Raw genomic sequence first — 144,179 nt, forward strand, 5'->3', positions numbered from 1 at the left:
GGTCTGAATCTGTAAACACTTGACCCAAATCCATGGAGGAAAGAAAAAGACCCTTTGCCAATCCTTGTCACTTGTTCCTCATCTCTCCAAAATAAACAGGCTGGTATGTTTTGGTTTAACAAAAATGTTGAAGCAAATTGCATTTGACACAAGTCACAGTACTGTTTCAAAAGTGAAAACCACAATATTCCTTCCAGAGCACACTGAATATTTAGAAATAAAAGCAAACCACTTGGCCAGGCCCCACTGGTGCATGCACTGAGCTCCCAGCCCTCTCTGCTGTTACTTCCTATGCTGCTTCTGCAGGAGAGCCCCTGATTTATTGACTGTTTGCCTCCCACTCCATTGACTGCAGCTTCTCATGACTTCCACTCACTCAGTGGGTACATTTGTTAGGTTTTTCTTCTGCTCAGTTTATGTCCTTTTTATGGTGTTCCTTTGTCAGAGACACATCAGATATGCTGCAAAAATTTTCTTTATACCACACAAGTCAACATTCACGTTGAAAGCAAGCTCTGCTCATTTCAGTAGTAATGAAATTCTTCCACTTTCTCTTACTTTCCAAGTAAGAGGACCGTGATGCCTGGAATCCCAGTGGGGTAAACTGCTGGTAGAAATACAAGCTTTCCAGGAGCTACCAGAGTAAATAGGAAAGTGAAGCAGGAGCAGCTCCTGGCTCCAGTGCCACATCACTGGCTGTGGCCCCTCTTCCATGCCCAGGAGCTGCAGGTGAACCCAGGGCTTCACCCCAGCACGACACTAACACGCAGCTCGGTGGCCATGGAGGAGCCGCCCAACTGAATTTGTGGAGCAGGCACTCCCAGAGCCATGCAAAGCCAGAAAACCTCAGGTCTCTGCTGCGTGGATTTTGCCAAAGCTCTTGTTGCAAAGTGCTGGAGCTGCGTTGGGTGGCTGAGGAGAGAGCAGGAGACAATTTAACTGGTGACTGCACACAAACCTCGCATCTGAACAGCTCCACCTGGCACTGCAGCCTCCATACGCTGCCTCCGCCAGGCACGGCTCTCCCTTCTAGTGCTGCTGACTTGGATGTGCTCCTTAGAAACATTACCATCATTTCTTCTGAAAAGGTGAAGCAGCAGAAGCCTGGGACCTGCTTCTGCTTTTTCTCCCAAGTTATCCATGGCTCTGAGGCCATCTGTAATGTCAAAGTGCTCTTTTCCTAATTTCATAACCTTGGTATTAGGGCTTTTGAAAAAAATCCCCATTCCTGACAACTTCTCCAGGTCCTGGCTGGGAGATTTTTTACTTCCAAACAGAATTTCAGGCTACAATATTTTCACAATTACCATTTTTATTTTCTTGTGGAAAATGTGAAGTAAATTGCTGATTTTTTCTAATTATTTTTTTCTTGAAAAACAAAGTGTGAAATCTGAGTATTTTTCCTTTTGTATTGCTCTTTACACATGCTCTTCAGTGAAGCAGTTAATTTAAAATGCATGTGCAGAAAATCACTTCTGGTTGGCACATGATACCATTTAATTCTGGTAAATATTTTCCAAGTCTGGTAAATACTGAAATTATCTCTCTATAGCACAGGATCTAAAAGGTCTTTTCTAACATTGCATTATATTTCAAAATGATAGAAGGCTATAAACCCCAGATATCTGCCTGGGGAGTCACCCAATCTCAGAACTGTTAGGGTTAGAAGGAACATTCAGGGATCACCTATTTCAGCCCTCAGTGCATTTGATTGGGCAGCTGCATAAACTCTGTGCACCTGGTAAGTTTGTGGCATAAAATTTCTAGTGCATCTGATAAGTTTGTTGCTGAACTTGTTCTGATTTTTGAGAAAATTGATTGTACTGAAATTTGGTGTGTTTTCACAGACTTTATTGGTTTAATATGTTAAATAATTTCATGGTACATTATAAACCATTTGTTCTTAACAATTTTTTTTCACTCAAGTATGATACCAGGAGTATTGCCCACACAAGACATTTTCTCAATGGCCTATAAAAGCAGCTTTATTGCTGTTTTTCATAAATCTAAATCCCAGGAACAAGGATTCAGTTGAAGTTCAAAGGTTTTTCTTAGTGTAGATCTTCTGGTGTGACATATGTGAACCCAATGTGTCCTACTCTGGCATGAGCTGAGTAACCACCATGGGGATAAGTGGCTTTAGAAGGCAAAACTGTTCTCCTAGCAAAAGAAAAAAATCCAGAGAAAGCTCTTCAGAGAAGAAGGCTGAGAAGGAAAAATAATAACTGTTAGGAAACCACTCAGTTAGAAAAATAGCCAAGTTCATGGAGTCCATAATATTTAGTATCTGAAATAATCATGAATTTCTCTTTGAAGTTTTACCTTTTGAAAGTGGCTGGATCCCTTCAGAATCAGAAGCTGAGAGCCAGAAGTGGAGTGCTGTGAATGCACATCTCTTGTGGGTTACTGCATTCTTCTGGCTCTTTAGCAGCTCTCCCAGTTAGTCAGGTTTGGTGAGTAATGGTCATTTAGTTTTTACCCAAAGAGTTTCCATAAAAGCATTTTGATTGAACATGACCCATGGCTTTTGGTGCTGTATGTGCTTCAGCAAGATCTGCCTCCATTAGGCTCTTGTTTGAGATCGGGATGGGTGGGGCGTGCCTGGAGGGCCACAGAGGTTGTAGGTAAATAAAAAACAATGTAGGTCTAAGAAAAGTTATTTTTAGGTATGATCTTCCAACTAGGTTGTAATTAGTCAACATTTTTCAAGATATACCCAGAAGGAGGAGAAATCTTTATGATCTTGGGAGAAATCTTTATGATCTTTTTGTTTTCCCATCAGTCTGCACAGAGAATGTAAATACTCAGATGCTATCATTTGTCTTAGGAAATTAAGGAAATTAGAGTGGGAGGGTTAGAGACATTTTTAGTGGGAGGGTTAGAGACCCCTGGCTCTGCATCCAAGGATTTTTTTTGTGATTCATCATGGGTAAGGAACTTCCATGCTGTGCCTCAGAAGGTGCAAACCCTTAGGTCCATTTCCCACTGCTGAAGGGTTGACTTTTAATCTCTCCATTTGTGGGTCTTGGGCTGTTTTAGTACGAAGGGAGTTTGATATGGTGCACCTCTGCTCCCAGGGCTGTGTGCCCACTCCCTGCCTGCACTGCCCTGCCTCGTTGGCCCCTTGTGGGAGCCTGTGTCTCAGGGGCAGTGCCAGGGCACAATGACAGCCCTGTCACCACCAAGGCACTTCTGTCTGGCCAAGTCCGTAATAGGAACATAGGATAAGGGGTGATCTGAGGAGCCTTTATGGTTCATTTCTTTCCCCATGATCTGGGGAGGCAGGGGTTTTTGGGGTTTTTTAAATTGTTTGGGGGGGTTTGATGAAGGTTGACAGTCATCTTAGGTCTAGCCCAGTGCTTCATGACAGATCTTTCTGCTCACTGGGTGTTTGCTGTGTGTGGTTTAGGGTGGGTCTACATCCTATATTTGATAGAGCTCTATGCTCAAAATATTTGCTAAATCCAGTTTTGTCAAGAACTATGCAACCAAATGGCTTCATGCATCCTCTCTACTTAATCTTTGTTGTTCAAATGGAATTTGAAGCTCAAATTGACTCATAACCTCTTATTTTTTTACCGTGTGCATGTTCAATTGATCTCTGGGTTGAGTGTGTGTGTGCTGCTTTCTTGCTTTTCAGGTTAGGACAGCCCACAGCAGAGTGTCTTTCTGTCTTAGGAAATGATCTTTGGAAGGTGTCCTGAAAGTGTATAAATACAATAGTGTTGGAAACAGAAATGTGGCATTTATTTCTTGGGCCAAATATCAAGAGGCAAGCAGGAAGTTAAAAGGGTAGTACAGAAACTGTGTTATTTAAATGTATTTAATGGGTAATGCTGATAAGTGGTGAGGACATTATTGAAAAGCTTTTGTTACAGGGAAGGATAAAAATAGAATTGATATCTCCCACAGGCAATTACTTTTAAAAATCACAGCTTGCTCCCTGTCTCAGAAGCTCAATGGGACGATGGAGCTCTTGTATGGGAACAGAAAGGACCAATATGAGAAAACTCGACTCTTGCTTTGTGCCAGGTTCTCTGTGTGAAATTCTCCTCTCCCCACCACACCTTGCTCTTACTTCTGCAAGACCAAGGGAAGGGCAGCTTGAGGGGTTCAAAGGGCCCATGAACACACAGCAGTGCCCTTGGCAGCCTAAAGCAGGGATCACGAGGTGAGTGCTGGCTGCTGCTGCCAGAGGGTGGGGTTCAAGGCTTCTGCCAAAGGCACCTCTGGCTTCAGGCAGCCTCTGGGATGTGCAATGCACCAACCCCCTCCCACATTACCCCACTACACTGAGGTCATGTCTAGCAGGTTTGTGACTGCCTGTCAGTGCACTTCAAATAGAGGTAGCCATGGCTAGAGCTGGTCCTTCTAAATCCCACCTAAAATGGGATTTAACACAAATTCCACCTAAAGGCACCTAAATGCTAGAGAACCACTTAGGCTCCTGCCGAGACCTATGTGGCACAACACCTGTGCCACATCTCTGTCGTGGTGTAGCCCCAGCCAGCTGCCAAGCCCCACGCAGCCGCTCACTCACTGCCCCAACAGCGGGATCGGGGAGAGGATCGGAGGGGTAAGAGATGGAAAAACTCGTGGGTTAGGATAAAGACAGTTTAATAGGGAATGCAGAAGCCATGCACACAAGCAAAGTAAAACAAGGCATTAATTCACTGCTTCCCTTGGGCAGGCAGGTGTTCAGCCATCCCCAGGAGAGCAGGGACCCATCACATGCAATGATGACTTGGAAAGACAAACACCATCACTGCAAACATCCCCCCTTCCTCCTTCTCCCCCCCAGTTTCTACACTGAGCATGATGTCACATGGCCTGGAACATCCCTTGGGTCAGTTGGGGTCACCTGTCCTGGCTGTGTCTCCTCCCAACCTCCCATGCATCCCCAGCCCCCTCCCCAGCCCGGCAGTACAGAAGCAGAAAAGGCCTTGGCTCTGTGCAAGTTCTGTTCAGCAATGACAAAAACATCTCTGTATTATCAGCACTCTGCTCAGCACAAATCCAAAACACAACCCCACACCAGCCGCTGTAAAGACAATTAATTCTACCCCACATCCTGCCCTCTGCCAGGGGTCTGTCTCCAGGCTCAGACTGAGCTGGTTGGTGCAGCTCTGTGGGATTGCTGACAGCGCTGTTCCTTGCTCAGCCACCCCACATCCTTCTCTCAATAGATCTCTTGGGCTGCAAAGACCTAAAGGTTTCTCAGCAAACAAAAAAGTAGAGGGAAATCACATGGAATCAAATGGAACTTCTAATTCCACTTGAGACATTAATTTTCTGACTTCTTTTCTTGATGTTTCTAAAAGTATGTCATTCATTGAAGCAAGAGCTGATGTAGAATTTCATTTTGCCTTTTTCATCTAAAATGTCAGAAGAAAATGTGGACTGTCATGGATAAAGAGAACAGGGCTTCAGCACTATTTAAACAGGAAAAAAAAATAAAAAATTGATGTGTATTTATGAAATATTCCAGTGTAACTTAAACCCTTGTCTTCCAGCAGAAAAATATTTTGACCAAGAATCTCCACCCAGCCTTTTGTGTGATCTACACCACCACCTGCCAGGAGCACAATGTAACAGATGAAAACAAGCTTTGTAACCACCCAGCACAAGCCCCCTATCTCCCGTTTTGCTTGCAAAGAGCTGCTCTGTAGTCGCTACTGCAGCAGCAATAATAATTGCCAAGAATTTGCATTTCTGCTTATCCTAAAGCTTGGTATTTCAAAGCAGACACTTCAGAGAACTAATTAGCACAGAGGTTCATTAAATCTAAAAAATGCTCTCGCTAGGTAGATGGAGCATCCAGACCCTTAACCCATTTCCCAAAGGCAAACGCCTCTCTGCCTCCTTACTCGGAGCAGTCTGAATCTCTTAAGCTGCAGAAGCGCGGGGAATGCCAGTTTATATCATCCACCAGGCTTCTGCATCCGCGCTGGCAGCCTGGGCGCTGCCCCACGGCCACCAGCCAGGGCTGGGGCAGCGCCAAGCCCAGCGCTGCGGGCATCAGGGCCGGGGCCGGCGGGTTCAGCTCATCCATCCATCCATCCATCCATCCATCCATCCATCCATCCATCCCCGCTGCAACAAGCGACCTGCCTGTGCATCAGCACAGGGGCAGTATTGCCAAAAATGTTGTAGGGAGCAAAGCTCAGCCTGCAGCCAGTGTGTGTCTGCAGGGAGAGAGGAAACCAAAGGGAAATTACAGCAGCTCTGTGCTCACATTCTCCTCTTATTCTTTCTCAGAACCTAAAGAAATGGCTGTGGCTTTGTGTGGAAGTTAATTAATGATAGTAAATAATATTCCTTTGTGCTAGGAGTGAATAGCACCCTTTATTGGGGGCTCTCAGTGTGCCTAATGCTCTGTATTTAATCCAGCTTCCCAGCAAAAGCTATCTGAATTATTCATTGCAAATAAATTATCTGAAGAATACAGTCCTGTTTTCCGCTGCCTGTGAGCCCAGCCCGCTTCCTTTGATGCCCTTTTCCACAGCCAGCAGGGTCTTTGCAACCATTTGGGCAGCCACCCCGCAGTGCACAGCTCATTGTGCCGCTTGCCCATTGTGGGAGTGCGTGTGCACGTGTCGGGGCTGCCGTGGGACGAGGCGGCAGAATCCAGGTCCTGCTCCTGGTCGGAGCCAGCCTCTGAATGGGGAAGGAAGCAATAAGCAATGCTGAGCATGTTCCTCCTCTGCCCACACAGATGAATACACACGCATGCATATGTATATGGAGCTTTTCATCCGCACTCGCTGGCGCTCACAGAGTGCCCAGACTCCAATTAAGACCAATTGCGTATGGTAAATCCGCAGATAAGGGATTCAGACGACATCCTTCTGGACTGATTTCTGGTGTAATGCTCAATGCTACATACAGAACACATCCACTCCCTGATATTCAAACAAATCGAAACCTCTCCTCCACACCCCCAACCAGTAAAAAGCTATGTATTTAAAACTGGTGAGATCTGATTACTCAAAGGGAGTGTGAGCTCCCTTGCTCCAGGGAAGCAGCAGGCTGTGTGTGACCTGCCTGCTTGAGGTCCTGCAAGGTCCAGCAGGCTCAGGCCTGCCCACATCTGGATTCCAGAGCCTTTTGGATGCCCTAGGCCTGGGGAGGGGGCAGGATTGGAACTTTGGTTGTGGTTTTAGCCAACCCTTCATCAACACTTTGTTGCAGGTGGCAGGTTTGAAACAAAGCCTTTCACATGTGGGCAGAGCTCAGCCTTGAACTCACTGCTACCAGCAAGTTCGAGATACCAAAAGCTGACATGGACCCAAAAAGTTTTTGCAAAATTCCCCTGCATGGAAACACGCAGGCATCACCTGTGTGAGGATGCAAAGGCCCTCGCCACAGCTGGTCCTCCTCTCCCATGTCCTCACTGTGTGCCCCCAAGGAGGGAGAAGGGGGACAGAGCCAGTGCTGGCTCCAGCCCCAGTGTTGCAGAGAGGCTCTTCCTGCATGGATATGCCATCGTGGGGTAGATGCATGGGGCAGCCCTGTCCTCATCTTCCCACCTCCAGAAGGAGTTGCTGCTCTGGGCAATTTTGTCAAGAGTATTGGTTACTTTGGGATATGATGTGTGTCTGTGTGTTCTTGAGCAATGAAGCACCGAGACCTGGTGGCCACTGCGGAGCCTCTCCAGGACAGCTCCCTGTGGTGGATGTTAGGAGCTGGACTGGACATGGATATTCCCCAATCAACAGCTCCAACACTGGACATATGGCAAAGTGTCACTAAATCTCCAGGTTAAGTCTTGTAAATGAATGTGTGACTGAAAATTATCATTCCCAAGCTTATAACATAAAACATCTTCTTGCTGGTTTTTGTTGTTTTGTATATTTCCTTCTAAAAATAAGCTCACCTTTGTAAGAACTGTTTTGGTTTCTCTTTAAAAATATCATACTATGCAATTTTTTTCCCTTTGGAAATAGCTAAGCTGACAAAAAAATAAATCTTAGGCACATGCTTTTGTCAGCTCCTCGTAATCAATAACACACATGGGAAAAAAGCTGAAATCTGCAAGGGAACAGGCCGAACCCATAACTGTTGGGCTGACATTTTGTTATCACATTTACTGAGAGGAAAATAATTGAAAGTACTCCAGCCTCCTGCCTCAAACCTGATGGGTTATCTCGGGTTTGTTGGGTGGTCGCCCAAAGGCCCTTCAAGCACTGAGTGAGGAAAGAGCTCAGACACCTGGGCTGGGCTCAGTGGGGATGTGATGCTCAAGGGATGACAAGAGCAAGGATTCTCCATGCCAGGAATGGGCTTTCCAAATGTGCTTCATTCCTGAATTTCCTTTTCAGTAGATCCCTGTAGGTTGTGAGACATTTTCATTTTTATTTTGACTTCCAGACATATGGAAATTCATGGTAAAATAGCTGCCCTCCTCCCCACGGACTCACCTGCTGGAACTGAACCCTGACCTGCTGGGTCTGACACGTTCCATGTTGGGGAGTTCGGTTATTCCAGTGTCACCTGGATAGGAGATCAAAAGACAAGAGATTGGCAGAAACAAAGGAGCACTGGGCTTGCAGCAACAAAAGGATGGTGGGTTCTTCCAGTGGAGGTGACAAGCATGTTATTGGAGCCACTTTGTCACTGGACACACAAGATGCACCAGGGACTGGTGGTTTACACTGCTATTAACTGATGACTGCTGGTGCAATGGACTCTCTCTCCTCTGAGCTAAATGATCCACATGTCAAGAGACAGGTTTTTGCTTCAAGGATGGGATTGAGTCTCTCCCACAAGCTGACAGCTCCCAGAGTCCTCCCTTCTACCATTTTAAAAGATGGGTACAATATTTTCCTTTTTCTAGTCACCTGGAACTTCACCTGACTGCTGTGAGTTTTGAATATCACGGAGAGTGGCTTGGCAACTACATCAGCCAATTCCCTCAGGGATGCACCTTGTAAGGTTCCATGGATTTATGTACATTCAGGTTCCTCAGGTGGTCATGAACCTGATCTTCTCTTACAGTGGGAATCTCTTTGCTCCTCTGGCCCCCTTTGCAGTCCACTCACGTGAGAGGTGTGGGAAGAGAGGCTGCCATTGAAGAATGAGGCAAAAAAGTTGTTGAGTACCTCAGCCTTCTCCTTATCCACTGTTCTCAGTTTACCAGTGTGGGGTAGAGTAGATAGCTCCCCTTATGTCCTGCATGGACCGTACACCTGCAGTGCAGTCAGGAAACAGGCCAGGCCATGCAAACCCAATACACCTTTTTTGGTTTTTTTCCCAGAAAACAATTCAGAAGATGTTTCTGAACTGCTTCTCTTGCAAACCAGCAGCAAAAGGTCTCCTGGGATGCTTCAAGGACAAAGAAGCAGATCAATGTTTGTTCTGGACCTGAATCCAGATTCCAAGTGCTCCTGGCCACCTCTGTCCCTGTCTTGCTCTGGAGGGCTGTCCTTTCCCTGTCCCTCCTCAGAAGGTATTTCATAGCCCAGCTGGTGACACAGACCTGAAGAGCAGAGAGGTGTTGTACCCTGCATTTGGAAGTTTGGCAGCCGATCCCATCTTCTCCCATTCATTGCAATAAACCCAAATAAAATAAATTTGTTATAAAATAAGTAGGTTTCAGGGTCTGATTCTGCATCAGCAACAGAAGAAAATCAGATTTGAGAGCACTCATCCTTTTATGAGATGGGAGTCTAAGCATTTCTAACAGAAAGCAAAGTATGGGGACTGTATTAAGGCCATAAATACCTTAGAGTGATGAGCCTGGACTAACAACCCCTTTTACAGTGGGACCTGCTCTGCACCCACATCGTGTGGGTCTCCTCACCCTGAGGCAGGGCTGAGATTTTGTTCACTGAGACCTGTTTTCAGAATTATGGCTTTTATGGCCTTTTTGAATGTGAGAAAAGTGAAGAATTTACATAGTAAAAATTCTTGGCAAGGTCAGAGCCTCCAGTTTCCGTGTAGTAAACCAATTACCATGTTGTTGAATTTACGCACTTCAGACAAGTCGACTGTAAATTCATATCCCAAGGTAAAACAAAAAAGGAAAAAATTCAGACTTTGGCTTTGCCAAACATTTTATTGGACAAATCCTTCTTTCTCTCTCTTTTTTTAAAATTATATCTAGACAGGATGCATAAGTATTGAATACTTTTTAATATTTCTTATGCAATAAAAGAATATTTTGGAAGTCTCTGCTTTAACAAATAATAGATAGACCTCTGTAATATAAATCCAAATTTTAAATGGAAGCTTCATAAGAATAATTTTTTTTCAATAAAGCAGGAACATCTGGTATGGTTTCTAATTTATTTAGAACATAGGCACAGCTCCAGGCCAGTAAGGAATTTAAGTGCATAAGCAATCTTATTGTACTTCTATTGGGACTATTTTCACACTGAAGTTAAGCCCAAGCCCAGGAGCTCAGCTGAAGGTGACCTTCCAGACTCCTCATCTATCTCTGCATGAAAAGTATGACATCATTTAGATGCTGCACATTTCTGCACGTATCTGGATAATCAGGAGAGGGACAGCAATGCCATAGAGGTATTCAGATGGGCCTGAGCAAAGAAGAGCATCTTTCAATGACATCCATTTGTGGAGACCAAGTCCTGCTTGGAAGGATGACTTTGGGGCATGAACTTCCTTGTCCACCTGGTCACCTCCGGTTCCTCATGTCACGGACACCTGTGGACTTGGTGTCAGGTGTCCCTTTCCCAAGTAGTTGTGCCAATAAAACACTTAAGCTCAGCCCTGCGTCCTTCCTGCCACCCCCACCCAGTCAGGCCCTCAGCTCTGCTAAGGGAACTTCCAATGGTGCTTTCAATGGTGTTTCAGGTAAAACCCATTTCTTCAGGTAAAACATTTAAGTCATAGCATTAACAAAGCTGCTGTTGCCTGCTGTGAGGTCAGGCTCCACATGAGCTGCTCACTGTAGCAAATGGGACTGACTCCTTGCTGGCTTTGACTGGATCTGGGGAGATCATCCCTCTCCTGCACTAAGCATTTCAAAGCATTTCACCCTACATCTTGTGTGCAAGCTGTCAGTGAGGCACTTGATGCTTAAAAGCCCTCTTTTTGTTCAAAACTGCTGTCTCTGTTGTGAGGCAGCCACTTGCATGCAGTGCTGGCGCACACGTGAACAGCACACAGGACAGGTACTGCTCCTTCCAGCTCATCAGGATTGGCATCCACTTGGGAAATATGCACATACACATGGAAAAGGGGTCTCTCCAGTATCTGGCATTGGCTACTCAGTGTGCCCCAGAGCTGGCCCCAGTTCCCCCAGGTGCTGGCACTGGCACCCTCCAGTCTCTGAGATTTGTGGCCCCAGTCCAGATGCTGGCACTCGGTTCAGTTGCAGCTGCCCACTCATATGGCTTGAAGGTTGGTGCTGGTCTCTCACATGGACTCAGAGTAGAGTTTGACAGAAAGTCAACTGAGGCAATGAAAGAATTAGTAGTAGTAGTAATATATAATTAATTACATCATTATATCTGAATATTTAGTAAGACTAGGGCAGGCTGTGGCAATGAGGTGCAGGGCTTGGTCAGAGGGTTGTGTTCTGACCAGCCAGCTGTCACCCACACCTGCCCCTTTAATCCCCTTTCCCTTCTATTTTCTCATGCTGGTTCCTTTCAGTCCATCTTAATCCCTCCCTGTCCCTGCCTTTGATCCTTGCCCTAAACATCCCAGGACAAGCCTTGCACAGTGCTGTAGCCCCCTTCAAACACCTCCTAAGGGGTGTCCATCCCACAGCCTCAGACACTTTTCCCCCACAGCCCCCCATGAGTCACATGTTCTTGTGGGGTCCCACTAATGCCTTGGTGAGGTTCACCCAGGAACCCTGAGCTGACCACTCTCCTCTGACAGTCCAAGACAATGGGATGGGGCTCCCTTGGTGCGAGTGGGGGTGATTGGGATCCTGCAACCAGCATTGCTCTTTGATTCCTGTAGGGATCCTCTTGAGTCCAAGCTTCAGTCACCAGTGGGTCACTCTCCACAGGTCACTCTGTCTTCATCAGCCCTTACTGTCAGGGCTCGTTGTCTAAACGCTCATCTGGGATGGTGTAGCCTCAGCTGTGCACATTGGCAGCACATTCCCATCCCTTCCCTCCCTGGCCAGCAGACCACCCAGCCCCCCTGCCCGTGCCAGCCTCCAGGGCAGCAGGGAACCCTGTGGAAACTCTTCCAAGCCAGGAGGAGGAGAAGGAGGAGGAGGAGAGCCTTGCCTTCAATGGTCATATCAGAAATACTGCTGAGCCCAAGAGCAGACTTGTAGCATATTGATGGAAATAGTTTGTGACATGAGAATCAAGTGCAGAGAAATAATTTCTGTTCTGAAAACACCTCTCCCATGCAGGGTCACAGAATGGCTAAATTCTGAAATATTTAACTTAATGCAACTGGCAGCAGCTGCCGAGTACTTGTCCTCGAGGAACTGCTGACATTTGCAGTGAAGCCGCAATGAAACCGACAAAATAGGGCCTCTAGCAAAGCTACTATCAAGGAAAAATCATTACAGACTGCATTGTACATATTTATAAAACACAAATGATGTCCAAAACCTTTAGGTCTTGTGTGGCAACCATGCCCTAACAGAAATATGCAACACCTTTAACCAAAGAATCTTCCCCTTTGGGCACCAGTGGGTCAATTAGTTTAGCTTGACAGTGGCCTCAATACAGAGACGTCGGCAACTAATCTTGGGAGCAAGTGAAATCATGCAAGCACGTCTGTGAAAGAGAGAGCTGGCTCCCTTCCCCTGATGTTGATGTGGGTCTCTGCTCAGCCAGCAGACATCATGCTCCAGCGCCTCTTACACTTGGCAGGAGCGAAGGACTCTTCCATGGGGAAGTGGCCTCGCACAAATGCCAAAGGTGAGGCTTGATGCAGCCACAGCCCCTTGCTCAGCCGCTTCCCACATCAGACCCTGGAGAGGGAAAAGCCCCCAGTGCAGCTGGTGCCTTGGATCTTCCTCCAGATGTGAGTGCTTGAGGATGTCCAGTGGTGTCTGGACTGAGGCTATCTCCTTAGGCATGTTCAGGTATTCTGAACACAGGATATGGGGAGATGCTAAATACTGAGGGAAAATGTGTCATAGTCTCTGCTCCTGATACGTAAATTTATTGGGATAATGTGAAGATTGGGTGTAAGACTACAGCTTTTTCTGGTTTCTTAGACATTTTCTGGGTTATTTAAGAAATTGTCATCAATATTCTTGGGCACATGGTGTGACCCTGGGGGATGGTGCTGTGCAGGGCCAAGAATTGGACTCTTGGTTCTCGTGGGTCCCTTCCAATTTAGTATATTCTGTGATCATAATCTGTTCCAAACCAGATTATTTAACAGATTTATTTATTTGTCTGAGTCAGCTGCTCTTAACTAAATGTCTCCAGCTGTGATGAACATTGCTGTCCCTCATCTGGACATGAGTTGCATGTCTTTGATACAAGCCTTCAACACTGTCTCCTGAAGCATTCTCCTGGAGCAAACAGTCTGCTCATGGCTTGGACAGGTGAACTCTTTGCTGAGTGAAAAACTGGCTGGATGTGTGGGCCCAGAGAGTGGAGGGGAATAGAGATAAAGCCAGGTGGTGGCCGGTCACAAGTGGTGTTCCCAAGGGATCAGTTTTACAGCCAGCTCTGTTTAATATCTTTATCAATGATCTGGGTGAGGGAGTCGAGAGCCCCCTCAGTCAATTCGCAGATGACACCAAGTTGAGTGGGAGTGTTGATTTGCTGGAGGGCAGGAAGGCTCTGCAGGGGGATCTGGACAGGCTGGATCAAAGGGCCAGAGCCAATTGTGTGAGGTTCAACAAGGCCAAGTGCCAGGTCCTGCACTGGGGTCACACCAACCCCAGGCAGTGCTACAGGCTGGGGAGGCAGTGGCTGGAAAGCTGCCTGGTGGAAAAGGACCTGGGAGTGCTGGTCAACAGCAGCTGAACATGATCCAGCTGTGCCCAGGTGGCCAAGAAGGCCAATGGCATCCTGGCCTGGATCAGCAGTGGTGTGGCCAGCAGGACCAGGGCAGTGACCGTCCCCCTGTACTCAGCACTGCTGAGGCCACACCTCCAATCCTGTGTTCAGTTCTGGGCCCCTCACTGCCAGAAAGACATTGAGGGGCTGGAGCGTGTCCAGAGAAGGGCACCGGAGCTGGGGAAGGGTCTGGAGCACAAGTCCTGTGAGGAGCAGCTGAGGGAGCTGGGGGTGTTTAGCCTGGAGAAAAGGAGGCTTGGAGAGACCTTATCCCTCTCTACAGCTGCCTGAAAAGAGGCTGTAGCCAGGTGGGGGTTGGCCTCTCCCCTCGAATAAAAATAGGACAAGAGGAAACAGCCTCAGGTTGCACCAGGGGAGTTTTAGACTGGGTGTTAGGAAAACATACAGGGTTGTCCAGCACTGAAACAGGCTGTCCAGGGAAGTGTTGGTGTCACCATCCCTGGAAGTACATAAAAGATGTGTAGATGTAGTGCTTGGTTTAGTGGTGGACTTGATGATCTTAGAGGTCTTTTCCAACCTAAACAATTCTATGATTCTATGATTCTACATGGATGTGCAAGCCCATGGCAAGAGGTTGAACCAGAGAACTCCTGAGGCCCCTTCCAGCCTGAATTACCCCATTCCCCAGTGCTTTTATGGACAAAAATGAGAGGAAGTTGATAGGCCCAACTCAGTGAGACTGTTTTGGATGTTTTGTAGATGCACAGGCTGATCTGCAAGACGTGAAGCAAGTCTGTCTGCATGGGTTATGGCAGCCTCACCATGTGTACGTGTGTGATTGCACTTCTGCATGTGGGCCCCAAAAGCAGCAGCCACCTCCCAGTCCCCCATGTCTGGCTGTGCGTGGGTGGACAGCTATGTTTAGGATGGGAGGAAACACCAGCCACCACCCTGACCCAGCAAACCAGGATACTTAGAGAAAAGACAAATGGCGCAAAACAGGCAGCAGAGGAGGCAAATAAATTTGCCAAATGTCATAGAGCAGATCAGGAGCAGAGCTGGAAATGAGATGTCAACCACCATGTCCTGGCACTACCTATGTCCCAGAACAAAAAAGGGTGTGAAACAGCAGCTATTAACAGAAATCCAGTGATCTGGAGTTTTGGATAGAGAGACACCTTCAGTTTAAAGGTCATGCTTCATTTCCTGGACCTTTAATCTATTTTGCTTGAACTCTACAAACTTGTTTAAACAAGGATTAGATGGTACATGTCTTCCCACTTCCTGAATTGGGCTGTGCTGTGTGGGAGAGATGAAACTTGCATGGATGAAGCAATAGCATTTATGAGATTGATGAAGAAGAATGGAAAAGTCCCAAAAAAACCCCAAACCAAAACAACCCAACAAACTCAAAAAACCAAATAATGACGTTTCAGGCACAGGGGACCTTTATTAGGGCTCAAAAAATACAAAATCTTTCAATGCAAGCTGAAAACAAATTGCTCTAAATTTACATTATATTAATCTCTGAAGGGAATGATGGCTAGCACTTGTGAAACAGAGGCAGGATGCTCATTAACAAGGAGAACAGTGGGACAGAAAGTTCAAGTAGTGAGGCAATTTGTCAGTTTGTTTCATTTTGTGTCCTTGGCAGCAGTGGATGAGAAGCCACAGCCACTGTTTCTTCCCTAACTCAGTCATTCTTTTATTGTATGGTTTTTCTGAGAGGTTTTGGGGCTTCACGAAAGAAGTAGGCATTTGGGGAACATCTCACCTACCGTTTGTCACAGAAACTTGAGCAGCTCCTCCAAGGCAGCCACCCTAGTTTATGGAGACAGGCAGCTGGTGACCCACAGTGAGTGGACATGTGGGGGACATGCAGCTGCAGCCAGGGCAGAAGAGGGGGCTCAACACTTGGGGCCACTCCTACTCCACCACCTTCTCACAGAATGTATTGGGTTTGTGTGGCAGGGTTTTGGTAGCATGGGGCTACGAAGAGTGTGTGTCAGTGGGTGTGTGTGAAATGCTGCCAGAAGCTTCCCTGTGTCCAAGAGAGCCAATGCCAGCCCACTCCAAGATGGTCCCAGTGCTGGTCACAGCTAAGCCCAGCAGCTGGGATAACAGGGTTAAGAAGGGTGAAAAAATGCACAATGGCAGTTGGAGAGAGGAGTGAAAACGTGAGAGGGAGAGCCCTGCAGACACCCAGGTGGGTGCAGAGGAGGAGCAGGAGGTGCTCCAGGTGCTGGAGCTGAGATTCCTCTGCAGCCCCTGGTGCAGACCATGGTGAGGCAGCTGTGCCCCTGCAGCCCCAGGAAGTCCAGGGGGAGGCAGAGATCCACCTGCAGCCATGGAAGAGCCCATGCCAGAGCCGGGGGATGCTTACTATAGTGTTCAGAGTTGCATCTGGCACTCTGAAAAAGTGCAGTACAATCCACTTTGGATCTTACCAGCATTTAATTCTTTCACTGAGGCATTGCAGTCAGTGATCTTCCCCATTAGCCCTCTTTTTTATGATTGTCACAGACCATGCCTTGTGCAGCAGCAGGGTGTGTATCTTGTAAGACAGAAGTGCATTTCAAATTGTGCTGGGTCTACATCCCGCTTGTTTGCCACACATTTAAAGCTGAAAGCACTCTAGCATTAGCTACAGCTCAAAAGCAGACACATACTTCACATCGAAGCACACTTTGATACACTCTTTCTTCAGACAGCAGAGATAAAGGACTTGTTGGAAGATACCATTTGCAGGACAGAAAATTTATATTGCAGAGACTAGAGATTTTCTAAAGCTTTATTATTGATGCAATGAATCAGTATTTGCTGCTCAATGTAATCTTGGCAGCATGGCAATATGCTTTTTACCATTTTGAAAAGAAATGGAAATGCAGAGTAGCTGTTTTATTTCAAAATAGCATCATGTCAATCAGTCTTTTTCTGTTTGTTTTGAAGGAGGTGTATATGTAGAGCTGTTAGATGACAGGTCTCAAAACGCACACAAAGTATTTACCTTTGGAAGGTGATTTACAGTTCAGATTCTGCATACCACTGTTTTCATTAAAATAGCTGAATACAAGAAGGAAGAACAAATTGCAGTCAAATCAGAGCCTGCACACATTATACATTCGAGTATTCTAAGTGCATGATGGTTTACTGCATTACATGGGTCTCCACAAACGCAGCTCTGCTTACAGATACATTTGCAGGATTAGAGCCCAAAATAGTAACTCCCTGATTCTGTATTTTCAAGTAAGGTTATTTATAACTTTTTAAACAGACTTTCCCCCCTCCTCCAAATCTGCTTTATGAAACAGAATGGATATTCTGTTTCATAAAGAGCTAAAAGCCTGTTGTGCAGATAACACTTGGAAACAGCCGAGTGCACTGGACGCTGTTTATGTGTTTCAGAAAGGAGAGTGACTTAGGAGCAGCAGCACCTTTAGGAGAGCAGAGTTAAGCAGAGCAGGACCTGAAACTCCAGTACTGGCCACTATTAACTGCAGTGGGGCAGGGCTCTTGGAAACAAAAAGCTAAGGAATGAATCAATGACATTTCAGAAGCATTGCATGCATGCACACACACACTCAGATGTGTTTAGTGTAGCCGTGTCGTTCTTGCTTTCTCTATACCCCTGCTAATAATAAAGAATAAATCTTTCTCTCATTCATTGGTTTACTCCCCTCCTTTCCTTGCTCCCAATCCTAATATGTATTATCCCACAAGGTCTCTCTTCACCTCCATATTGTTGACTGAATCCCATTAGCTGAAAACATCCTCCTACCACTAGATGAAGAGAAAAAGGGTACAAATTCTTGCTTGAGAATTATGAGAATTTACAAAAGTCAACAGGATGATGGCATGCAGTAGGGATGATGCCACCCCAAGTGGAGGAAAAATGCTTCAGTTCTTTCTTACACAGGATTTGCAGTGGCATCATTGGGACTTTTGCTTCAGCAATAGCTTGTAGAACTGACACAAAAAAAAAATTACACAGAATATAAACTGAATTTATGACATAACAAATAATATTTAATATATAGCATTGAATGCATACACATCAATACCAGTGCCGTAACAACAAAACAGAACTTGTAAAATTAGCAGCAGTTTTTTGCAAGTACAAAAATACACATTTTTTTCAGAACATATATAATAGCAAAATTTAGCAGGATATATTATACAAAGCATTTAGATAATGCATTACTCTAATATATTATATGATGTATGACACAGACAGCGAGACCGAGCGCACCCTCAGCAGGTTTGTAGGTGACAGGTTGCTGAGAGGTGCAGTTGACACAACAGAATGATGGGATGCCACCCACAGGGACCTGGACAAACTCGAGAAGTGGGCCCATGAGAACCTCAGGAGGTTCAACAGGTCTAAGTGCAAGGTGCTGCACCTTGCCCTGGGCCAGGACAATCCCAGATACAGGTACAGACTGGGAGAAGAACTCTTTGAGAGCAGCCATGTGCAGAAGGACTTGTAGTACTGCTGGGGGAGAGGCTGGACATGAGCTGCCAATGTGCACTCACAGCCCAGAAAGCAGAGGTGTCCTGGGCTGCATCCAAAGCAGCGTGGGCAGCAGGGCCAGGGAGGGGATTCTGCCCCTCTGCTCTGCTCTGGTGAGACCCCACCTGCAGTGCTGCATCCAGCTCTGGGGTCCCAGCACAGGAAGGACATGGAGCTGTTGGAGTGAGTCCAGAGAAGGACCATAAAGAACATTAGAGGAATGGAAAAACTCTTCTGTGAGGGAATGCTGAGAGAGTTGGGATTGTTAAGCCTGGAGAAGAAGAGGCTTCAGGAGGACCTCACTTTGGCCTTCCAGTACCTTAAGGGGGCTTATAAAAAGAAGGGAGATGACTTTTTATATGGGCAAGTAGCGGCAGGACAAGGGGCAAGTTTTTAAACTGAGAGCAGATTAGATTAGAGATTAGGAAGAAATTCTTTACTCAGAGAGTGGTAAAGCACTAAAACAGGTTGCCCCAAGAAGTTACGGATGCCCCATCCCTGGAATCGTTCAAGGCCAGGTTTAATGGGGCTCTGAGCAACCTGGTCTAGTATCCCTGCCCTGGTAGGGGGGTTGGAAATGGATGATCTTTAAGGTCCTTTCCAACCCAATCCATTCTGTGATTCTATGTTTTAGATGTTGCATAATAAAATTTCTTGTGTTCTGCTTGCAATAATACATAATGCCATTTACAGCAATGTTAAGAAACTATTCACAACTTAAACATGAACAGAACAGCCAACAAAGCACAATAAATGAAACACAGAGTTGCAAGGTGTTAGTTACAAGATTCAGCATTTCCCTTTACATATTTTCGGGCTTACTTTTGCTTTCTTTTGCAGTGTGAAAGAAATAACTACACCTATCGAACATACTGTATAAACATACAGAAAACAACACACTCCCTGGAGGACAATGAAGGTAATATTTATCAGTTCAGAACAGTAGTATAATACCACAGTTATGGAAGCTATGCTGACTTTGCACGCTACATCAAAAGCACAAAGGACTGGGACTCACATCTGCAAGGCTCAACACTCGAGTGGTCAAGGAGAGTGGCCCAGCAGGCAGCCCGCTGCCCTGGCAGGGTCAGGGAACAGGGCACTGGCCTTAGCTACCTCCTGGTCCCTTCCAAATTTTCAGGAGATTTCTATTTGCTTGCTTTTCAGCAATTTTTATTATTCTTACAATATTCTTGCAAAGCTTTATATTGGAACATTACTCAGACAGTTTCCTAAAAGAAAGAAAACCTGTGAGTCCAGGGACTGCTCAATTAAATTTGAACAACCTGGATGTTAAACTTAAAATGAACACACATCAACACCAAAGGCATTTTCTTTATGGTGTTTATTTTAAGCATTAAGATTCCTCTGCAAAAAGCTTTGGTCGGTCTCTTCAAACTTTGGATTGCTGTAATGCTTTTCTAGACCTCCTCTTTGATCATGAAGTCTGTCTCTTCCAGTGACTTTCAGAGGCAATGGCTGAAGGTCAGGCTTAATGAAACTGCCATCGACTCCATCAGTAGGTTTCAGGGGTGCTGACCTGGTGCTGGCCCCCACCAAGCCCCCCTCAGCCCCAGTGTCAGTAGGTTGTGGAGATGGTGGCACCTTGGTGGCTGTAAGCAAACAGTCATCAGCCACAGGAGCAGCAGCGTCTTCGTGTTTCTTTAGCAACTGAAAAGTGCTATCGAAAGGGCAGGAGGTTTCACTTAGGGTAAACAGAGCCTGGTCTGAAAACTGGGAGAAAGCACTGTCCAGGGAGCAAATCGATGACACAGATGGAGATGTCCCAGAAGAAGACTGACTAAAAGAGCTAAATCCTGAGCAAAGATTTAATCCTTCTGGCGTTGGAGGCAGAAGACAATGGGACAGGTCTTTCCTTTCAACATTTTGGTTTGTGTTGTCACTTTTACCAACATTAATCCCTACAACCAAGCTCTGATTGCTGAGCTTTTGCCTTTCCACCTGCAATGAGCGGCGTTGGCAGAGACACTCTTCGTCTTCATGAGAAAGGACAAAGTCACAGCTGGCTTTGCGCGCTGCCTTCTCACGCCCAGCATTGGTGCGCGCGGAACTGCAGGTCTGGAGGCCAACTGCAGGCTCGGAGGAGCGCCGGTGCCTCCTCACAGTCTTGGGAGCATCCGAGGTAGCTGCTGAGGGGAAACCACTGGAGTAGTGAGACTCGTTGGAGTTTTCTTGCGAGGAAAACTTCAGATGCATGTCAGCAGAAATTGCCAACTGCTTCAGTTTGGTTCGGCTTTGGATTTCATCCACCTCTGTCTGCTCCGAATCGCCATCGCTCAGAGTGAAGACAGACTCCCTGCTCCTGTTATCCTGATCACGGGTTTTAATCCAGTCACTGGAGGAAGAGTCAGCTTCATCATTCGCCTCATTTTCCAGGCTGTCATAGGAAGAGTCATTCTGATGGAGAGAAGCAACATCTACAAGGACAAATCAAGTGTTAACACATCAGTGACTGAACCACACTCTTGAAAAGCAGCTTTTTTTTTTTTCTGGCAAGTATCCTTTACTTTCAGAAGCATCTGCCCTTTAAAGATTCTTCAAGCAGAAATACTAATAATTTCATAAAAAATTACTGTCTTAATTTTGAACTAGAGAAGCTGAAGTGAGTACTAAGCTATAGCTCAGTCAAGAAATACAGGATAATGGCACAAATAAGGGTTAGGGGGTTTTTGTTGTGTTTTTGGTTTGTTTTGGTTTTTTTAAGTGGATAGTAGGTAATCCAGCTGTAACCAATAATTTACATACATACATATACTGAGTTGGTAATTTATTTAATTTTTCTTTTCATTATTGGATATTGAAAGCAACATTTAACCTTTCTTTCCTTCTTTCAGACAAATGAAGAAAACAGGGCATACTTCTTACCTCTGCTTTTTGCAAAAAATACAATATTTTTAAGAGCAACACTGTGAAGTTTTAGTCTCAGTTTAAACAGACACCTCATTTGCACTGAGCAGTGTACACCTGGGCCCTATCCTGTATCTGCATTAATTGGAATTAAATTAAATCTCTTTTGCTCTGGCTTAGGCTAAGCTGTCTTATCTCACATTTGCAGCAGACACAGTTCATGCACGGGCAGCCACCACGCCTCAGTGCCTGCCTGAAAACTCATTCAGCTGCTGTAACCTGTCATGGGTCTGAGCTCTCACTGCCAGCACATCCCAGCACAGCAGATCCCATGTGCTTCACTCCTGAGGAGGGGCAGGCCAAATTTCACTGGATTTCACCCAATCTCACTGGAGGCAGAGCACGAGGAGTTTGAAACAGCCACACTGAGTCAGTCAGACATGCCGACACAAGTGCCATTACCACTTTCAGTACAGGCCACCTGTGACAAAATTTATTTTACAAAAATTCTGCTTTAGAAATACTTTAAGGAGAGACACAAAACTCCTTACAAAGTCAAAATCAGAGGGTTGGAGAGAAAAAAAGCATTAATGATAATCTGGAAAGCTCTGTAAACTAGTCTGCCAAACACTTTCAGTTACCAGTTCCACAATTTTTCTGTGCTAGCAGCAAAATCTGGATGCCCCATTGAAACTCTGGAGATCTCTCTCTTTTGGTAGTGAAGAATAGACACTTTCAACCCAAATATAATGGGATGACAGCTGTATTATGACCATTGTTGATCACTGACTTCCTGATATTTTGGGAAAACACAGGCTAATGCAAAAATTCTAGTTTTGAGAGGAAACCTTCTCTAGATTTTTTCTTTTTTTATTTTCTTTGTTTCCCCTCCCTCCTTTTTCAACCATAGTGGTTCAGATGACTTGTGAAAGCATTTTGTGATATGGTCGAGGTCTATGGTAAGCTGAATCAGTGATTATGAGCAATTCTTTGGGCAGAGGAAAGAGAACAGCAGTATCTGGGAACACCACATGAAGAATGAACAGCATGCTTCCATGGAATATACCAATCTTTTGCCTGCCTGAGTTTAGCTGTCTTAAAGGGATCAAAACATCAATCTGTATTACCTGAGCTGTTCTCTCTCTTGCATGTCATCAGTATTTCTCCAAAGAGGGAGGTAATTTCATCTCCAAAAATCCTGCAGCAATTCTCAATGAGGAACTGTACCAGACTAGAAATCTGCAATCAAGCAATGGGAGAGAGATGTCAGATCTTCTATTATTCAACTCAGAGCAAGCTCACCATACAGATGAGGAACAGGAGCACAGTGTCATCCATGAGGGCAGCCAGGAACTTCTCTCTCAGACTCCTGGGCCCAGATAAAACTGTCCTGGTATACATCCTTGTGTACATCTTTTCCATTCTACTCTGTCCTGTTCTGAGGTCACCACAACCAGAGATCTTGATGAGAGAGGCATTTTGCTGATACACTGGGCATTGCTTTATGACCTCTCTTCCCTTCTTCCAGACAGATAATGAGAATGGATTGATGAATGTTGCTGGAGCCCTGATAAGAGGACAAGTCCTGATCTGAAGAGGTACTGACTGTTCTCATGTTTGTAACCAACAGCCTGGTTGAGTGGGATGAAAGTTGGTATGGTTTTCTACTACACCAAAGTGTTTCTTACCTTTTTAATAAATTCACTTTCTATATCAGGAGTGGAGGATACAGGAGGCCAGAGCAGACTAGGTGCAATGCACACAGCCAGATTAAAGGCATTCATCTGGTTCTCTTCAGATCGCATTTCTATTCCATGCAGTACTCCAAAGATGTAACGTAAGAGAAAAACATTAGCTCTGGGGAGATGCTCTATTAACCTGAAAACATATAAAACCAGAATTCTTCACATTAGTGACCACTTTCCATAGATACACACAAGTCAAGATAATGGAAATGCAGCAACAGGGTAACACTGTCCACTAATTAAACCAGGGAGGATGTAAAAGAGATGTTCTTGTTCAGCTGTTTGCCTCACTGTGTCTCTAAACAGTGTTCTGGAACAGCAGAAAACACTGTAACACAAAATTATGCTCTGCCAAGTAAAATGTGTGGCATGAAACTGTACTTCATCTAAGTTGCCTGATAATTCACCACTCCCTTCCCCAAACACTTCAGTAGCCTGTCCATGCCATCTAGTTGCCTTAAGTATGTGTGTAAATACTCCTGGAGTCAGCTACTGCACAAAGCTCTGTTTCCTGTGACACAGACTTTGCCTACTTTCTGTTTGGTATCACCTGCAAGGTTGGAGGCTTCCCTTGTCACTATGCTCCAGCATTTCATTCACAATTCCATCTTGGCTTCAAAATGGTCACTAAAATTTGAGATGAATGAGGGAAAATACGTGAAGAACTGATTTCAGCTTCCCTTTCACCCAGGACTCCAAAGTTCCCCACAGGTAGTTTTGGATTTTGTATCAGACAGAAATTAAGGTTTTGGACATCATATTTACAAATAATACAAGTTGCTTTTGTTCTTTTCATGAAAGGATATTTAATGTATTTACTGGTGTCCACAAAAGGCAGAAAAGCAGGACAAAAGAGAGTCAGAAAATTGTCTCATACAGACAATAACTTAAGTACATATGTAAGCTTCAATGTTCTGTCATATACAAAGATATTTTTAGCATCTATTTTAAAAAATTGTAAGTTGAATATTTATGATTCTGCATTCTGGGATATACATTTATAGGAAAAGAATGTAGAGAATATAAGTAACTACCTTTGGATGCTTTTTATCTTCTCTTCATTATTTCCTTGATCCAGCACAGAGACCCACTTATCACACAGCTGGGATGATAAAATACTGCCTGGAATGTTGCGAAGAAAATCCTTATCAAGAGAAAAGAAGAACAAAACACATGAGCAGCTGTTCTGGGGCATGTGAGGGAGCAGGAATAAGATACACAGATACAAGAGGATGTGCCCATGGGACAGCACTCACTGGCAACCATATCATTACACACAGCAACCAAAACCAGAAGAATATCATCTGAGATAGAGACACTTTACATTATGCTTAAAGTGAATCTTTTCCTGCCTTTCCCTACCCTTTTTTGACAAAACAGAGGTATTTCTATGCTTCATCTGATGTTGCTGAACTAAAAAATCTGCAGTAAAACCAGTTATTTTGATGTTGCATAACGTTTGTCTTTACTTATCGCTTAACTTCATCTGTAGTCCCTGTTTCTTCTCCTTAGCTGACAAGCTCAAATACCTCCAGACCATAAGCACTCCAAGTCATCCCTTCCTTCCCTCCCCTAATCAACGGAGTACCTAAACTAGTCACTGATAGTCTTGCTAGTAGTCCTCTTTCCTAACACAATTGGCAGGGAAACTGTTGCAGTTTAGGAAGAAGAGCAAATCCTAGCTTCCCAAAAACCTAGGATGAGGGAAGCTATGATGCTTTTTTTGCACAAAGAACATTCGTTTTGCCTGCAAGACTGTAAGAAAAGATAATGCATGAAAAAAATAATCCAAATATTGATGGCAACACTATAAACTCACTAGGCTCTGCAGCGTAGGGTAATATTGATGTGTAAGGAGATAGGTCTGCAAACATGCCCTTTAGTATTGCATATGCAGAGATAAAGAGAGTAACAGGACCAGGCTGTAGCAGAGACCTCAGGAAAGCTGTCACCAAACAAGCTGGCTACTCCTCTTCCTCATCCTAATTCAGTGGTAGCCTCCTTTGGAGATCCCCACAAGGTTAATGTGCCAGCACATTCTTGTTAATTCGGTCCACCAATTCCTCTTTGGACCCGTTGCTGGAGAAAAGCCCTCCTTGGCTGTGCACAGGATCTGTGCTGCTCTCACCCAAAATGGGAGACAGAAACATTCTTCACATACCTTAAACAAAGATGCTGTCACAAATATGGATTCACAGGCCAGGTCCACTTCAGCACCTGAATCAAGCTTCTCCTTTAGCTCTTTGAAGGTTTTTGCACTTCCAGAGCGTCTGAAAATACCCTTGGTGGAAGGCCCCTCTTGGTAAAGGAGGGAAAGCATGTCCTAAAAAAATTTAAAAGGCAAAAAGGATTTCTCATGAATATATTTTATTGTCCAGTGCCACTAAAATATAGTTTTGCCATTTTTGCCACAGCTGAAAACCTTTAGTCCTAAAAAATGCCAGAAATCAAACACAAGTCAAGGCTCACCCCCCCAGATCACACCAAACTGCACAGCAAAGCTGTGATCTGGGGCTCTCATTTTGGAAAACATCCCCTCAGAAATACTGTGCTGCCACTGCTAAGCACTAACTTTCTGCATGACCTTCCAGTACCTGTGCAAGTTTCAGCCAAGTCATTTAAATGTGTAAACACTGTGGTGTGGGAAAAGGAGAGTGGTCTATCTAATTCAAAGCTTTGCATCTGACAGTGCCCTCAGCCAGACACTACTTTGCAGACACTACTTTGCAGGAAGCTATGAGACCCTTGCTGCTCATCATTGTGGTCAATATTATCACCAACCAGAGACAGACTTCTGTTCCATTGCTGATGTCTGAAAAAAATGAGATTTTTATCTAAACTAGAAAGTGCTTTGTTTGTTCATATTTATCTGCACTTCTACAGCAGATCAGAGTCAGGTTTTCACCTTGTTTGCTGCTTGTGAGTGGTATCAGACTCTGCAAGCAGCTCAGGGCTGTCGGCAGGACCAACTCTGGGGCAAGGTGTTCCCGCGTGCGAGGTCACTCCAAGGGGGATAAAGCTCAGCTTATGGCTCCCCTGAAGCAAATGAGACTGCACGGGATTAAACAAGTTGGCAGCTTATTATAGGAAAGGGAAAAGAGGCAGATTCCTTCCTAGCTTGTACAATAACAGGAGGGACTGATTTCTTCTGTTACATAAGAGAGGAAAACAAGCAGAAAAGGAAATGCTGAAACTTCTCCTGAGATAATATGTTCATGACATTTGCCAGATGCTTAGCTCTCTGCGGTCTCCTGCGGGCCATCTCTCAGACATGCAGGTCACCTCTTGCAGGCCCACTCCAAGCAATGTAGAATTTGTCATGTTTATCTCTTCGAAAGGGGAACCACGTGCAGATTATGTGTATGCACACACTGGCCTGAGGACCAAGTTATCAAAAATGATGGCAAGAAAAGGGACACTGGGGGGGCGGTCCTGGGACACTGGCCCATCATCATTAAACTGAATTAGTGAACAGCAATGGCTAAGGAATGGAGTTTGGGAACTTTCCTAGTCTGGGCTGTAAGGTAGGTCTTCCTGCCACACAGCAGTGCATGTAAGTCTAATGGAAGCTATTACTTCTACATTTATTCTTTAATGTTTCTTTCTCACTCTTGCAGAAGTCCAAGATCAAGAATTCACGTAAGTGAGGATACTTTGGAGGAGCACCTTCATGGCAGTGGGACTCATGTCAGCATTTTCATTTTCTTTGCAGAAATTTAGAGCCATCAAAACAGGCTGAGTCCCACAGCACAGGATGTTAGCACAAAGCACAAATGCTTTGAAAATATATTTTGAACAAAAATATTCACAAGGTAAAAATGGGAAGCCCCTATTAAACTAACAAACCCAGACAAAATTACAGGAATGAAACTAAGGTGCAAGACAATTCACTGTGGCAATGGCTAAAAGAGAGCCCTTTAGCTGTGAAAGCAAGCTGGAAGCTCTGAAGCAGTTAGCCAGCCAGGCCTGTAGCATTCATCCCCAATATTTTCTTTCTCTTGCAGGTAAATCCCATTCAGTCCCCCAGTATTCTATTCTCCAGAGATGCTGCATGAATTCAGAAGTAAGTTATATTTTGCAGTATAAACACAATGTTTAAAATTCAAAGCATGAATTCTATCAAACTGTGATTCTATGCTGAGTAACTCTGGGGATTTTTTCAGATAAAAATTTACTAATATTTATGTTTTGGAAAAATTTCTGAAATGCAGCATTGGCTCATCTCTTAAACAGAGAGACTGAGGGATCAGGTGATCATAGTCATACAGAGTCCATCTCTGGAGGGCTTATTTAAATAACCTAAATGATGAAAATGCACACTGCTCCTTCAAAAGAAAATAACAACCTTACACTATTAAAAGACCTGAAAAGTCCTGGTATGATTCACTATTCAGACAGGGATAAAGCTGCATATCAAGCACCGGCTTAGGAGACAAAACATCTCTTCCTATAAACTGGTGTGACCCCACTGATTTCAGTGGGGTTCTGGCAACTTCTTCCAGACAGAAGTTGGGCTGTTAGGACAAAGGGCCCGATCCTGCAGGGCTCATTCCCACTCTGTAAATACTTCATCTGCTGCACTGACAACAGGGCAGCCCTCCAATGACCAAAAATGCCACATATATGCCTTAATTATACCTAGGAATGGGCTCTAGGACAACCTTTTTCATGTTCCTAGGCTGGTTTTGAGAGCATCCACAGCACCAGAGCTCCCTCAAGAGAGGATGAAAAGATGCTACTGTAGCCTCCCCATTCCCATCTATTTTTTGCAGTGGTGCTGTCAGACCAAAAATGAGGACTCAGAGTGCTTGCCTGCCCTGGAATGACTTCAAGAAAGGCTCTGAAATTGCCTAGTTAAGGGCAGGTGGAATTTTTATGCATGCGTGGGCTGCCTATATGGGACAGTAGATGAGACATTTATGGATGTGGGGATTTTACAGAGATCTTGGGAGTGGTTTAAAAAGTGTGTGTGAATGCGGCATTTATTTACACTGTGTAAGTGAGGATTAGGAAACCAGCCTTATAGCATGGGCTATAAAGAAGAAATAGCCCAGAGCAGCAGACTGATCACATCCATTTCTCAAGCTGTTATTAACTGGGCCTGACCACAGCATATGTTAAAAAACAAAGCTCTTGCTGAGAACCACAAACGAGGTTTCCCTTTGGAAACCTTTCTGGTTTCTTTGCTTGGGTAATTTCAATGCCCCATTTACAAACATATCTTCATTTACTACACAGAGAAATTCCACCACTGTAAGACCCAACCCTGAGCCTGGGACTCACCAAGAGGGGTTTGGGCAGGTTGTCATCCTCACAGATGGTTGTTAGTAAGAGGCCAAAGAGCTTCCCAGGAGCAGCAGATGTTGAGGAGAGGGGTGCATTGTCCAAGTGAGTGCCTGGGCCACGCCAAAAAGCCCAATTTATGATAGATCTTTTCCTTTTAAATGACTTTTGGCTTAAGTCTGGGAAAAGAGAAAGGTGTTTATTACGAGAAATGCATTTCAATTCTAGTTCCAGTATTTGGGTTTTGGTGGTTGCTATGGTTTCAAAGGAAAAACTGTCATGAACTCAACCAACTCCTTGCATCCAGCTAAGCCTAATCCACCATGCACATACCTGTGTGTGTGTGTGTGTGTAAAATGTGTTGCCTTACTCATGCCCTGAAGAGGATCACCAGGATCTGCTCTGCGCTGCACTGGGGGAGCACAGTGTCAGCACTCACCACCAAGTGCAGGATAGCAAACCTCAGCCTGCTGACTTCACACAGGGCTGGACTCTGCTAAATAACTCATTTTCCACCCACAGGTGCAAAACCATTGCCCTCACCTTGGCATGCTGTCCAGAGGCTTCCTAGTTCTCCCGGAAATGTGGGAGACTCTCCCCACAGTTGACACCAGAAAATCAACTAATGGGGTGAGGCATTTTCTGACCAGGAAAAGCCACTGCCCTTGCCCTCTTCTCCACAGTGCAAGAGTAGCATCAGTGTCCTCACACCAAGCATTTGCTGACCACGGCCCAGGGACGGTGCCTGCCCTTTAATCAATGCCTTCCAGATGGCATTTTAGCATGCTGCCAGCACACTGATGGGCTCAGTTTGTCTCCATTTTAACATATTTCATGAGGTATCGATGGAGCTATACTAACTGAAGCTCCTGTTTGCAGTGTATAGAGAAGGAAATACCGGTATTGGTACATTAAAAGGGTTTTTTTTATATGACTTTTCTCAACATCAGCCAGTGTGAGGTCTTAACAGCATGGGCTACTGCTAAGGGGAAAAGGAGTGTGGACTGTTTATGACAGAAGTGCTAATGGGGAAAAACTTATTCTGAGTTACTTTTTCTTTTCGAGGTGTTTTCAAAGCCAATCAGCACTGATTTAGTTGCTTGCCTACCCCATACACATTTTCATTAGCTGGTTCTTCCAAACATTTTACTTTCTAGTGCTGTGGAGGCCAGAAGCAAGGCTTGCAGAATTAAGGACTGTGGTACAATACCAGATTTTTCTCTCCAATACCTTATTCTTTCCTATACTTTATTAGAATTGGGGTTTTAGCTCAAAGAGTGATTTTCATTATACATCATTCCATTCCAGATCATGCTCCCTTTGGGAATGGGTGGAAGTCTTTTCATTTGATGCTTACAGGGTGAAAAGTTAACAGTTTAACTCAAAATGTGAACATATGAATGTGAAAGCCTGAAGAAAAATTATTTTCATAAAAAATAATGAGGACATAGATTTTAAGCAGTCCAAAAGTTCAAGAAATGTAAGTCTGGCTTTACTGTGTGTCTAAGGCTTTACCTGACACATCATGTTTTGGGAGAACAGAACTGTCCTGTAACTTTCAAAATGACTTTTTTTCCTTTAGATGAGCTGGATATAAGCACCAGAATAAGGTCTACTTCACAAACTAAGGTTTGCCAGTGTTCTAGTGACACAATGGCAAATACGTACTGGTGGTTTTTTCTGTAAACCCTGTAGATCTCAGTGGAAGCAAAAATCAGGACGCTATTTTGGAGAACAAGGAATAGCAGAAGTGAATAAAAAAAAAGGTCTTAAAATTAGGAACTCCTCTTAGTCTCTTACTGATTGTTCCCCTCTTAACAGCCATGTCTCAAACTGAGAATGAGAGCAAAGGGTCATTGTAACTAACTGCAGCTCTCTCCTGGGACAGGAAGGAAATCTTAGCCAGTGTTCTTCAGCAGACCAGGGCAGAAACCAACAGCTGATGGAGGGCAACAAAATGCCCTGCCACTTAAAAACTAACATTCACTGAAAAACAGGAAAACTCATCCTTTTCATACCCCCTTTTTAAGGGGGTTGAGAAGTCTTAAGCTGAAGAGGAGATGAGAAGGGGTGGATGTACACTTTCTTTCCTTGAACCTGTGCAAAGTTATAACACTAGGAGAAGCCCAGGCTCCTCTCAGCCAAGACAGATGCAAATTATTGTTCTGCAGAAGTACTTCCATAGAAAAACCTCATGGCCTTGCTCTGGTAGATTATCCTAAGCCACAATCAGAAAAAAAGTAATACCAGTTTGTTGGAAAATTTTGGTCAGAGCTCACAGCAGCCACCTCTTCTGCTCATATTTTACATGAAGTGAAAGTCTATTCATAGTTAGTGTCCTAGCCATGGAAATGGCATTTCCTCTCCTTGAAACTAATCAGAAACTTCTAAATAAATCTTCAGCTCTATTTAAGAATGTGCTCGTGAGCATTATTTAATGGCTATGTTTAACTGGTAGGTGGCCATTCCTGTTACATGCGGAAAGGCTACAGCAGAGGCAACAGAAACACTTCACTTCTTCCACAAAGAAAATTCTCCTGTACTTTTTTTAACCATCCTGCCAGGACAGTTGATGCAATTACACCACCACATTTGGTGTCCACACAGCTACTTACTTGACATGAGGGCCAGCTGTCAGTCCTGCCTGCCTGTCAACACCTACACTGCTGTCTAACTGTGGTGCACCCTGGTAGAGCTGGGCAGCTGCTCCTTGCTGCCTCCAGAAGGGACAGCATGTCCAGCACAGAGGGATCCCTGATGCAGGGAAGTGATGGGAGGGAGGACAGCACAGCATGTGGCAGTGAAGTATGGGGTTACAGATACTGCTCTCTGTAAATTCACCCTGTAAGTGGTAGTGTGCCCAGTGAGTACCCAACAACAGCAACACAGATTTTGGCTTACTGACCTGAGGATGAGCCCAAAGCCAGATCACAGCCTTGGCTTGCATGCAGGTAATTTTTGCCATTTTCCAAACCCAAAAGAGTTAGGAAAAACGCAACTAACAGTGCTGTATGTGAGATAACCTCCTTTGCAAGCAGTCACACCTACACATCACTTTAACAAGTTTTGTCTGATCAAAGAAGGAAAGGTGGACTATAAGCCTTTCTCCCATTTAGTGCCAGTCCCTGTGCATGACCTGCAGGCTACCCCAGGCTTCTGCTGCCCCAAGCCAGGCTCCCTCCAATCCTGCAGCTTGCACAGCACTGATGATAACACATCTGCATTAGAACTCTACAGGCCTGATTTGCATTTCTATTTTCTTTTGCCAGTCAACATCAGCTGCCAAAGCGGGGCCTGTAAACCTAATTACACCCCTTTGCTAGATTGCCTCATTCTTAAAATATGCCATGAAGTAATATATGATACAAATTACTGGGAAGGGGGTGGATGAATGCATGTGGAAAGGAAATTAATATATATAAAATGTAATCAATTTCCAGAATAATTTGTAATGGACCCTGCTGTAGCTTCACTGTATTTAATTTCTGAAAACATTACAAATGGATTCTATTTATATTCATATACTGTGGGAGATCTTAGGTATTGGGGAGTGCCCAAGACAACAGTGTGGATGGCTTTTTTTTTTATGATATGGTCATTAATGTTGAAGTGAGGCAGGGTTCCTAACTGAGCTGAGTATGCTAGCATGTCAAGAACAACAAAAACACACCATGGGATGTGTCCTCGCCCTAAGTCTAATGCCCCAATCCTGTTACGATCTCCTTATTTGTTTTATCATGAGCAGAGCACAGTCATTGACAACAGAGTGAAAAACAGAGAGCAGGTGCTTGTATTTTTGCAGCATCAAGGCCAAAGCCAGAAGAAAATACTACTTTCTTTATTTTACTCAAGAGTACCAAAATAAAGTTCTGTCCGCTCACCTCATCTAGGTACTCAAGTACCTGCCTAGACTTTGCCACTTGAGGGTCCCAGTGAGGCAGGTGTGTAGTTCTAAGTACCTTGCTGAGATAAAGGATGCTGCCAAATGTTGCATGGGAATTCTGTGCCCAAGTCAAGCCTTGACTCTTCAACTGTAAAACCACCCTGCCTTGTTATAGAGCGCAGCAAGGGCTGCAGAGAGAAGCTCAGCTAACAGACTCACAAAAATTGCAGGGGAGAGATTTTGTCTTTCTTTTTTCCTGATTTTAGAACAATCACTTGACAGGCAGCTTGTCAAAATGTAACTAACGAAGATGACACATATACAACAGCACGCTCAAATCAGGGGGAGCTACACTGCAAACTCCCCCCAGTAGCTGGAAGATACACCTGCACGCTCCTCTGTGCTTCCCACTGCACCCCCAGCCTGGCACATTTGCCTTCTGCAGCAGAGCCAGGGAGGTGGCCTGGCTGTGGGGAGAGATGCTGGGGTGAGAGGACAACGTACCGTTCAGCTGCTGGCACGCGGCCACCTGGCTGGGCTTCAGCACAAACTGGCACTGCAGCTCCTGGGGCAGCTGCTCCGTCAAGAAAGGGCCCTGAAGCTGCCTGGGGCAGGCACAGTGCTTTGATCCGTGGGGCATAGCGTCACGAATGTGGCTCATTTTAATTCCAAAGGGATATTCATGTCCTGTTCAAAGAGAAATCATAATAATCTCTGTTGGATTGACTGGAGACTTGCAAAACTCCATCTGCCCTGGAGGAAAAGCAGATTTTGCTTGCTGGCCCGCAGCACTTTCTCACTTATCTAAGAATTGTTGCTTTTCTCCATATTTGCATGGGCATAAATCATACTCTGGCAGATAGGGAGTTACTGTGTTTGGTGTAGTTAAACAGATGTAAAAGTAAAATCAGATCTATTACAGCTGTATCACATAAAAGCCTGCCAGAAAAAAATACAAGTAACTATTTCTGAATTCAGTGTTTACTCTTTCTACTGCTTTTATTGTGGCACTGAAAGTTTAGGTACTGATTGCTCATATCATTCTGGAGAGAAATGAGATTTTGGGATCAGTCACGTCAAATTTTTGCTGAGCATGCAAAACCAAAAAAGTCCAGTGTGGAAGTGATCTTCCCTCCCTTAGCATGTTAAGTGCAACAGCTATCAAATCAGTCAAATGCAACACAATTATGGTTCCTGTCTGAGGCTGAAACAGGAAGGAAACGTTAATCACAGGGCTGATGCAAATGAGCTATGCTTGGCTTTAACCAGCATCTTTGGGGACTACACTGAGGCAATTCATTTCTGGAGGAGCTTTCAGAAATGCCACCGGAAAGATGCTTTTCAGACTTGTCTAAAGACCTGGCGGATGAAATATATTAAATGTGGATGCAATGCTAAGATGTTTTAGCTAGCTTGCAGTTAGACTTGAACACTAAGAAAGTGGAAGAGATGTTATTTGAGATTATAGATAGTATGAGGCTATGGCACAGTCAAACTCTGCTTCTGATGTGCACCTATGATAAAACTTGGCTTTATCTAATAAACCTTTGCATAAGTATCAAGAACAGCATCCCTTTCATGTCAGATTCTTTCTTTCCAAGGATTGCAACTTGAATTTGCAGTGAGAGTCAGTCAACTAGAAAGGTCTTTCCCATTTCTGAATTCTCTGGTTCTATGTGTAAAGGCATGGATGTGATTTGATCTGAAGAAGACACACAATAATGGTCAGAAGCCTGAAGTCTGGTATGTTTCAATGGCAAAACAGTTTGCACTCTCTATAAGGTGCACAAGTTAAACATTTTATAAATATTAATGTTGTCTGACTCCAGTGAAGCATTTGTAGCTAAGGCTGCTTTGAGAAGAAATGGTAAGATTTACTGGAATTAGATTTGCAGGTGAAAAAAACAGAAAATCCACAAGTTTTTCTTGTTCTAATTATCTGCAAACTCATATAGCACAAGTAATGCTGGGCTTCTACAGGGAAATGTTCTTACTGATGGGAAGGGATTTGTGAATCATGGGCCAAAATCAAATCACTCCATCCAATCACTTCTGAGATTTGTGTTGATTCCTGGTCCTGAAATGTTTTGAAAATCATTTTAGAAAGTGAATAAGCACTAATTTGCTCCTAATCAGAGGGGAGCTGTCAGCCAGAATGAGAAATACAGGATTGGAAAGGACCTCTTGAATCAGTTAATTTGAGTTGTGGAAGGAAAGAACATTTCTCAACACTGTGCTGAGTTTTGCTGAGGAGGGCAGTAAACAATGCTATGGAGGTGTAGGAAGACATATGGTAAAGCTGGACAACCTCCAGACGAGGAGGTGACTGGAGAGGACAACTCTGTAGAAAGACTGGGGCTCATGCAGCAAAATTGGGGCAGAAATAAATTAACTTATTCAAGCTCTTAGTGACACAAGCAGACAGTTGCTTTTCAAAACAAAGGATCAGCATTTCACTGGCTCCCCAAACAGGCAAACTTGCGTGACAGGGAACTAAGAGAAAAAACAGGAAAAATAAAACAAAAGAGGAAACTGAATTTCAGTCCTCTCTTTATTTCTCGCTTCCTACAGCAGTAGTAACTGAGTGAATACTGAAAAACAAAACAATGTCAACAACTTACCAATAAGAGGGTAAGGAGCATGTTCTCTTCCTGAAATCACCCATAGCTTGTAGTCTTTTTCAGAGCCCTTTAAAACCAAAATTAAGAATAAGGGACAGGTTCACATAAGGTTTCTCAAAATATAAGGATAATCTGCACCTTGCCAGCAGGGTCAAAGGAATCCCCTTTACTTTTGCAGTGTCCAAGTCTGCCACCAGCAAAATTCCTGCAGTGTGTCTGTCATGTGCAGTGTGGTTTATGTGACCTGGGTTCAGTTCTGAGCAGCGAGAGATGCTGGAGTCCATCATTTCTGAAGGAAAAGGGGGAGATTTGCCCCAGGTCTCTCCCTCAGACTGGAGTGCCTCCTGGCAGCAGAGGGATGGATGTCAGAGCCCACCTCACCCTGGCAGCACTGAGCAGCACCCAGCACAGAGGAGAGGCAGGTCTGATCCCCAGAGGGAGGGCAGCTAAGCAGCACAAGGAGAAGAACCTTCTGCAGAGCCTGTGGCAGACAGCAGGCAGGATGTGTGAGCTAAGGTGACCCTTCAGCTCCCTCCTGAGTACCAGGGTAATCACAAGCCCTGGGATGTGCTCTGGCACACAGACACCCCAGGCCTCACATCTGAGAACTCTGCTCCACCCTCTCCCCAGTTTTTTTACATCTCCAGTAAGCAGGACGAGCTCAGGCTCATGAGCCAACAGCATCCTGTGACTGACACTGGAGTGTAGGGCAGGAGCACCTTCACCTGAGCCCACCCTAATGATGCCAAGGCAAGGAAGGCAGCCCCAGGTTCCTGGCACTCAGTGCTGCCCCAAAATCTCGCTGTATGGCTCCTGTCAGCCTTTTTATGCAGCCCTTATGTGTGGAAGGGTTTGGGTCTGATGGATGGTGTTTTAAGACTACTGAGCCCTCTTTAAAATGTACAGCAGAGAGGATAAATTTACATCAAAAGAGACAATTTTCAAAAGACTGGGGAATGTGATAATTTTTGGAAAAAGCTGTGAAAACCTCTGATTTAAATCAAATTGAATTAAAACAAATTCTAAATATTGCCTTTAGCAGAAATGTACAATGTTGCAGTTTAATTGAAGACAGAGAGTAGTACTTATTTCAGATACGATGGTGAGACAACAGAAATAAAAGGAATGACATTTAATATAAACCACTCCCAGGACAAAGGAAAATAGAAAGTGGATAAATACACTGCATTAAAAGTGATCTATTTTACCTTAAATCCCTTTTCAGTGACATTACTAAATTAGGATAATTAAAGTCTAGAAGTTTTCTGGCTACAAAAAGTGATAAATACCTCATGACAGCATTTATTAGATCTAAAGTTAAATCCTACCTCCTTTTAAACAGATTTGCCAACTATCCTGCATTATCTGGACCTTCATCCAGTGTTCCTAAGGCTTTTGAGACTCTTCCTACTTGCTGCAGGCACCTGATGTAATGCTGATACACCCAATGAAGCCTTTGCAGTTTGCTCTCTTACTGACAGAGCTTTCTGGCCCATATTAGCACTGCTGTTAAGTCAGCTAGCAGGGGGCAGAAGGAAAATAAATAGGCTTTAGAGACATCTCTGATGCCTCAGGGCAAGCAGCCAGGAGCAAATAAATACAGCTGAAGAGCACAAGAAAGGGTATTTGCTTTTCCTTTCACATACATATATGAAAAGGTTCATTGCTGTGAAGGGGAAGCAGGGGAAGGGAAGAGCCAGTAAGTGTGGTTCCAGGAGGCAGACTGTTCATCTCCGACTGCAAATGCTGTCCTTTATGGCTTTATGAGGCCATTTGTCAGGATAAATGTGACTGTCCCAGAAAAGTCAGCAAGTGTATTTACAAAACTGGGAAACCCAAGGCCCTTCCTTCTGCCCCACTTGATAATTTGGAACAGATGATCAATGCCATTTTGCACGAGCTAGCTGTCATTTTACCAGAGAAACCACAGAGGAAAAAACCCTGATGTATTAAACCAGAGTGAACTCAGCCAAAGTAATAGCCCCATTAATCACACAATATGTGAAATGTAGTTTTTATAATTGCCATTGAAAAGTCATGGAGCTCCTTTCAAGTGGTTCTCTGTGGACAGAAATAAAAAAACTTGATAGAGCACATAAGACAGAGCTTCCTTACAGTCAGAACAATCCTATCGGGGGTTGGGTGTTTGATTGATATGCTGGCTACAGCTTAATTTATTCAGTTTGTTTGATTTTATTGCTAATCTTATGATATGCCTCTAATGAAAAAAAGGCTTCCTGCTATAAAGAAGCAGTGAAAAAATGTTTATTACTTGGGCAAATAATTCTGCAGGCAAGATTTTACATTTTTCAGATGGCTTTCATTTTTTTTCCACTTCAAATAAAAATGTAAAGAGGAGGAAAAGGTTGATTGTGATACATACAAAAGAACACAATGCTGAAACCCAACCAGCTCCTCCTCCTGCTAATCTCAAACAAAGTATTCTCTTCAAACACTACCAGTTTCCTGGTTTTTTCTGTACACAAAGTGAGGAAGTGCAAATGACACCCATCAAGTGGGTAAAAATGAAGGACATCACAATAAAGACTTGCAGTTGTCAGCATTCAGTCTCCTGATTTTTGGTCCAGACCAGGGGAGACAATCTGCAATTAAAATCCTAATTTTAACTCACCTTTTATCCTTTTCACCTTGCAATCCCTCTACCAACTCCAGAGACTCCTTAATTAAATGGACTACTGGATTCTGAGCCAGAGCCCCAGCCCTGGTGTAAATGGGATGTCTGAGCCATAATAAGATGGGTAGACATAAATTGCTGTGCCTGGAAAATGCCAAGCTAGCAGAATAGACCCCTGCACTAAAAGCCTGTATAAAATAGGGATAATGGATGCTGGGGAAGGCAAATTCTGAAGTTACTCCAACTTTAGCTGCGAGTCTCCAGAAGCCCAAGGGAAGCCTAACAGTGGCATTTTGCTCATCATATTTGACTGTTCACACTCAGGGCTGTGGTAAGGAAAGACTTGTCAGATTCCATACAATGAGATCAATACATGCATCAAAACATTTCAAAGAAACCTGTTACCCAAACAGCAGGCTGATAGACCAGTTAATAAGCTGTCATCCAGGAGCTTCTATATGATCATCAGTGTTGGTTGGAGCCACGTTGTGAAACACAGTGAGAGAGCCAGAATTCTTGTCCCTGGCACTGATTCTCTACTACACCTGAGGCACTACCTGGTTTAGAGCAAAGGAAGCCAGCTGAGGCAGTACTTGATCTAGTAGGGATCACTGCATCTATCTGGTACACTACCCTGCATTATTGTAAGTTCTGTAAAAACCTTTTTCCAAAACAGTTTCAGGACACTGTTTAAATTGGGTGCATTCAGATCCCACGCAATCACTTAGTTACATTTGCATCTCACACAACTCCAAAGGTCCATGGATATTTAGAGTACCTGACTGGGACACTTGAGAGCAGTGCAATCTGGGGACACAGCTGATCATGCATGTTTGCACATTTTGAAACCAACTAACAGGCAGACCAGTAGGTTCCTTGTTCACACTGAAGCATTCAAAAGGAGTTCTATCAAACTCTCACTTCTTGTGTCAAGATATCTCCTCTTAGGCATCAGCAAAAGATATTTAAAAGCAACTTGAAACATGACTGATCCCTTACAGGCATGAGAGGCTTACTCAAAACTTTTAAGGCACTTGATAATCTCCAGAGGTCTATATGTTAACAAGGCACTTCTGCTGCATTTCAACAACTCTGAACTGCTGTGTTAAAGGATTTAATTAATGTTCATATCCTAAGACTTGGAAAAAGTGCAAGGGAAGATCTGATTGTTAAAAGTAACTACAAAAAAAGACTCATTAAAACTGGTGCAAAGACTTACATTAATTCCCAGCTGCTGCAGGGCCATCAGAATTACATCATTTGCTGTATCAACATTGGTTACATTTAGGGTTTTTGACTGTGAACAGAAAAAAGGAGAAGGGGAAAGTGGCATTAAAAGTCTGGATTTGCACAGAGTATCTGAAGTGCAGTAGCTCTGCATAATTCATTGTTAGAAAAAGTGAGAATATCTTGTTAAAATTTTACTTGATAAATAAATTATATTACATAGATAAAAGTCCAGCTGTCTGATTTGGTTTGATTCCTCTGCTTTGTCACACACTTTCTGTATTTGCTTCTGCTTCCCCAACAGCTCAATCAAAAGAAAGAGTGTTACAATTACTGGGGACATGACTTCGACATTAAAATATGCAAAAAGTCGGAACCACTAACTGCACTTTTGAACATTGCATAAGGGAAACATAATGGTTTGATTAATTTACAAGCATGCAAGTTTCCTTTGAAAAAATGAAACATTTCAGGGAGTTTTTTTCAGTGAAGTATCAATTGTTAATTTCTGTCCTTTTCAACTCAAGATCTCTGTAGTAAGAAAGTACTGTACACAGGCTGTTCATCCTTATAACCTTTCCTACATTCTGTACAGATTTCTCAAAGCTAGATTTGGCTTAGTACCAGAAGCACTTCCTCTTGGGTAATATTCCATCCAGTCAAGACACTATCTCTCCAGCATCCTCCAGAATCTGCTGATAGGCAGTTTGGAAAAGCACGGAGCAGCAGAGACACCACTTCTTAACCAGCTACGGCGACCAGCACAAAGTGCCAAGCTTTATGTCAGCCAAAGTGCCACTTTCCACAGGCAGTCTTTCCAGAGTGAGATTTCAGCACCAGCTGCCTGGCACCAGTGTTGCTCCTGTACTGCTGGGCAGTGCTCTGTACCTCAGCTCCATGGGTTGCTCTAATGCTTGCAGCATCACACCCACCCTGGCCTCACTTCCCAGCCAACTCCACACACCAAGCACAAGTCATTAAGCCCTCATTAGAGGTTGGCTTGGCTCTGCCAATAGGACTACACAGCTTTGGATTGCAGCTGGTTCATGGCCAGACTAAAGCCTTGGCAGAACACAGGCAAGCCAACTGCAACAAACCACCCAGGCATACCTGATGGCCCAAAGAAGGGAAGGTAGCAGAGCTGGGATGTGGATGTTTACCGCCAGTCTCAAGACAGTTTGCAATGCCCTGACACCTTGTGTAGCATGTCAATTTTATGCTGGCCATAAGATGTTCAGGTGAAACAAACCCCTGACATCTTGCATTTAAAAAAGATCTGAGCTGTACATTTGTGTAAGTCCCTGACAGTAACAAGCTGTCATGGTAATGAAAGGAAAGTAGTGAGAATACTGTCTATCTTGCTTCAGGACAGATCTGAACGTTCATACCATAAAAAATTTAACATTTGCCTGAAGCAATGACATCTGGCTCTCAGGAGTAGGTCAGCACATTTGCATAAGTTTTCCTCTTGGCTAGAATATAGTTTGTGCCTTGTGTTCAGCCTTCCCTACTGTCCAAAAATGAAATAATTCTTGGGCATCTCCAGCTGCTGTAGCACAGGAACCACAGCACCATAAGAACTATGTGCATCACAAAATTTCCATCTGTTCCTCCTCTGTTTTATTACTGATAATATCTAGACTACAATGTGTCATTCCTAGGACTGTCAGTATCAAGAGACCATATATGGCACGAGAGCTAATTATAGCTAAGGAGAAAAGACATTGAAAAAAACCCCAACAAACCCTGGTACAAGACTGCAACGCCTGAGTGCATGTATGATTTATAGACTTTTACACCAGAGCAGACCTTGATCTGCAGTCCTGCATTTGAACTGTCACAATTATCAGTATTGTTTATTAACTTTTGTATTAGCAACCTGGCAATTCTATCACTGTTTACCTTAATAATGATTTTCTGGGGGGGAAAAAAAAAAGAATTTATGCTTACATTTATGCAAATATAGAATTCTAAGTGGAGATTCATTGTTGGGCAAAGACTTACAGTGAAATCTAACTTCTGTGAAAATTTCTTATGCCCTTGCCCATGCTCCTTAGGATTCTGAGCTTGAAATACAGATGTCACAAGCATAGTTAGAAAGAAAAGACAAAAAGCAGAGGAAGAATGGATGGATTATCACTGAATGCTAGGGTATCTCTATGGAACTCACCACATATGAGAATTTAGCTTAAATTGGTTAAAAATTATGTAGTCAGAAAGGTACAAATCACCCTATGGATGACCTTCCTTTACCATCTACTCTTTGGCTATAAATTTACCAACATCAATTATTTGATGAATAATATGCTTAAGGCAATTTCAGGGTGTTCTTATATACTGCTTTACTGACTTAAAATCATTATAAACAATAAAACAACTGCAACTTTGCAGAATTTAATGAAGGCAGCTGTGGATTTGGATAAGTTTACAAGCAAAAAAACAAAAAAAGGAAACATTGTACTGACATTTCTGGAGATGCTTATGCGTAAATTCTGCTAGAGGTGTTTCTTGGGACTTCACTTAGTTCATGTGCCAGAACCAGTATTTTTTACCAAGCACACTGTCTTTAAAATGGAAATCATGTATTATACACCGGGAAAAAACATTTCAGGGCTGTCTATACCAAGCCTTTTCAAGGGGCTGAATCCTTAAAGGAGATTGCAAACCAAAGGAACCCTCTCAATATCCAAAGGACTTGCAGGTGAATAGCACTCATAGGTGATGTGGATTTAGACCCCTGTTTAGCTCAAGAACACTTACATATGCACAAGTTCCCACATCCTTTGCAATTATCGTCAGAGGAATGCTTTTAGGATTGTCTTTTTCCTTCTCTTCTCTTATTCGACTGACAAAGCAAGTACAAAACAAGTAAATTTTTAACATTGCAAACATAAACAGCAAGATGTAGATTTATACAGCAATCCAGCAGTAACTTGGTAAGAAGGAGATTGTTTGCAGATGTACTGCAGTAGAAACATCTCTGAGGACAAGAAAGCTTCCAGCAGTATCTGGAAGGGATGCTGACTGTGGCCCCCAGTAATGCCCTTTTGTACTGAAGTTTACTGTAGAAAGCAGAGACAGTGAAAACAAAAATTCAAGCTAAAACTACCCATCATTGTGATGCCTCAGTCTGCACTAAAGACTCCTACAGGAATCAGTTACATCAGTACAGACTAGTTCTAAGGACTGAACAGTGAACTGGAAATCATCGCGGTAAGGATGATTTAAACAACCCAGGTACTCTGAAGAATCAGACAAAGACACAAGCCTCAACCAGAAGACCTGGGTGACCAGAAAACAGAACCATCACTAGTAGTTTTCCATCCAAACAGTGAATGAAATAAGACAGCTCTATTAATGCAAACCCTCCCACCTTATCCTCCAGCTTGGGGCATGTTTTTTAAGAACTAAATACAGCCAGCCTTGAGCAGCATACAAGTTAGAGGAGAGGTTCCTCAGCTGGGCTTGATTAAATGCCATCAGCGTGGAAAGAGCTCCAGGCTCAACTAGAGCCATAGTGGCAGAGCTCCTGCTTCTGTGTTGAGAAGCAGCAATGTGTGATAGGAATTGCTCCAGCTTTCTGCTGAGCACAGGGAAGCAATTCCCTCCTTGCACAGTGATTTTTGCATGAAAGCAGACAAGATCTTCTGAGGGAGAAGACATGAGATTTTTTATTCTTAATGTCACTTTGAAAGAGCTTATCTATCATGATGGCATAGGCACCACAGCTTGGAAATCACTCGTCTAGACTGGGACTCTTTGCAGTGTCTTTAAAGACCATATAATAAAGTACCTTTGCAAAAAAGACAGCCATGTTTCCTTTTGTTCTGCAGACCTGAAAGAATTAAAGAAAACCAGGACAAATCAGCCACCATTCTAATACCAAAATAGTCCTTGTACAAACCACAAACGAATAGACTGTTTCTTGGTTGCAATTTCATAAATACCTACAAAACCTAAAAGGTTTATCCAGATTTGAATGAAAAGTCTGCTTCCCTGTTAAGTCAACTGAAAAGCCTGCCATGGAGATCAAAAGCCCCAGTTATCAGTTTTTGCCGCAGAAGGTAAAGCCTTACCAGTTAATTCAGTAGGAAATGTGTTGAGTTCTTAAAGTAATGTCCAAATAGAAGAGGAGGGCACTTTAAAAAAAGAGCTTAATTCAAAAGTTTAAAGGTTATTTCCTCAGGTACACAGACTTCTTTCCACTTTCACTATTCTAATTATTTTCTTATTTATTAGTTGTTTTATCAGCACATCACAAAGCACATATCAGCCCATTGAACTTAGTAGGGTTTAACTTTGGACATTTCAAGGCTTATCTCATTTATCTTTATCTCATGTGTATACTTTGAAGGATACAAAGCTGTCCAGTTAAATGTAGCTAATAATATGACAGTTCAAGGAGTCTAACCTAATTTTGCTTCAACTTTCTTGATTTAAATCCTGTCCCAGATGTAACTGATATTCCCAGTGCTGCTTTTGCAAATGACATTCTTCAAATTTCCAGAGCAGGCATTTGGGGAACTACAAACCTACTCAATGACACTGTGAGGGAAATGCACTTTATAAATGTTACAAATGTGATTCTGATTTGGTTGTTTCAGTTCTGCTGGACAGTCATCTATGGACTCACACATGGCACTTTAGATTTTTCTGTGTACCTCCAGACATAAAAGAATTTCACTTCTGTAAAATCTCTTACTCTTTTTTTTGACTGAAGCTATTGCTTTCCTATTCAGCTACTTTCACATATCTATAAAGGATCACATGCTGTCTTTAGATCAAAGCTCCCATTTATTGGCAAGATTTCAGTTGAAAATCAATAGAAAATTCCATCTTTGTTTCAGGACTATTAAGTGTAAAAATCATAAACAGCACAACCAGCTCAAGAGAGTGCACTTTGTAGACAACATTGTCCTAAGGTATGGACAATGTGACACAGAAATTAAGCCGGTTACTTCAGCTTTTGCTCTCTGTTGATAAAGAAGAAAACGCATTTTCCAGGACCCAGGCAAATTACTGTGGCTAAGCAGCTGGGATTTCAGGGGGATGGTGCCCTCCCTCATCCAAAGTGACGAAAGAGCCCTCCTGCTGCGACTAAAATTATCCTAATCACTGAAATTACCTCTACAGCCCGTATGTATCTTACAGTCAATGCTGCAAAGACAGACCAAAAATTTTTCTCTTTATTAAAATGCAGAGATTCTGCTTTAAGAGGAGTTTTGACATTTTCTCTGACACAATTAAATCGAAAAGAGAAATAGGACAAGGTCAGTATTTCACTGTTTGTTTCCTGCTACTTCTAATACATGGCCTTCTGTTTAAAGCTGTCTTATGAGACTTTGATCCTTTCATTAGCTTGGCTCTTTAATACTTGTCGTTCATCTTATTAATTAGCCAAGGTGTTTGTCAAGTTATACAAAAAAAGGTAATTTCCACTGAGCAAGTTTGCATCACAGAAAGTGCTTTGCCAAATCACGCATTTTCTCAACTTCTAAAATGGTAAGCGAGATGGAAGATGAGGTATGGAGGGCAACCTGCTCGAAGCAGTAGAAGGAATTGGTAAGAGAATCAGCAAGTTGCTGCTCCCCACAGTCACTGGTGCTGAAATGAATCTATGATAGTCTCGTTACCTGTCAGCCTAAAAACATTTATGTAACTTGTTAAATAAAATATATCTCAATTCTTACCTGAAATTTGCCACACAGTTTGTAGTGGGCCAGCCCAAAACAAAGGACCGGTCTGGGTCTGTGCTGCCTTCACAGACTTCTTCTGTACAAAATGCTGTCCACATCTCACAGAGACGTGCTTGGCACTTAAGTTTGAAATGAGAGTGTGACCTGCAGGCAGAAATTCACAGGTGTGTCACACACATGAAAACACAGACAGCAGATTAAACAACTAGAGGTTTTTTTCCTTCAGGCACATGTGAGGCTTGCACTGGAGCTGATAGAAGAAGCACCTCTGCTTCAGTTTCAAAAAAAAAGTTTTATCGGGTTGCATATAAAAACATAACACTTTTTCATTTAAATGGGATCAACAAATCTCTTATTTGTGGGATAAACAGATTGCTTGTGGCATCCCTGGACATCCCCCTTCTCGGGGGAATCTGTCCATGTCTAGAGTCCCCCTCCAAATCTCACCATGAGGCAAAGATTGCCACTTGTATTTGACTCTTCTTTCAGTGACTTTAATGCCATTGAGGAGTTCACAATACAGTTCTATTGCTTAGCCCCAGGGTCAAAAAATTATGATGAATTTAGTAGTGACAACTGGGCCAGAGCAAATGAAGCAAACCTGAACAAAGAACAAGCAGAAAATTGCCATTTGTGTTAACTACTGCACAGGTCACCACACAGCCTTCACAAACTTTCAACATGGTAGGTTTAGGACCACATCACTGGCAGAATAAGCCAGGACCTTGTGCATTCTCAAAATATTTACTCATCTACAAGAAAGATACATAATTTTCCCAGTTTTTAAAAATTTGGCCCTTCCTGTGTTTTATGCTCCTAAACAATTGAGTAAAGCTCAAATGTACAGAATTTCACATTTTAACTTCAACTCTTTTCTTCTAATAGATTTCTCTTTATAAGTCTCCTTCCTTTGTAGGATTAGTGAGTGCTAGCGCTACATGAGAAACAAGTAAAAACTCCCAAAGTCAATCCAGCTCTGTAGCACTGCAACAGCGACTTGCTTCAAGCCTTGCAGACTGAATTACCTGAGCTATGGTTCTCCCGGGCCAAAAGGGAAAGGCTGGAGGAAACATGTCCCCTCCCTGAAACCAAAATCATGTCAGCTCACCGGCGTATTGCAAATGTGGATGGGGACAGTGCTGGGCACCATGATTAGTGCGCCATGAATAAACATGCCAGGTAAGCTGTTTCTTAGAGCTTTGGTACACATGGACTACTTTCTCTGAGATTAGTCTCATTTAAAAGATATTTGATTTAGGACAGACTGAACTATACAGTCTGAAACATGAAAGCACTTGAACCTTGTGGCTTTAGAGAGGACATAGACGAACCTGGCTGGTCTGAGGTTTCCAGCTGACATTGTGCTAACAGCTGTGGTGGGATAGTGCAGCAAATTCAGAGGAAGGTCAAGAAAGAACCATCAGTGCATATCAAACCTAAGACTACACGGTCTCCTGATCAGCTGAACATTTCACCTCTCTTTATTACGTTTTGCTACCCAGTCAAAGAGAAACTTAAAATACAGGAGCACATTTCAACATGCTTGTTAGCAAATCAGTTTATGATGCAACAAGTAAGATCTGTCAAGAATACAAAAATAACTGTATTCTGACTGACCATGGAATGAATTGTGAAAGATGTAGATTTACAAAAAAATACAGCTGTGAATACTAATGTAGATGTTAATAAGTGGATGTCTGTTATGACTCCACCCAATCAATCTGTTGACCCTCCCTTTCTCCTCAACTTCTTTTTGCCATTACCCAGTACAGTGAATATTCTACATGCTGTTTCATTTTTTAAACATTTACAGTCCATAAAGCCAGACCCCTACAGTGCCAGTAGCGGGTGTCAGCAGGGTGTTGGCAGAAACACAAGGATGTTCTCCAGTCATGCTTGATGTATATTCTTACCCTGTTTGCCATGCCTGGCCACAGCTTTCAGCTATTATCAGTATTCAAGTGGCCTGGTTTCCAGAGGCACTGAAACAGTAGCCTCCATTAACATCTAGAGAGCTTGAAGTATAATTTTATCCCTATCTGCCATGTCCTTCATGCAACCCATGTCTTCTCAGCATTTGTGAAACGTAGGTCTTCTATCTAAGTGCCAAAGCATTACCTTTAGAAACTAATATATCATTGCTGACTAAGGAAGCAGCATGACATAACATTTAAAAAATGGGTACAGTAACAATCTAATGAGTATTATACATTTTTTAAGGAAGTCCCCTAGCAAATGTTACTGTAAATATCAGGCAGATCCCAAATCCACTGAAATGAACAGAAAAATCATGAACACCAATGCTGTAGATATTGACACAGCCCAAGTTATGCCACCACTGCAGAGTACACAGAGTTCCTTTTGCTTACAATTGGATACCTTGCAGGCAATAATAAATGGAAGATTAATTTCTTTCTAGATTTGCTAATCTCCTTAACTGAACCCTCTGACAAAAGCATTTATGGATCTACTGTGAGACTGCTACCGTAATTCCATGTATGCACTCAACCCTTAATTTCTATGTCACGTTGGGAAAATACCCTTAAAAGGCTCGTGTATGTACACAGCTGCACATCACAAAGGAGAAAAAGGAAACCAATTCTCTGTGTCCCCCACACAAAAACTTACGAGACACCTTCATCATTAAACTGACAGATCCTTGAAATGTTTACTCTGCCAAATAAAAACATACACTCTCTGTAAGAAATCTAATCAATATATAAAAAAGAGTATAACATTTTACATAATTAGCTTTGGTTTAGTGAGAAAAACTCTTTCAATCAATACATTTTTGACTTAATCCTCACATGAAGGTAGTGAAGGACAGGGTAGCAGAGGAGCACAGCATGTGAGTATCATTCTTATTTTTTATGAACTGGTATAATGCATCATAGGAAACCATAAGAGTTTGTATTGCAGAAATTATTAGAAAGTAGCAAAAAAAATGAACCTACAGGCCCCTTGTCCAAAGCCATAGATGGACCAGTTGTGGAGACAACTCACCCTCGCAAATTTCAATGGGAGCAATGCCAATTTTTTGCCTTTAAGCAGGAGTTCGGTGCTGCACAAGCAGTTTACTCAGCAAGCTCAGAGGACACAAGACACTTGTTCTCTTTAGGAAAAACTTGTACCCATTTGCTGATCATACAAAGCCTGATTGTACATGAGCTCCATTTGTACAGTGACTGGTCACCTGCAGCTGAGCTCACACCCGCACGGGGCCCAGCTGTACCGAAGATACCTGAGGGGTTCACATGCCCAAAACAAAAAAACTACTTAAGACAGAATTATTCACAAGGAATAATTCTGAAGTTAAGTAAGATTCAACTGTATCATTAATTCTGTCCTAGTCTTACTGCTTTCACTCTGTACCTGCTATTAAAAAGTCAATAGCAATCCACAGTCACGGCCACATAGCAATACACACACTCGGGTTTTCCTTCTAGGAATTGGCATTGGCATTTTAGTGTGAGACAGCTTCAAAAATGCTGATTTTTAAGTAGTATTCATTAGTGACAGCTCTGATGTTTTAATTGCTGACAGGGCAGCTGTAGAGAGAACATCCCAATTAGTTCTTCAAAATACATGAAGTAAAATCACTCAAAATACTATTTTTACCATTTCTAGCAAAGACTTGCTCCCTCCCCACCTTTTTCACATGCAAAAGCACAAATTGTCCTCTAGCACCTTTTTTAAACATTGTATCTCTTCCCCACATTAAATCACATGCTGTAAGAGCTGTTATTACTCCCTGGGGACCAGAGTTTTGTGTGGTTACACCAACTAGTGCTTTCCTATGCAAATAGTCCCGCTGGGACCCAGCCAAACCTGCAGTAATGTGCAGCTCAGCCTGGGTCTGTAACACAGCTTCTGCTCAGCAGGCTGACCAGGGAGAGGGGGCTGTATCCCTCCTGACTGTACTCTTCTACAATTTAGGAGCTGAGATAGTGGACTATGCCCACTGGAAAGCTAGTGGACAGAGTGAGAGACCCCCAAGAGTATGACTCCCCTCACCCATTATCAATGCTCTTTCAGCACAGGTGAGTTTGCCACAGTAAGGAGCTGGTTTTGCCTCACTGACTGTAAGAGCAATCTAGAAACCTAGGTAAGTTACAAATATTTCACTTTACAGCTGAAATTAGGTGAGGTGAATTCCACCCTCAACAAGCAACAAACAAAAATCAACACAGTAACAATGCTGTTTCTGCTACTGCTGGTAGAATACCAAGATTTCCCCTAAATATCCTTATGCTCACCACCCACCCATAGCAGAACATGTTTTGTGTAAAATATCCTCTGTGTTGTCACACCACATCAAGTGAGGGAGTTCAGCTAGGGGGGTTATGTTTACTATGTGTGATTCAAACAGACACAGCTCAGATTTCTACAGGAAACACAGATTTCTTCTGGCTTTTCCCAGAAGCCCCTGAAACAATTGCTTAAGCGAAACAACACATTGGAAAAGCCCAGGACTCATGCTGAGATTGCCCACCCTGTGAAACCACAACACAGTGCCTAAGAGAGAGTGAAGCTACATCAGGATTTTTTATTATTACTTCTCCACAAGCCATAACAACAAGTGAAAGCACCCTCTAAAATTGCCTTAAACCACAAATGCCGCATGAAGCTGGCATGCTAGACACAGCTTGTAAATGTGATTTAATTGTGAATGGTACAGTGAATAATCAGAGCTCAACAGCAAGCCTGATTACACATGAACACTACCCAGACTGCTCAGCATCGCTTCCCCTTCCCCGTGCTCCTTCTGGCACAGGACAACCTACAGAGACAGACACTGCAGTGCCGCCTGCAATCTCTATTTTTATACGGCTGCTCATCCTTGGTGTGTATCAAAGCAGCTTCCAGGTTAAGGATTAAGACCTCTAACCCCCCTACAGCACAAGCACTGGTGTTATCCAAACCCCACAGGACTGAAGAGGACCTGTCTAAAACAAGATGTTGAAGGTAGCACATTGGACACAGTTGAGTGCCAATGAGTCTTTTGTGACACTGCGCTCCCAAAGTGGAGAAGATGACACAAAACATGAAATATATCAAAGATTATCTGATATTTCCATAAAATTCTGCATCCTGAAATTCCTCTATGGCTATGAGGTTTTCAAAGATGCCTGGAGAGGTGAAAATAAAACGTTTCCTTATGATTTAGGGAAGATTTGCTACTTAAAAAGCATTCTGAAAATCCAGTATATGTTCTACTGAAGAAAAGGTCTGCTCTGCAGGAGCAGCACCTGAGGGGCCATACTCACTTGGACTTGGCAACAACCAGAAGGTCTGTGAAGAGGAAAAGGTGTCGCTCCTGGGTTTGCAGACTCGTCTTCAGCTGCACGTGGCCATCCAGGATGAACGTTCGGTTGTGGCATATGAAAGACTGCACAAGGGGCCATGCCTCTGGGCTGATGGGGGACAAGCAGCCTTCCCTGCAGAGACATAAAATAAACAGAGTAAAGGAAAGCAAATCAGCTACTCGCCTGGGAGTGAGAACCAGGCAGTGACTTCCCACAGCTGCTGCCAAAAAGTAATTTATTTGACCACATTTCAGTGAAAGGTGAGAGGGACTTATAGGGTAATTCAGCAGTCAGATTCTGACACAAAATCTGTTAGGGACTATCCTCACTGAATCTTTTACAGCCCAAGCTGTAGCATTTGGCATGGGTCGCATTTAGCAAAGGACAATAATTTAGACAGAGCCCTCCCCATTTTAGCTACTTGTATTTGCTTCCCTTTGTATTGAAGTCTTAGAGAAAATATTTCATCTCCTGTAGGCTCTCCAAAAAGAGAGAGGACACATATGCGTGATGAATAGATAACTGCACAACCACCTCCATCAGAATAGGACTCATACTCAGGGTTAAAAGCCATTTATAGAAATTATTCAGAACCAAGGACAAATATGAGGTGTAACTGAACCTTGCTAGAGACACACCATGCACTAGACGCAACTTGAGAAGGCTGCTCAGCCTTTCTCTCTCCCAGTACCCAACCCACAAGCAGTGAATTAAGCTCCTGCTGCAGGGTTTGGTTGTGTGGCTGGAGCACAACTATGCTCATCTGACACTGCTGGGTAATCCAAACCCAACTCTGTGGGGGAAATATCAGGCTTTCTCCTAGAAGACACTTTTCTAAGTGATCTTTTCTAAGGAGGTATTGCAGCCCAAGGTGGAGACATGGTTCTTGCAAATTCTCCTGATCGACCTGTTCTACATAAAGTAGCTGAATAGTTATTGAAGCAGAAATAGGTTTTCTCTAGCATGATGGTCAGCTTACTCACCCAGACAGGATATCCCTACTTTCTGAGCCTTGCTCTAACAAACGACCATTTATATGAAGCCAAATCAAAAGAATGTGAGTGTCTGAGAGGACAACACTCCTTCTTTAGGGTTCCCTGGAAGCTTGTAGCAGGTGAGGCTCTCCCTTGGAAAGCCAGAGGCATGGCCTCAAGCTCTCACACAAAGCTGAGAGAATTGAACCTAGGTCTGCTATACCCTGGTGTACCTTAAATAATGAATTTCTGGATTAAATCCAGGAACCATCAGTATCTTTACTCATGATTTTAAAATCCAACTTTTCAATTACTGGCTTTCCCAAGAGATGCCTCCAAATGCATCATTTCCCTCTGGCCAAATGAATCCGTTCAATTTTTATTCAAATGTATTTACTTATTTTCTTCTTGTTAAAAAAAATTAAGCTAGCACTTGTCAGGATCAGCCTGGCAAGGGCAGGCTGAAGTGAACAGCTTTGCAACTCCAGTTTATTCCTGGTCCCACTGGAATGGATGACAAACACCTAATGACTTTTTTGGGAGAAGAAATGGAGCTTATACAGTGAAAGTCACAAAACAAATGGGAGGGAAATGAAAGAAAACAAGAGCAAGCAGAGGAAACCTTCAAAGGTCATACACCTTCTTCTACCTCTCTTAGAGCATGGATGACTCATGACCCTCCCCTCCTGGATACTTGTGGCTGGATTATGCCGGAAATTATTTAGGAAATCCTGACAGCTGGGAGAGAAAGGATAAGCTCTAAGATTGGCCTACATTAGCAGGATACACTTTCACTGATGTGTAAGGAGCTGGCGAGGATCTTTATCTGCTGGGGAGAGCCTTGTTTGGCCTTGGATTCCCCTTTCCGGCTGAGAGTCTTGAGTTTTTAAAAGAATTCCTCAACTTATTTTGTCTTAAACTGTGTCTTAATCTTGTCGTTCATTACCTACCCCTTCAGGTAAGAGAGAAAGAAGAGGAATGACTTGGAGAATGAATAATGCAAACCTAAGTCATTTGATCATTCCTAAGCAGAAGAGGTGTCCAGGAGTGTGGAGGTTAAAGCAGAGGGAGGAGTTTGGTCCAGCATAACAGGGATACACACTGTGTGGCCAGCAACAGGAGCCAGGGGAACAACAAGCACCTCTCCTGTCCTGTCACTCAACTAGAAATTGCCACCTCACCAGTTCATTAACAAGTGCTAGGTAACTGGGACTCCATTTCATTAACTCCCTAGCAGCACTTGGCACAGAGACTTAAACAGAATTCAGGAATGCTGATGAGTCCACCTGTGTGAAAGCCATGCATGGTCTTTACCGCAAAGATTAAATCAGGGATATGCTCGTCTGTATTTGAACCCAGTAACAACAATTGTGAAGAAAACCCTTTTCACGTTACGCTGCTGTAATCAAATCAGCAGAAGCATTCTTACAATTACAGGCTCTGGCTTTTGTGTCTCCATATAGGCAATTCTGTTTGATTATTCCTATTTGTACATTTTCTACATCGTGATTCATAAGCCCAGGAGCCTCTCAAATTAAACTAAGCAAAATCTTTGTCATGTTGGCACACAAATGAAGGTGCAGTAGATTTAGTAATGCCAGCAGGGTCAAGCAAATTGAACTGCCTTTTGAGCCAGTGCCTTTCAAGCACATCTGTCATCTGAACTCTAATAAGCACCTTACATATGCTAATATTAGACCTTACCTGATAAGCCTTATTAAAAAAAAAAAAAAAGTGCCAATATTTTCTTCAAAGTGGAAAAAAAATCAAAGCCATTAATTCAGCCAGAATCTTCTAACGCCCCAGGAACAAGGAACATGGAGGAAATTCATGTCAGCAGTGACAAAAAACGTCTTTTGGAAAGCAGGCGTTTGATCCTCTCAATTAATGTTCCATTGTTACAAGACATGAATGAAACCAAAGTGTTGTTACATTGAAGAAAATGCAGATCAGCAATATCCTCAGGCACAGGGATTTATATGAGAGAGGTATTTTTGCAGTTCAGTTTTTAATGGCTCAATGATTTTTCTGGCCATTAGATGGGTCTAATTTTGAAAAAGTGCTAAGTATGTAAATACTGTTTCTTTGAAAATTCTTTTCAATAAAATTAGGCAAAACTCAGGTCAACATGGTTTCTGCTACAAATAAAAAATAAAAGTCAGTGATGTAGGGCTCTCTCTGCCTTCCCTGTGTTTCCCTAAACATCACTTTATGATTAACACATGTAAAAATCCCACACAGTAACATCCTTCCATTCTGGCAGAAAAAAAGGCTGTCATCAAGGTTTGTTAAGAAGGAACTGTGAACTGATTCCTGAAAGATGGGGTTAGATGGGGATCCTGTAGAGCCAACAATCAGTCATGTTCCACTTTGTGAGGAAGCAAGGCTGACAATGATGTTTTGATGGCATTGCCATTAAAAAACTCTAGTCTTAAGTGGACTTTTTTTTCTAAAAGTACTATTTTGGGGGTCAGAAATTTTCATGTGGGATTTTAACTAAGGAGAACATCTTGTAATTTGAGGATATCTACAGAGATATTCTTAAGCTATTCAGGAAAAGACTAAAATCACTGTGCTGGATGAAATTATTAGAAAGATAATTGAAGACTTTTCTCTGGGTGTTTCCAGAACATAAATTTTTATACCTCTTATTTTTCAAATTAATCAAAATAGGCATTTTGTGCCTATTCAAAAGACACTATGATTTAAAAAAAAACACTTCAATTTTGTAAGTGAAACATATGAGGGCAAAATCTACAGTAGCAGCCAAATACTGGAAAACGTATCTCAGCTGCATTCAGTGTGAAAGGAAATGTCAGAGCTCATTTCATTGATCCTGTATTTACCAGAAACCACAGAAACACAAAAAATACTTCTTCCCCCTGAAGAGCTTCCTTGCGGTTTCCAATAAAACCGATACCTGAACGGTATTACCCACTAAATGTTTATTCTTGGTGTTAATGGAGATGTCAGCTTTATTCTCTGTTTGTAGTGAAAACAATGAAAGAAATTATACTTTTTGAAGGAGATCTTAACAGTCCATGTTAAGTGGTTACTAATTCCATGATCCAGATGTCATTTATGCCAATAGGAAGCTTCCCCTGATTTCAGTTGATGCTGACTTCAGCCTTTCATTGATTTAGATTAAGCTCTAAGATGCCTCAGGGGAACAACCTGTTCCTAGGTAGCTAAGCTGGAATGAGCTGCTGCAGGTATCTCAGCTACATGACATCCCTCTCACAGACTGCTCATGCTCCATCCTAAACCTCACTCCATTGTTTTGGCTGTTGTTCTCTGCCAGAACTTCTCTTCACTGATGCGCTCTCTGCAGCCACAGAAGTCCACTTCTTCTTATGATGCAGCACCAGTGCTCTCCGCACAACTGATACCTATTGAAATAAAATGCCATTTCTCTTTTTAACCTCTGAAGTCCTTCTAAAGAGGTAGGTGAGAAATTCCCCTTTTCATTACAGAGCAGTGAAATGACAACTATTCAAAAGGCTGAAAGCTGAACCAACCCAGCCAAGTGTGAGGCTGCACTTGGTCTGTCAAACATGTACGTAATACCTTTCCAAATTCCTCTTACAGCGAACAACCTGGCCTACACTCATTTCACAAATATGTACTGTAGGTATAAATCCTGCAGGCCTCCACTGCTGCTGAAGCTCAAGTAAGGACCAGAGGCTCTTTCCAGTTTTCATACAATCAAGCATAGAAACATGGAATATCCTGAGGTGGAAGGGACCCACGAGAATCATTCAACCATAGACCTACAGAATAGCTTGAGTTGGAAGGGACCTTTAAAGGTCATCTAGTCCAACACCCCTGCAATGAGCAGGGACACCTTCCACTACATCAGGCTGCTCAGAGCCCTGACCAACCTGACCTTGAATCTTCCTAGGCATGGGGTATCTTAACACCTCTCAAGGAAACCTTTCTTAGAGGCCACCTTTAGGTACTGGAAGGCTGTTCTAAGGTCTCTCCAGAGCTCTTCTCCAGGCTGAACAGTTCCAATTCTCTCAGCCCTTCCTCTTAGGAGAGATGTTCTATCCTAGTAATCTTTCCTCTCCCTGCTCCAATAGGTTCATGTCCTTTCTGTGCTGGAGACCCCAGAACACAGAACTCCAGGTGGGGTCTCATCAGAGTGGAGTTGAGGGAGACAATCCCCTTCCTCGACCACACTGCTTTTGATGCACCCCAGGACACACTGGGCCCTCCTGGCTGCCAGGGCACTGCTGACTCATATTCAACTTGTCATTGATCAGGACCCCCAGATCCTCTTCCCCAGGGCTGCTTTCCAGCCTCTCACTCCCCAGTCAGTCCACACATCCAGGGCTACCCCATCCCAGGTGCAGAATCCAGCACTTGCCCTTGTTTATAAACTTCATACAGTTGGTGATTGACCATGTCTCTAATTTGCCTAAGTCTCTCTGCAGGGCCTCTCTGCCTTCCAGGGAGTCAACAGCTCCTCCCAATTTGGTGTCATTGGCAAACTGATGTAAGGGTACCTTCCAGTCCTGTGTCCAAGTCATTTATGAAGACATTGAAGAGGATCTGCCTACATGTGCAGAGCTTGCAGCTGGGAGCATAAATCTAACCTTGTTTTGGCTACAGGCTAGAGAGGCCACCAAGCAGAGCACCTGCTAACCCTCCTCGCAGTGTTCAGAGACAACAGACTGCTTTTGTATATCTCAAAGGCCAGTTTTGGATGGCTCTAAGGAATAAGTAATTTATCTTTTAGGAATAATAAAGCCAATGAACTTTCAACTTCAGCATCTCTCAGTAAAGCAATTACTTTACCATCACTGAGTCACAGCTTTGGGCTAGAGCAGCCCACTGAGAGAAGCAAGAGCTACTCACATCCTTCCAAGGCTAGTGAAAACAGCAGCTATCTGCACCATAAGAAATGTCTACAGTTCAGCCCACATTATGGATTTTTGCCAAAATGGATTATCAGTCAGGGAAAACATGTCATTTGTGACCAGCAGAGATACCCCCAAAAGCAAGCCTGATCTAGCAGGTATGTTCCTCCACTTTCTTAATAGAGCTTATATTGGAAATCAGGTAACAATGCTTGCACTTTTTTTCTGTGCCTCCTACTCAGACCCTTAAGCTCCTAAAAAGTCCTGTGAGAAGGAACTTCAGTGCCAGCTTAATAGATGCTTTCTTGTATTTTTGCTAATGAGGCAGGACCTGCTAACTGGAGCTTGGAAGCCACGATGATTTACTGCTGGAAATCCTTTAAGACATCAGACATATTACCCATATTGTGTGGCTAGAGGGTGTTTTGCACTCAGGATACTTAACTTAATAAGGTAGTGAGAACAATTCTTTAACTAACCAAAAGCAAAGAGCTCCAATTTGGTGTGCAAGAGGTCGCCAAATAAGGTGAGATAAGGTGGAACAAAAAACCCAACCAAATCTGTAACTCAGCAGTGAGTACTGACTCACCTTGCAGCGCTCCTTATAGTGCACCAAAGGGCAATGTTAAGATTTCAGGACTTCAACACAAATTGAATTTCATCATAAATGATAATCTGGATGTGACTTGAACTGTATTCTAGCCAACTTGACACAATCATCCCAGACTTTGTCAAAATAATCACACAAAACAGATCAATGCATTCTGTACACTTAAAGTGAGGAGTGAAAAACTGAAAGAAAGAAGAGCTTTTCCTGTACACTGAAAACAACTGCCCGTGCTTGGGCCTGAACCCAGGAAAATGGAGATAGTCCTGTTCATGCTCCTGATTAATTTAGTTTCTATCATGCTGGCAGCTTATTAAAGCATATGGCTTGAGGAGTCACTCCTCAGGCTAGAACAGCCAGGAAGAGAAAGGAGGCTACAACTGCTCTACACCCATTTGTAGACCTACATCCAAAATTTGTCAGCAAGGGGCTTTGTCTTTGAACAACAGCTGAGGAACAAGCAAAGCCCTGTGTAGGTGCTTAATCATTTCCTCAAACCAGCTGTAGATGGAAAAGGGAAGAAACAGGGAGATACAACACGGTACTGCACAATAACACTATCTATCTGGAGATGTCCTTGTGATGGCTTCTGGCTTGACACAAACTTACAAGCTGTCTACAGATGGAGTAAGGAGCTGAAAACAGGGATGCCAACAGCCATGCCCATTTCCCATTACTTGCTCAGTCCAGCCTGCTCCATCCCCACTGCCTGTTCAGCACAACCATGCAAAGCCCTGCTGGCCTCAGGGATGAGCATTCACAGCTCCATTTGCCACGAACAAGGCAACACACAGACAAGGCTCACCCACAAGGAGCAATCTGCAGCTCAGAGCCCTACTTAGACAGGCAGACATATATAGCTACAGATATATATAGAGATAGAGATATAAAATCCTCTGCACTATTAAAGGTGCTAACTGCTCCTGTCACTGCCTCCGAACCACAACCAGTGCCCTCGGCAAGTCACCCACATGCTCAGGATCTGCCCACTTCAAATCCTCGTGATCCCAAATATGCACTTCATCTACATTTATACAGCACTTTATTCTAATAAGTAATAATTATACTTGGAGGGTGAAAGAAAACACAAAAAGTATCAGCTTGGTGGGTAGGAGTGTTTTCCAGGAAGGTGGTAGGTAAGATGTGGGCCAGAACAAAGTTAGTATGCAGTTGTAAACTTACACTGACTATTTATAGAAAGGACTTTAATAAACAAGCATAAAACTCTCTTAATCACATGGGCTGCCAACCCATTTCTGAAAATCTGCTGCCAATTGATCCCTGCTATGCCAAGGGAGCTTCGTTCTGAGGATGCTGGGCATGTTTGCATGCTGTTATCTTTGGTAAATCTTATGCAGTTGAAGCAGCACTTCGTGAAAACAGTGCAGCATTCCAGAAATAGCAAGTCTATTTTCTGCAGCACTCCTTTAAAGTCCCCCAGGCCATCACCGTTTCGGGTACAGTAGCTTTTGTACCACGAAACAAGTGAGATCTGATTGGTATTTCAAAGAGCTTTAGTTACTAAGTTTTACAATGCCTGATTCTACTTCACAAGTGTTCTTTCTGGTTGCAGCTTCTTTTTTACAAGTCATGTACTTGAACAAATATGGGGCAGTCACCCCTCACCCCTGCATTTTCCCTAATGGACTGTGCCTGGGGATCTCATAGCGAGTCCTCTGACCTGGAGCACGTATCAGCCTCAGTTCACAGCCTCCACCACAGGGCTGTCCTCACTCTACCCAGGCAAGCAGCTGGACCTGAGAAAATTATACCCAAGATCAAGCAGTGAGTCCCAATAGGGTCACAGAGACTTCAGACCAAAATGTGCTGCAACCCACTCTCCAGCACTGGCAGGGCAAGCACAAGCCTGGACAATGGAAGGAAGATGTATATTAATTGAAATGGGGAGCAAGTTTTACTCAGATAATTACACAAATTTATGTTTTAGGGCAGAAATCAGAACTAAAACTTTTATTTATAAAATTGGATATCACTTCTCTGTTTTTAAAACCCAGCATGCACATTTTAAGGCAATATATATTGAGAAAAATATTCCAACTTAAATTATAATAGGAGTCTAAAAATTGTTTTGTATCATCTCTGCATGATGTCAAAACCTTACTAAACATAATAAAAATTACAAAATCCTCACACGTTTCAGGATGGAAGCTTGGCAGCCTAACTGAAAACAAAGCTGCACTTAAGTAATTTTTACATAGCCAAAAGGACAATATTCTCTGCAGAGCAAGCATGGACTACAGTGTGGAGGCTGGAGACAGGAAACACACTTGTGGTCTGGTTTGTTTCCAAGGCTTTTTGTTTTATTTTAACAAACAGCTGCAAGGTGTTTACTCTGAAAATTTAACACAAGGACAAAATTCTCTATTGGTATAAATTAGCACCACACGTTTTTGTCATATTTTGCCTATTTCCACCAGAAAAGAATTTAGGGCAAGTTATTTAAATCCTATTGAAAAGCTCTTGCAGTGTGGGTGTTCTCCAGTCCTGCTATACAGCTCTGCCAGCAGCCAACAAGTTCAAGGGGTTTTGGTCTAAGGCTCCCTGAGCAGGGGAGAGGTTTGGGAGAGGACACATTCACATGCAGAAGTCAATAAAATCTCTCTGGCCTTTGGAAGAATCAATCCTCTGTTCACCACGCAGTTCCCACTCATTTTTACTGACTGACATAGCAGCACCACCTTGAGTTACTCTCTCATCCCAGTTGCACCAGGGAAATGCCATTCCAGGCACTGTCTACCCAAACAGATTTCATTGTTCGGACCAAAAAAAAACAGTCACCAAAAAAAGTGAAAGTGAACTTTGGGGGAAAAAAAGAAAGATAATAAAGAAAAAAATAGGAAAAAAAGTAGGATGAACGAAGGGGAAAGAAAAGGCCAAAACTTAACACCCCAGTTCTACAGTTCTGCACCATCATTGTCTGGGCTTTTTGGAGCTTCTCGTGGCTTACAAGAAGCCTGGATGCACAGGCTACCTTTGCTGCTACCAACCAAGCTTCTTCCTACCCGTTCTGAGGTGACATACAGAGGAGCACTCTGGGATCTCAGGTTCACCCATGTCCTACTACAAGATCCAGTATCATTTTAGTAGGGTAACTAAAGGATATTTTATAATATACCCTATATAGTAAGATATTTAGTAGGATAACCTGAAGGGATAAGGTTTTTGTCCTACCTTAACTTTTTTGAGAAGCAGTAATTGCAATTAGGAGAATTAATCCCACTTAATCACAACTGGAACATTTAAAAGCCTGGCTCAGCTCCATTGACTTTGACTTACCTCATGGATGAAACGAAGCTTTTATTCAAAAGGGGTTTTCATATATCTTCTTGTAAAGTGTATTACAAGAGTTCAGCACAGGTCATATAACAGCCAGGAATTCTGGGTTACCAAAAATAGCTAAGACATTCTGCAGATCTCTACAGAAACAAGTAATTTAAAGCTGATGTGCACATGAGGTAAGAAGACTGGTGTGGACATCTTTAGAAGTCCCTTCTGGACCACCATGAATGGCTGTCAGTGAGCCTACATGTTTCTGCCAACCCTAACATCTCCAGCTGTATGTCACACAAGCTTAGACGGGCAAGAGTAAGGCACTTGTGTGACCACGTCCTTTCAACAGGAAATGGCATTTTCTAGTTGACTGCCTCGGTTTACTGACTGTCAGTCACCTCACTCACTTAACGGGTAATACCAGTAGGCTGCTCATGGTCTCTAAAAGTTTCACTGCTCAATAGTCCTTCTCCTTTAGGCTCTGATTTTCCCATTATTGAAGAAGGTATTCGGCTAGGTAAGTTTAGATTAGATGTTAGGAAGAACTCTATACTGTGATGGCGGTTAGGCACTGGAACTGGTTGTCCAGAGAAGTTGCAGATGCCCCATTCCTGGAAGTGTTCAAGGCTAGGTGGGATGGAGAGGATACTGGCTTCAGTTTGTAAGGACCACTTCTCTAAGAGGGATGAACAACATGGGTGCCAACATACACAGGAGTATCACTTCACCTGTCCAGCTGTAACAAGAACAAATCTGGCTTTGCTTTGCCTCCAGGGCTTTAAATTGTATTTTGATACTACTACTGCAGCACAGGAATCCTATTATCCTTTTACAGTGAAGAGATTATATGCCTGCTGCTGCCAGCTATTGCAAGCATAGTAACCCAGATTCCTTATGGACATGCATGGAGCCACATGCACCTGTTTGCTCTCCCATAACTAACTGCCCACCTATTTATTCAATGAGTTTTTCACATAGCTACTCGGTCAGGTTAGTCAGAAGCTCCTGCTCTGCCAGTGATCTGAGCTGAGGAAAAAAAACTGTTAGAGGATCGCCCACATCTCTACGCCTTAAGATGATAACTACCTGTTCAGTGCTGCCAACAGTTATGCTATACTGGGATGTGCAAAAGCAAAACTCCAAAAGTCTGGTAGGCTCTCTGGGCAGCAGAACAGTGTCTAAAGAACAGAGGTACTTGAGAGGTCAGGAAGCCTCTGAGATTATGTCTTTCTGTCATGGGTTTAGAGTCTTGTTCTTGAGGCTTATTATCCTTTATTGGATCTAGCCCCCAGCACTCAAACACGTAAGAATGGGCACAGAAGATACCTAAACCCAGACTGTTATTCCCATTATGTGATTTAAACCCCTCACCAGCAGCTTTGTGCACCACAAGGACACAGCTGGACCAGCACAAGTAATGCCATATCAGCCTGAAGGAGAGTTCAGCTGGTGTTTAACGCTGGCCCTTGTCAGAGGTGAGGGCACCAGAGGCTGCACATCAGCCTGCACATCATTAGAGCTGTTCTGCTTGTTTACACAAGATAAATGAGCACAAAGCAGTCTGAGCGAGTTGGTCTGTGATTTCCTCAGGTATGCTGCCGCCCAAACTGCTTGGCCAGACTGTCACTTGGCAGAGATTTTATTGTCTAAAATCAGCAATACACAATGGCTGGACAACAGCCGCATTCTGCCAGACCTCAAGGCCTAATCCAAAAAGTCCTTTAAATGGGCTGCAGCCAAGAGCACATGTGGACCCTGAGACATCTGGACAAGCAGAGCCCTTGCACTCATCCTGATGAGCACTGCCCCTCACTGTCTTCATGTTAAAACTGCCACAACTCTCTCCAAAAGGGAATCGGCTTAAGGCGCTGGTGTTAAAATATTAGTCCTTTATTGTAAAATTAATCCCTTATTTAAACTCCAATCCCTCCAAAACCCTGCTTCCAAGCCTTCCTTCTTGTTACCTCTAGTCCTTTCCTTTTAATAAAAAAGCAGCGTATCTCCGAAAGCTGCAGCTCATTTCGATCTCCAGATGTACAAACATCGCTATAAGCCAGTTTGTAGGTCGTAAATGAAGAACTGATGGGTTTTATCAAAAACAAACATATGCACACATACACTCACACAAAACAAAACAGAAAAAGCACAGCAGAGGGGCAGGATTGCCAATCTCTGAGTTAAAAGGCCATCTGAGGCCTCAGAAAGTTCACCTTGTTAACAGTTAATAAAATTTTATACTCAGCTATTATTATGTAAAAGCAACGTTTTTGTGCAAACACATGGTTTAAGAAAGCAATACTCCAGTGTTATAATTAGCTTTAATCAAGCACAAATTAGATACACTAGAAACTGACAACTTGTAGAATATCATCACAAGTAATTTTAATTATGTGTAGTTCCATTAAAAAGGAAGAGCATTAAACACAAAATAGCGATTAAAAAAATTTACTATTTTTCTACAAATTCATATATGCTTACCTTACATAGGGAAACATGACATACTGAGAGGAGAAATTCAGGGAAGTTCTCATACAGAGATTCTGCTTAAGCAGAAATTCTGATTGAGCATAAAATGTTAAAACATCAAAACTTTTCATGAAATAAAAAAATCTCGGAAAAAATCCTGATCAGCTGTTTTGAGACTGAATTAAATCTAAGAATTAGACCCAGAAGCAAAGAAACTTTCATTTGCTTTGGTGACTGAGTCTCTAGGAATAGGATTTTCCCTCCTTTTTGATGACTAGCTGGAGCCAGCTGGGATGGTACCTGTCCATGTCAACTCCCAGTCTGGTTGTGAGCCTCCCTCATCCCGCTGGCGGCGTGCAGCTGCTCCAGAGGAAACTCCCACTGATCACATGTGGAAGGCACGCATGGAAACCAGCACATGCACACAGCACAGCCTTTGCCCTGCAAACTCCTGGGCGAGGCACAACCTGTCCCACGCCACCCCAGGGCTGTGCCCCATGGCAGGGTGACCCTAAGCAGTGCCCCACGAGCCACCAGCAGTGGCACCATGGGCCAGCCAGGCCATGGCGGCCCTGGCCCAGGGTGTCTCTCCTCTGCCTGGCATGGGTGGCCTCTGCCAGGGACAGGCCATCTACAGTCCACACTCCAGCAAATGCCACCATGGTGCCTGGGGGTTGTGCAAGAGCAACACCCACCTCTGCAGGGGCAGACAGGAGAGGAGGAAGGGGAGTCTCTGCATGAGGGCCTCGTCCTGCAGCAGCAGGTAAAAACGGCTGTGGCGCGTGGCCGAGGGGGCTGTGCTCCGTCTCCATCGCCTCACCAGCCAAACGCACCTCACAGAGATCACACTGTCAGGCAAAATTATTCACCAACATGGAAATGACTGAAGAATGAGTGAAAATATCACAACTGAAATATCCACCTAACAAGCTGCTTACTTGCAATGAACTTTTATCCCTTTCCTCCCTGCGATGAGTTTTGCCTGAAACACCAACTACTCATCTTCCCTGTGAAAAAGAGACAGTTAAGGCTTTCTGGCAATTTACATTTATTAGAAGTCTCTATTTTTGTCTTCCTCTAGTCACATAGCTTGGATCATCCACATATCTTCTGACTAAAACCCTGAAAACACAATGTCCAAGACTCTGGGAACACTCTGTGTTTGATTCACGCCAAGTGGAATGTATTACTAGATTACACATATGATCTTCGTTATCTAGGCTATTTAGCCATTGGCACAGGACCCCTAGAAGATGACATGCCAGAATCACTTACTGTGCACTGGAAGAAGGAAGAACAGCCTCTCTGTGAATGGCATTACCTCTATGTAAACAAGGGGAGAAAACACCGTGGAAACTTGTGAAATCTTCTGTTTTTACCTTCCACTTCTTCAGCCATAAAAGTCACATAACAAAATTGGATAGGGGTAACATTTTAGGAACTTCCTTTTCAGGTTCTTTAGGGATTTATTCATAAACTTTCTAAAAAATATCCTTTGGGCTTTGTGGTGGCCGATTGACCTGTGGTACAAGAGATAGAGAGAGTTCTTGGTAAGACAGTCTCCGATGCCAAAGACTTATGGGTTATGGCGAGGGAAAGGAGCCTCTCCCAGGATGCCTTGTTCGGTTATGGTAATATACCTCAGTTCAGCTTCCCCAGTTGGCTCCTGGTGCTAGCCACACCCCTGTACTTAAGCTCGAGCTGTCATGTGCTCAGGGTCATTTGCCTCTAGAACCCTTTGCAAGTTGTAGCAATAAACTGCTTTCTGTGGAACTCTAAGCAAGGACCCTTCTCAACTCCTTGCCATCGGCTTAATATTACTGGAGCCATCCCTGCGTCTGTGTGCTCATGCACGTGAGCCACAGAGCCATAGGGGACTAAGTAACAGGGGTTTTTAAAACAGCCTGTGCTTCCAGCTTACACCAAAATAACATCATAAACACACTCCATACTGTAAAAAAGAGTTGTTACATTTTCAGTATTTTAACACCTTTAATGTGCAGAGATACAGATCTATAAATGATCTTCCAGACTTAGAAATTGTGAAATTATATTTCTTAGTTTCAGCATGTAAAAATATCACTTTCAAAGATCTGTTGAGGTGTGCAATAGAAAAGGGGAAGCTGCTAGTGACTGCAGCACAGAGTTTGGCTGTCCCTGTCAGAGATGCAAGCAGAAGATTACTAATGCAGAGCAAAAACTTCAATTTTGTCATATGTGAAAATTGTTTTGAGGGACAGCAGAACAAAAGCTGAAAATTTGACTTGCAACAAGTCCTTATTATTCTGTATCAATTATTTGGGATGACCATACCTGATGCTTTAAATCCAGGCATCAGACATTTCTGTTTCAAGCACGTAATTTGTATTGCATTGAACTATATCATTAAGTTGTGCAGGTTTCACTAAAAGACACCAAGAAAAAGTAAGAGGAAAATTACAACTGTGGAACAAGTCTGGGGACAAATATAACTAATCCAAATCCTTTGCTGATTTCATACACGTTAATGGAGTTAATAGTTGAACTTATTTTTTCTGCACCTGAATATGAGCCAAGAAGAATACCAAAAGCTTACTTTTCCAATACATTTCTACAATAACCTTGCTCAAAATGCTTCTGAAGAGTACATCTGATAATGTGGAAGAGTCTTTACATGGCTATTCATCACAAAATTGTGATGAAAAAGAAGCTGTACAGAAAAAAAGGAAGAGAAACAAGAACATGTGGCAATGGTGGTCTGCATATTTTCATCTCATGGATGTAAGGGCCCAAATTCCACTATAGTATCTCTACTATTACTATGTTTCTCTTCTGCCTGCAGGTACAAGTCAAGTGAGGCGTGGATTACAGCACCATTTCCCCTTTGTGCACCACCATGCCATACAGATATCCCCAAATTCCTCTATAGGCCAAATATCATGTAACTTCTTCTATATGATTGACAAAGCAAGGCAAGATTTGTAATGAAAGCTGAATGTTCATGAAACCAAATTATATAGCTGGAGAAAAAGCTGATGAGCTTTTAAGCACGCAAGACTTTCAGACTTACTTCTCTTTCAGGATTGGGTGAGAGGACAACGGCACAAACAAGCACCTGTTTTTTCCAGCTAGATCATCTTGCCTTGCTCACATTCTTGTGTCATCACAGCAACGATAACACTACCATCAAAAAGCCTTAGTCCTCTGAATGCCTAAATAGCCATCTCCAGATGTCACAATGGTTTCTTTGAATAAATAGCATTAATAAACTTTAAAATGCCCCAGAGTAAGTCTGTCCAAAGTGCCACTACGTTTTATGAAAGTGCCCTGTATATAAACCAGGGACACGTGACATATAAAGTGGTATAAAAATACAAACTGACTTGGATTCTAAGTATTTCCTGCCCTTTTAAACTTTGCACTTGTTCATTAATTTCAACAAATATTGAGGTGAGCCAGCTGCTGAGGTGAGAGTGTTCAAATAAATCGCTCACAGATGTTTGTTAACTTCAGATAGGCGCTTTATTATCTACAACTCATTAATCAACCATTAACAAGTAAGTGTTATGGAGTCCCAGTATTAAGGTTCACTGCCAGAGAAGAGTAATAGATTTTGCAGACTGGCTGTGTCTATAAGAACTAAGAGCAGAGACAGGTCTGAGGTAAAACATTTGGAGGAGATTAGAAAACATAAGAAGTCATTTCGTTGCTCTTCAGCTCTCCTTCAGAGAAAGCACTTCACCAGAGTTAAGCATTTACACAACAAAACGAGTGGAAAGATCAAACTCATCCATCAGTTTGGTGATGAAGAGCAATGTGCTTTGCACAGCCAAACAAGGAAGTCAGGCACAGGTGAGAATTGCTGCTCCTGTGAACAATAATAAACACCATCCAAAGTGTCACCCTCTAAACTGAAAGACTCTGAAGCTACAGAATCACCTGCTCTGACTTCAGGGTCCTCAGACTTCACCCAATACCTCTCCCAAAGGCCATAGGCTTCAGTTCAAAACACAGAAGCAGCTAAATTGTTGCATGCCACAGGCAGAGTACAGACATGACTGAGGCAGCATCCATCCATGTGAAAACAGCATCGTTTGTCATGCAGGATAGGCACTGCCTTACTGCAGAACAGGGCAATGCATTCCCCTCTTTGGCCCTCTCCACCACACGGTTTCTGCCAACTGGCCTTACAAAAGAATCCTTTGACACACTAGATTTGGAAATAATTCTCATATGGGTTATACAAGCAAGACATGTTAAAGAAGGCATAGAATTCTGAGATGAAAATGTATTGTGTATTGCACTGGGTGCCTCTCCAGCTATTTCTGATTTCTGATACTTATGGAGCAGGCAATAAAATAAATTTTAAAAGTATAATTGAAGAAAAATATTAATGTCTGAATACCAGCAGGTAAATGAATTTTGACTTCCTTATTTTTCAACTCTGATTTTTTCACAGAATACTTTCACAGGTTTCTGAAATACTGTGAAATTCTGCATGATGTCAAACAAGGTATTAATTAGATCAAAGACAAAAAACTTTCTAAAGCTCATATACTGATTACTTAATACACCACAGAGTAGGAGAAAATATTCCTTACAAAGCCATACTTTTATTTCCCTCAATAACATTTCTTCGTAAAGAGCAATACACAGCTGGAAGCATTAACAGCCTACCAGATGGTTCACTTCTCGATAAACACGTTTTGTAAGTTTAAAGTCTAATGAACTGTAGTGCAGGGAGAAAAAAGTTATGTATGCAGAGCGGTTCAAATGGCAGGTCAGGGCTGGGGCTGGACAGGGGACTAGCTCCACAGAAACTTCCATTTCTATGGCGGCTTTACATTGCAGAAGGGAGGGAGGGAGAGAGGGAGGAAGGATGCCTGATTCTGGCAGAAGACAAGGGCAAAAAAGGCTGAATGCTTAACACCCACATATTCAGCCCCACAAGTGCTAATACCGGACAGGGGAAGGCTGTGATCACCAGATCCTGGCCCACAGCATTGTCCTGAACCAGCAGGTGCTTCCAGAGCCCTGGAGAGCCTGTACCATGCAGCAGGCAATGACAGAAAAAACTTAACCAAAATTAAATTGTGCAATTCTACAACTGCAATCCTGAGTTATGCCAGACAATGTGTAAGTGTCCAAGGCAATGAGCATTCATCCATCTTCTTCTGCCCATTCCATCTCCACAGCAGGCAATCACAGCCAGTCACAAACTGTTCACAACTGAGCAGCCCAAATGTCACATGCCCGGCTGCAAATTGAAGAGCAGCCCTGCCCACCCAGTCAAGTATGAACAGCTCAGTGTGGCAGCACAGAGGAAACCCCCTCTAGGAGATCAGCTGGTGCCTGGGCTGGTTCTGTCACATCTTTCAGCAGGCTTTATAGCCATGCAGCTACTGAGGAGCCTGAATTGTGTTCAACAACCTGGTGTGGACAATAGTTCAAAAATATTTCAAGTTTTGGGCTGAGAAACTGCAAAACCGTATAGCCAGCAAAACTCACTGACTCACCTTGAAGCCGATCTAGATCTGCTGAGTGCTTTGACAAAGATCAAAGATGGTGCAGACTGGCGTCTTTGGGCCAAACTCTTCATTTTCTGATTGGAAAGAGAAACAAAATGAAATCACGGATGAGATTTGGAACAGTAACTGCATGCATACACAAACTCCAATTTCAGACCATGGGAAAAAGGAGAACTTGTTGCCCTCAGCAACCCTGGAGGGGGAAAATATCACATGGTAAGAAAATCAGGAGCATGACCAGAAAGCCCATATAAGGAAAAGCTGAAAATTAGTGTCTACACACAGATACTTGAGGTACACTGCACAAATGAAATAAACACCTAGAGCTGGTCCTCAACCACTTTTTGTCCCTTAGTAATACATTGTGCTGTAATTTATCATATATTCAGGCAGTGGTTTAAATTTCAAGCACTTCATACATTTCTGCGTCAGATCTGACATTCACCGTAAATTAAGGTTTGGATTCTACCCACCCGACCTTACATTCTACATTGGGCTACCCTTTTTAAACAAATCTTTGGAGATGACAGCATTTTCCTTCCCTACTGATCTGTCTGGAACATTATATCTTGCCCCTCAGTAGTCAATGATGACATTTTTTTCATTCCTGATTATGTCTGAGAAAAATAAGATAGTGAGAGGTAGGACAGTTGTTAGCACAGAATTAGGAAGAGAATGAGAAAAAGGAAACACTCAAAGACAGAGAACACCGCAGGGAAAAAAAAAGACAAAGCACAAGGAAGAGATTAAAATGTCAGTAGCTAACAAGGGAAGATGGATTTCCATTCAGTGAACACTACAATAAAAATACTGAGCAAATAAATAGCACCATTTTCCCTCGAGGTAGAAATTTTCAAAAGCACCCACAGGAGACAAAACCACACATTTCCCTGAACTCAAATGTATTCTTCACGATGTATTCACTCTCCCTCGTGCCGCCAGAAGCAGGACTGAGTAGTCCTGGCTCTAACCCTGGAGGGCTGCCTTGAACCGGTTGTGCAGCCTGCTGCCAAAGGTGCATGACCTCTCCTCTCACTGACCCTCCACCAGAAGGGTGACTGTTACCTTATTTAGCTCAAATACTTTTCAGAACAAACTGGTGAACAAAAGAACCGGGGTCAAACTCCTCCTGACACCCTGACAGGACAAAATCCAGTGCTGCAGTGGTACCTTAACACCACCCTGGACACCACTGAGAGCTCACAAACAGGTGAACCTTTGACAGTCATGAAGTCTCTGTTCTCAGCTAATCACAAAGCATGACTCTCTTCCTTCGTACTAAAAATAACCACTGACTACCAGGACAAATATGTTAAGACAGTCAGATCAACTGATTCTTCTGCCGGTGTATGTGCTGGATGTGACACACATTTTGTTTGGGAAGGTGCACAGTGTGCTCCCCTTGGAGAAACTGAACTGTACATATTTTACTCGCTTTTGACAAGTGCATTTCTTCTTCTCGCTGCAGTCCATCTGTTATTGTGTCATTTTTTTGGTTCTCTCTTTATTGATGTAGAGCATGCTTGTTTGTTTTGTCAGATACTCAGTTACAGCTATTGTGCAGCAATTGTTATAAATTCAACTGTGTAATTTCAATTCACCTTTAAAAATTATCCCCTCCTCCCTATTTTATCAATAACCTTCCCAAGACTAATAAATTAAGTCTGGGAACATTTAGCTGTTTCCAATTGGACTGTAACTGGATAATAACAGATTACTAATAAAAGAGATGCCCATTTTTAATAGTTTTTAAATAAATAAATACGATAAATTGTGCTAGTGAATTAAATCTGTTTGTCTTACTGCTAGCAAATCTGAAAAGCTGTTAGAGGTTTTAAAAGTAGCATACCTGCAGACACAAAGACAAAAAGAGATCTGTGTAACAATGCGCTGTAACATTGCTACAGAATACCAGCCACACATGTCACACAACAGGCAGATTTCAGGAGTTTATATAAAGCATCAAATCCCAGCAGGAAATTTACTGCAATTTACTCATTACTGGGCAGGTGGCTTTTGGGGGGATAAAAACTGGAGCATCTAAGCTTCTGAAAATAAGTGGAAGTTTGGTTACATTTTCAAAGCGATCTTCAGGTCTGAAAAGAAAGCCACTGGAAAAAAATGCAGCATTTTAAAATCTATGGCAACTACAGCATTTTTTTTTTTCATGCTTGGGTTAGCAGTGCTGAATAGTGCCTGTGCCAGCAAGATTCTCATCTTGACTTAAATGTCTGAAGACCAAAGTAAAGTCTAGACTACAGCAAGTTTAGTAAGAGTTCAAATAACTAGCAGAGATAATCCTCGTCGCAGGGACCCCACAGGTCTGTGATGCAGCCTCTCTGAACCTGTTGAGAGCAAGACCTGTTCAAGCAGGCTGCTCTGGGCCACCTCCAGTCCAGGTCTATGTTACCTCCAAGGATGAGATTCCACAGCCTCTCTGGGCAAACTCTTAGCATAGCTACTAAGCAAATCCTAACACAAAAATAAAATAGCGCCTCAAAACATAAAAAGATCACTGATGAGGAAAGGAAAATTTTCACAGCAATACTGAAGTGAGTCAGGTCAGCTGTATGCAAATAAACACATTACACAGAGACATTGACTACAGACAGAAAGAGGTGGTTTATTTTCATTTCGCTACATGCAGAGTTTGGGAAGAGAAAATAAGTGACCATCATGACAACTTGAATTGATTTACTTTGAGAAGGGAGAGGATAAATTCACGTTTGGTTAAGCTGGATCCAGTTGCCTGCTATCCTCATTTTTATTGCCTTTATATATGCAAGGATGGCAATGTGGAGAAGAGGAGATACATCCTAAACAGCTGTAGTGAGAGCAGATGTTTGGGAGGAAAAGGAGATGCACTGATCAATTATCTAAGCATGGAACACAGAGAAGCATTTCTCAACATGTGTCCCATATCATTACCTCCCATTTTTTCACGTAAATATTAGAAAGGTCAATACAGAGAGAAATCCTCATACTTGCTGGCTGAGTCACAGCCATGTGAAATGTATCATAAAATCAGTATCTATAATGAGTGTTTACAGTGTTCCAGATGCAAAGATGATAATCTTGTGTCAGTCAGGAAAAAGTAGAGTTATTTCTGTCTTCCTTACATTCAAAAGTCTGAGTTCCTGCCCCCTTCCCACCAATTCAGGTTTTACTTCATACTTTCTGCATTTCTGGTTGTGATTGTCTTGACCGCTTTTCAACAGAAACATAAGGTTTTGCATTTCCAGTTGTTGGACTGGTAGTAGCATCTGGCCAGTTTCTCATCTGGTATAGAAAGTCATAGGCCTGTAGATTGCAAAAGAATGAATTTACACAGATATCGATCAGACCTACAATCTGACACACTGTTTTATAAACTGTGATGGTAGGCGGTTTATGAGCAGATCAGCCCACCATGCTGAGGACAGAAAGCTTGCAAACCATCACTGAAAATATGCTCATTCCTCTGGAATCAGAATCAGAACCCCTATGGATTACAGCAAACCTTGCACAAGTATCTCACAAGTCATCAGCTAGAGGAAAAAGTATTCCTGGCTGCCAGTATTCAGCGAATTTTGCCTCACAGTTGAAGTAGATGATGATACTATATGAAATTTATATAAATTAATATATTGCCAAGTTACAATATTGATTTCCACTGTGGAAAAGGTAACACATGATGAGATTAAAAAAACTGGAACTATTACTGCACTTTATGTATATCACTTTACTATATCACACTTACAAAGAGAATGGCAGTGCATGAATTAAATAAAGAATGTATGAAAAAAAATAATGGTACTGACTATTTATTTTGTGATTACAAGTAACTTAAGTAATGCATATAGAGTGTTTATAATATTTTCAAATATCTAGAGAAGTTAATATCTATGCAGTAAGGGGATACTCTGCTGCAGCTACTGCAAATGCGCAGGAGGTCACAGTAGGTGGGCTAAGACAGGGACTGTGTGTGGTGATTCCCTGGGAGCACGCTGCCCACAATGCCAGGTTGTGTTGCCTGACCCATGCAATAGTCAGACACATGCAGGAAGATTCCTCTCCCCCGGCTTCTGACTCACACACCTGAGCTGTGTGCCCTGTGCTCCTTTTATAGCCATCAGAGAGAAACGGACAATTTAGGGCACAGTTCATCTTATCTGAATAAGTTTTCCTCCACTGACTGTAAAAGAAAACTAAGGTGACCAAGAAAATAGAGTTAATCATCATCAATCCTCTTCTTGCTAAGGACAAGGGAACAGAAAAATATGTGTGTTCAGTAACACAGGGAAAAATTGTCTTCTTGCAGTGGTTTGAGCTTAGGATGAGAAAACAATGTTACTTGATGTCTGTTTAAGAGACTCATACAAAGTAGTCGAAAAATTTATTTAGTTCCTGAGTGACAGGTAAACACAGCAGAAATGCCTCCTCAGCAATGTGCAGATAACCTTGTTAAAGCCTCCTCAGACACTGAAGGATTTCAGGCTCCTGATTTGCAGGCTCACTCCAGAAATGGGTCAAGGCTGGGACATCTGCCTGGGTCATTTAACTGGGTGACAGGAATAACCCTCAGATGTGCCAATGCCTCTAGCTGAGGATTGCACTCAAGTGGCTAAGCTCTCCCTTTCACTGCTTTATTTTTCTAATGAAAGAAAGTCTGATTTTAACAAATGCTACTCTCTAAATGTATTTAAGTTAATAACTGTGAGGGATTTCACCCATGCAAACTCTGCTCTTGTTGTCTGAGCAACAAAACATATCTGTGGCACACATGCCTGGTTTAGCTAGATATGAACCAAAGCACAGACAACAAATCCTTACCAAAAACTGTGAGGCAAAGTTCAGCTAACTGCCTGAAAATCAAAAAATCACAACAACCCCCAGCAGACAGCAGTTAATTTTCCAGGACAACTGGGCATCACTCTTACCCCTGTATCACTGGGCCACTTACGAGAAGCAATAGATTACTCTTTCCTATATACTATAATCCAGCATTTGTTGGACTTACAGACTAGGGTTGTCAAAAAGTACCAAAAATAACAAGAATCTCTTATACTTTGTTAAAGAAATGGATCTATGCTGACCTATAACATTTTCGAACCCTCATAAACAGGGTGAGAAGATGACTGCATTTGAACTGCTGGCTCAAGCAGCAGAGATGTAGGTCCCACAGAGAGACCATTTACCATTAAGGCAGAGCAGGTGACAAAACTATGTGCTTTTGTTTATGCTGGCAGTATACTTTTACTTACAAGGACTTTCCTAGAAAGAAAGCCATTTTTGGATGGCTAATTGTGGAGAAAACAATTGCAGGGGCACAAGAGAAAAGAGCTATCAACACAGTGGAACTAAAAGCATATCATCATAGAACAGCAGCTGCTAGAGAACACAGCAAAGACTAAAGGCCATCTCAGAGTAGAAAGAAAAATGGATAAAAGAAACCAAGAGCAAAACATGTTTTATTAGCTACTTCCCGAAGGATACAAATCTTTGGAAGCACTGATATGGATGTCTTCAAAAGATCCCACCCATCTACATCACAAGATGAAGATGTGAAAGATTAGTAAAAACATCACAGAGTAGGGGAACACTGGATATTTGCTTGAGGGCCCTCCGGTGAGTCAGGGCACTGCTCAGATCAGTAACTCTGTTTGTGGTGGTCTTGTTGAAGCCCAAAGTTTCTTTCCAAGCCTGCCACAAAGCAGGAAGGTTAACACATGGATACAATTCTGGCCCAATTTCTGTACATAAAGACTTTCTCAGGAGCAGTTTACAGACGACAGAAATAGGAGATTCCCCCCATTCCACATCGATACTTCAAGCAACATACAGTAAACAGGCAATAATTTGATATCTGCAGTTCTTGGGTATTAGATCCCACATGACCTATGAAGCCCCTCTGTTTCCTACTGCCACCAGGAAGGGCAAACACAAATCCCAAGACTAGGAAACTCAAGAACTAGAACACACTGTTTTCTGCATAATTTTCCATTTGTCTCATGGACAGACAGAGGAAGGATTGCTAACACTAGCTCATAATTAAAGCAGCATCAGGAGGCACATCACAACAGTAAGTTACCGTAAGCCAGCACAGCCTACCAAGGTGATTTTAACCTAAGGACTCACTTCGCGGGTGATTTCATTAAAATAGGGGCTTTTTCAGTCCTCATCAGAAACAAAATAGCTCCAGGATATGTCAGCAGGATGATAGGAATTGTTCACCATTTCACTAAACAGTGCCAGAAGTGATCCTGGATGTCTGAGATTTCCAGCACTACCAGGCGTGATTTTAGAAACAACCTGCCAGACCATAGTAAACAGGATGGAATCTTGCAGGAAGAAGAAATCTCTGCTTAAGGAGCTTTATGTTAAAAAAGCATGCATGTATGGGGCATGAGATCAAGGTATCAGCAAATATAATGGCAAATACATACCTGATTCATCTTTTCAGAGTAAGACAAGGGGTGAAGATTATGTACGCTTACTCTTCCAATGCTATTAATTTGCTTGAATTTTATCCATTTAATACAGTTAGGAAACACTGTAACTCCCCTTTCCCTGCTGGTAAACTGTTGCTGCATTTGTGATCAGAATCACAAAGAAACACATTTTTATGGTGATGGAATTGCTGTATTTCAAGTCTCAAACCATAATTGCTACTTTGATTAGTATGCCAAATGGTTAATTTTTGCACACTTTGTGGGTGCAAATATTAAAAATTGCTGAGCCTCCAAAACATTTTAAGCAGTTACTTGTAATCTTCAAGGAGGCAGCAAAAATCCTTGGAGCGACTCCTTGTGCTACCAGATACTGTTTTGTATAAAATATTCAGGGTTGGTTGGAATCTAGCTCCTCTAAGAAGAGAGAAGTGAAACACCAGGAACTCATAAATATGGTTAAATGACCCAGCTGCTACTGCTGACAGTTACATTGGCACAAAAGACATCTCTGCTGCATTGTTTGTTTTAACAAATTTGTAGAAATAAGCTCTATCAGTATAATCACTTTTACTCATGCTACTTCAGTCTACTTCAGAGTTGCAGCAATTTACTGGTGATTGGTTACAAAGCTAAACAGTCAATACAAAACTTCTCTGTAGGTCAATCACACATAGTCCAGTGACTCCAGTAAGTCCAGTAAAGGAGGGAAACTAGTCCAGAATTTTTTCAAAAGCATTAACTAAAACGCTGCACTTCAGTGTCACCTTTTAGCAGGGTGTCTTGAGTGCCTTGTAAGCATTTAACAGAGAGAACCTCCCACATACTGTGAGGTAGGTTAGCAGTGCAAATTATTTTGCATGCCAAGAAAAGGCAAAGAAATGTTTCCAGGATATTAGTTTAAATGGTCACACAAAATACGTGAAAAAAGTCCTAGACATTTTCTGTCCCTGCTCTGGTTCTACGGTGTGATCAAGCACGTGATCCTTCAGCTTCGTTTTGACAGGCAGGTGGAAGATGAAGTAGGAGTTCAGAAAACCACAGAACAATGCAGCAAATCTCAGCTAATTTGAGAAAATATAGTCACGATAATAAAAAGGGAAAAAGGTTCAGTGGTCACTTAGCATCACATATTTAGGGGTAGTTTTTGCCAGAAAGTAAAACAGTTGATGTTAAATACATATTGCAACAAAACTGTTTAACTTGACATGCTGTGTCACCAGTATCAAAACGGATTTCTTGCCAATACATTCTTCCATTTCACTGTATGTAACCCATACAAACAATGTAAGCTCCCTGGTACCAAAAAAGACTTTCTGCATTGGGAAAAAACTGATGCTTTGGCACTGAGTGGAAGACAAAACAGAGGTATATATAGAGTCCACAGGGACCCAAATAGTAAAAGAAATTTTTGAACTGTCACTGAGATCCAGCTTCAGGCAAAATTAGGAATACTCCTTTCCCGTACACAGATAAAGGTAAGAACCTTCCTCCCCAGAGAGGCATAAAGAGGTGGCATGCTAGTAGTCTCAAGAAAGCACCACGACCGTGGACAAGCAGCTGAGCTGATGGCTGGATGTTCGTGGCTGCCAGTGTTGGCTGTGCATGGTGTGCAAAGCTGTCATATGCTGCACGGCCCAGCCAGGGTCTCAAGCTGCTTCTCTACAGGAGGATCTCCATCTGTACCCCTGCTGCATGTGCCTCCACAGTGAGGAATTCCAAAAGGGCTGCCAAGATCCGTAAAAAGTAATATCTCTGCTCTCTTGTCAGCGTTGGCAAAAACAAGGTCTGCATTCCTTTGACTGTGGGCTCTTTGGAGCAGGAATAGGAAACACAAGTGCTACCATTAATATTTGTCCTCAGAATGCTGAATAATGAAGTAGAACTTGCCCGATAAAAACGTTCATCTTCACAGTACTTGAACATCTCATTTCAGGTGGGTGCCTAGCATCAGGGCTCTGCTGGGTTGGAAGGTACATGGTATTCTGTCTTCAGCAAAAATGAAATAAATGTTTCATAAAAATCCAAGCTGCGCATTTAGCCATCTCAAATTAGATCACAGTACTTGGAGAGGGTGAGTATCTACTCCATCATTTTGCCCAGCTGGGCAGCAGGAGGTACTCCACCACCTTTTGTAGGTGTATCACATGCCCACTTCAGAAACCAATCAGGTATGAACTGCAGCAAAGTGTAGTAGAAATCTTGGCCAAACTCTCTCCAGGCAACCATTTCACCACTGAGAGCAGCTGTCATAAGAAGAGGTCCCCAGGGCTGCCGTCAGGCTGGAGCACTATGTGGTTGGTAGGACACAGCACACATGGACACAGCCCATGGAAACACACAGCATCACTTCCCAGCCCAAAGAGACACATCAGCAGGACTTCTCTCTGTGCTGCTGTGCCATGGCCAGCAAAATCCCAGTGGCTGCTTAGCCACAAGACCGGACACAAGCTCAGACTTTACTACCATCCCAAAGTGTCACCAGGTGGACAGATTTACTAAAGGACACTGTAACCTGGCTAGTCATTCTAATCCTGCCAGCCTATTTGGCAGTTGTCTGAAGTGCACATTAAAGACAAAGCAGTGAATAGATTTAAATGTAATTGTGAAGCAAAATCTGCAAGGCAGCAAGGTACCAGCTCTACTTTGGATAGAAAAACACGACAGCACTTGCTAAACCAAAGAGAAAAAAAGAATTCCTGTTTCATACAGCAGGAAAAAACTGGTTATTACAGCTCGCTTGTTACAGCTAAGTAGAAGGCAGAAACAAGTGCTTGGCTGTATGCAGAAGAGAGCATTTTGCACTTCATTGTGTCAGATGCTGAAAAGCAATTTGAGACATCAAACAGCTTTTTACAACCAGTTTTGAAGATGGGATGAGGCTCTTCTGCTATCGATTGTATACAATTTGCACAAGGCGCTTCTCCAGGAAGCTTCTTATATTTCTCTTGCACAAAGCACGTGCGAGAGCAGCCACCGAACACCCTCATCTCTAGCAAACCCTTCCCTCGCTCTCTACAAGCACACATGCAGCAGATCCCTCTTCGATCCCCTGGATAATCACTCTGCAAATCTCTCCCCAGCTCTCTCTGATACTTACCCAGCAAAACCTTCGAAATCCATCCAGCAAAACGTCCTTTAGGTTTCCCCACGGAATCCATGCAGCAAACCCCCTTATCGCTCTAGCACATCCATGTAGCAACATCCCTCAGATCACCGGGAAATCCATGCAGCAAAGCCCTCTGACTCCACCGAACAGCACCCAGAAAACCCTTCCCGAGCTTCCCGGGACAGCTGTGCAGCGGCGCTCCTTACCTACCCCGGACATCCAGGCAACAGTCTCTCTGTGCTCCCGGGACACGCGTGCAGCAGCCCCCCTGAGGTCCCCGGGTTATCCACCCGGCAGAAGCCTCTCAGCCACACTGGGCACCGTCGCATTCCCCGCTCCCCGGGTAACGAGCCCTTCCCGCCGACAGCCCCGGCTCCGCCAGCGGCTCCCCCGACCCCGGTTCCGACAGCGGCGTGCAGGACCCAGGGAGATGGCACGGCGGAGCGCCCGATGGGGCCGCGCTGACCTGCGGTGCCCCCCGCGGGAAGCTCCGGGACAGGGGCGCGGGCCGGGGGGCGCTTTCCCGTGTGCTCTGCGGGGGCGGCCTCACCTTCTTGTTGTCGGCGGCGGCGAAGCCCCTGCTCTCGCCGCTCACCGAGGACGAGCGGCCCGGGCCGAGGTGCTCCTGTTGCGGGGACATCACGTCCATACAGCCCCGCGCCGCCGCGCTCCCGCCGCGGGGACACCCGCGCCGCCGCCCGCACCATGGACAGGGCGCGCCGCGCCGCGCCACGCCCCCCCCGCGGACACGCCCCGCGCCGCGCCCCCCGCGCGGACACGCCCCCAATGGCCGCGCCCCCTCCGCCGGGCCGGGCCCGCTCCGTGCAGGGGGCTCTGCCGTAGGGCGGGGGGAGCTGGTGCGCATGCGCGGCCTCCGGGGGCGCGGGGGGCCCGGGGCGCGGTGGGCGGCGGTGCGCGCGCTCCCGTCCCGCGCCTGCGCGCGCTGCGGGGGCGGGGGGCGCGCCGGGGCTGCGGGGAGCCGGAGAGCTGCGGGGAACGGGAACGGGGGGGTGTGGCAGGGCTAGGGCGTGTTGGAGGGTGACAGTGCTGGGGTGCGTGCTACAGGGTCCCAGAACTGGCGTGGGTATTGTAGGGACAGAGCACTGGGGAGCTGCTGTAGGATCCCAGGAGTGGGACGGGTGTTGCGCTGCCCCAGAACTGTGGTCACCCATACGTAGCTGCAGCAGCCAGTTCAGCACGGGACATGCATGGTTCTCCCCAGAGCCCTCCCGCGGGAGGGTCCCCATCTGAGGAGCAAGCAGTGGGTTGGGTGCAGGTGTGGGGGTCTTTGGTGCAGAGGAGAAGCGACCGTGGTATCACAGGCTCCCAGTCTGCTGGGGGAGGCCAAGGGATGCCATCGTGCTCCTGAAAGCCGTGAGCAATAAGGAGGAGGAGCCACTAGTTCTACTAATGGATTGTGTTGGCTCAAGAACGAATGGTTGTAAGTAGGCTATAAATAAATCTCAGCTGGAGAAGGAAAGAAAGCGTACTGATCGTACTGATCCTAAGAGGAGGAGGTTGTGGAGGATCCCTGCCAGCCAGGAGCAGAAGGTGTAGCTGTCTGAATGGTGGTGGTTTGATACAGCTGTCATGTTGGTCCATTAGTGTGTACCCTCATTAAACGAGGTGTCTTCAACAGCAAGGGGCTACTTTGGATCAGCCAGGAGGTTCTTTATAACCCTTTCTACACTTTGTGAGGGATATTTTTATCTCCAGCCTTCCTAGCTGTTACAGGCTCTACATGCATTTTCTCCCACGTTGATCAAGAAAGAAGAAGCAGAAAAAGAGATCCTACCATCTCATGTGCAGCTTTTCAAAACTACCGCTTTCCTTCTGCAAGAAGAGTTTTCACATCCCTGTGGTGAATTGGATTGGGAAGAGATGCACCTTTAACAAGGTCACTTTTCATCTGGAGAACCCAACTGGTTCTCTGGAAGCACAGGTGGATGTGCTGTTTCTGCAACTTGGTGGCTGTGACTCTTGCCATATATGACTAAAATACTAGTAAATGATTAATTTGGTTCCATGTTACATAGCTACCCCTGGATGCATTATTTAGGCTCAGCATGTCCATGTAATAATGCTTCAGTGATCTCTTTGTTGAGATTGATGTGGGCATCTGCCCTCTCCGTGTACCCTCATTTCTGCAAGTCAGTGAAATCGTGTAAGTAAGGAAAGATGAAATATTTAAACCTGGAATGCATTATGAGTTCTTCTGCCTCCTCAGAAGCACAGGGGTTTTGTGGATCTGACTTGACTTTCCTCCCTACTGTATAACTGACCAATAAAAAAAATCGTGGATGTCTGTGACCATCAGGAGATAGCTCTGTGCCTGTGTGTCTGATTTCAGAAAGCCCAGCAGGTTGCCCCTGATATCTTTGGGAATGCAGCGGATGGTTAGGGCAGAGGCTTGCATGCAGTGTGTGCGTTAATGTGTCATGAGTTGCACCATGTCCTCTTCGTTGCACTTTTGAGGTCTTTCAGCTGAAGTGTAAAAACCTTGAAATGATGCATTCTTGGTATCTGTACTAATTTACAGACAGATGGCCATTCATGACTGAGGCAAAATAGCATATGAAAAAGCCTTCTGAATTTTTAAAGCATGAGTCTCTGAAAACCATGATGACAGCTAATTTCTGCACCTCTGGGCCTTGGCACAGGCCGGGCGTCAGGCCAGCTGCGAGTGCCCATCCCCACACACAGTGCAGACCTTGTGCTGGTGCTCTCACAGCTTCTCCCATCCTTCCACTCTCATCCCTTTGGTCATGTCCCTGTTTCTCCTCCGCCTTCTTGCGAAGGGTTAGCAGCAAGAGGGGAATAAGCAGGGTCATAGACTTTCCCTGACATGGCACCCAGTTCTATAACTCGGGGACAAGCACCCAACCCAGGCAGGTCTTTGAGTTTCTGTGAGAGGGCTAAAAAAAAGATTCATCAGGGTAGAAAGGAAATGTTGAAAATGTCTATTCAAAGCCAAGAATATATTTAGCGATTTGGCAACCTCCTTTCCAAAAACATTTGTAAGTGATATATTCTCAGTGACGTTTTGGAAACAGGGCTGTACGTATCTGTTTATTTGAAAAGGAAATGTTGCATAAGCTTTCCGAAATGCTTGCACATGCATAGAGGTATTCTTTTATCTACTACCATGAGCACATTTCCTACACTCTTCATTGAATACTGACTCTTTCATCTACTCACAGGGGCAAATAGATCAAAATCTTGCAATTTTGTGACAAAGATGGAGGCGCTTTCTTCTCTTTGAAGCACAGCTATATTTACATATGCAAACATACAGCCAACATGCTTTTGTTAGCTTCTTTTCTGGAGCCAATGTTTCTGTACCTTTCCTTAACCTCCTCTGCCAGAAAAGGGGAGAGGAAGTTTAGTGCAGGAGGTGTGAACCGACAGGAGTGACTGGGAGGGAGCAGGGTTTTACAAGCCTCCCTTCCCTTTGCTGGAGCACAAATGACCAGGAGGAAGCATGCAGAGTACAGTAGCAATCTAGAGGCAGCCTGGAGCACCTTGCCTGATGTGACACGAGCAGGAAGTGGGTCCCCTGCCTTACTGTGATTAATCTCAAAGGGTAAAAATAAATTAACCCACTAAGAACTGCCAAAAATGGGAAACAGGAAAAATAGGTTTTCCCAAAAGACTGTTCAGAGCTTAACCAACAGTTTCTTTCTGGCAGATCACGGCTTTGTTTATTCGTTTTCATTTGGATTTTGAGAGGTCCTTGAAAATTAGGGGCATGATCAAGGCTGGGGACAGGATGCAATTGCAGCCTGTGCAGAATTCCCAGAACTGCTTCTGCCTGATGGTTAACCTGCCTCTGTGAAGAGATTCGTGGTGGGAAAACCACCAGCTCTCCCTCAGTGTTTGGCCAGGGATGCAGAAGATCCCACATGGGCTGGTGTGGGGCCAGGTATGAGGACAGGGCTGTTGCTGCCCAAGCCACCCCAGTCCCTGCCACCCCACAGCACAAAGCAGGCACACTGTGACATTGCCCAGGCTGTGGGGCACCTACTGCGTGCTGCTTCTCATAACACCAATGCTATCAGGGTTTTGACATCAGTCTGGGTATTTCCGGCCCATGTCGGTCTGAACAATGAAAAGATGAGGTGTGTAATTGCACCAAATCATCCTTAAACTGCACCATCATCACCACCAGCTAAAATCCTGCTTGAGCCCTGCCCCCCCAAAAAAGACATACAAGGCTCAGAAAATAACATGCATGTTCATAGAAAGATTTTCTTTCTGTTGCCTTGACCACGGTGTCGTGTAAAGAAAAATACCAGGGAAACGGGGGGAAAATTGGGGCAGAGAAATATACGGGTGTTGTAGGAAAATCACGTTTGTGCACAAGGCGGGAGAATTATTCATGGCAAACCCATCCAGGTGGAAATATGACCCCTGTAAATCTGCCACATCAGAGAAACCCACAGTGAACTGTTAGCAAATGCAAGATACACAGGCTGCTGCTACCTCTGGGTTTTATGAGCTTTCCAAGCACATTAGCACTAACAGACATCCCCTTCCAAGAAAATTATGATATCTGAGGAACTATGTGAGGCTATAAATGAACAAGCAGTACTTAACTTGCACTAAAACCCCATGGTTCTACCAGATCTGCCCCAAAAGGGTGCATATGCCTGGACACTAATTCTATGAATCTCACAAGTACCCCATGCAATTAAAGACATGAAGTCTTTGGAAACTCCAGAGGCAGTTATATTTCAGTGAGAGCTGATGCAACAACTTTCTGTTTTAATATCCCAATTCCTAGAATCTTGTGCTGCTCGTGCATTGTGAGCAGCTAGAAATAGGACCATATCCCAGACAGATTGGAGCTACTCAGATGGAGGAAAGCTGAGATTAAATGAAAGCTTGGAGAAGGAGAACAGAATGAATGGGATGGATGCTGGAACTCATCACAGGAGCTTTTAGAGGCAGGTATTTACCCTACAGTGTGAATCCTTCTTTGCTCATCTTCACAGTGTTTATTGCTGCTCCTTTCCCAAAAGGTTATGGTAAGCTGAGAGCATCCTCCATGCTGTGTGGTCTCAAAGGGTTTGGGTAGAAGGTGGCCCAGGTACCAAGCCCTGCCCTTCTGTTTTGGTAGCAAACTGCTAATAAAACTGTTAAATGCTATGTGAGTAGCTGCTAAGTGGAATTCATGAATGTCCTGGGATTCAGGCCACAGCAGTTATTAATGTTTTGTGCAGATAGTGTCATATTAACAGGAAGCACCCCATTCTGTCTCTTCCCAAGCAATAAAGTTTGCAGGGCCTTTTGTGCCAGATGCTCTGCCTCAGAGGCTCCGTAAGGGCTGGGAAACACCTCACTTGGGCCATTCTGCCAAAGCTTGTCAAATAAACAGAGATCTACCCTCTCTCTCTATTCCAGAAATACAGGTGGTCTCATGTGAATGTGGAGTCCAAGTATGCAGCATGTGGCATGTTTCCAGCAGCAGGGATGAGTGTGCACACTGAATGGGGAGCCCAGCTGACCACTCTGGTGTAGAAACAAGCACAGTTCAGTACAGGGAGAGTTTGAGCGCTGGGTGCTCCATATGGGATCACACTATGGCCCTCTAGAACTATCCTCCCATGGGTACACCTGCTGCCCAGATACGAGGGAGGACTTTTACATCCCAGCCTTATGGATGAACCAACCGATGATCCTACCAATTCTTAATATCCCCTTCAGCCTTATTACATATGCTCTATGAAATTCAGTCCAGCACATCAAAGGGAAGTTCGCCTTTGAAGGGCTTCACGCTTCCTGCATGCAAACATTGCTCTGATTTAATTAAGTTTGATTTTATAATCAGTGCAATTAAACCAGTATGATGTTTGGGAGCAAATGGCTGGCATAAGTATCTCAATGTGTGTATGGCCCAATATCAACACCTCCCAGAAGCAAGTGATATTGGAATTTTCCTACCATGCACATTTTCCCTGTTTTTCCTATATCTTACTTCTCATTTTTATGCCTTATTTCTTTTGTTCACACTAATACACTCATAAGATTGTTTATTTTTGGCTTCTCTGCACTGAAGATTTTCTTACTGTCCTTGTCCAGCATTCAGTCTTTCAACTGCAAATTGTGAGGCAAAGTTGAAAGTCAGTAATAGGATATTCATCCAGGAGGACCTCACAGAGGAGCTAAGTATTAGACATGAAAGGATAGCATTTCATTTAAGATAAGGCCTAATCTCTTCCCTTTGTGTGCAACATTTCTGAACTTAATCTGAGCACTTGTGCCTGGAGCCGTTTAACTTTGCTCTCAGGTAGGTGGGTAGTGGTGGAAACACACAGAACTGAAACTGCAGCTTAATCCTGAGTACAAAAGGCAGATGCCATTAAGAGAAAGGAGACTGACCTTAGGAAACATCTACTAAGTGTTCAAATATGGGCAGAACACACATCTCTTCAGTATAAGCTTGAGCCTTATTGGATCTCAATGTACCCATCACACTACCTGAGTCCTGGAAAACCCACGATCATCAGCACCCACAGTGATACTCAGCATCAGGGTTCGTTTCTATTCATATCCAACATATTGTTGAGAAAAGACATTCTATCACCTAAACTTTGGTGCGGGAAGGTGTTTTCAGATGCTTGTCCCAAAATTACAGTTGAGAAGCATGGTTATCAGCATACAGATCATAAATAACCTGCACTGTTTTTTGTGTTACAGCCAGGTGTTGCCAACAGACTCCCTGGAGCTCTACAAAGCACTGGCCACATAGACAGCCAAATCCCCACTTCAGTGGTTTGAGGCACAGAGTGATAAATTAGGTAACATGAGACAGGTTGGAATACAAGGGACTAGTAAAAATTACACATTCATAACAGAAACGTTTATAGTGACTAGAATGGGAAGTTATTGAGGTTGCACTAAGAATTGAGCATCTTTGTTTCATGTCTGATGAAACTTAGATTTATTGCAAGCAGAAAGTGGAGATGTTGACATTGGCACTTTAGGAAACATGAAGGAAGCTCCCATGAACAGGGGACCCTTTCGAGTGTAACATACACTCATCCATAAAAGTTGTCACGTTATCTTCCTTGCTCTGTATCCATTTCAGGCATCACTTTCTCTGTCTCTCTAATTCACAACCCAGACAGTTTTTACCATGAGTGTGTTAAAGAACCCTGAGGGCCATATTTTTTATCAGTTTGTGTTTTTAACATGCTGATGTATTGTATTGTACTTCTGATCCCACCCTGGATTTACTATTTTCCATTCACCACAGAGAACTCCCTTTTCCTAATAGCTTGTGGGCCTGTCAAGCTGTGAAATGACAGGCATTAAAAAAAATGATGGACAAGATTTTTAGTTGTCCTTTCATAATACACTGCAAAATTTTTCCCTGCAAGACTAGGATGCTTTCAAAAGTGATTCAGATGAATAAAAAATGAACTAGACATCCTCCCACTCACTTGGGATCCAAAAGGAAACAGCTCTATTTTTCTTAAAGAGTGTTGAATTACTCCATATAACCTGACGTACATACCTTCAGCCTCTCTAAGCCAAGGTGGGAGCCCAGACTTCCCTGCATTCCATTGAGCAGGGTCTTGGTTGTCCTGCCTGTCTCGGCCATAACAGCACCCCTAGCATTTTACAGATTAAATGGTCTGTTACACGAGTGTGGCGAGTTGACCCTGGCTGGATGCCAAGTGTTCACCAAAGCCACTCCATCACTCTTCTCTGTCACTGATGGGCTCTGCCTTGGCCAGTGGTGGGTCTGTCTTGGAGCCGGCTGGCATTGGCTCTGTTGGACATGGGGGAAACTTCTGGCAGTTTCTCACAGAAGCCTCCCCTGTAATTTACACACACACACACACACACACACACTACCAAAACCTTGCCACACAAACCAAATACAGTGAGGGCTGAAATTCCTGGATCTTCTGTCTGATATGGACAGTGAGGACTGTTGACCTCCAAATGGAATTTGGGTTTTACTGCAGTGTAAGAGGGTGTAATTTCTAGAAAGGGGAGGCCAGCAGGAGCAAGGCAGAGGAGTGTTCAAAGTCTCTGCCAGGCTCCTACCACAGTCACTCTTGCCTCATAACTGCTACTTAAAGTATCCTAATGTTTTAAGGAAAAAAACAATGGTTTTGGAGTGTATCCAAGCTGTTCCCAACTCCAACACAGTAATTGTGAGAAGCAGACTTAGGAAGGACTTAAGAAGATCGCCGAACCTCATCATCAGGTGGCTTTACCTGGGTCTTTCCTCAATTACTTGTTCTTAGAAATGAGGGGTGATGGGGATGTGTGGCCTCCCTTCTGAGCCTGTCTCTTCACTGTCTCCTCAGCTGGGAACTATTTTCCCTCATGGCTGACTGAAACCGTCTCCTCCTCAGTTAAGCCTATGACAACTTGTCCTAAGCCCAGGGGATATGAACAGAGTTTATTCTTTCCTCGTTAGAGCTACCTTCTACATATTTGGACACTATGTCCCCACAATCCTTATTTCTAGACTAAACAATACCAAATCCTTCAGCTTTCCTTGCAATCTATGATTCCTGGTCCTCCAATCCATCTTGTTTTCCAAATTCTTTCCATTTTGGTACATTTCCTTTCTAAATCATCATTTCCAAAGCAGGGTATGTTTTGTTTGTAAGATGATGTTCACATGTTTCTCTTCCTTTCACACCCCACTTCCAACCCATATGTTTCCCTGCTTTTTTATTAACTGAAGACAGGTGTAGCTGCGGGGAGAGGTGTGGGGAGAGGTATGGGGAGGTTGGCATCCTTAATGTTTTACAAAAATATTTGTTACTCTCCATGATATGGAAAGCCATTTAGCAAAGTAAAATATATTAGTTTTACATTTCCTAAGTGACATTATAACTGTTGAACTCAGAAAATATATACAAAGGTATTAAAATATTTGCATAGCTTAAGTTTAGGTGAGATTCCAGCAGATATTCCTATCACACTTATTTTTCAATATGAAAGCTGTGACGCAGCATTTCTCCTGAATCATCAGGATTTGGGCCCTGGTTATCAAGCAAAGCTAAATAGTTATTGCCTTTAAATTAACAGAAAGGTTATTGCTACTGAAGTGCACATATATGGGTGGAAAGCTAAGCTGTAGGAATACTGGGCTTGAATTATTTTAGGATTCAAGTTTGAGAAAAAAAAAAAGGGTTGTTACTGTAATCATAGAACCATAGAATGGTTTGGATTGGGAGAAGCCTTAAAGGTCTTTCAGTTTCAATGTCTTCACCATAAATCCCAGATCCTTCAAAACAAAAGATTCATAAACTTTGTTAAAAATTAAACTTTTTAGATCACAAAGTAGGAAGAAAAAATCCGAGAAAACGGATGACGCATTTTGGAAGAAAAATTCCTTCAGCTAGCTGGAAGAGTAAAAATGATCTTTGCCATGAGTGTAGAGGATTTGGGCCAGAGTAACAGCAGAGAGGACTGGTAGGGGTGGAAGGAGATGGGGAGGAAGAAGAGGCTTGAAGCTGGCACCACGGAGCTGCTGAGTCAAGAAATGCCACGTGCAGTGAGAGGAGACACGGAGGTGTCAGGGGTGACGTGGGCACAGCCCTGGATGCCTGCCCAGCAGCAGCTCGGGCTTTGCTGAGTTGCTGTCCCAGTAATTATTGCCTGTGCACCTGGGCAGAGAGGACAGGACAGCTCAGTGCTACTTTGCCTGGCTCCCCACCCCGGCGAGCAGGGACCAGCATCACCTTGGCAAAGGAATAACTGGATATTCCCTCAGCCTAAAAATAGAAACATAAATATTGCATGTGCATTAATTGTAGCAGTTACAAGGGTAGAGTGAGAAAAAAAAAACCCTAATTAATGTGAGGCATTTTCAAATTACTTCACTGAAAGCCATGATTTTTCTTAAAGGAGCATGACTTTTTTTCCTCAGATGCTTTTAAAGGTTGCACTTAGATTATCTAGTTCTGATAGGGGGTTTTCTCTCAAGGGAACTCTCTGACATGGGGTTGGGCAGCAGTGCCACACATTACAACATTTTGCACACACCCTCAATACAGAAACACCTTGTAATTATTTTAATGTAACTGGGATATAAGCTAATGTCATTCCTGAGGAGAAATAAAGCATGTAGCATAGATAATTGCTGTTAGATGCTCCTGGACCATGGGCAACATGGCAAGCCTACCAGCTTCACGTCTTATGTATTTGCAGTTGTCAAAACATAGTTGGCTGTGGGGCTGTGTACTTGGTCATGAAAATAAAAAATAAAACCAACAAAAACCAGCTTAAAATTATTGTCAAGAAGAGTACTGGCATTTATTAAAAAGAAATCTGAAGCAGTTATCACAGGACTATCATTTTGATTCTGCTGCCGTTCAAGGTTCACAGATTAATTTCTGCACTGAAGAGATTTGCTCTTGGCTCAAAGACTTACAGGTCAGTGGAAACTGTTGATCCTGAGAGGCCTGTCAAGAAAAATGAGTGAATTATGGGGTTTGGCCAAGTCTTGTGCTTACCAGGCCAATTTCAGTAACCAAGGCAGCAAAAAATTCCTTTCTATTGAACTGTAATTAAAATGTGTAAAAATGTACAGTCTAGGTTTTGCAGGATTTCCAGAGTTTTGCAATATGACATAATGACACATATTTTTATGTCCTCAGGACAATTCTGTTGGTTTCAAAAGGCTGAGCTGACACTGATGTCACATGATCTGGCTTTGTGCTTTATTTAATGCTTTGCAGTTTTCTTTGGATGCCCTAATTTTACAGTTACCTCACTGGATTGATGAGGAAAAGTAAAAAGCTGCCAGAGGAAGATTGTTTCACCCACAGTCATCAGCAGTCCAGGCTTTTCCTAGCTTACCTTTCCTTCTCCTGCACCAGAATGCAAACCCATTAAAAACAGTCCAGGAAACCTCCACCTCTGTATTCACACTCAAGATGTTCATAAATCATATTTCTTTAACAGGGGTTTATAATCTGATGTTAATGAAGCCTCTGGGGTAGCACCATGTCTAAGAAGGAGCTGGTGCCAGAAAGGAGGTTGATATATGGTTGCAAACCATCAGTGTTATCAGTGGAAACTCTTGGAATTATATCAGTGCAAGAGCTCTCCTGTTCTCTTTAGTTCAGAAGTTTCTAACGGCGGAATAATAAAATCCCACATCGCATCTCATGCACAGTTTACACTGCAGATTCCGGAGCCCTGGCTGCTCCACCACACGGGTCCCAAAGCACCACAGCCCTGCTGCTTCCCATCTGCTGCCAGCTCCTCCAGACTGCTCCAGCAGTGTGAAAGGCTCCATACCCCACCTGAAAGATGCCTTTCATTTAAGACCCCTTCCCAGAGCTGTGCCAGTGGGAGGAGGCCGGCGCACAGATGCAGAGCTGTACTACAGCCTTGCGGGGCTTTGCTGGGAAATGTGGTGGCTGCTTTGTTATGTGGTGGCACACGGCACAGAAGCTGCCCCTGTGCCTTCTTAAGTCTGGACCTGAAGGATTAATGTCAGCTCTTTAAGTTGTGACATAAAAATCAGTCTCTTAAACCACAGCCCCTCATACTGTCCAGCAGATTGATGTCGTTTGCAGACTCATTAACCTGCAAATGACAGAGATATTCCAGAATATTGCAGCTGCCTGTCTCTCCCCCTTTCAAACCCTCTGAAAACAGAGAGCTGCTGGGAGTGTTTCACCCCACCAGACAGCCCTGGCCATCCCACAATACCAGCATGCTCCATCTTTGTCTCCCCTTGCATCCATCCCCTCTCCTCTGGGATGGCCACCCTCAGTTTCTCACTGTAGACCAAATGGCACTCAGCAAAGAGGATGAGTGGTTTTAGCTCTGCCTCCAGCTGCTGCCTACCCCAACCCAAAAAAAGTATTTCTTCAAGCTCCATGTCTTAGAGACTGCAGGAAGTAAGGTGACCTTGACTTGCCAGCCTCTGGCTTTGGCTGCTTTATTGCCTTGTGGGCATATATGGATTGAAGTGTAATTGTCGTAAGAGTGTTAGGTAATGAGCTATGAACGTGGCAGTGGGGATAACAAATGATTTGCTCTTCCAGAGAGTCACACCAGAAAGCTAACAATCATCACTGAGAGCTCCTTCTTATACTCGGCTTTGAATACTATGAAGTCTGGCAGTAAAATAAATACCAGGTTAGAGAATAATAATACCCTGCTGCTAAATTAATATTTAAATGACATTATGGGAGGATTTCCATTATAAAACTGGTTTTCTTTCTGGCCTATATATTGATCAATGTGGAGTGAGTATCATTTTGTCTACTAGTTGTTGCTGTTCTCAGGTGGGAATTAATCTGAACCAGGAGCTTTCTTGGCTCACAAGCCACTCAGCTCTCTGCATAAAGCACTGTAATTTTACACGGTCCCTGTAAACTGGAGCATTATATCAGCTGTGGCAAGCATTTTCATATGATGCTCACCAGTAATGTCATAATGTTCATTTATGAGTGGGACCATAGTGTTTATTGGAGCAGAATACTCCCACAATACTGTAGAAAATTTCACAGGATAGCAATAAATACTGTAGAAAATTTCACAGGATAGCAATAAATTGTAAAATGACAAATGAAGTGCAGCTCAGTAGAACAATCATGGCTGATATGACGTCACTGGTGTCTTAGCTGCCCTGCATGAGGGATGACAAGGATAGTGATGATAACAAAAACCTCCAAGAACTCTGTGTTTGCCAGATCTCAAAGTTAAAATTTTCTTGCCACAATATCACTTCTCTCTCTTTGCTTTCTACAGTTACCTACAGCAAGGAATATTTTCCCAGGCATAAACCAAATTGTTTTCCCTTGTTTCACCCCTCTTTGTTGTTTGTTCATCTTTCTGAATAACTGCTAGCATTAGTCATTTGTTCTCAGTGGTGCTCACATGCTGCCTGTGTCTGGAGGACTTTGAGGCTAGTTGGCAGCAGAAAGCAGGCTGCAGGCCAGAGACTTTGTTCTGGGCTGTACATTGCCCTGATCTGCAGGTTGGCTACCACTGATCCTGGGTGTTAGACCCTGCTTTTCTGCAAAATGAATTGAAGGCCGGTCAGTCATGAGGCTTCTCTAGTAAATGTCTTGTTATGCTTCATAGTTCTGTGTTTGTAGCTTTCCAGCCAGTTTTCAATCCATGGGACAATGTTCATTTCCAGGTCAGTTTTGATTATTATTTTTTGGTGTGAGATACCCTATCATTTGCTTCCCTAAAATCCCAGAATATTTCCTTTACATCATTGCTTTTGTCCAGTAATAGTAAAACTCCATCATAAAATGTAATCAAGGCTGTTTGGCAAGATCTTTCATTTAGAAACACATGTGGCTTATTTCACATAATTCCACTGCCCTCTTGATATTTCATGATCATATTTGCAATCTTAATGTTGTATTAATGTGGAGGGAAGGGAGGGACACACACACACATTTGCTTCATACCTGACCAATCAATTTTTAAGCATTTACACTTCCTATAATGCAGAGCACATATGCAAGGGATCTATGTTATTTTTCCATGTGGTTCAGGCTGTTTGTTTATTTTGTCATTAGTTCTCAGTGAGAAGGTCATCCTTTCCCCCAGATGTTTATTACTTTCCAAACCAAAAAAGATTTCTCACATAACTTGCATTGCAGACCTAATACTTGTAAAATGCATGAACCATGCCAACACAGTAATGGTTTCAAGAACTTTCTATACACAGAGCTGGTTTACCACCACGCCGTGGCTCATCACAATTTAGCAGAGAGTCATAGCTTTTAATTAGTAAACCAAGTCTTGGCCAATTTGAAAACACAATGCATGGGATGTGAGGAAGGGGAATGTGTGAGAGATTTGGGAGAGATTTGATGCACTAGCTTCTCTCAGTATTCCTATTTATTTCCATTTTTTAAGTTATTATCACATATTCCCTACCAAAAGGAAAAGGGTGACAAAACAGGAAACATTTGGATGTTGACACATTGGAAAACACTAGTCCAAATTTGACAACTCTTTTTTCAACCTTAACCTGTATAACTTTCTAGCCCTTCTTAGATGTATATATATGTCTCTGAAAATGTCGAGTGCATAAGCATGGAGGTTCCTGAGGTTTAAATATATTATCTCTACTCAAGAATTTTCTCTCTCTGCAGAGTTTTGGATTACTGTGGGTGTACTCAGCTACTTCTGCAGAGGTTATCACTGACTGCAAGGAGAGCAGGCTTCAAAATAAGCTCATCTATACATAATAGAGAACAGACAGGGACAAGTTAATACATTGCAGTTTCAGGTATCTATGAGCCTGAGAGTGTATATATGTATATGGCTTTTTGCCTTTGGAAATCTTACAGATATGTTTCCTTGAGGAAATGAAAGATGTATAGTCAGTATATAATGTAAAATTGAACTGGTTGTTTGGGAGGGGGTGGCTCATATTTCTGATATGTCTGAACTTGAATTTCTTCAAATAGAGTCTCTATTTTTGCCTCAATAGCATGAAAAAGCTGGTGGGACATCCTAGAGAAATTTATTTTGCTAGCCAAAAGCTGAGCAGGCATCTCTGAGCAGCAGGTGGTAAGGACAAGAGATAGGTTGAATTAAGTCACCATAATGAACAGGGTTTGATTTAAGGAGAAATAAATTGTTTTAATGACATCAAATTCCACTTGTGATTTTTTCCTCAGCAGAGACAAGTTGTAACTACTTTATGTTGAGCAAAATATAAATCTTTTGGTCTGGTACTATAATAGCCAAAATGTCAGAGATAATGTCACTTGATTTAGAGTTTGTGGCATCCATTTGACAAGGAGAGGTGGGAGCCATGGTGTAGAGCATCGCAGCAATAATCATACCAAACATCAGGACAGAAGCAATTTGTTTCTCTTCCTCATGGTGGAATTTTTACTATAGACAACTCCTAAACCAGTATTTTACATCAGTTGCCCTGAGGGCAAGGCAAGAAGCTATTTGCAATTCAGCATTTTTATGAGTTTATAAATAGAAATATTTATAAATAGAAATATTTTCGGCTGCTGCACTTTCTAAGAAGCCAAGTGTCACACTGATCACCATGCCACGTGCCTGGACAGGCAGACTTTGGGCTTGGCTGAGATGTGCGGTGAGTCACCTGTGAGAGAGATGCAACTTTACAATATCTCAGGGATGGGGGAATTTAGATCCTGTCTCTAAATTAAGTTATCCTCTGGAAAACTGCTGAGTCAGCCTCTAAATTAACTCAAAACTATTCTCTGTTCTGAAATCATAGTGCTCGGATAAATTAGTTCAGCTCACATGGTACAGTCCGAAGCAGCCAAATGGGTGGTGCCCAGATGAAAATGAAGGGGCAATGCCCAGGGTAGGGGGAGTAATTGGGGATAATCAGGCTCAAGTTTGAGGGAAATCTGTCTCACTAAATTCATTATTAAAAACATTAAAAAAATCTCAAACAAGCCAAGGTTTAAAATGTTTCAGATTCTGAACACACTGTAGTTAAAAAAACGCACTAAAATACAGCTTAATTCATGAAATGCAGCTGCATGGGTAGAAGCTGTAAAAATCCATGCACCTTCTGACGCATTGTCTTGGCTAGTACTCAGAAAGAATCAATTCATCAAGTATTCTGGTGAAGTATCTCACAAGCATTGCAGTAGACAGGAGCCTCAACTGTCCTTTGCACCTTCCCAGCAGCACCATGGTCACCATCCCTGGGGACCTGCAGGAGCAGCCCAAACTAGGAATGCTGGGGGTTCTCCCCTTCCCACCTTAGTGATGGCTCTTGGGGGAAATCATCTTACAAGGTTACAACCAAAACCTATTTCTATAAAACTGATACTCTAGAAATTTTTTATTAAATAAGATTGTGACTCAAACAAACAAAAAAGTAAATTCCATGCCCTTCCACAAGTTTTCTACTGCTTAAGCTGGCTTTGGAGAAGGTGATTATTATTGACAGTTTAGCTTCTCATGTAAAAACAAAGAATTTTGAGGGAGAGTTTCTTTTCTATCTGTTAAATTGTGTGTGAAAGGATTTGGAATGAATATGCAAATGAATAGAAAAGAAAATAGGCAGTAATTGTGTGGAAAATAGACAGTAATTGTGTGTAAGCCTAAAGAAATACATATTTTCCAGTTGTTTATGATTGTTGTCATCCATGGGCAAGGTGATTGCAAATGACGTCTCTGTCTGTGCCTGTCTATAGTGAGCTTCCCACTTCCCACCGTCAGAAAAGATGGGAATGCTTCCCTTGTCCTTTCTAGGTGTGACTGCTCCTTAGCACAGTGTGTTCATGCATTGCTCATTTTCCCTTTTTTCATCTGTCAAAACTCAGTATCATGCTATACTAGCTCAGGCTTTCTGGATCAAAAGAGTGGCAGATCACCAAATTTTTACCTTGATCACCATAAAACAGTAACAACATGTTTCTTTCTCCCATGACATAATGGGAAGGTCTCCTTTAGAGTAAACCAAAGGCACTATAATCTGGCCTGCTTGTCCTAGAGGGTTTGCTTCTACGCATTTCTGGCTCTGCACATTCCTCAGCCCCTCACAAGTACACACATCCACATGCACAAGACATCCAGATGGATTCATTATTCTCTTGTCCATTATTTTCCTGCCTGCTCTGGTTTTGTCCTGCAGTTTTCAGCCAAGGGCTCTGGCTGCCTGTGGGGCAGCATTGCCCCAGTGTGCAAGCCCTCAGCCCACGCTCTCAGTAAGCTTTTGCATGTTCCACCTGCCCAGCCTCTCCGCAGGCAGCTGCAACAGGAGCCAAACAGGTGGTCTCTGTTTCCAGCTGGGAAGAGAGCATGTATCCTGCCCTCCTGCAGCTGGAGAGACAGGAGATGTCTTCAGTCATAAAATCCAAACTGTATGATCTTCATAAACCCACACAATTTTATCTCCTCAGGACAGATGAGTCCAGCACATGGGTTGGTACAAGCAGGAGAGCAGCTCGACTGGGAAAGAGCTGCTACAGTCCCCAGTAAGGGTGAGCACCCTGAAAACCAAATCTGGGACTGTGCTTTTCGTGCTGGACTCGCAGGCTGGATGGATGTTGTTATTTACTGCATTGTTTGTGGCCAGAAAGGATCCCTGGCAGTAATGACCGTGACCTCTGCTTTGAAACTGGGTAATTGCCATTTAATCACAGCCCACATGGTGTTGTACTGCAGCTGTAGCAGCTCCAGGGAAGTAGCAAGTCCACATCACTTTCCAAGAAATCATTTCAGTCCTGCTGCCCAGAGCTCGGCTTTGCACAACACATCCAGGCAGCTGGTTTGCATGAAGACCCATCGCCTGGGAGTGTGCCAAAATCCCTCAAATGCCTGTCCCTGAACTCAAAGGATGCCTGGGAGGGGAACTCTGCCTCTCACTGTGCCTTTGCTGGTGATGGCAGCAGCGGAGGACCAGCCATTGGTTCACAACTCTGCTGCATACCAGGTCACTGCTGGCAAGGGATTTTGTGGCTTGGCCTCTGAAGTCAGGGTTTGTCTAGAAATGTTTCTGAATTATGTGGAGAAGATGGAAGCTATAAACTGCTGAAAGTGAAGACATTTGCAAAAGAGGCCAGATAAAGCAAACCAGTCCTTTTTCTTGTCTCCATTGACATCCACCCCTGCGTTGGCATGTCGAGCAGAGATGAACATTTCCTAAGTAAGATATCATATGTTGATCTGGCTAACAAATTGCTAGAGCCATTCTGTGAAGTGCCTCAGACACTAAATCTGAAATCAATTCCCTTTTCTCACCCTAAATCCTGCTTTTTTACATCCACAGTTAATCATTCCTACTTTTCACATTGTGTGTCATGACATGAGCCCCACCTTGGGAGCATAAAAAGGTTGCCCCTCACCACTTCCATTCCCTTGGGCCTCTCTTATTACCTGCCTCTGGTAAGAGGCTACCCACACACTGGCACTTTTACATCCCTGCAAATATACCCTGTATTTCTCGATGAAGCTGTCTGCTGACTCAAAAGGCTATCACTTACTGCACACAGCTACTTCTCCATGCAAAGGGTCCAGTTCCTCTGTTGTGCAATCTGTCTATTCGATCTTCTGACAGAAAAAAATAAAGAGAGACATTTGCTATTTCCTCAGCATGCAAGAGACAATCAGCCCTTCTATGGGGTAATGACCTGACAGAAATAATGTACAGTACCTTTCCTATTCTTAGAATAAAACAGTAGCATGTAACTCCACTCTGAAAATTGTCCCTGCATTGTCTGCACGTGCACTCCCAGAAGTTTTTTGAGATGTTTTCAGTTATAAAAAAGGTGGGAATTATGGCTTCACTCTGGAATTGTATTGCTGGACATCAGCTAATGTTAATAAATCAGAGCAACTAGTGGCATGCTGGACGAGTAATATATGAAGTTAGGCACCTGGTTTGAAACTCTTTGTCTCATTTAACTTCCAGCGAGTCATCTACTCTGCTGTTTCCTTACAGCTCAAGTTATTGATACTTTGCCCCTTAAAGTGGTCTCCAATGCTGCTTTTTCCAGTTTGTCCTGCCAGGCTGGGCTGGCTCCTGGCGCTGGAGGGCTGGGAGGTGGAGGGCCCATGTTGCAGCATCACCAGGGCTCACACGCTCTGTCCCGTGGGTTTTGTGACCACAGCCAGGTCCAGCACTTCAGGGCATGAGCTTTGGTGCACACAGCCTGTGGCCCAGCCAGCCCATGTGGTATCTTCCAGACAGCCCTCGCACACTTCCTCCCCAGTACTTTTCCACTTGCTCACTGATGTGTCTAACCTTGTTTCTGAGGTTTGCTAAACATGCAGCCAGTTTCAAGCAAACCACGGAACCCAAACAAAAGAAAACTCATTCCTCATTTCCCTGACCAGACCCAAACAACATCTACAACACTTCCCCAATTTAAACATGTGAGTTTTTCCTGCCAGCCACTGCAAAAAAAACCCCCAAATTATCCTCTCTGGGAAATGGTGGTCAAGCTGAGATACAGCACTGCACATCTCTCTTCATCTCATGCCGCTGCCACCACTCTTGGGTATCTAGACCCTGGATCAGCTATCAGTTATCCAAGGAGTTGCAGCTAAAATCTTTTTGACCTCTTGAGTACATTTTTTACCACTGTGCTCTGGATTTACTATTGATGGGGAGAGCTATTTCTGGTAGGTCGTGTGGCACTGTGACATCTTCTTGAAACTCTCTGTGTGAAAGACACCCACTGCCCTGGTGCACCTGCACGGCCCCTCGGCACTATCTGCTAGAGAGTTCTTGTCATTTGGCCTCAAAAAAATAAACCCACTGTATCCTTTGATTATCTCAGAAGAGTAAATTTCCTTGCTTTTAGGTAGCATCTTTTTTTTAAAAGGGGGTATTCTGCAAATAGATTTGCTACAAGCAAAACAGAAAGCCTCTGAACAGCAATCCCAGCCAACAGCTCATGAAAGTGAAGTGAGTCTAAAGGACTGTGCACAAGTTTACTTTTTTTAGATGTCTGTGGAAATCCACTCCTTCTATGCAATTTCCTTTTTGCTGCAGTCCTCAGGATAAGATGGACTGGCGAACCATAGGCTGTTTCTATTCTAGGGTAGCCTGTAAGAAATAACTGTGGGGCTCAGCAAAACAACAGCAGCCTCTGGAGACAGAGAACATCAGCAGTACTGTGCTCCTGTCCCCTTTGCTCTTTCTGTAGGCACTCAGCCCCAAAGAAGCCACTGGCTTTCCTCCTCCTCCATGCAAAACTTCTTTCCTTCTTCTTTCTTTACCCTCACACATTTACTTTTCTCCTCTCTGTTTCTCTCCAGAAACAGTGGTGCCTTTGCACTGACCAACCTGTCTGGTTTTATTCTCCCATCCTTCCCTCAGGACACTGCTGCTCCAGTGGCTCAGCATCTCTGGCTGTCCCAGAAAGCCACCTTTTCCTTGTCCGACCCTCTGATCACTTTCCACTTGCCTTAGAAAGTGCTTACATCCTGCCCAGCTGCTGAGAGTCCCTCAGCCACATTCCACCATATGGCACCGCTTCCCCCCGCTTTATCTCATGGAAAATATCAAGATAATCAGACCTGCCTTGCTGTGATTCATGTAACCATCTGTCTGGCCTTCCCACTGTTCAAGTGCTCTGATACTCACCCCACTAGCCAGAATATAACCAGGCTTTTATTGTCCAAATTTCTTAATCTAAACAAACATGAAAGGCCAAATTCTGCTCTGGGCTCTGTTTGCACAAATCTCATTTGTGACATTAAATGGGGCTGTCTGAATCAGTGTGAGCATGGAGTTTGGCCCAGAGTTTTCCAGCTGATTTATGGTGTCCATCTGGCTGCTCTTAATCAAGGACAGCCTGGCCTGAGCACAGCTTTTAAACAACACTGTTATACAGAAAGCTCAGCTATGGCCACAGCCGTGTTTGATACCTGGAATGATGACGCAGCTCTGTCCTTTCTGCATCACTTTTCTCTGTCTCCTGAGCTTTCAGACACTGCCTGTCTGCTCAAGCTGGACCCTGCCTTAAGTAAACCCTCTGAAATGGGGATGATGAACTTCTGAATAAAGCTTGGCTGTGGCCAATTTTACTGCTACTGGGACTGCTTCTGTAAGGCATTCTTCAGCATGGGTTATCACAGGTGTCTTCAGCAATGGCAAAGAAGCTGGGAGATAAACTGGTTGTCTCCCAGTTCTGCTTAATACCCAAGGTATTGGTTACCCAGTTAGCAGGACCTTGAGCAGACCTGGTCTCCCAAAATGTGTGGTGCAGCATCAGTGCCCCTGACAACCTTTTCCCCAAAGGCATCAGCCATGCAGAGCTTCAGTCCTCTGCCCCAGGAGCCATTGCTGCAATGGGGTCCAGCTCCTACGATGTAGTGCTGCTGGTACCACATGGCATCATCTTCCCTGGGGAGTCCAGCTCCCCCTGGGATCCATCTCCTGGCCCCATCTGGATAGACGCTGAGAGAGTCCAGCCCTAGCTTGCAGGAGGTGTTCAACTGAGATGTGGAGTGGGATGGAGGTGGAAACATCCTTTGTACCCAAAGAAATGGGGTGTGTCATACACACATCCCGGTGTGTATGACGGCAGTGTACCTGAATCAGACCCTTTCCAGTAATTTTAGGAATGAAGAATTTAAATCCTCCAGAATGCAACTCTTAAAAAAATCACGTTGTGTGGCCTGCTTTTCCCACCAGGCTGTCCACCTTGCACCAACAGCACAGAGTCAGTCCAATTTCTGGTGGAAACGTCCTAACACTGAAAAAGAGAAGTTTTGAAACTGAAATCTGTGTATTTTCTTCATATTAAAAATAAATTACTCCTACGGTTCCTTATAGTCTTTGCAACATGCCCAACATCTGCAACATTTTAAGACCACTGTTCTTGAAACCCAGTGAACATCAGAGAATCTCAGCTTGCCTTTAAGAATTAAAAGAGCTCCTATTCCTTGATTTTTCAGAAAAAAATCCTTATGTCAAAACAAAGGAGTCTGCAGTGTAGAGGTCAAAAAGTCAAAAAGCAAATAGAAGTAATGTAAGCTGTTAATTTTAAAATCTCAAAATTTCTGAATGCCAGGAATTGGTGACACAAGATTTCCATACAGACAATTAAGTGAGTCTTCTAATCAGTCAGCATGATAGAAAGTCTTTTGGATCCTACCCACAGGATTTGTTATTTTTATAACTCTTGGCTCGTTTAAGTTATTTTTTAAATTATTCTATCTCATTACAGTTTGATGTTAATTAGCATATAGCTGTAAAAAGAAAATGTGTTAAATCTGAAAACCGGGAAGAAGCAGAGAAAAAAAAAAGCCCTAAGTTTCCAAAAGCAATGCCATTGCAGCCATGTTTCCTAATCATTTCATGCAGAAATTCATCTGAAAGTGGTGTCAAGAACCTACACTTTCACCTTTTTGCCTCAAGCCAAGAAGGTTTCAGAACTTCTCAAAGAGGGCTGCGGCTCAGGTATTTTCTAAGTGACCCATTATAACCAATTTGTCAAAGACTCTGAAAAAGCAGAGGATCTGGAGCTGTGTAGGGTCATTCTGCAGGGTCTCCCCATGTTCCAGCACTTCAGCACTGCCTGGCCTGGCCATGCAAGTGGCAAAACTCTTGGGCATCACTGGGAAGAAGATCTATCTGTTTGGTGAATTGAAACCCAGGACTTAAATATCTTTATTTCAAACAATAGGGGATCTCAGGGAGAAAATGTGAAAGCAAAGGGGGAAAACTCAGTCCTGCTGTGTGTGCAAGCAGGAGCCTGTGCTCCCACAGAAGCAGACTGACCCCTCTGCTCATCAGCTTCTCCTTTTTAGGTTCAATCTGAATCTGATGTAAACTGATACCCAGTTCCTTAGGACAGAAACGAGAGTGCTAGAAGGCACCTCAACCCTGCATTTGCATCCTTTGCCATCCTCCCAGGCTAGACCATCCTCCCCCTTCACTGTTTTCCGAGTGTCTTCCTCAAGAGAACTGGCACAAAAAAAAAAAAAGGCGCACAATAATAAAGATAACTGCTTAAAATTTTCCTCATTAATTACTTTGCCTTTTCTCTGCCCTTAAGACACCTTTTAATTCCTTTCAGCATTTTCTTGCCTATTCTATGCCATGCTTTCTGACCTTGCAAATCATTCTGTTGTGCAGTGCGGTATTAAATGCACCCCTGACAGCTGGATGAACTGCGCCCCCTTGTCCCTTAATCCAGTAAGCAAATTCATCAGGTCTGACCCACATCACTCCCTGGGGAGTATTTCACATGAGAGCTTCTCACGAGGCTGGAAAACAGAAGCGTGCAGCTCAAAAGCTTTGCTAAAGACAGTAACATTCTTCAGTCATCATCCATAACCCAGTTCTGCTCTCCAGCATGAAGTGAGAGTAAAAGTAATGTCAGTGAGGTGACACGTGAGTGGTTCTGGCAAGGATGAGAATGCATTCGACTCTGCCACTTAAAATGCAAGATTGTATTTGGTTTTAACGTTCTCACACCTGGAGAGGCTCCCGTCTTCCCTGTGAGCTAAAGCCTCACACAGCACAGCTGGTGAGGCAGGGTGCTGTGTCCAGAGCTGAGCTGGCTGCAGCCGTCCAACCGTTCAAACCAGAAGGTGTGAAAGCAGAGGGCTGGAAAGCGCCTTGGGACATCACACAATCCAAACCCCACACTGAGACAGGCTGCAAGACATCCAGACTCTCCCTGACGGATGTTTCTCTGACCTTGTCTTAAAAAATCTTTAATTATCCTTCTAATTAGAAAGTTGTAAAATTAAATGTCTCTGGCTGCAAAATTTAGCTGACTACCACTTGTGTGCCAGTCTGTTCCCCAGGGAGGTAATGTATCAATGGATAAGAGGAGTTCTGAGAGCTCATTGGTATTTTATAACGGTTCGGGGTCAAAATCCAGGCCAAAGTAAGTATTTCATTACTGCCCTACTAGCGACACTGTTATTGACACAGTCACATTTTTTGGAGGACAAGAATAGATGGGAAAACAAATGAGCATCTCAGAGCATGAAGGTGAGCAGTGCTGCTCCCCTCATCTCTCCCCATGGGCCCTGGAGAGGAGCATGCTTTTCTAGTTTGCCCTGGGCATGTCCCTTATATATTCTATGCTCATGACTATTCAATGTGATGTCCCTGTAGAGAAAGAAAAAAATGTGAATTTTAAGTAGCAAAATTCAGCTTTTTATCCATTTTCCTCCACAACATTTGATGACTAAACTGTTACAAAACACAAAACATTTCCATTTTTTTCCCATTTTTTCCATTTGTTTCCCTGATTTTTCTGACAGTCTCTGCTCTCATTCCTGCCCCTTGCAAACCAAGGAGTTGGCTCGGGAATTTCACTACAGGTTCCCTCTCTAACCTCAAAGTATTTCCAAGTTGTCTTCTCCACTTTCTCCCACTTTTTTTCACATGTGAATGCCAAAACTCCCATTCATGTGCAAGGGTAGCTATTGGCCTCTGCCCTGAGAGAAGCTCAACCAGAAACTGGTAGTTTCACCAAGCTCTATTAATGGAAATGTTAAATAGTATGTCAGATGGAGCAGGTTTCAAACTCCTACAAGACACTAACATGGTCTAATGTCTCCTTGGAAACACTGCAGCGTGGGGGTTTGGCAGAGCGTGGCGGTGATACTACAGATTGTACAGTGTGGGACTACTATAGCTGCTGGCCACTGCAGCCGTGCATCCAGTCCTTCAAGGCTTTCTATGCCCTGCCTGCTAAAGACACCTATGCAGCGACCGATTTCCAAAGCTAAAAACTGTGATCCACATTTCCGGTTTCTCTAGACTCAAGCAGCAAGGGCACAAAAGGCACTAATTCCTGAATTATGCAAGTTTCAGAAGGGTTTCAGCACATTCTGATGTATTTCACTAGACACCTATAGAGACTGTCACGGAATGGAAGCTAAAAATGTATTTTGATGAATCGTGACCCACATTTAATATTTAACTTGAATAAACTGTCTTTCTAGTACCAAAGATACTTATGGGGAATTTTGTGCTTAGACACTAAAGAAAAGCTTGACTTTCTGGTTGCCTTGGCATGAATAACCCATTTTTATCATATTTCCTTTTTAATTTTAGGTAAAGCCACAGATGCATTTGTACACAGCAAAATGAGATAATCTGAGAGAAATATGTCAGGACAGATTGCAAAAAGAGGTGATATTTAGAGTGGATGAAGCAACCCACAGTATGAGATGCTGGTAACTTGGGCTGCTGTGTACTAGATTATATTAAAAAAAAAAAAAAGAGAGACAAAGCAAGGCTTTTTTCTCCTTCTTTCTGAAGGCAAGGCTCAGGAATTAACCTGGGACCTGATGTTCCCCCTTCTCACTCCTTCCCCACTGCAGCAAGCAAAGGTTTTTCAGAAAGCTGCTGCTCTGTACAGAAACTGCTGAAGCAGGTGTAGATCCACAGAGACAATAAATGTGCAGCAAATTGGCCCAGAACAGGGCTTTTTGGAAGCAGGTGAAAGCTTTCCTTTGGTGGTGGGGAACCTGCACTCTCTGCGACATAGGGACTGCCTCCAGTGAGAGATCATCTGGGCTAGGCTGTCACTCACGCGATGCTGGGTGCAAACGCTGCACGGAGGCTCTTGGAGCAAGATGTTCTCTGTGCAGCAAAACCCCACCTGAGGAGCTCCAGCAGGGCCTGCACAGGCCCAGGGTGGCATGCAGGGCTTCTGCATCACCATGCAGCCTGCAATTGCAACATGCCCTGCTGTTTGCCAGCCACGGTCCTGCTTCTGCACAGATACATGCATCCTTAATCCTCTCGTAGAATCATAGAATGGGTTGGGTTGGAAGGGACCTTAAAGATCGTCTAATTCCAACCCTCCTACCATGGGTAGGGACACCTTCCACTAGACCAGGCTGCTCAGAGCCTCATCCAACCTGGCCTTGAACACTTTCAGGAATGGGTCATCTGCAACTTCTCTGGGCAACCTGTGCCTCACTACCCTCACAGTAATGAATTTCTTCCTAATATCAAATCTAAACCTACTCCCTTTCACTTTGAAGCCATTTCCTCCTTTCCTGTCACTACATGCTCTTGTAAATAGTCTCTCTTCATCTTTCTTGTAGGCCCCCTTTAGGTACTGGAAGGCTGCAATTAGGTGTCCCAGAGCCTTCTCTATTCCAGGCTGAACAACCCCAGTTCTTTCAGCCTTTCATCACAGGAGAGGTGCTCCATCTATCTAATCATCTTGGTGGCCTATGCATGATGAGCAATTCCCTTGGTTTTGTATGCATAGGATTAATTTGCATGTGGTTCTCTGTAGGAATGAGTCTTCTGTGTCATTATTATTGACATAAACATGTGCTCAGCATCAACATAAAGCTGTTCCAGCCACAACCACTGAAATACAGCCACTCTGTCCTCACTTGTTGCTAGTCTATTTCAGAACAGGTTAAAAAGGAAAATAAATCACTCTGCACAGAAGCGGCTAAAACTGGAAAGAGTGGGAAAGCTAGCCGTGTATCACATTTTCCTGTTTATTGGTCCTGGAGAGGCTAGAGAGCTTATGATACTCAGTAGCACAGGTGACAGCAAGGGCAGGAGAGTCTGTGTGGCAGTATCTTTCTGGTCTAACACATACACGCAGAGGCTATTTATTTCTACATATTGTTAATGTGATTCTTCAGAATGAAAGCACTGAAGAATGATAGCTTCTGTTCCTGCAGGGTGGAACAGGTCAGTAAAAGGGAAGACATATGACCTTGGTGCTAACCATATCCTAATAAAATCCTGTATTTAGGGGTGAATTTCATCCACCCAGCACAGCAGTGCAAACTTCCCAACCATAGTATCCTCCAGAGCTGCTTGACCCTGACCTGGAGAATTCCACCTCTGGGGCTGAGAAACAGGATAGTATTCTGGTTTTCAACTCCCTTTTGCTGTAGTGAAATATTTCCAGTAAAAATAGGAGCTGTTCAATGTGTGGCTCAAACATTTGCTGAATGAATGACAGCAGCACTGGGACTTCGCAGTTTAGAAAAATTCCTTGTTCGCCCTTATGCGATGTGTGAGATCATGGAAAGACAGAGCAATTCACCTTCTGCCTGCCAAACACCCAATCACCATTTAAAATTTTTACAGCACCCCTTGGTGGATATATATTAGCACTGTTTAACTACTTGCAGATATTTTTCAGAGAAAGCAAATTAGAAGTGTGAAAAACAAGAGATAAACAGGACAGCCATCTTAGCAAGAGGAAGCCACAAAAGGAGCGCAAGCGAGTCCTGGGAAACAATTCTCCTCAAATGGGCAAAGAAGTACGTTTTTAGGTAAGTACATGTTCACTTATTATGTAATGCTACCACTGCTTAAAGAAACGTGAATGTTTTTGGGGCAACGGGAGAGAACATTTTCCTGGTTAATCTGCATGCTGTTAGATAAGTCCTCAAGTGTCTCTTGCCATTGATAACAGGGTCAAACAAATGCAGCTGAGTCCATCCTTGTGGCTGCTTGAGTCACCTTCCCAGGAGGAGAAGCAGGCAGAAGTTGGGGATGGAGAAGCTCTGTGTGGCAGCTTTGCAGGTTCATGTGCAGGAGATGATGCGGGGACAATGGAGGAGCTGTGAACACGGCTCTGGAGGTTGGTGGCTCGAGTCCAGCATCACGGGCGGCTGCGCGGAGAAAGCAGGGAAGTACCGCTGTGATTATGTGGATCAGCTGGCCAGGCACACGTACAGCCCTGCTCCACGGGCTGGGAAAAGTGCCCACACGCTAATGAGTACAGAGACATGGCAATTAGCTTGTAAGCGCTTTGGATTAGGACCATCTGTGCCATGCTCATAGAATACCTGCTGCCACGGGCCCTCAGCCCGCCTGGCTGAAATGCTCCTGCAGGACAAACACCCAGGGCAAGGAGCTCACACTTTTCCTGGTATTATGGCATGTCTTCTTAGACAAAGCAGGGAAAACAATTATTTTTCAAAAGAACATTGTGTTATTACAACTCTGAGCATTATAAGCAGTTAGAACTGCTCTCAACAAGTCAGTCCTGAACTCAGTAACACTATCCAGCCAAAGAGCACAGCAGAAACATATGCAGGTTTTTGGATGGGAGGGGAGAAGATGGACTGAAGACAATTCTGTGGAAGATTCAAGTGCATTTCCAGGAAAAGATAAATGATTCATCACACTTACAATAGTGGTTATAGCCCTAACTGCAAAAGCAGCAGCCCGGCACAACCAGTCAGATTAATTAAGAAGGAGCAGAATCACATCAATTCTGAAAATCAGAGAGGAGAAGAGTTCTGGTGAAATATCTTCAAGGAACATTCTGAAACTTTCCAGCATACAATCACCAAATCAGAATTCAGAGCTCCAAACCTGCCTAAAAGAACAGCCAGGAGAGACATCCTGAAAACCATGGGAGTCCAGTCCAGCACTAGGGGAGCTGCTCATGCCCTCTGTTCCCAAGATTAAGTGTTCTATTCATTGTACCTTATAGTCTAACAGCTTATGGTAGAAAATATTCCAAAATTAAAAAAAAAAAAATAGTTTCTGGGAAAAAGCTCATCTACTTGGGGTTTTTTCGTAAGACAGCCCATGCTTTATGGGAAAAGGACATGTGCAACTAGTTTTCAATCTGTCAGGAAAAAATGCTATCTGCTATCTGCCAAATTTATTTGACTATTCAACCTATCAGTAATGAAATGGCAGGGATTTTGAGACAAAGTAGTAAGACAGAGTCTGGCATGGTGTGTGGTGCATCTGGGGATATACACTATAAGGTTAGCTGTGTTAACATGGATGTGCTGCAGCATCAGCAGTGGCACCTGGGATTGTACCATCCTATGTAAGCACTGCAGGATTTTCTCTTCTCAAATCCAGCTGTGCTTTTAAAATCCAATGTAAATTAGGAAAATCATGCAATTGCTGTATATGATATATCTAACTATGCTTTAGGATCAATTTTATGCAGAGGTACTGGTTATTATTGATCTTGCTGGGTAAGTCCTTGGTTTCAATGAAATCTTGAATAAATCTCCTAGAAACTTTGGTGAAGCTAAGGCTTAATGCCTTTTCTACCGAGCTTCAAGTCTCATTTCTGAGCACAGAGCAGAATCTAAGAAAGGTCCAATGATTTAGGTCATACTTGGTTCTCCAATATTTCCCTGCACTCAGTTCCCTACCTTGTGAGAGATTTTTCAGTGTCTTGTGATGATATAGAATCTCTGTCCCCATTTCTCAAATGAGGTCGATGCTTCCTCACCAAAACGGACAAGTGTGTGGAGGATGGCATGGAGGTCAGGCACACAATGGCAGCAGGACAAAGAACTCTAGGTCCAGGCTAAGTCCAGAAGAGCTCTCAAAGAGGACTGACAAAATCCCACATGCAATGAAACCACTGCAAGCAGAGGGAGTGGGTAGCACCCCAGAGTGGGTCCTTTCCTGCAGGTTCTTCTGAGCTGTAATGGAACTCACAGAGGGAAGGGGCAGTGATCTTATGGTAGGAACTCTGCTGGGTTGTCTCCTGCTCCCTTCCAGAGCACGATTCCTTCCACAGCACACACCTTGCTGATGAACCTCGTTCAGTCCCCAAGGACACATCTCCTAATGTATGTAGCAGAGACATGTGTCATTTTAAACAGTGGAATTATACCAAATATTGTCAAGAGTATCAAACCCTACAAACAATGTGTACTGCAATAGCTCAATTCCATCTCCTCACAGAGAGGTGGTCTGTGTACATGACTCTCAGCTGTGAACGTCTTGTCGGAGCCTGTGACAGGGAAGCCATGTCACATTTGGCCAATGTTTTCTTTCCAGGACTGATCTATGGTTTGAAACATGGAGTCTCCCAGGATATAGGGGGTCAGGCAGATTTTGGTTACCCAAGCAACTCACATGTTATGATTCCTAAACAACTGAGATGTTGGAAGGCTGAGGACACTTGAGGGAAATGATTATGGAAAACAGAAACAGTTTTCCAGCCATACAGTAACACTGTGGTAAGGTCTGCATATTGACATGTTTTCAACTCCTCATCATTTTCTGCATGGCCAACAGATTACCAAATATCAGACCAGACATTTTATTTTCCTGTTTTCCCTTATGAAATTCAGACACCAGCAAAAGAAGAACCTGCTTGGGAAGAGTACAAGGGGTAGGCTAGCTGGCCATGCCCTGCACCCTGCAGTGGCACAGTACCCCTCAGGTGTGCTGCCTGCAGTCAGCCCCTCACAGCTTAAAATTGTCTCATTGGGCTCAAGAAGCTGTGAAACACCAGCCAAGATCGTAAAATAGGATGATGAAGATTACTGAAGGTCAGGGCATCAGATCTTGATGCAATACCAGTCAGCATTGCTCCAGGGACACAGAAACAGCAGCTCAGTTCACTGGACACCAATGATAACTGCTTGCAGACCATCCTCATCATCACATTTTAAAATTTTATTTATATTTGCCTGGAAAAACTGTTCTAACTGGCAAAGTGATGTGCTTGGATCTCACACACAGAGGCTGATTTCCAGTCTCTGGTGATGAACAGTTTCCACTGCAAATCAGCGCCTGTAACCCCAATAACCTTAATTTAGCTTCACAGCTCCTGACCTGAATCAGTCAGTCAGTCATTTAATTTGAGGCTCATGATTAATTAGGTAGGTAGTTCATGTTAATCAGCCATTTGTCAACTGTCAAAATGCCCCCCACTGCATGCAAGACTGTGTTTCTCTAGCACAAGGTGTCCTGGCAAGGAGGAGCACAACTAGGAGCTGGTCAGCCAGAGCAGTGGGCTCGTGTCAGCTCCTGTCATGTAATTCAGCTTTGGCAAATTTAGTCCAAATTCTCTTTTTCCTCTCTACCTGCCCTGAACTGTGCTTGCAAAGGTTAGCTGGCACTCACAGCATATAGCATTAACAGAAGTGCTGCCAGTTACTTGAGATACCCTGTCAAAATATTTTCAAGGCAGGTATAAGTTTTTCTTTTGCAAGTACAACATGAGTCACGTCTAAAGTCAGCCCCAAAGTAACAGCCACTGTGATAAGCAGGATAAATCAAATCAATTGGTTTGACTCACATTTCTTATTCATCAACTTTGCAGTGATTTGTCTTTTCTGACAGCAGGCTACTTGCCTGTACACCTTTCAAAGGCAAATTCAGAGAGAAATGCAGACAGAGGTCTGCTAAGCAGCCCTATGCAGAAGCAGAAGGAGTAAGAGTCACAGGACATAAGAAAATGGCATAAATGTCATAGAGCATAATACAAATGATCCTACCTAGCTGACCTCTGACCATGGGTGGGTAAAGAAACCATTGTACTGAGCAGACACCACTCAGCTCTGAATATTCAGCCCATTGCCGTGTGCCAGCTGACAAGCGAAGCTAAGGGATTGCAAGCCCCTTCGGATAAAAATGGACCATAACACTCACACTTTGCAGCAGTCCCAGATACCTAGTGACCAACACCAATACAATACAAAAGCTTTCAGATTCAGACAAATAATCACAATTTGAAGTGTGGCTGCCTTTTGGCTACCAAAAATACAGATAACTGAATCTGAAAGTTGCCCAAGAGTCTTCATCCAGCTCTGGAACTAAGCGACATACTGATTTTGGAATAGTACAAGCCAACTGAAATTTGAAAATTAGCATGAAGGCTTAAATTCCTTTTGATTAATTTTTCTTGGTGATGAATTCATCTTTAACTTAGGATATTAATTCATAATTTTCTGCAACATTAACCAAATGACAGGATTTAAAAATCATGGTTCTTCCTTGAGTAGTTCATTCTGAATTAAAATACTCACCCCTCTGTACAGCTGGTTCCCTATTCTTAAATGGAGGTCAGTGTTGAAGTTAAGTCAAGGGAAGAAGCAAGGACTATCATATTTGTAATTAATTTAGCATCTGTAAGGAACATCCATACTCTGGAGCTTTAAGTTCACAACTGTTTTGGAAACTGCTCTTTCTAGGCAACATGCCATCACTGAGAGAACTCTTTTGTACCAGGAGTTCCTCATCATTCATTTCACTGATGAGATGTTTTGGGATGAATCATGCGCTGCTAGAGTTCATTTTGAGGTTTGTCTTGTACGCATCCCAGTGTGAAACATCCAGTTCTACCATGAAAAATTAGTCTGGTGCCCTGAGACATGGAGGTGACAAGCAGATACATCCCTTGATGATGAAAGAATGGAAATCTTGTAAGCTATGTAGTTGGCATCATCATTTTTGAGAAGACTTTACACCTGGAAAACAACTGATAAATCTATTAAGCCCCAGGTACACTATTTCCCCTACAGGGATCAGTGGCAATGCACCACTAGACCAATATCTTTTACTTTTAAACCCCTTTTTATTAAAAGAAAACAAGCAAAACCAGCTAATAAACATTCTGTAATTCAGAAGAATTATGCCTGTTAGTATGTTGATCTCCAGGAACAGGAGAGGCCAGTTTCTGTTGCTGGCTAAAGAACATGACCCATCCCCAAGATAAAGATTTCATTAGGATCTCTTACCTCAAACTAACATGTTTTTAAATTGTTCCATCTGAAAACAGAAAGGCAGACTGCCCTGTATTTCAGGCAGAGATGTCCAAAGAAGGGCTCACTGCATGCTTGTGTCATCCTCTGGGAGAAAATCTTGTGTGAAAAACCGACCAGAGAGGTTGTACGTGCCCTGTCCCTGGAAACTTTGAAGGTGAGGTTGGATGGGGCTCTGAGCAACATGACCTACTGGAAGATGTTCCTGCTCACTGCAGGTGGATTGGACTAGCTGACCTTAAAATGTTCCTTCCAACCCAAATTATTCTATGATTAAAAACAGATATTGAAGCAGGTATGAATAAGTTAAATCTTTGATAGTGGGAGGTGGGTCCCTTCAAGCAGTGACAATCCAACATCACATGTATTTCTAGAGACTTGTGTATTTTTTTAAGAACCTAGTAGCAGCTTAAAAAAAATAAGCTGTTAATAAGTGAGGCTTGCAGCCTTTTCCCACTGGTGTTAATTGGTCAGGCAGTCCATGGACCAGTATGTAATGGAATAATTTGTGGGGAAAAAGCACATTTTCCATACTAAGTATGTGTGATGTCGTCACTGCCAAATGGAAATATTACAAGTATTGCAGTAAATTTTGCCACAGACAGAAGTGGACTTTATTTCTACTAGCACCCATCATGCTGTGCCACCAAGCTGTATGTATGCTTAAGTATAAAACCTGTTTATAGCCCAGCAGTCCTTCCTCCTCCATGTTCCCCTCTCTCACAGCGAGGAACAGACTGCGATGGGGCCGGAGGGCCAGACTGTCCCTCTTGTCACAGGTTGCACTGACTCAGCCAGAGCATGAAGCTGCAGCCTCACCCTGTGCCTCGATTTTCACAGAGACACCCTCTGTTTCTGTGGAAATACACAGCCTCGCTGAGCAGAGACTGTGTGTGTGCGTGTGTCTGTATGGAGGGGCAGACTGACGGTGTTCCTTAGCACAGTAACGGTGTTTATACACGGGATAAGGAATTGCCAACTTCCCAGTGACAGTGTGCAGACACCATCCTAAGCAAGATGTGGCCTAAGAAACAAATGCTGGAAAGTGCTCATGAGAGAGAGTAACAAAACAGTAGGTGAACAGAACCACTATGGCATAGGATATGTCTTATTATTTCTTACATTTCTCTGGTTGCTTCATCTCATCATGTGCAATCATAAAAGGCCCTGCTCCTCCCACTTGAGTTAATCAACATGTGCACTGACTGTGAGTAGAACTCAGGATAAACAGACACTCTAAAATATGTCCATATTAACCTCTGTAATCCTCCCTATGCTTGTTAAAGGTGATAGCAATTTAATATGTATTATTCTGTTCTATTTAATATTTTTATTTATATACCACTTCAGTTTCAGTTTCTGTCTGTTCTACCAGCAGAGAGGGGAAAAGACAGCAATTCTGCCCTTCACTTTGGAAGAAAAAGGATAGAAGCCAGAAGTCTGGGAGAATAGCAAAAAGCTGTATTTATGAAAAAGTCACCTCCTTTCTCTTGATTTGTACTAAATAGATTTATTAGAAACACAAGTGAGGACTCACAAAGGCACTGTCAATTTAAAAATTACTGCATCTCTGCCTGTAAAGTACTTACTGCCCTTTGCTGCAAATAAAGCTCTAGCTCAATATAAATGAAAGCAAAGCAGAGGTAAAAGTCTCTTATTTTTCTTCCCCCACCCCAGTTTGTGCATTCACACAGCCCTCTCTATCTCTTTGCAGCAATCTGTTGTCTCTTTGTATCTACAATGATTCTCCCTCTTCAGAGGTTTGTTGTACAGTTGCAGAAGAGGGGAAAAGATTTTCATTAAAAAAAAAAAAATAGGCATCAGGTGGTGGGAAGAAGATGAAGACCCTTCCCGCATTTGTAAGCCACCTGAATGCAGACTGAAAGGTAAAACATAAATGAAAAGAGCTTAATTTTTTCTTGCTACGATTTCTAGTAGTGAGTTCATTGCTTGTTGTTTGTTGCTGTGCACCTCAATCCCTTATTTTTATTAATGGCTCCTGAACGTGCGTTTCTAGAAAGGAAGAGGGCCTGCAGGGGTAGGGCAGAAGTACACCCCGGGCCAGGGGCTGTGCAGGCTGCCCTGTGCCCTGCTCCCAGCCCCAGCTCTCCAAACAGCATGGATCTGCTGCCCAGCCATGGGTTGGCTCTAAGCATCATAAAACTTATGAATAGCAGGTTCTTGTTCCTGCCTTCTGCTGTTTGACCCTCTGTGGGTCACATTTCCAGATAATCGTTGCGGTTGGAAATCTGCTGTTCATGAGAAGTGAAATGAAAATCGCCATTCTCCTGGCCACAGTCGAGCAGGAGATGGCACATCCCAGCCCAGGCCACCACAGCCACCTCTCATGCCCGCAGTGTTCCTGGCTGAGGGATCTTCTGCTGTGTACTACAGCCCTTTCTGGCAATTAGCCCCAGGGAAACTTGTGTAGTGGGCAATGCCAGGAGGATTGACCCCACCATGGCTTCCCCTGCAGCCCCACAATACAGCTGGGTGCCCTATTTATTTAACTGTCCAGACAAGCACATCCCTCAAAACCACATAAAGGTCCTGTCCAAGCAGAGTCAGGATTCATACAGGAGTCTCCTGCCCACCACTGCGGAATCAGGTACCACCATTCCTTGTCCTATAATGGCACAGAGAGACAGCAGAAGTGTCTGCAAAATTCCAGCAAGATCATTCATGATGAAATCAAACATTTTTTCTGGCATTAAATTTTAGCTCAAACTTTTCCTATCTCCACCCCCATCTGACATCCAAGCTGTTGGAAACACACCACCTACCTGGTGTGAGGATGTTGGGCTGCAGAGGCTGTGCAACTTTGTTCATTGGAAAGCTTTTCTGCCTTCCCCTTTGGAGAAAAAACCAACGTGGGAGTGCCATGCTGTGACAGCTCTGCCAGGTCTCTGCAGCAAGGTCCCCAGCTGGAGCACCCTGCCTCTTAGAGTGGGCACACACACATTCTCCATACCTCTCCTTGGAACAAGTAGGGGAGTCATTCCCTTCCACAGCTTGCAGCAGAAGATCAATGGAGGTCTTTCAGGAGCAAAGAAAACCCCAATTCATCCTCTCTCCCCCAGGCACTCTGCTCTATTTGTCTTCTCTGAGTTTGGGGGAACAGTCATCCGCAAGTATAAAAATCAGGGAACAGTTATTACTGCAGCATATTGCTTCCAGCATACAGGTTATATCACAAATGCTGGAAGAGCCCTGTCACAGCCCTCAGGAGCAATTTTGAAGTGTCTTATAATAAGTATGTTTTCCAAATCTTCTGTAAGCTTAGCTTCCAGTTATGCTGTAAGATTTGTCTGAATTCAAATCATTTTTACATTCAGGAAAAAAAAGGCAAATATTTGTTGAACCCATAATAAATTCAGGATGGATGGATACTAAGAGCAGAATAGTCTATTCTTAGAAATATGTAAATGGGATTTAAATAGAGTTTCTCACAAAGGTTGTGCAGGGAGATAATGGGAGGATTACATTTCTAATGTACCCAGCTATTTTGAATTCTGGATGAGTTCTTTCTCTTAAAATTATTTTTTTTTCCCAATGCTACCAAAAAAAACCCCATAAAAAATTGGTGAATTGTATTTTAATCAAATTCTAGGTTTATTCAGGTTAGTTTTAAAATATCTAGAAGCTGCTTTTGAAGGAGATTGCACTAGAGTCTGATTCAACAAAACCAAACCACAATTTCCAGCTTGTGCATCAGTTTTCTGGGGTCTTGGCAAGGCAAACATGAAGCCCCATTCTCTTCCAGCAAGTACCACAAGTGGTACTTTTTAGGACAATTCCTCCATGTTCTGAAGGATGCTCTAGGGAAGAGGTAGCAAACAGGTGCTTTCACACACTTCCATATGTATCATCAGGTCGGCAAAGTGATGCTGAGCAGCAGTGCACTCCTATGGGATTTTGAGCCAAATGACTTCTGTTCCTGCTAATGGCTCCTTGGCCTTTGTCCCCTCCTGTGGCCTTTGTGTTGGATGCACACACCCATCCCAGTGCTCTGATGAAAAAAGGTCTCTCTTACAGCCTCCCAAGCTAATCTGCAAGCACTGTAGAGTCAGCTCCTCGTGGGTTATCCAAAATGGACTGTATGTACACTCCCCACATTGCTTAAAAGCCTTTTATGAAGCAGTACACTCCGGGGAGCATTGCTGGCCAGCTATCCACAACTCATTTCTTTTGCCCCACCAGCCTGAATATTTATGAGGTGGCATGTGATTTGATGGTACTGGTTCCACATGTAATGATGATGTCATGTGTTTTAGATTTAAAATGCCAGTTTCATTTTGTAGTGCATAATAATTTGTTTCTTTGGCAGTCCATAAAGAATTGCACTGCGTCTTGGCATGCCTGGCTGCAACGATGTGGAAGGGGAAGCAGGAGGACTTAATGTGCACAAGGGGTTGCACCAAGAGTGGTACAGTTCATGTTTTCTGCCAAAAACATCATTTGACATCAAGATCTGTCTATGCATGCCTGGAACACTTGCTGCTCCAAGTACTTTGCCAGCAATGACGAACAAAGCCCTGCAGTATCTGGGCAATGCATGTTTGGTGTTAAGTCCCACCCAGCGAGGTCTGATGTAAAGATGGGAAAGTGAGGCAAAGCATCCTGCTAAGGTTACAAAACCCATGTGCGAGAGGCAATCTATCTTGCACAGCTCCCACAGCTTCACTAGAACCATCCCTCCTCTCCCAGATACAGGCATCATCAGATTTCAGGCCCCCTAAACACTCGTCTGGTTAGAAGCAGCCCACACCTTCAAGCCTCTATTCAATTTTTTTCCTGAAATTAGAGCCTTGTGTGTAATCTATCAAACCTCCTACCTAGTTTTAAACCAGTTTCCAGTACAGGACAAGAGGGGTACATTTGGGAAACAGATGCTCAAAGAAAGAAACAAGTTGGATAAAGAAAAAGGAAACCAATCTTTTTTTTCTTTTTGGCCTAAAACACTGATGGACAGAAGTTATACCTCTAAGGGAATAATAACAGGAACCAGCAAGGCATGCAATACCCATGGCAGTAAATAAGAGTATTGCCATCGGATATACACACACGTATGAAATTTCATGTGCTTTTACACAGGAAACAAAGTCCTTCCAGTGACTTCTGCTGCTCACAGAGGTGTCTGTGCCATGCTAGAACTTCCCAAACAGTGGGATGAATGCTGCTTGCCCGGCGATGGGTTCTAGCACAGTCCCACAGGCATTTCTCCATCGCTGCACCAGAGGAATTATTTCTGAAAGAACTGTGACTTCATAGTGCTGTAAGCGAATTCATTCAAAGGGGGATCACACTCTGACCAGGTCAGGATAAAGAGCACCCTGCTAGTGCACTGCTAGCAATATATATGCTGGACCTACAGCAGGTGGGTCTCGATTCTCTCCTCTCTTTGCTGCCTTTTCTGCCTGCATAAAATAATTTATCCTTGTGAAAGCACACCCTGCCTGCACAGGCTGTGTATGAATTGTCATTCCTATCTCAGCTGCATCAGTCTGGGGCAAGACTTTCCTACGTAGCTATGCTGGCAGGGACAAGCTGTGCCTGAAGGTGGCATCTGCTATTTACTGGCATCTACTCGGCATAGTGGTGTAAGTGCACTGCACTGCACTATAATGGTGTATTTTATTATTACATTTATATGAATACAGCTGTACCCAGATTACAGCTCCTGCTGATCTCCTAATAGCTCATCCTAGCCTTCACGTCTGAATCAGCAAGAAAAACTGTGCAGATAAAGTCTAAGGAAAAGTTGTGAGAGAGAAATGAAACACCCTGAGAACTGGCAAGAAGAAGAGGAATTCCTAAAGGAATTGTTTGCACAACCTCGTTACTGAAATAAACCCATCACTCCCAGTGCATTCCCATGGATGTGGGTGCTTGGTGGGATGTCTCATGGAGAGACAAGAGCAGCTTCCCTAGGGACAGGCAGGATGGGGCAGCCATCCCAAAGCTCCCACTGGGCTGCTCCCCATCGAGGAGTGTGTGGGTGCATGGCAGGGTTTGACCCCAGACTCATGGGACACTCTGCAACCAGTTCTGCATCATGGGCTGACAAAGCCAGTGGGACCCTGCATGAGCTGCACAAAGAGCTCCATAAACCCTGAGCTTCCTTGTGGGTAAGGTTGCCCTCTGCCAGTGGTAAAGAGCTACTTGCTGCTAATCTACAAGGTCAAGAGTTTTGCAAGCAGAGGCCTGGTGAAAAATCACAGTGTAACAGGTCAAGCCGGTGACAGCATATTGCTCTCTATTGTGAATTCAATTTCGTATTCCTCTCTATGCCTTGGTTTGCTCTCTGGCCTGAAGGGGCTTCTACTGGGGCAAGTTAAGGCAAAGCTAATACCATCTTCACCTGGATGGACATAGTTGGAGAAGACAAGCCTTGAAGAAACCAGCATTTTCTTTAGGGCTGGCACAGCAAAAGAATCCGATACAGGTCCAGAGCAACTGTTCTGGGTGCAGTCTGGCTATGCTGATCTGTCAGTTAGAAAAAAGTATCTGGGAGAGCAGAAGGTGTCACCAGACAAAAGATGGGAAGACCCCCAGCCCCATTTCAGCTCCAAGGGAAGGGTGGTCTGTCCACATTTCTTTTCATGATTTCTATCTGTAGGTCTAATAAAAGATACTGTCTCTTCCAATATATCCTGCCCTGCACTCTGAGGCTCTCCTGGTAATTATTTTCTCAGCCAGAACACTCTAATACCAGGGTGTAATAAGCACAGCACACATGCCTTGGCAGGTTGACTAGATAAGGTTATATACAGTATGACAGAGTTTTTAAATTATTACTGACCTGGCCAAAAGCTCAGTAAGAACTGAACATCTTGTTCTCGTGACATATTGAACCTCTTCTCCAGACCAGAGAACTCTGAATAAATTTCAGCAGGCAGCAATCACTTTGATGCTCTTTGGACTCTCCATTCTGCCGCTGCTCTTTAGAAGAGGCCCAGGGGAATGCATTTGTGATACAATGACTTCAGATTTCCCCTGTCAGAAATCATTTATCAAAACAGGGAAGGGAAAGATCTCCATCACCCAACAAGGGAGGTGTCAAGCTCACCACAAGGTGGTCAGGACACAACCAACATGCATGCACATGTTAGCGAACCGCAAGAAAAAGGTGCTTTGCAAATATGATTGCCATTCAAAAATACCTAAAGAATTAGTGTAGAAACTTCAGCATACAGCCTGCTTTGGTTTCCAAGTGATGGGAGGAATTGTGTTACGGCTGTGCTATGTGTTAGTCTTGCTCAAGCTCCTGATATATTTTGCAAAATTTCAGACTTCTATTATTTTAAACTAAACATCTCCAGCCAGCAGTTACTCCTTTGGAGATGAGCCTTGAGTCATTGAAGTGCACGTGACATGCCTGTAGACATCTGTGAATCCTGCACAGCCTGGAGAAACAGCTGTGACTGGTACAACTTCAGAACAAGAAGGAGAGTATCATTCCAAAAGTGTGGAAAAGAAACATGGTGTCACTGTTGGCAGAGAGACTCAAAGAACAATAAATAATTTGGCTTGGTTTTTTGGTTTTTTGGTTTTTTGTTTTCCTGTTAACAGCATAAATGTGATCTGGTGCAATTTAAGGGAAGAGTTAAACTGAAGACACTACAGCACCTTACATCTCAAATCATGTTTCCAGTTCTGCAATTATTAATAAAATCAAACACACTTATTTACTTAAATGGACATATTTATTACCCACAGCTGCCATGGCACCAGTGGAGAAGAAAGATACATTCGTAATCTTAGACACATTGTTTTCTGGATGCCGTGAGGTATCAGTTACATCAAACAAGCGGCTGCAAAACCCATCTCCTCTGTGACCTTAGGAACCAGTAGGCATCAGGAGAGAGTGGCGCAGGGCATAATTTTGGGTGTGCTTATGCTTTCAAAGAAAGATGTGAAGGAAGAATGTTTGAAGAAATATGTCAACTATCAGGACTTAAACATTAGGTGAACCCCAGCTCCAGAAAACTGGTGGGTTAGGTTAAATTCAGTAAGTTCTCCACGTGCCCCAGCACAGCCTATCAGCAAAACAGGCTTCCTGAGTTGGACAGAGGCAGCAGCTCCTTTCCTTTGAATCTGGCTGCAGAGGCTGCCGGCAGCATTCAGCAAGGGCAAGCCGCCGGTCATTGTGGTTTCATCAACAGCTGGAAACAGTTTGTACACAGGAGATTCATCACCCCTTTGCTGTGACAGCATATCATAAAATGTGAAGTTGAAAGGAATGTAATCTCACATCTCATCAAAGAGAAGAAATTTGTTGTGTGTTGGTTTTTCCTTTTTATTTTCAAAGACAAAAAGAAAGATTATCCCTTAAAAACTTTTTAACCCAAACCAACCTCAAGTGGGAAAGTCTGATGCTCTATTTATGGCTCAGTACCTTTGTGTGACCATGCTTAAAACTTTTGCAGTGATTGTTGTCTTGGAACCTCTCATTCTCAGCTTACTGTAAATATTAACTCTTTAAGGCTTGAAGTATTTTTATCTGAGCTAAACACATCAAGGGTCATTTGCCTCATCTAATGTGAACTGACAAGAAGTTAGTTTCCTCTTTAGCAAAGGCAACTTTAAGACAATTAATTAATTAATTAATGTAAAGATAATGAATTTAAATATAAATTTCCAAGCTAACCATCTAGCACTGGAGGGAATGAGGCATTTCCCAAGAGCAAACTCCTCTCTGTTTCACGTGGGTGGGTTGTGTGGGGGACCTGCAGCACCATCCCCATTACAGCAGGGCAAGAGGCATGAAATGTGTATTTTGGATTGCTAAGGATGAGACACCTTCACTAGACTGAGCCTCTGATGCTTAGGCCCATTTTACATCACCCTTTCATGCAAAGATTTTTGAACACGTTGCTGCCTCCCCCTGCCCCCCACTGCTGTCACAGCTGAGTGTCCTTCATGTGAAATTAAGCATGAAAGGTGGGCAGACCTCATGGAGTCCTTGACATATCTCCAGGATACGTTCTCTGGATGGGATCCCTCTTTTGGCCATAGTTATTTGCTGTGTCATTATTCCAGAGAGGGATTTTTCTGACGGGGCACTGGAACAAACATTTGTATGGTAAGGAAGGTGCTGCAGCTTTTTCCTAAAGGCAGAAAGACTTTTAATTAATTTAATCTCCTTTTAAAATGTACACTGCAGTCTGATCCCTTAGAATAAAATTGCTGTCTCCTGCTCCCCTGGGGGCAGCTGGAGAACCATGCTCAGGACATCTCTCACATCTAAGTGCTCATTTCTCATGCTAAGTGAGAACAATATTGTAATCAAGCATTTCTTCACGAAAAAATAGCTCTGTTTTGAACATGGCTGTGCCCTCCCTGCTCCAGAAGGCCCTGGGGTCCCTCCCCAGGACACTTGCTTTACCTTTTGAGTGAGGGTGGAGAGTGCAGGCAGGGCTGGAGGTACAGGTGTGTGTGTCCCCAGCCCTGATGGGGAGGGGAGGCACACCATGCTGACAAAGCATCACCACTAGTGACTGAATTACCAGCACACGATTTATGACCACACTGAATTTAGTGCTACCCATATCACTGAAATAAAACCCATGAAAGAGAATTGCAGCTTGAGTCAGTGGCCGTAAATCAACCAATCCCCAAGCCTCTAGGACATCAGAGGATGAGAAATGCATGCACTTGTAAGCACTCCTAGATTCACACAGAGGGGCTCCTTGGAAAGCAGATCTGCATTTCCTTTGATTTGTCCCATTAATAATAAATACAGTACAATACATATACATCTCCATTTTTGCTTTGTTAAAAATGCCACGTCTCCACTCTCTCCCCTATTCCCTGGTCTCTCCTCCTCTATTCATAACATTTATTTTTTTAAATGCTCCTAGCATTTCAGTTTCGTATTAATAGGAAGTAATTTTTACCCCCCTGTCGCAAATTGTCTCAGATTAAAATGAAATACATGACACTGCTCAGATGTAGCTACATCAGGAAAGAAATCTCACAAAGGCTGAAAAGAAGAATTTTCCCTTATGGGTTAGACTAGGAAACTTAGATTTTCATAACTGGAGTGCCAACAGTTAGACCCTTAAATTCACACTAATTTCACAATTCATACCAACAGTACTTAAATTGGTTTTCTGGGATGCTTAGTAACAGGTCAAAAAGCTCAAAAGGAGCTTTTCTGGGTCACATATTCAGATGTTTAAATATGGACTCAGAAGTTTGGGTTTAGGTACCTGTCTTTCCCATGTCAGGAGTGTGTCACTGCTAGCTACCAGCTGCATGGGTGGTTGATTCCAAACCAGCAGTGGTTCTGGGACCCCAAGTCACCATTCCAAGTGAGTATCACACACAAGTATCACTTGTCAGGATGTGCAGTGTATGTCACCTCCCCAGTGCCCTCTCACTTTTGTCTTTCATTCGGCTCCCATCTAAAAATTAAGATCCTTTTCCCATTCCTGCAGTGGTGTCACTTTCTGGGGAGTGGGCTGAGGAGATGTTGCAGACCCAGGTCACTGCCCCCAGCTCCACGAGCTCAAGGCCAGGCTGCTTCTCCCATCCCTTTTATAGACTGGTGCCTCTGGGCATCCCTCTGGGATGCACCCACAGCTCCAGCTGCTGAGTTAAAAATACTCCCCTGCCCCTCATTATTGACCCCTGCAGGTCAAGGCAGGACTTTGATCTGAACAGAAAGTCATTTCCAGGGATATGGTTACATGAAACACATTCTATAAAGGGTCCTCGCCATCAGACTTTCTCTTTGCTCAGTAAGTTTTAATGGCATGTGCATGATGAGGGCACTGTGGGAACAAAGCAAGCCTGTAGGAGGACCCTGTCTGATTTAATAAACCTAAAAATCATAACCAAAATGGGGCCATTCCTTGGTTTCTTCCTTGGCTGTTTTCTGGTGAGAACACACCTACCTTGGTGTTTGTTTTCTCTCAAAGCAGCTTATGCTTACCCAGCACACAAAAAATGTGTGGTCTGGGACAATATCTCTGCTTCTGGAGTGCTGGTCATGTTGTAGAACAGGAGGAACTAGCTTGGCAATTTGGCAACCACCTGTCCCTGTGGGCTCTGGGTGGAGGATTCTGCTGGGTGCCCAAGTTGTCCTTTGTTCAACAGGGAGGACGCGTTTGTGACCAACTGTGGGTGACTTCATCACCTCCAGTCTGCTTCTGTGTGTCAGTTTATATTAGACAAAAATATGATAGGCTATCTTTTAGTAATTATTGTATCAGTGAGTTTTTTTACGAAGCATGTTAATGAAACAAGAAAATGAAAGATTTTTAAAACAGCTTAGGTAAAGTTTATGTAGTTATTAGAGTTGGAATTTTGTTTCTTTTGGGCAGGTTCCTTAGGGCTTTATGCCACTTGCTTAGGTCAGTTCTGTGTGAGAGTTTTGCCTCAGGCGTTTTGTTTAAAGCCTGTTCTTCCAGTGGTGGCAGCTGTGGGTGTGCCAAAGATCTTGGGAATTTCTTATTTGGGGGGGGAGGGGGGGAGGCGCAGTGTGCTTCTAGCTTTTTCTGCCATTCAAGCAGCTTAGGTTTTATATTTTCTTGATTCTTTTTGGAACAGGTTGGGGAATTGAGGAGGTACAATCAGTTTTCATAGAAAAAGTTGCATCAACTGATACTGCTGGTCATCACCAGCACCAAGCTGTGGTTCATCTCAGCCAGAGGATTTGCTGCACAGACTTCAGTGGCTAGGGCTGATTACACCCGGGGAAGAAATAAAGACATCCTAGCTTGTTCCACCAACACGGCTGTAAATCTGAAGGCTCTCCATGGAAGTCAGCACTGTCATACAGGTGTGAGAAGTGACTCACTGCAGCCAGCTGTGCTTACCCTGCTGTGATCCCAGCGGCTATTTTTCGCACCAGTGTCGTTGCTTTGCCCATTAAAACTTGCCAGGTGAATGGAGAGAGGTTTTTCTCTGAGAAGGGTGCTAAGGAAGCACAGCTCTGCCGGCTTTCCCCATCCACCTGGGGTGAGTAAGGCATCGTGTGGCAGCTGCTCAGTGGTTGCTCTGCATCCCCAGCGCAGCTCCCGGCAGGCAGCTCAGCATGGGGCGGTGCTGAGGAAGCAGAGGAGTAAAGTACAGGAGGTACCAAACAGGCTGTCAGGAACCACCCCGAGGCAAAGCTGCTGTCTGGCCCCAAGCTGCCATCGAGAATCAAATAAAGCAGCCCTGACACACGTGCAAGTAGGAGAAAACATCTTTAAAGCCAAGACCAGCAATTAGGTTCCCAATGCCCATCACTTGTGCGCTGAGGGTTTGAAGGCCACCAGGGGAGTTCCTCCACGCCTCACTGCTTGTACTTGCACTGGTCAAGTACTGGCCACACCACAAGTGAGCACATCACCCCGGGTCACCCCGAAGGCTCCCTGCCTTACACTTCACAGTCAGCTGTCTATGGGCAGGGTTCAAATCCCTCAGGCTGCAGGGGTCACTAAATATAGACTGCATATTTTGGAGGAACGTGATGTGCCCTGGGATGCAGGAGGGATAGTGGCATCTTGCCCTCTGATTTCAGAAGTCCTAACCAGGAAAATATTTTTCCAAGTGGAATCCTCTAGTGAATTAACTTTATGCTTAATTACAGGATGACATGGGGTCATGCTTTCTGGCAAATTTACTGTTTGCCAGAACTGTGCTTTTAAAATAACCTATCATCACAATACTGACAGATTGAAAGAAAAAAAAAGGAAAAAAGAACAGGGTCTGTCAATGGCCTGCCATTGTTAACATCCCAAGGGGCAGGACTCGGGGAGAACAAGCTTGTAAAATGCTACAGAAGTCAAGAGGTTTTGGTTTGTATCATCAGGAAGATGATGGTATGGTGAACATGCAACCAGCAGTCCCTCCTCCAGGACCTGTGTGTCTCCAGCTCACAGACCCCAGCAGAAGCAAAGAGGAGACAGGAATCAGGACTGATACCTTTTTCCCTAGGCAAAAGAAGAGTCCCTGATAACATGGAAATGCAAAAATCAAATGGTACATGGAGCTTCCAAGACTGATGCCTGTCTCAGAGCCAGGATATATAAACATCCTCTTATTTCATTGCAGTTTCCACATGCAGAAATAATATGCTTACTGAGGCTGATGTCAACAAAAATGATTTCAGGTAACTCCATGAGGCTGCGTGTGAAGAATGACATTTCCCATCAAGAATAAAAGCATGAGAATCTGCTCCTAAATTAATGTGCCATGCAAATGAGCTGGAAGTCATCAAGACTGTGAAAGAGCCTACCAGTCTGGAGATGGAAGCCCTGACCAGCAAAGACCTACAGACAGCCCAGCTCAGCACTCTGGTCACAGCTGAGGTACAAGAAAGTGCTGCTTCCTACTACTTATGGGGTTTATTATAAAAATATTCCTTGTGTCTGCTGGGAAAAGTTAGATAACTCCCTGCATTTTGCAGTAAGGTTGCCCTTGACCAAAGTCATCTCAGAGGCATCATCAGAGTCACCTACATTTAAGCACTTAATTTGGACACCTGAAATTAGGTGTTTAATCAGTTTAGACTTCCCTACCTGTCTTTGACATTGGTGGGCAGCCAGAGTGGGAACAGTTCCTAGGGGTGTCCCAGCAGATCCATGAATGCCTTTTTCAGGTTTTCAGGAAGGTCTATCCTGTATCTCTCTCTCCCTGGAGCACACCTGTGTCTCACAACTTTTAGGGCTGAACTGATCCCAGCCATGAGGCTAAGTAGTACTGTACTGGCAAGGTCCAGAAAATTCTGTCCCTATCATAAGCTGTTTCTTACCTGTCCCAGTTCATGAAGCAACACCTGAGTGCCTTTCCAAACTGGAGTACATGTTCTTTAAAGGCACCTTCTGCTTTTTATTTTGTTAGCAGCCTGCTACTAGGCTGCCTGCTGAGGATATCTGAAACACACGGCTGTGGTCTTCAGGTACATGTCATTTACAAGGCACGTCGTCCTTGCCTCCAGAGAACATCTTGGTAACTCCTGTGCACTCGGGAGCCTTTGTGCCCGTGTCACACCAGGACATGGGACCGCAGGACATAAACAACAGCTACTGCAGAGCCTGCACAGATTCCTTACAATATGTGTAATGGCAACAGGTGACATTTAAACAGTACACTTAAGTACTTTTCTAGTCCCCATTAGGGTTTCGTAGCTCTCCTTTATTTAAAGAATAAATTTCTGACACTTAAAAGAAGGTAAACAACTGTGTTTGAAAGCTTTAACATAGAACAGCCTTGACTCTGCTCTTTCTCTTGAGAAAATTGTTCAAATCAATGTTAATATGTCTCTGTTTAGAATATGGAAATGTTTGGATTAATCATTATATTTACTTTCTAAAAATGGATGCAAAGCACAAAACAGGATCCAAACATACAAACATGTGGAAAATGCACATGCACACAAAAGCAGCTAAGAAACAATAGAGGATGTAACAAATGTTTGGAAAGAAGTTAGTATCAGGGTCACCCAGGAAAGAATACCCTCCAAAATACAGAACTTCGGCCACTTTAGCTAATATGGCACTACCAGCACAGGCTAGTGCATGTTAAAAACACAAGTGAAATCAAGAGGACTGAAATAGTTATGAATCCCCTTGGATCCATTACAAATCCTGAAAAATGTAGTAATTTCTTATACCCTTGTTTTGCTAAGTAAGGGGACAGCTCCTGGGTGATTAATAGGGCTGATGATTTGGGACAGAAACTATTTTGCCTGTGTGATTTTCCCTGGTATTGCTGTGTTCCTTACTGTGTGCTTGGAGCCTGCAGGGAGGAGGTGGGTATTCCATCATTTTGTGCAGGAGCTATGTTAGCAATAGCTCTCTGGCTGTTTATCTCCCCCTTTTGAAAACCGCTCCAGCCTCGTCCTTATGGCTGTGTGCTGGAACCTGCCTTAGAGTCCGGAGTAACATCTGCTCTACCAGTGCCAGTGCACCTCAGACAATCTTTTGGATATAAGCTATACTGACCAGATTTTTAATCTGTTGGCAGGTGTTGTTTAACGTCCCTTTCAGTTAATGCTGGATAGAAAAGAACTCCTTATCACTACATGGTGCTAAATATAATCTAAATGCAGCCCACAAGAGTTTATTAACCATGTGCACCCTGTCTGAGTTGTTACTGATCTTGTGTTCCAGATGTCTAGCACTGCACTGAGGTGGTCTCCAAAGTTTTTTAAGTTTAAGACAGGACCACTCAGGTGGGAAGGGAGGGCATCCTCCTTGTTATCCTCACTGGACACCAATCCCTCACTGGTCTCTTCTGCTCCTCTTGCTGTTTTCCTCGCTGCTTATATCTTCACTTCTATAACCTCCCTACTTTACCATTGAATGTTTTTCCAGTTGTGAGAGCCAGCTGTGTGCCCAGCTGGGGCCTCTAACTTGCAGTGAATGGACAAACCCTCCTGAAGAAAGTGCCTATGAGTCTCCCCCAGTCAGCAGTGAGAAATAGGTGGATTCAAGGGATGCTTTACTGTTTTTTGCCAACAGTCAGGTGTCTAAATTAGGTAGATCAACTTCCATCCTTCTGTGTTTATTCTCTTTCTCCTCCTTTCTACACCACATGGCTTTTTTAACCAACTTCTGTAGATTCCTGATGTGTTTGTGGCATAATGATTTTAGGACCACATGGTAACATGGGTTTTCCTACCACATGGTAACTTGGTTTTAACTTCCAAATATTGCTCACATTTGTCTGTGTCACTTTTCCTTACAGTCAATTTTTCTCATAAATATTTTCAGCTTTGGGAAATTCATCCTTTTTGAAAGCTGATTGTCACTTCTGCTTTGGCCAGGGTGCAATAGGAAACTGAGACTGTGTTCAGCTGTTGCTCAAATAGAAGGATGCATTGGGTTACCTGGTGGTCCAGAGTCCAGCTGCTGTCCAGCCTGATGGATTAGAGCCTTGCACCATGGCACCCAGCACAAAGGTCCCCAGGAAATTCGTATCTGCAGCAGACAGACTCTTAGACACCCTTGAACATCACAGAGTTAATGCACTCCTTCATCCAGACACTTAATTATTTCCATTTTGCAAGTCAGGCTGCATATGTTTAGTTTTGGTGATTTGTCAATTTAATTTTGGAGCCGAGGGCAGGAGGCAGGGCGGTGACAGCTGAGAGCAAGCTGGCACAGGCCCCAGCAGTGCAGAAGTGTTGCTGCAGCAGCAGAGAGGGAGGGTTGCAGAGAAGGAGGGCTGCTCCCCAGCTCTCCGGCACGTTCCGCGTGTGCACCCCCAGTGTGAGAACAGGCTTTGTGGTTGCATTCACACTGTTGTGCTAATGTTAAGCAGGCTTGACATCAGTACAAAATGTCCCTGCAATATGGGATTTTTCAAGCTGTACCAGAGCTAGATCCATATTTCCAAAGTCTGTTTTCAAAGTCACTCTCTGAATTCAAGGGCAAATCGGGTGATCTGGTTGTGTCAGACACGTGTGAAGCCAATGGACTGAGTGCATGTGTCTTCCCTTCACAAGTTAGTTATCCCAGCTGCTGAGGAAAAAAGAGACTGAGCCAAATACAAAGCAGAAATAGTCTTTCCTATTGTGTTACTTCTTTTTGTCCATTAGTGACAACAAACACCGTGTAAAACTCCATAGGAGCCAGTGTCACCCCACTCAGGTGGGGAGAGAAAAGTAAATACAGGGTGTTTTTCAAGAAATGGGAATTGCCTTTAAAACAAAGCAGGATTGACAGCTCCATGTAGCATACTCAGAGCATTCTGATGGCAGCATTTGCCAAGGGAAGCCCAACAAACCCCTAACAATTTCTACACTGCTGAGAAGATGGAGACAGGCAATATCACCAGTGAAATCATCAGCACTCCAACTGATGAACTATAGAAACCATCTCGTAGAGTATCTTCCTGTTAAAATCTTGAAGCTTTTTTTCCTCTTTGCTGGAAGAACTCTTGCTTCACCCACCACCCACTAAAAGCAAGGTTACAGTAGGTTACCCAGATGAGTTTTGAACCCTCCCAAGGATGGAGATCTCACTGTTTCTCTCAGACTCTGTTCTGACCTTTATCCTCCTTCAGAAGATTTTCTCCTTATGCAGGAGAAATTACCTGTTTTGCTACTTGTCTCCATTGGCTCTTGCCTTTCTCTGTTCACCTTCAAGAAAAGTCCAGCTCCATCTTTTCTGCAACCCCCATTAGGTACCAAACAATGCATCTCGATCCCCCTTGCGCTTCTCTTCCAGGGGCTGAACAAGCCCAGCTCCCCCAGCCTCTCCTCACAGCCCCTTCTGGACTCACTCATGTGTCCATGTCTCACTTATACTGAGGAGCCCAGAAATGGATCCAGCACTCCAGATGTGTCACACCAGCACTGAGTAGAGGGAAAGGATCACCTCTCTTGACCTGCTGGCAATACTTTGCCTTATTCAGCCCAGGATGCTGTTGGACTTAATTGCTGCAAAGACAAAGTGATGGCTCATGTTCAGTTTTTTGACCCCAGGATCCCCAGGTCCTCCTCTGCAAACTGCTTTCCAGCCAGTGCACCCCCAGCCTGCACTGTGATAGAGAGTTATTTCCTTCCAGCTACTTTCCATTTGTCTTTACTGAATTTTATGAGGGCTCTGCCACTCCATGTCTCCGGGCTGTTGAGATCTATCTGAAATCTCCAGCAACTCCCTCTTGACCACAGAGTTTTCACTGCAGAAAGCAACCAGTTTGGCCAGACACAATTTGCTCTTGGTAAGTCCAGTGGGGCTGGATCCCCACCACCTTCTTTTCCCTCAGATGATAATTATGGCTTCCAGGAGGATTTACTCTATTATCTCCCCAGGAGCTGTAGCAAGGCTGACCAGCCTGCAGATTCCTCCCTGCCCTTCCTGAAGATGGGAGTAATGTCTGCCTTTTTCCAGTCTGTTTCTGGCTCTGTCCATCTCATGAAGCCTATAGCCACTGTGTTGTGCTCTCTTTTTCTAAGGGCTCAGCTCTGCTGAAAATAATCATGTCCTTGTGCTCTTAGAGGGCATCAGTGACATCTGCTACAGTACAATCAGCCACACACCACAGGGGCAGGGTGGATGTTGTGTTGTGATTTTGTTTCTAATTCATTTTGCTTTGCTAAGGGAAGAACTGTCCTAGGGGGAAAATCAGCTGTCATGAATTTATTTGCTGTCTTTCTGGGACAGAGCATCCACTGCTTTTCTTTAGGAGCAGCTATGCTCAGACTCTCAGTCCACCTCCAGCAATCTTTGTAGTCACAGTTTTCACACTGACAAAGCTGTCACTTCAGGCACCAGCTTTCTCTCCCAGTTTAGAATGGTTTCAAATTTTGAGAGAACTGCACCTGCATGTGTAAATATGAGACATATTTTGTTTCATGATTAAAAACCCCCAAATTTACCCTTTTAGGTATTAAAGCAGAACTAGATCCTGGTAGAAACTGCTCTGAAGTGTTAGAACTGGGATTGCCCCCGATGTGCTGGCCACAAACGTGACTTGTCAGCAGGAGGTGTTACCGGCTGTAGTTGACACATAGAGCTGCAAGTATCTCTCACAGCCAGAGTCTCCCTGTAAGGGATGAACATCTGGATCTGTAACAGGTATCCTGTCCCATCACCTCTCACCCATGGCATCCTCAGAGACAGTGGAGAGCATGTCCACTTCTGGGCTGGTCCCAAGTCATTGGCCATGGGGCATGGGGACAGCCTCCAGAAAACCCTCTCACTTTGTTACCACATTACAAATTGGTTGTGTGGTCACATCCAGGGGTAGTGGCCAACAGCTCAATTTCCAGATGAAAACTGGAGACAAGTGGTGTCCCTCGGGGGTCTGTATTGGAACCTGTCTGTATAATGTCTTCATCAATGACATAGACAGTGGGATCAAGCAAGTTTTCAGACAATGCCAAGCTGAGTGGCATGGCTGACACACCTGGATGCCATCCAGAGGGATCTGGACAAGCTCAAGAAGTGGGTCCATAAGAACCTTGTGAGATTTAACAAGGCCAAGTTCAAAATGCTGCACCTGGGTCTGGGCAAGCCCCAGTATCAATATAGGATGGATGGGGGATGAAGAGATTGAGCAGCGCTGCCAGGAAGGATGCTCCATATATTTGCTTGCTGGGAAGATTTCTACCACAATAGATGCTGGACAACTTACGGGAGAGAGAAAATTCCCTGCTCCAAAAATTTTCCAAGCAAGTGAAAGCTATGAAGCCCCTTAATCTTCTTACATCCTGTGATGCTTTTTAAGGGCTATTCAAAGCCCACAGGCAAGAAGCTGATTTTTATCTGAGGAGCTGGTACAACCAAGCTGGCTGGATGACAGGAGCATTCTCTGGCCTTGTGAGCTTCAGGAGAAAATAGCTTTTCCCACCAGCCCTGTCAATCATCTGTCCAGTCCTGCTGTGATATGAGGCAGTACATGCAGAACCATCTCTGTAGAGCCAGAAAAATCATTGCTCATTTCCCTGCTGACATTTTGGGATGTGACACCTTCACAGGGCGGATCATGCTGGGGTTTCATGCGGAGCTGCAGGAGGTGCTTTGTTTCAGCCAAGGCACCATCTAAGCAGAGTAACAAGCTAAGCCTCCAGCAGGGCTGGGCAAGGCCTTAATCAGCCATTTATCCAGCTTATTAAAGCATCTATGAGTAGCAGCAGATTTGCTGGATCTCCCCCATGTGAGCAATGTGCATTTCCCAAGTCCCCGAGAGTTTGGCAGCTGCCCCAGGGCTCCCCTGCACAGGGCAAACCAGAGAGCTGGTACAGAGCCTGTGCACCATCTTGGTAGCACATAAACAGTGTTTTAAGGTGAAGCACAATACACAAGGCTTGTTCTGGCACACAGCTGTGCCAAAACAGTCTGAGGCTGGGAACACCGGATGTAGGGAGTGAGAGAAGGGGGTCTAGGACATTAATTAAGTGGAGAAATCTAGCCTACATGGAGATTGACTTAGCAAAATCTGTCTGCTTGTTTGCATTCCCCGATATTTCCTGTCCTTCTTCAAGCACAGGGTAAATTAGTCATTCAGATTCTATGAGTTATTTGAGCAAGATGGAAAAATAAATGACAGCTCACCTCCTTCTATGAAGTTGAGCTATTTGAGAAGCAGTGCTGTTGGTGTCTGACATAAGCCTTGCCATGAGAAATGATGGAGGAGGAGAGAAGGAGATGTTATCAACCAAAATGGAAAAATTCCTAAGCTCATCGCACTGGAGTTTTCCAGGGGTATCTCAGGTCTTCCAGCATGTGAAGAATGGATGAGCCTCACCAACTGAAAACAGGAATTATAAGACTAAGTCACACATAAATCCAGCAGCAAGATCTTTATTTTGGGCAACCCTTCTTTGTAAACCCTGTGATCAACAGCAAAAATGCTTCTAAGCACAAACCCTCTGGATAAATGAGAAGAATGGGAAAAAAACCATCAAGTAGATAGTTTAACAGGGTGATAATAACTTGAAAGGAACTATTTCACTATCTGTCTTCTCAACTACAGCAAAAGGAGGGCTTGGACCAGAAGCTGTAAATAGTTGTGCATTACTCAGATTTGATCCAGGCTGTACAAGCCTCTCTGCACATTTGCCCCAAGTAAGTTCCCTCTGAGACCCCTCAGTATGCCGCAGAGACCAAAGGCATCAGTGGCATGGCACAGCAGGGCATGACAGCATCCCTCTGCAGACACCTCCCAAAATACATTGCTCACTGCTGCTGAGGCGACAGGAGTTTGTGCAAACAGATGCTGTAATCCAGCACAACGCAAATATTGGCAGAAGCTCGGAGAACTTCTTCATGTTTTTTTATCACGAACTGTATTGAAACCTTTCCCAGCAGCTCCTGACAGCTCCAGGTGGAATAGCCAGTGTGAGGTGGGTGGGTCAATGGTCTTGTACTTGTGTGTACCACCCTCCACCTCCTCAGTCTGACATCTTCTAGCTGAGATCCTCCTCAAGGAGTGCTGGATGACCATATACCAGGTGCTTATCAGAAGCCACCAAACTTCTTGTTGGGGACAGCTTTAGTGTCACAAGTTAGTACCATGCCAGGGTGTGCCCTGGGTGTACCCACCGTGGGTGTTCAGGTCTTCTCCCCTGCACCTTTGTTTTAGTGTATGTACAGCTCTATCAATCCACCTTGGGAATGACATTCTGGAGTGTTTAGTTAAGAAATGTGCTTGCCTGGGAAATACAAGTGCCATTCATCATGCCAGCCACAACTGTGTCATTAACAGTATCCTTCCTCCTTGCTGTGATTAGGTACCCCAGTCATGTCCTTTTCCACATTTCTGAGTTTTCTGAGGCAGGGAATATCTTCTTACATGGCTTACATATCCTCTTGCATAGACCTCCCAAGTCTCCTTCATGCAAAAATAATGAGTAATAATCTTTTTCAAACTATAGACAGACTTTGACTGTAAAGCTGGTCAGAAAAAAGGAGGAGTGCTCCTTTTGTGGGAGTAGCTTGCTTTCTCTCACCTGTCAGAAGAAAACTGCATTTCACTCACCTACATTTTGTATGACACAGGATTATCGGATTTTGCCTTGCCTTTACTTTCCTGCTATACCATTTTCTTCAGAATCTGACAGAACTCTTTCAGGATAAGAATGCTTTCAGATGTAGAAAACAAAATCGGTACACTTTAAAAAAGTAGTTTTAAGTGTCTCTTCCCCTGCCAACATATTTTTAATAGTGTAGCAAAAACTTATTCCAAATATGCTCATCATATCATCATTGCAAATCTTGTGCAGTCAAACAACTGGCAGCTGTTGAACCAACTGTTTCCCATTTCAGAAAAAAAACAAACCCCAAAATTTGTTTATAAAGGAAAATGTCCAGTCAGACATTCTCCCCTTTCTGTTCCACAGATGGCTGTTTAAATAAAACCTCCTTGCATTACTCATCGATGGAATCCTCTCTGCTCTGCTCAAGGTTTAATTACAACTTTGTCAGAAGTGAGGCATAGTAAATAACAACACATGGTGGATCTGGGTACTGGGTTTTTTTAAGAGACTAATTTCAAGCTCTTGCATTCTGTCATTAAATCCTGCACTCATTTCCCTTCTTCCTCCTAGGCCTCCATGTCCCTCCCACAGGCAGGCCGTAGCTGCCCCAGGATGCTTGACAGAAAGCCAGGTCAGGTCCTGCTGTGCCACTGCCACTGGCCTTGGGCGTCACTGACCAAGGACCCCGGGCATCCTGGCACTCATCTCCACACAGCTTCCTGATCTCCAGGATCTTCCCCCACTTACAGGAGCTTTCCTCTAATGTTCTTCTTTCCAAGATCACATCTTGACAGGGACCCTTCTATTCTGGGGCCCACTCTTCTCTCCAGAACCCCAAGCCCCTGGTTTGCCCAACTAAACATCCATGTGCAGAAGTCCTGCATGTGATCAGCCTCCTACCTTGTAGCTCTGTCTCAGGACTCTTTATTAACTGGAATATCCAGGTCGTGCTACTTTTCTTCAACTCTTGTGTTATCAAAGTTTGCAAAAGGATCATCCCAATCACAGCCAGCAAGTAATAAGTTTCTGCTTCAGTACTCAAAACTTCATTTTTGGACAGTCACTTGTTCACGCATACATACCCAATGATCTGCTGCCTGTTAGTGTTCATAGTTCAATATATTTTTTCATCTACAGCAACTTTCAACAGCATGTTCTTCCAGAGAATGGAAATTAGCTACAATTACATTTGTTCACTTGAATTTCACTCCCTCTGATGAGATTGCTCATCCCAACTATTGACATTTTCTATGGATGATATGCACATTGATACGTCAAGTACCAATGTAAGCAAGTTGCTTTTTTATGTGCTAGAAAAGATGTTACACAAGTTTCCATTCCAATGTTAATCTACAGCAGATTGTATGAGGAGATGTTTGAAGCTCTACACTGAAGGAAAATGCATGGAAAAGATGTAGGAAAAAACACGGGTTTATGCTTTTGACATATCATCCAAAAGCATCAATCTGTATGAACTTCTTCACTGCAAGTTTTTAACTTGAGCACAGTTCAGGAGTGCTGAGATGTTGCAGTGCTCAGTTTGGTTTAGCAAGCTGCAGCTCTCCTGGAGAGCACAGTGGGGCTGCTTAGGGCAGGGCAGCCATTCTGCCCTACCGTAGTCCTTTTGGACAGCCCTGAGCTCCTGCTCCGCCTAGCTGGGCTCTGCAACACAGTGAAAGCAAGGGAAGCAGAGAAGGGACCCTCATGGACGGTTTTATTTTTGCATCTTGTCCAGGCCGTTTCCTGAGGCAGAGAGACCTGGGGATCAGGACCCAGGGGGGTTTTCTCAGATCGCAGGCACTGTGCATGGGCGGAGTTGGGGTATAGGAACCCATAGGGAGGACCCGAGGGAGTGGCCAGGGCTAGGGGCAAGGGAAAGTGGGGGGGGGGGACAATGTGAAAGGCATTTAATAAGTAAATCAGTGGGAAATACAACACCACACTGAGACATTTAAGACAACTTGAGAGAAGATTCTGCAGTTGATGCAAGAGGTAAGGACCTCCTACTACAGCACCTGTAAGAAATGGAAGCTGTTAGTGATGCTTGTCTGAGAGAGGCTCAGCTTTCATCACCTGTCCCTGGTAGTAGCTTGGAAATAACATCCACCTCTCAGGTCAAAGGCAAACACCAGGCAGAAGCCAGAGAAACCAGTGATGGCTCTAATGAGGACAGTTTAAAGGCTGGGGTGAAAGTCAAGAAACTGGAGAACACTTGGCCTGCCAGATATTGGGCGCAGGACTTGATTGTCAGGCAGCTACTGAGAAAAGCTGGCAGCCTGTGCTATCCAAATGAAGGAACAATTTTCATTTGTTAAATTCAGCTGGTTTCCCAGCAGTTGAATACTTTCCCACTCCCCCAGTGTGAGGTTGGTTCCCAGTCTTTCAGGGATGCCTGTTGCACACAGTCCTAAGGATCCTGTTCCTCTGCCAAACTGCTTGTTCAGCTTTGCTGTGGCTGCTACACTGCATGCTCAGACACATGCTAAGACCCAGCATGATGGCACTGGTGAAGCGTGTTCATAAAAACAAAGAAATTCATTAGAGGAGGCAGAGGTGTGAGAACAGCAATCCCCTCATGGGGTTTAAAAGAGGACCTGACTGATCAGCAGTATCAGCTAAGCCTTTACAACTTCAGGACCAAGGCAGAGACAGCGTCAGCATCTCCCAGACCAAAAGACAAAATGTAAGATGTTAACCTTTTGTGAGACAAAATACATGCTGGATCTTCTTGCTATCTCTTGTGCATGTAAACAGACATAGAGTCATCTCTGGTTTTATTAGGCCACCAATGGTTTTTTGCCAGGCAGGCTTGTGAATGATTAGAGGAATGTTCAGCCAATGCCTTTTTTTCTCTACATTCCAGTCTTTTCCAAATACAGCACCTCAGTGCACAACACTAAGGCACAGTGTCTGCTCTGGACATCCAACCAGTAATGCCAGTCCTGATATCTCTGTGGAGCAATATACAGGCTGGGAGTGCAGCGTGCTTCCGTGCACTGGAAGATGTGGATGTGGTCCTGTGTGCTAGAGCAAGGAGCAAAAACATCCAGGGTTTGACATTTAAAAAAAAGAATATCCTCTGGGCTTGACCTGTAGGCATCTGGTCCTACTTCTGCCCTGACATGTTCCTGCTATGCAAAGAACTACGTCTGGCACAGAAGTAGCAGCTGACTGCCCGTTACTGCATCCAGCCCCATTGCCAGCATGGAAGCTGATACCTTCTCTATTAATGGGGGTGTTTCTTTTGGAATAGTCCTGGTATCCCAAATTAAATTATTTACATAAGCACTAGAAAAGAGAGAAGGCTGGGACATGATTCCTTGCAACAAGAAGTAAACCCAACCTGGTCATTCAAAGCTGAGAGCCACGAGACAAGACAAGGAATGTGTATTCCTTCTGCTAAGGGAAAACTGGAGGTAAACAAGCAACGTCCTAAGAAATTGAAGCATTTGTTTCTACCTTCTTAGATTTTGTGGGTTTTAATAATTAATAATAGAAATAAAAAGAGAAGAATGAGAGGTAAAGGAAATACATGGATGAAATTTGTAACATAGTAAGGCTGGTGTTTTGGTGTGCACATGTCAAATATGGTTGAAAATTATTTTGATTTAATAACATTTTATACTTCAAGTACAATTCAGATGGAAACATTCACAAACTTCTGTAGTGATTCAGGTGAGAAATAGTTTTTTATGACTGCAGAAAGATTTAAGTTTTATTACTTTCTTAATGAACTAGAGCATATGTCACACAAATTCTCACATACATCATCCTGTCCATGGGGAAAAATCAGAACTTTGAATTTCTACCAGAGAAACTTCTAGGAGAAATTAGAGGCTAAAATTTTTCCAGCTGTCTTTGCAATTCTTCTGTTCATTGAGGTTTGAAACCTTCTAAAAAAGTTACAGTCTAGCCAAGGTCAGTTTGTAACAAAGCATGTTATGTTCGACCTGTGCACTGCACATTGCAAAGGACTCATTGCATTTTATATTAGTCTTCCTCACAAACCATGTGAAGGTGAAAGTGTGCCCTTAATTTTGGTTCTCTTGATGTATGTTTACAGTGATCTGTTTACAACAGTACATTTCTTCATTTGCATGAAGAACAAGTTTTAAGGGCATATAAGGGTAGGAAACACAAATTTTAGGCTAAAAATAATTGCTGTTGTATGTGAAACATCTCACATGACTTTAAGGGCAGTTCCTTGTGTTTAATCCTGGTTTACATGTTCATAGATGGAAATTACCTTGGGTCTGTGGTTAGAAGAGTGTTGTCAAGTAGGATCCCTACAGTCAAAAGGTGTTGCTAAATGAAGAGATGGTCCTAGAAAAACAGTATTTTTCTTATCTTTACCTTTCTTTTGTGTTTGTATTCACAAGATTTAGATATTTTGTAACTGTTCTTTTTCAGCTTGTCTTTGTCCTGCTCATCATCTATTCATTGGTCCATCCATCTATCTATCCATCCATTCACACAACCTCCCAAAAAAAGGATTCTCTTCACCATGCCAGCACTTTTCTCTTTGCAAAACAAGGTCTGTAGGTAGGAACAACCTGCAGGGTGTCAAAGTTCTCTCTCCCTCTGCCTGTTCCTACTTTCATTGACACACCTTCAGTTTCTTGACGGATGAAGCTTCAGAATGGCCAAGACTAGGAAACCTGGGGCTAGTCTTCTCAGAGAAACATAGAGCCTGAGCCCTACAGAAATTCAGAGGGGCCAGTTACTCCTACCCTCAGGGAGGACACTGCACAGTCACCACTTTCACTTGGTTAGGCAGCCTGGTTTGCGTCTGAGTGCCTGGGAACATGCTCAGGCTGTCCACCCCATTAAATTGTTAGCACAATCCCAGCATCATTTTGGAGCAGAACAGCTAACCCACCCCAACCTGCTGCTGGACACAGCTCAGAGCCAGCACTGGGCATGCTCCATGTGCCAGAGCAGACACAGCCCCTGGGCTCAGAGGACAGCCTGTCTGCTCCATGGCTACTCCTGTAGGAGAGGCTGCCATTGTGAGGAGGCACCAAAGGAACATCTGGAGGTTTAGGAGCAATGCAGACTGACAGGAGATATGGAACCACTTCAGGGAATGCTGATGGCACATGTTAAAGAAGAGGAACATGGGAGCAATGTTTGTGTTTCAGGCCCGGCTGCTGGAGAGTTCAATGCTGAAAATACAGGCCTCAGCAGCTGAGTGGCTGTGGCTTGTTCAAACCTGACAGCATGGCATGTAACTTTCTAAGAGAGGAGCCTGCACCTGCATGTTACAGTGCAGATACTGCAACACACCTATCAGTCAATGAGGCCCGTGGAAAAGAAATACATAAGGACCGATTCTTGCTAGATGTTTCAGAGATGTTTATTTCTCCAGCCGCATGGCCGGGGCTCTGCTGAGGAACTGCTCAATCACGGGACCCGAGGGTCCTTGCCCGTGCAGGGAACACAAACCAACCCATGGGAACGGGGCTGAGCAGGGGCAGGGACACCCCGTGCCTCCCCCCCAGGGCCCATCTCCCAGGACCACATGGCAGGGGGGAAGGGACCCCGACATTTCACCCGTTTATTTTTAACAAAAGAAATTTAAAACTTAACATTGAAAACAACTGGATAAACATAACAAGAACAGTTTCAAAACAAAGCAAGCCACCCTCCTGAGTCTTTAAATGCCCAAACAGAATCTCTGGAACATCTTAAGGCTGACAGAAAGGAGACAGAACTCTCTGGGCATCTTTTGTGGGGAAACTGAGGCAGGAGAGGGTTTGTTCCATTTGTACCTGTTGGAACTCTAAACAACAATAGTTAATTTCTTCCCTCCCCCTCTTCATCCCCCACTTGGCATTGGAAAGGGATTTTTGGGAAAACAATTGGCAAAGGTATGGTTTTGTGAAGGAAACCATGGGTGAAAAAATGGATTGGGAATACACTGGGGGTAATAGGATATAGGATAAAAGGGAAAGATGGGATTAGGAAAGGGAGACTGTAGGGGGGGCTTATAATGGAGATATTGTCTAACATGACAACGATTTTTTGCATATATACTGCCTTTTACAGAAACACCATCAGGCCCAGTGGCCTCTGCTGCTTGTAACCCTTTTCTACCTTGCACAATTTTGAACTCTACCACTTCCCCATCTCCTAAACTTGGGATGTATTTTTCAGGGTTATTCTTTTTAATAGCAGTTCCATGAATGAATATGTCTTCTTGGTTGTCACATCTCATTATAAAACCATAATTTTCTTTAACATTATACCATTTTACTATTCCTAAAACCTTAGCTATGGTGATTTTTCCTTTTTCCGAGTGGCTGCTGTTTTCTGTCTTGCTGCGTTCCTGGTTTCGCTTTCATTTTCGCTCACTCCTGCATTGGAGCCATCGGGGCTGCTCGTGCCTTCACGCTCTTCCCAGGGTCACATTCAGGGCAGCGTGGGCCGGGTGGGGCCGCGCCACTCAGCTCCCTGTGCGCCGTCTCCTCTGCTCTCAGCTGCACTGCTGCTGCCGGGCGCCGCACCCACGTCTCGACCAGGCCCCCAAGTGGTGGCCCCCCCGGCACCCTGGTCCAGCGCGCATTTCGGCTGGGCGCGGCTCCTCTCCACAGCCATCACCGCCAGCCGCCGCCTGCACACCGCTCCTCTCACGGGGCTCGCTCCACCACACAATGTACGGGGCCAGGTGGGCTCCCGCCGCACCTCGCGCCACTGCCGACACTGCAGCTCATGTCACTCTGCCCACGCAGGGGAACTGCCTCGCTGCTGCTTGGAGAGCGCTCGGTGCACGTGGCCTGGGCCGCACGGTCCCTGAAGCAGGCTTCCCTTCACCAGGACACAGCTGACATTGCTCAACAGTCTCGGTAATTAAATAATATTCACAAAAATATTCTTCCATCGGCATATATTTTGACTCAAAAATTAACTGTGTCCAAACGGTCTTCCAAAAGTCTTTGAAAAGAATCACATCCCAAGAAACATAGAAAAAGTTCTTAAACAACCATGCCAGGAAGTGTTTCAGTTCCTTTTGAGCTTGAATTAAGCTAAAATTTACAAATCGTTGTTCAAGAATCTTTTCAAGTTTAAGATAAATGTCCATATGCAGCTCGGAGAGCCTAGAGTCTTTCCACGGTTCCTCCGTAATCCAGAGAGAATATCCAAACCAGGGCGAGAAGAGAGAAATCTAGAGTGGTTTTTACTCACAAATTTTCTGTCCTTAGGGATCAGTGTCTTGCCAGCATTTCTCTACCATTTGTTACAGTGCAGATACTGCAACACACCTATCAGTCAACAAGGCCCATGGAAAAGAAATCTATAAGGACGGATTCTTGGTAGATGTTTCAGAGATGTTTATTTCCCCAGCCACATGGCCGGGGCTCTGCTGAGGAACTGCTCAATCACGGGACCCGAGGGTCCTTGCCCGCGCAGGGGAACACAAAACAACCAATGGGGAACGAGGCTGACCAGGGGCAGGGAAACCCCGTGTGTCCCCTCAGGGCCCCTCTCCCAGGATTACAGGGGGAAGGGCCCAACACCTGCACACCTTGCTTGGAGCTTGGGGAAGTGGGTTTATTCCTGTTCCATTTAATCAGTGTTCAAATGCATGGTGGGAGCAGCAAGCACCAGGCACAGCCAGCCCTTGGCATCCCAGGCTGTGCAGTACTGTTGGAGTGAGTGAACCTGACTGTCTGGGTCACTTGTTCATTGATTTTCTTTAGGGAAAGATAATTTACAAAATGAGAAAAGCATTCCAAAGTGAGTGCTTATTTTGCAGTCACCACCACAGGCTGAAGCTCCAGACACAGTGCTATGCCAGGACCTGACAATGCAATAGTAGGAGTCATAAAAATAGCACAAAAGCATGAACTAATCTGCTCTCAAACCTCTTTTTTTTAATGATTAATTAATTCCTGATAATGTGTTTCTCACCTCCATTCCACTATTTCTGAGCTGTCTTGTTATGCAATAAAATGTTGTTTCCTTTGGCTATTTGCTGTAAAAATGACTCTAAAAAACAGATTGTGAATGAAGAACAATATGTGCCAGTTCTGTCAAAAAAAGGAGACTCAGCTCACAGTTTGGCAGAGTCACAGGACTGTGCCAAGAAGGGGGCTAAGCCCAAAATAGACCCTGGTCTGAAAAAATGTGTGGTGGTGCCTCTGGGCCAGGCAGCTTAAGCATCTCTTTCTGCTTGCAGACCATCTGCTTGCCTTAAACCTGCCATGTTCCCATTTGTATGTGTTTGCAGGGACGGAAGGAATTCGGAAGGAAGGAAGGAAGGAAGGAATTCGGAAGGAATTTGGAAGGAATTCAGAAGGAATTCGGAAGGAAGGAATTCGGAAGGAATTCGGAAGGAATTCGGAAGGAAGGAAGGAAGGAATTCGGAAGGAAGGAAGGAAGGAAGGAATTCGGAAGGAAGGAATTCGGAAGGAAGGAAGGAAGGAAGGAAGGAAGGAAGGAAGGAAGGAAGGAAGGAAGGAAGGAAGGAAGGAAGGAAGGAAGGAAGGAAGGAAGGAAGGAAGGAAGGAAGGAAGGAAGGAAGGAAGGAAGGAAGGAAGGAAGGAAGGAAGGAAGGAAGGAAGGAAGGAAGGAAGGAAGGAAGGAATTTGGAAGGAAGGAAGGAATTTGGAAGGAAGGAAGGAAGGAATTCGGAAGGAATTCGGAAGGAAGGAAGGAATTCAGAAGGAAGGAATTCGGAATTCGGAATTCGGAATTCGGAATTTGGAAGGAAGGAAGGAATAGTTTCTGCAGTAGCACAGTGCTATTTCAGGTGTTACAGAGAAAGCCTTCCCTCTTCATCATCATCAAACAAATGTTCTCTTGCATCTTCCCATTCTTCCTCAAATTCCCTCTGGTGACCTCTCACACAGCACATGCAGAGAACACCCTTCCCTCTCCCTTCCCTGTATCTTTAAACTCTTACAGACTTGTCCTCCCATGCCTCTTCCAGTTCTTTCCTGATACGCTAAACTACTGTGTTTGCCAACATGACATGGTTGAGGCTGCCCACCTCCAGGATCTCCAGTGAGGTTCACATTCTTGTTCTCACCTTGGTGAGCCTTCAGCATATTTATGATTCCTCTGTGTATGCTTTGATGGCTCTGGGCTCTTTTGCAGCTCCCCTCATCTCTTGGAACAAATCTTTATGTTGGACTTCAGTTATCTCATTCATCCTCCTGCAGCATACACAAAAGGGTTGTCTCTGTACTGGACAATGAAGGCAAGGCCAGCTGACCCAGCGTGACCTAAAGGTAGATCTGTTAGCCTCCAAAACTGTGGCCATTTGAAAACTACTCTAGATAAATAGCTAGGGCTAATACAGACAGGCAAATTGCTGTGCTCAGGGATGTTCCCTGTCCCATTTCATTTCCTAGGAGACATATAGCCAGTCATGCCCTTCCCCAGCTCCCCATTATTTCCCATGGCAGACTCACATTCTCATGTCTTCCAACTCCCTCTCGTCTTCATGCTTTTGTCTCCAAAGCATTCTATCTTCATGTGAACTACTCTGCTTTCCATTGTACGTCTTCTTCCAAGTGGTATTCTCCTGTCTCCATTTACCAGGCCTCTACTATCCTCTAATTTAGCATTTCTTCATGAATATTTATGGCACTGCTCCAAGCATAGTCTTTAGCATGTTCTCCTGCCTGCTGCACAGGCATAGACGTGGGCACAGATGCCTGCATTTGTGAGAAGCTCAGTGGGAACATTGAAAAGGTGCAAGCTCTGAAAGTTTGGAGAAGGCCTGCACATTACAAGCTTTTCTGGTCAACAGCTTCATCTTTATTTATTGAAAATTCAAGGCATTTTCTGCTGCTCTTCTGTTGCAGGGATGAACCTTGCCTTGGGCATGATCTGCTTTTAAATTTTCAGTTGTATGTGAACATGGCTGGCCCAGCAGTCAGTGCTCCCACAGAGATGGCTGTGCCCTTGTTGCACGTCATGCCGATGCTTCAGTGACACAACTGCAAGCGTCTGTCACTGGTGAACCCATCACACAGCCCTGCAAACCAGGTATGACCTTCACACTGACCTCCGCTGCTCCACATAGCAATGAGGCATTACCTTTCAGAGCAGCTTAGCATCAAACGGATAAACCACACCTGAGTTTTAAGGGCTTCCTTGCAAAAGGGAATTTTCAATTTCATCTGCTACAGACAAAAATAAAGTGCTAGAGCCCCAGGCAGTCTGCAGTGGCTCCCCACGAGCCGCAGAGCATGTCACCAGGCCCAGTAATATGTCTCACACCGGTGCTCTCCTGGCTGCAAGACCCGCTGCTTCCCCTTGCCGTGGCAGTGGCACTGTGATTCATAACAGTTTATTCAAGGTGTTCAATTAAAACTCCACAACACCCAGATTGGGCCTTTTCTAAATGAATTGTTATTCCAACCAAAAACATTGAACAAGACACAATATCTAAAGATGGTTGTTAGAAGAATATGTGTTTCCTTACAGAGTTTAATTTCTCTATAATAAAAAAGACAGGGCACAGTGAAAAAGAAGGCTGACATTTTAATTTTATTGTCTACCATAATCCCAACATAGATTGGAAGAGAAGTAAATGGCAGTGGCAAAATTATTACAGAATAATGAAAATAACTTTAAAAATTACTGTATTTGGACAAAATTCTAAGGTAGAAACCAACAAAAGCAGCACTACCCCATTTTTAAAAATTTGGTTTATGCAATGGTATGAAAAAAATTTGTATCATCTGTAACACTCCACTCTTCATCCCACTTGAAACCTATGGTTCCGAAGTCTGTGGGTAGTGGGGCTTGGAATTGGGCTCATCTTGAGGGGACTTTCCAAATATTTCACTGGTTTTACTTACTCAAGCAATGTTGTGCTGTGATGCAGTTTTTGACTTCTGGGATTTCTACCATTCTTCTTCTGGGTTAATGTCCTTGCACAGCCACCTTGGCTGATGACAAAGTTCATGGCTAATTCATTATAGTTATTCAGCCATTTCTAATGAATTAGTGTTATGGATGGGCCACAAACTGCTGATGTCCACACATGAAACTGTCAAGGAACAGCTACATTCCCTTGTGAACTCAAATAGCTGAAATAACTGTGGCTTCTGTGGCACAACTCTCTAAACCAAAATGGCATGTTAAGGAAGAAGTGTCACTGGCCGTTTTCCCTGAAGGTTTATGTCAATGTGAAAAAAAGGTGGAAGATTATAGAGCCCAGAACAAGCTGAAAGGGAGACCTCTAGAGAAGAGGCGCTGAAAGATGATTGACAGACACTTGAAACTAAGAGCAAATGAAACTAATGGCTAATTGCTATTTGATTTCCCTCTGTTCAAAAAACAGAGCTTCATTAGTCTCAATAAGTAAACAGAATGATTCAACAGTAAAACCTCTTGGTGGGATAATTTTGTCCTCTTAGCAGAAATAACCTTTAACAGACCAGAGTTGGTCTAAACATTTGTGTCATAAGGGGGATCATGTTGGTTAGCACTATTATCTAAACACACTTCACAACTGCCCAAATTCACTGGTCCTTTCACAGGTCATTATTTCACAGAAGACTGGGTGAAGCACCCAATTTCTATGCAGAAACCACCATCTCAACCATCACCACCCTGGGAGCAAACCCAGAACCTGCAACCAGAGCTGATATCTGTGCTTTGTACTTGGAAATTATAGCAGGCTGATTTTTTTGGAACTAGGGTCCCTGGAAAAATCTTGCATTGTGATGGAGTTCATTGAGTGGGCTTTGTTTTGAGGGCAGTCAGTGAAAAATGAAAATGCCCACATGGGAATTTGTTTGGCATGTGTCTTTGGAGGATTTAAGAGTAAAGTATTCACAGTCATATCCCAGAGTGGGAGACCTGCATTGATTTTTTTCATCTCCTCATCCATTTAATCGATCAAAATTCATAGCTGCGCAACATTCTTCAGGTTACATTTCACTTTCTTTGTTCACCTTATGGCCCTCTTGACACTGTGCAAGCTCTTTCTGAGCACAGTAATAATTAAATACAAACACCATCTATTTTATTGGAGCCTATATTTATTTCACAACCTCAGAGAATTGCTGGAGAAATTATTGCTAACAGATACGACTGCAGAGATCATCCCTGGGGCATCTTTCCAAGCACGGCTCCTCAGAAGGTTCCCGTTAACCACCTGCCGATCAGGACCAGGTCTGGAACACATCACCACTCCTATCACTTTTTAAACTTGTTCTTTTTGTTCTATATAACTTGTTTTTAATAAGGCACAAAGTTACTTGGTTTATGTTCCTAGGGGCTGCCAAAGATTTCAGCAAATAAGGAGGGGGAAGTTGATTTTAGCCCAAGGCAATCTCTCTATAACCCCCTCCCCAAACAAGCTTGCTGACAGCCCCCTCCAGGAAGATTTATGTTTTCTTAAATGAAATTAAGAAAAAGTTTATGATGTGAAATGAAGGGCAGTATGGTCCTCCCACACCCATTCTTTCCTTCCCTCTCAGGCTGTCGAGCACTGGAGAGGAGTGGCAGGTACACCGGCTATCAGCGATGGGACAGCGGTCACCCAGGGAAATCACCGTGGGGACTCACTCCTCTGGTATAGATACCTCCTCCACTATTCGGTTTCCTCTTGTTCAGTATTTCTGAAGAAATAGTTTTGAACAGCAAAAATCTGCTCTTGTATCTTAGCCAAAGTTCTCCAGCATTTATATGACCCAGCATCCAAATGCTGATAGGGAAGACATGGAATTTTGAGGATGATTGATCATCCCCAAATAAACCTTCCCATTTAATTGCCTTCCCTAACTAAACGAAGTGCTGTGGATGCTGCATTTCAACAAAAGCATGAGATGGGCTCTCAAGGCCACTGCTTAGACAGGGTAAACCTGTCCCACTGCAACCAGTCTCTGGGTACCTCCCTGGGAGGGAAGTCTCACCTGTGGTTAAGCTGTCCTCAGTGGCCTCACCGTTCTCCCTGGACAGTATTACCGCACAGGAAACCTCTGAGCAAACATCTGTCTTTGGTAGTTCTTCAGTGTCAATTCACTGAGATTACATTCACCAAGGAAACAAAAAAAATCACAGGAAGAGTAAATACTGGAAAAGACAAGCTAATTCCAGAGTTGCCCGAAGTAACTGGAGCAACAGCAGTAATGGTTGAAAATCTTGGGTGCAGCAGGTAAAGCCCTTTATTTGGAGCAGTTGTCAGAAAACAGAAAGAGGGATGAACGTCACCCAGCAGCACAGCCACTGCATTGTTTTATTTTAAAGACAATGTTTATTTTAACAATTTGTGATTAGCACCATTGCAGTTAAAATGGAATATTTTCTCTAACAGCTGCGGCAGAAATCTAGGAAAGAAAGGAAACATGGGTAGAGAAAAGGAGCTCCTGAAGTAGAAGTTTGTTTCCCACTGTGAATGTATAAAATATTGTACACTAGCATATTGTTATTCTAATTTCTGCAGACTATTTTGTCTCTTCTCTGACTTCTCTGAGTGCTCTTCTTTGCCACTGTGGGGATTATTGTGCTAATAAAAAAGTTTGCCATTCTTGGTGGAGTCCTTGAGTAGAAGATTTCTGTTTCTAATTGTTTTCTTATTGTTGGCTTTGAACTCCACATCTTTTGTGCTGATGTGTGCCTTGAAAGCCCTTCTCAGGGAATATAGTATTACTAATGTGAGATGTTGATCAGCCCCCATGGCAGGATGTTTATGTACAGAGGAATGTTTTGATCTGTGGCTATAGCTTGAGTCTGGGTCTTGCCTGGGTTAATTTGGATGCTGTTTTCTTTGATTCTGACAGACTTCCTTCATTGTTTCTTGGGTTTACTCCATAGGTTTCATGTCTTTGATTTATCAATGGCCAGAGAATCATATTTTTCCCCATTTTTACAGATTGTATGGTAAGTGCTATGTTGTCAGCAGTTTCTATTTAATATGTAGAGAGTTTTAAATTTATGAGCAGCATTATTAC

The 144,179-nt window shown here is 43.7% G+C and overlaps 1 protein-coding gene across 1 annotated transcript; it reads right to left on the minus strand.

The window, feature by feature from the left end:
* Positions 1-19,775: 19,775 nt before the first annotated feature.
* On the minus strand, positions 19,776-77,631 carry ARHGAP20 (Rho GTPase activating protein 20). Its single transcript, XM_082278090.1, has 15 exons — positions 77,485-77,631; positions 67,386-67,471; positions 49,652-49,822; positions 44,379-44,528; positions 42,482-42,523; positions 41,449-41,533; positions 38,681-38,758; positions 34,827-34,893; positions 32,710-32,892; positions 28,323-28,501; positions 25,201-25,362; positions 24,074-24,183; positions 22,983-23,172; positions 22,422-22,533; positions 19,776-20,864 (listed from the first exon to the last, which is right to left on the minus strand). Exons 1-15 carry the CDS (start codon positions 77,581-77,583, stop codon positions 19,777-19,779), a joined length of 2,802 nt encoding a protein of 933 aa, XP_082134216.1. The 5' UTR covers positions 77,584-77,631; the 3' UTR covers position 19,776.
* Positions 77,632-144,179: the final 66,548 nt, after the last annotated feature.

This window comes from Coloeus monedula (assembly GCF_965178545.1).
Source record: "Coloeus monedula genome assembly, chromosome: 3".
Classification (NCBI taxonomy): Eukaryota; Metazoa; Chordata; class Aves; order Passeriformes; family Corvidae; genus Coloeus; species Coloeus monedula.

Coding starts and splice junctions, on each gene's coding strand:
- ARHGAP20 (XM_082278090.1), bottom strand. CDS start 77,583: ATGGACGTGATGTCCCCGCAACAGGAGCACCTCGGCCCGGGCCGCTCG. Junction 67,472..77,484: donor CCGCCGCCGACAACAAGAAG/GTGAGGCCGCCC, acceptor CTTTCCAATCAG/AAAATGAAGAGTTTGGCCCA. Junction 28,502..32,709: donor CGCGTGCCAGCAGCTGAACG/GTACGTTGTCCT, acceptor CTCTTTTCCCAG/ACTTAAGCCAAAAGTCATTT.